At 44.1% G+C, this 144,179-nt stretch overlaps 1 protein-coding gene across 1 annotated transcript; it reads right to left on the bottom strand.

Annotated features, from left to right (window-relative positions):
- Positions 1–22,848: 22,848 nt before the first annotated feature.
- LOC127213200 (collagen alpha-4(VI) chain) lies at positions 22,849–142,751 on the bottom strand. The gene is made up of 38 exons (XM_051173503.1): positions 142,622–142,751; positions 129,529–129,619; positions 125,914–126,513; positions 122,676–123,263; positions 120,693–121,298; positions 118,486–119,118; positions 115,086–115,631; positions 113,958–114,512; positions 108,063–108,397; positions 106,928–107,006; positions 102,912–103,057; positions 102,676–102,742; positions 102,617–102,642; positions 100,876–100,929; positions 96,083–96,154; positions 94,583–94,609; positions 93,279–93,323; positions 89,828–89,881; positions 88,217–88,279; positions 87,597–87,662; positions 78,094–78,147; positions 77,948–77,983; positions 74,463–74,525; positions 72,725–72,787; positions 70,602–70,664; positions 69,835–69,897; positions 66,854–66,904; positions 63,174–63,209; positions 63,011–63,073; positions 61,228–61,290; positions 59,413–59,448; positions 58,443–58,479; positions 56,300–56,311; positions 55,721–56,214; positions 46,112–46,202; positions 41,313–41,996; positions 37,790–37,886; positions 22,849–22,921 (listed from the first exon to the last, which is right to left on the bottom strand). The coding sequence occupies exons 2-38, from the start codon at positions 129,602–129,604 to the stop codon at positions 22,849–22,851; spliced, it is 6,717 nt and encodes a 2,238-aa protein (XP_051029460.1). The 5' UTR covers positions 129,605–129,619; positions 142,622–142,751.
- Between the last annotated feature and the right edge of the window lie 1,428 nt (positions 142,752–144,179).

Raw genomic sequence — 144,179 nt, 5'->3', positions numbered from 1 at the left:
TATCTCATTCTTTACACACATCTTTCTTTTTAATCTCATCACAGTGCAAAACTAAATAAGTGAAGCCAATTTTATTCTCTCATTTCCTCTACCACCTAACCCTGTCCATTAAGGAAATGGGACTAGGGACTGGAAGGTTAGAGCCGCAGTCAGCTAACTGGGCACGTCATCTTAGGTAAGTGTTTATAATTCTTTTCCTCAACTTTCCATCATTGAGGTGATAATAAACAGTACATCTGACTTTTTTACCTCCAAGAATTACTATGGGATTTAAAGCTAGCAATTTATATAATCTCCTTCAAGGTCTAGATAAAAAAAAAAAATCACTGCTACTCCAATTTCATGCTTGAAGTACATCTACTTGGGGGGGGGGGACCATCTGTTTTACTTGGATGCCCTTAAGCCACCCAGTTACCTAGAAGGCTGGCAGTAATACATTCCCTCCAACAGCCTCTATTCACTATACACATATTCATGTCCATATGGACACACACACACACACACACACACACACACACACACACACACACACACTATATTCTCCAAAGAACTAAGAACTAGTTCCTGTCCAATATTCCAACATCCTCTGTTTTCTTCTTTATTAAGAAAAACCCTCTAGAGGTCAGAGTGATAGTTAATAGTTGTCGAGTGATGTGTCCCTCTTTCAGAGACACCCACATAGCTTCTCACAACTGTCTACAACTTCAGCTCCAAAGGATCCAACACTCTCTTCTAGCCTGCACACTACATAGGCATATAGGCACACGGTGTGCTTACATGAATGTAGGCAAAACACTCACACATATAAAATATAAATAATAAACAAATCCTTAGGGAAAAAAAAGAAAATAAACTTATATTGATAGATAGGGCAGTGTTCTAGGCTATCAAAACACATTGCAAATTTCCCTTGTAGCTAAGGTTATCATACAAATAGATGAAGGTCTATGACTCAGCAAGAAAGTAGAACTTACTCAGTTGTTAGCACTCCAGTTGATGTGAGAAAATACTGTTAGTGTGCACATAAATGCTTAGTTAAGCTTTTAGCAATGCTCCTATATAAATTATAAGTTAAGCTTGCCTATTAATCAAGAAGACCAGGCTTGAGGTTTCACCTGGACCATCAATTATGTAAAACCTAAAGGTTGGCTTTCAGATATCAGACCTTGAATCAATTATAGCTTGAAGGGTGAAAATACATATAGGTCAGAGGAAGTGGGTGTCACAGAGTACCCGGGTTAGGGGGTAACAAAAGTACTGGCAGCTGGTACACACATGGCCCATCCCCAGGAAGCAGACACACACTGCTCTTCTATCTTGAGACCAGGTTTAACCCAGCAAACCTTCCTCAGCCTTTGTGCCTGCCCAGAACAGAACTGAATCTGAAATCCTGAGTAACAGGGGTTTTATCAAAGCTACCAACACTACCAGAAAGTGTACCTCCCTGTTGAGCATATGCATCCACTACGAGAGATGCAGAGGGATCTGGGTGCATGGTCCAACCTGAGAACTCCCTTCAGAAGGTGATTTGAAGCTGAAGGAGAGAAAACCAATTATTAGAAATACCATGAAAATAAACACATGTAGAAGGCTGGGGAGACAGCTCAATCCTCAACACAAGGACCTGAGTTGAACCCCCAGAACTCACATACAAAGCCAAGCTTTCTGCTGCACACTCGCAACCCCAGCACCCAACACCACATACACTAGTACACTAGGCATGGCGGCAACTGTGACTGCATCTCTTTACCAAGGTTTAGGCCCTTCCCGGGTCTGGGAAACCAAATTGGTGAACAAGCTGAGTGACATCCCTGAGGTGTGCTGGCCAGTCAGCTCAACATCATTGGTGAAGTCCAGATTTAGTATAAATCTCTATAAACAAGATGTGTGTGTGTGGGACCAAGGTTGTCCTCTGGCCCCCACACATGTGTGCACCCACACACACATTGCAAACTTCACACGGCATCACAGGACGGTGCTGAGCACATGCTCACTGAAATCTTGTGGTTGATTCAGAAGATTAACAGTTACAAACCTGTTTGCAGGCTTACAGCACTCCTAGCAAAGCCTCCTGGTTTTACTGACATTAATAAAGCTGTCTTTCAAGCAACTTTGATCATTATATGACCTTGTATTGAGTACTTCTCTGTTTTATCTGATATGGGAATGGTCATACGGTGTCATAAGCCTGTGACCGGTAGGAAATATTAGGGAAATACTTTGGAATAAAATTGGCAAGTGCTGAACCAAAACACCACACACCTATTGCATCTATCGAAGCCAGGGGAATCTGAGAAAGATCTGAGGGGGGGGGGGGAAATACCCAAAAGATTCAGATTTATTTTAAATTAAGTAAATCACCTACAGGAAAAATATGAAAATCCAAAACTGACAACTGTATCTGTGCTTTCATTATCAAATATTTAATGAGTTGGACTCCCCACAAAAATGAAGAGCAAAAATAAAGGGATGATTCTCGAGATGCCCAAGGGGCCAACAAGATGGCTCAGCCAATAAAGGTGCTTGCTGCCTAGACTGGAGATGCGTTTAACCCCCAGAATCCACTTAGCATTGAACTATCTCCCTCAACTTGTCCTGTGACCTCCAGAAGTACGCCAGTGACACATGTCGACATACACACATACACACACACACACACACACACACACACACACACACACACACACACACACACCACGCACGCAGAGAGAGAGAGAGAGAGATTAGTAACCATCTTTATAACATTTGTCGATTGTAGCACAATAAACTAAAGTACACAGACCAAAAAGTATATCTCGCCAGTGTAGATTTTCCTTACAAATTTTTTTCGGACACATCTTGTCCAAAATTTCTAATCAATCACTCTCAATTGACAACTGCAGCAACAAAGAAAGTTAACTTCAGAAGGCGCAGCTGGGTGCTGAAAACCAAACTCCACGTGGGCTATGAACCTCTAACGAATTCTGAAGGCTTCCCGGTTTGAAGACTTGTTTCTTGGGGTCTGTACCCCCAGTGTTGTAACCGAGGACTCTCTCTTGGGCCCGAGAGCATGGGCAACAAACAGGTTTAGACCCCTCCGATTCAGATTCAGCAGGTCTGGGGTACTCCCCATGCCACCCCACCCGGCGACCAGGCATTTCCAAGCGGCTTCTAAAACACGGCTTGAGATTCCGATCCAAATTCTAACAGTCTACCCTCTAGGGGCCTCAGTTTCCCCTGAATTTCTATCCTGGGTTCCAAGCAAACTCTGCGAAGGGAGAATCTCCTCACACCGCGCTTCAGGCTGGGATCCCTGCAGCCTACACTCACCCAGGCTTCCTGGGGCCCCCGAGGGTCCTGGGGCGCCCCACGCTGCAGCCCTGTGTGCCCCGGGAGCGCGCGCCTAGCCTCCTAGCCTCCGGGTTCCGGCTGAGCTGCGCGGCAGGTGCTGATGAGCACCACGGGCTCTTTTATGTCATTGCTGACTCGCGCCCTTGGCTCGGCTCCCCAGGGAACTAAGGTTTTGCAGAACTCCAGCGGGTAGAGGGCTCCAGCTGTCTATTGGCGCGGCCCACTGCGCGGGTCTTAGGGCAGCCGCATGAACTTGGCAAGGCAGAGTTTCTCAGAAATTCACAACCATTTCAGCTGACTGAGGTCACTGCAGCTACTGGGGCCGAGGAGTAATAGCCTTGTGACTCCTCAGTTTGCAATTCCTCAGAGCTGGCCAGCAGGGAACCAAAGGACATGGCCAAGGAGGGTAGACCCTAAAGGTGGGGGAAGGGCAGGATAAAGACAAAAGCTAACCTCAAGCAGTGCAGGTTTTAGCCTGGAGTTTCTGGAATGGAAGGGCGGATAAGGAAAGAGAAGGTGCGATAGTATTTATGCGCCAAGAGTTTAGCAGGTCTGAAAGCATGGAGTGTCCTCACATACTGTTAACATTGGTTTGTTTGTCTTTTATGGACTTGTGTTCCTGGTTGAAATTTTACCTTAACAGACTAATATCAGGCTGCCCGTGAAGACACCTGCTGAAGGTACTTACAAAGATGTAAGTTTTAGATCTGAGGATCCCCTCACTGAGCACCAGGCTCCCCTGATACTGCACTGCTTCTGGATGAACCTCAGCTACTTTTTCTAACTAGGGTTGCACTTTGTATTTTCTCTGGAAAAGAAAGAGGCAAGACATTGAGAAAAGGGAAAGTATGTCAAGTGTAGCAAGGCTTTTAAAGTCTCCCCAGACTTTATCATTACTTACATGTACTGTTCATTAACCGAAGTCTGCTTGGCACATGTCTTCTGTAAACGTTTTAAATTGAGAGCTACATCACAGTGAGAGACACCAAGCTTGGCTCTATGCTCCTTGGCCCCACTGGGAAACACCGGTGGAAAAAAATCCATCTTATCAGAAATATGCAAGATGATTTGGGTTGCAGATAGCTTGAATGGAATCTGACTTTCTCCATGATGCAAGCAGAGCTCTTAAGAGAAAACAAAAAGAGGAAACGGTTTCTCGGTGTCACTTGGTCACGCCTGTGCTAAGTTAGATACATTAATAATGAGCTGGGAACACAACTCCACTAGTAAAACATTGCCATAGAAAACTGACCACCTGAGTTCAGACCCCCGGAATCCACGAGAAAGCGGGCCACATGTGTCTTTCATCTCAGCAATCCTCGTGAGAAATGGGAGATGGAGGCGGGAGAATCTGCAAAAGCTTGCAGGCCAGCTTGTCTGGCAAAGGCTCCGGCGAATGAAGAAAACCCAGCCTCAAACATGGAGATAGGCAAAGACCAAACCCAAAACTATCCTTTGACATTAAAAATCATGTAAGTACTAGGTGTGGCGGCATACGCCTTTGATCCCCAGCAACCAGGAGGCAGGCAGGTGGATCTCTGTGAGTTCCAGGCCAGCAAGGACTATACAGTAAGACCCTGTCTCAAACAAAAAGAAAACCAGGACACCCAGACGACCAAGACCCCCAAACCATGTAAGAAGTACTAAAAGGTACTTGGAAACTCACTGGAAGATGTATTTGTTTACACGTAAGCTGCATAGTTTAGCATTGTCCCAGCTGCACCTTCCACTGATTTGCTTTCAGATTACCTCTGCCCAATACTCACACACACACACACACATGTTTTAAATTAATAATGAAAGTTTACTGATAACTGACGCTAACTCACTTTCCTCTCATTATTAAATAATATTACAATATAATTTTCTTTGCTCTATGTTTTAGCCACTCTGAGAACAAGTGACATAACTCCAGGATGTCCTTGCTCCTAAAAGACAAGGTTGTGGCTAGCCAGAACAGCTACCTTGTCCATATTAACCAGCTTACCCAAAAGGCTTGCCACAACTCCTTCTCCCTATTCCCAACAACCCAAAGTCAACATGGCATAAACTCTACCCAAATGTAACCTTCTTTCCGATTGCAAACCCTACCACCCAGGGGTTAAGGCCAGGACCTTAGCCCTGCACACACACCCTGACTCCCTCTCTGAGGGACCTGAAGGCTCTGTCTGAGGAGCTAACCTTCAGTACAATAGTCTGATTGGTGGGGCAATGGGGACATAGCTCTGAGGGTAGGATGCTTGCCTGGCTAGTGTTGCCCAAGTTAGTTGTAGTAGCACACCCTGTAACTTCAGCACCTAGGAAATAAAGGCAGGGGACTCTGAAGGTCAGTGTTATCTTCAGCAATACAGCTGAATGTGAATACATAGAATTTGAGCCCAAGCCAGGTTACATGTCTTAAGAAAGAAAGGGGGAAAAAAAGTCTAGACATCAGGGTGTTCTGTTGGCGTTCTAGGGAATCTGTTAGCAGCACGCCATCATCCATGTGTTTCAGAAACACAGGAAGGGCAGAACAGCAGTGAGGATGACTTGGCACAGTGCACTCAATAAAGGCTCAGTGAGAGGCTGATATCCTGTAGGTCTTCAAGAGTCCAATGCTATAAGGCTGGGAACTATGTCACTAAGAGAAACCCTCCTCCCGCAAGATCCATCGGAAGTAGAAAGTTTACGGAATACTAGTCCAAAGACAAGAAACTTCCAGCAGCCCTCAGTGCTGGAAAAAAAAATCTCCAAAATGCAAAAAACTCGAAGAGAAACTTTGTCTGCTCCCACATAGGAAGGTGAATAAAGGTGCCCTAAGACTTCATACCTCAAGTCTGTGTGGATCATCCAGCATGAATAATAGCCACAGGTCTTGCCAAACACTCCAAGCTCCATCTCAGTTGTGTTTCTTCATTTGGGTTTTAAAGCTAATAAAGAAAAATATTTTTTTTAGCTCTTGCTGAACAAGAATAACAACTCCATTATATATTGCTAAGCTGTCAGGAAACACACAATTACATTAATGCAACATCATCCAAACAAGAACGTGAACGGGAGAGACTACAGTTCTCAGTTCACAAACAGCAAAGCGACAACTTAAGGTGATGACTCTGGGAAGGTCACTCTGTTTTGCAGGGGAAATGGACATAATTATGTTTGCCAAGCAACAATACCCCAGAGTAAAACAAACTGCTACACCTTTAAAGTGTGTCTTCTATTGTGCTCTTTACTTTTCTGGCTGTCTGATTTAGAACAAGTTATTTGATTTTATTTTTCCCCCAAGAGCTAAGTATGTCATGTTTTTTAGTATGCAATATATATTTTTGTTGTTGTCAAGTAGATCTGTCACAGCTGATAGTCTGGTGTGCATCCCCTAAATACTACTGTTAGTATTTAGCCATTTGTACTGGCCTGTCCTTGGGGTTCTGACTGGATATGCTGTCAGCTTCAGCCACTAAGATCACCACCTGTGCCTATTCACTGTGTTCACTTTTAAAAGGGCCCTGCCCACCTCCCCCCTCTCTCTCTCCCTCTCTCTCCTTCTTTCTCCATCTCCCTCTCCTTCCCTTCCTCCTCCCCCTCCCTTCCCCTCTTTCTCTCCTTTTCTCTCCCTTTCTCTTCTATCCTCTCTGCCAGTCTGTTCCCCCCTCCCCCAGCCTCTCTCTCCCACTGCTCCTGTCCCCAGAGGCTGGTCTCTCCCTCCCCTTTTCCTTTTTTACCATCCCTGTCCCCTAAATACAAAGCCCCTCCACTTGAACTCTGTGGCATGCATCTTTGTTCTCTTGTTTACCTGATGCCTTGTCCTAAAAGCCGTGCTGCACAATACATCCCCCGTCTGGTAGAATGGCACATTCATGTGAGCCACAGAATGCAGTAATTAATTGTTTCACACCAAAAACAAGCCACTGTTATCATAGCGAAGGATTCTTTATATTGGGATATTTTAGACAGCAAAATCCTGGGATGAATTTGTCTTTACATTTGCCAAAAACAGGGCACAGAGTTATTCTAAAAACACACTTCAAGGACTGAGAAGGTGGCTCTGTCAGGAAGTGGAGGGGCACACTGCCCTGCTTCCTGATCCAGAGGCAACCCAACAGGGGAAAGGCACACTGTGCAGCAGGTAGCCCATCACTGTGCACACTGGCTGGCAGGCAATCCCGGTCACTCCCTAGGACCATCAACCGCATATCTTCATCCCGAGCAGCAGACCAGAAACAGTGTTGGTTCTAAACAGACCTTACTCAGTACCACAATAGAGGGAGAATATGGGAAGCAAAAGGAAAACTAACATGCAGAAAATATAAGCACAACTTAACAGATTGGGTCTGCTCCTGACCCACTCTGAGCATCAAGAGTTTTGCTTTTTGTCCCATGAGTTTTCACAGTCGATCAGATTTGACAATGGAACTCAGACCCTATATTCTAAAGAAGGGAACTAGTTTCATCAAAGAAAGTCTAAGGCAGACCCCAGGAAATATAGTCATGTGATTTTAAGATGCAGGAGACGGGCTGAGTTTGTGGCTCAATGGTCCTGGGTTTGATGCCCAGCACCTCAGAAAGAGTTGCTAAGGACAGAAAAAAGGCAGAAATAATCTGAAAGCAAATCAACAGAACATGAAGCTCAGACAATGCTAATCCTACCCAGCTTATGTTTAACGTTAATTACCAGTTCAGCTAAATACCTTCCAGTGAACATTTTCAAGTACTTTACAAATGTCTCTTCTATGATTTGGGGTTTCTTGGCTTGGGGTGTTTTGTTTTGGTTTTACTTGAGCCAGGGTCTCACTGTATAACCCTGGCTGGCCTGGAACGCACAGAAATTCTTCTGCCTCAGCCTCCCCTGTTGCTGGTGATCAAAGATGTGTGCCACCACGGTGAACACATGATTTTCAATAAACCTATCACCAGCCCCATATATCTCTATACTCTTATACTTTTTATATAAACTCCCCAACCCTTTGTCCTCTGATTGCCAGTTCACCCATTCAACAAACATTTACTAAAAACCTACTATGTGCCCCTCTCTGTTTTTGGTGCTTGAGACATGGGGATGACTGATAAACAAGGTCCCTGGTATTGGAGAGTGTAGATAATAAACAAAGAATTCCTGTGCTTCTAAGGAAGTGATTTAAAAAAAAAAAAAAAAAAACAGGCTTCTCTGGGGTGAGAGGAGGCTTTGGGAGGAGAATGTCTTTGGCTAAAGAAGCCACAGCTCTGTGAGGCCCAGACTCAAGAACTCCTAGTACAAAGCCTGTGGAAAAGGACAGACCCCTGCATTTCCTAGGAACTAATCCAGCACCACTGACACAAAGTAAGCAAGAAATAGTTGGCGTGCAAAAGGATGGGACTGCATCCGACTGGCTTTGCCAATTATAATAAAGAAGGTGGGTTTAATAAGAACCGCGGTGGGGGGCTGGAGAGATGGCTCAGTCTTAAAGGCTAGGCTCATAACCAAAAATATAAGGACCGCAGTGTTGGGGGGGGGGCTCTACTAAAGAATTTGTTGAAAGCATTGAAAGGGGAGTGCGGCCTGATGGGTAATAATTTCAAGCTTACTTGAGCTTTGGAACTCTAGGATGGGGAAAGGAGGACAGTGTGGCGTCAGGACACCATTATCATTATGTTAGGTGTCCAACACATGACGGTAGCCAGATGGACACCATCAGGGTCATGATTTAGAGACACTGGTTTGGGCTGATCCTCGCTTCCCTCTGTCTTTCCTGGCAAGAGTAGCTAGCATTATGTAGTGTGTCACTGTGCAACCAAGTTGAGCTAATTCCCCACATCCATCCGTCCATGAATCCCTCAGGAGTGCCTCTGAGATTCTCCAGAATCTCTGGGTTCCTGTAAGCTGCTGGGCTGCAGGATGAACTTGGGCTGCATTAGCCCATAGGTATTTTCTCCAGAACATTTAGACTTTTACATATATTCATCCAGGGTTGTTTTCCCTTTATTTATAAACTAGACAATAAGCTTGCAGAACCAATTTCGTTTTCAGACATGATTCCAGTCAGTTTAATTGCAATATTAACATGCTCTCAATTAAAAACAATATGTGCTCGCCTTACTAATTAGACTTGGAGGCTAGTAAAGTATACCCCATCTCCACAGTGCAATCTGATTTGAGTTTGAGCATCTGTTTTTACTGGCCAGACAAATCATTCCTGTTGCCCAGGTAACCCACGGTGTCAGGAACCAGAAAGAAGTATGAATTTGCTTCTGAGATGAGGAAGCCAAGTCATCAATGCCAGTGTGGCCTCTTTGGCCAGTCTGGACAAACCCCAGCATGTCTGAGTTTCCATAGGAAGAGCTCATGGGCCACAAAAATTGCATTGTCTCTGAATCCTACTTGCTGACTTGTGAATGAGAAGCCACTCTCAAAGGGGAAACAATGCAGGGAAGGAAAGACAGCTTGAAGGACTCTGGGTGACGATTATGGCTCTCACGGTGTCCGCTAATGTAGCGTCCATTTTTCTTTGATGGTCTGGAACGGGCATTTTAAATCTTTAAGTTGCCTTTTCTTGCTAGATACCCTAAACTCAACCCTGACCCCACCATAGAACTGTAGAGAAAAGTCCTGCTGGACAAGGAGGATGGCGTGTGTCCCTCCTGAAGTCATACCTTTCACAAGTATAGTGTGGTACGGGAGAATGAAGAGCATGATGGGAGGTAGCCGAGCTATAGTGAACACAGAGCAGCTGGACGACTTCAGGCTCCAGATGGGAGGCTGAACTTCAAGGATGCCCAACAATCTTCCTGTACAGGAAGTCGGACTTTAAAGTCACCCAGTGGCGGGAAATGGTTTACCATTTTTACTACTTTTACTCATATTTAACTGTGCCTGGGCATGGTGGGTATGAGTGTGAGTGTGCAGGCTCCACAGCAGGTGTTCAGAGGTCAGAAGACAATGTGTGGGAACCGGTTCTCTCCTTCCTCTGTGATACTCCCAAGGTTTGAAGGCAGGAGTTCGGGCTTGGCCATAAGCCCTTTGGCCCGATGATCCATTGCACCAACCCAAAGCATGATTCTAAATAACAAAGGGATAGAGTCCAACTTAGAGCCAGGAATGTAAATGGGAGTGATTTAGATGCAAGCCTGCTCCCCTAACTTACATGGAAATCAAAGCTAGCTTGCAATTGACCACACATTCCACACTGACATATACCTTCATCCTTTTTGCAAAGCTATTATATGTGTGTGCCTGTTCCTAACATGCTACCAGCCCTTAAAAGCTCACTCAAATGTGAGCTCCTATTATCACGCCCATTCAGCAACCCAGTCTCTAGGGCTATCTCTCCTCTCTCTGCCATTCCTTCTCTCTCTCTCTCTCTCTCTCTCTCTCTCTCTTTCTCTCTCTCTCTCTCTCTCTCTCTCTCTCTCTCTCGCTCTTCTCCTCTCTCCCATATACACATCATACCATGGCAAGTTACATCATAGTATAATTTTTATTTTATTTAATTTTCACTGTGTATTTTAGCTGTACATGACACTGTTTAAAAGGACATTTTCCTATAAGTATATATGAATAAAAATTTAGCAAGTTCCTTCCTCATATCTATACTGAGCCTCTATTTTGCTTTGAATTCCTGGATCTTCCTTTCTGTGTCTTAGGAAACATTTTTTTTTTAACTATATTACTGCAAAAAGAGATGGGTGGTAGCAGGGTAGGGGGGTAATATTGTTAGGCACAGTTCTTGGACAGCCCTCATCCAAATTCATCCCATCCACCCCAGGATCCTTAGTCTAAGGACCTGGAGACCTGGAGGCTATTGTGTGTGTGTGTGTGTGTGTGTGTGTGTGTGTGTGTGTGTGTGTGTGTGTGTGTGTGTGTGTGTGTGTGTTTGTGTGTGAGTGAGTGAGAGAGAGAGAGAGAGAGAGAGAGAGAGAGAGAGAGAAGCCACATTCCAGTCACCATGAAAGGATCTTTCAGAGATTAGTGTTGGCATGCAAAGAAGAGAGCATTTGGGGAGCATTAGAACCCTGTGTTCCAGTAAGCTTTGCGACCTTACCCTTCCCATAAATACACTGGGCAGGAAATAGCTTGTGTTGTCCTACTTAAGCTGTGTTTCACTCAAAAAAAAGAACTCTGGCTAAAAGAATGACTGTTTCTCCCTCTTAATCTTGGTTATATTTGATTACTGAAGCCACGTCTTAGTCATTTTGGCATTTTAGAACTGTCCTAAATTAACTTATAAATAATATCACAGCAAAATAATAAACAGTGGCATTCTCTGTCTTCATTTGAAATAAAGAGCCAAACATAGAAAGCTTCAAGTATAGAAAACTTCATCTCAGATGCCATTCAACAGATGGAACCAAATACTTAGGTACATTCAGATCAAAGGTTCTGCATGCTTCCCTAGGCAACTGGGAACAGGATTTAGAATTAGCTCAAACTGATAAAGCATACAGTCCCAACATCACACTCTGGGCAATAACAACTTGTGCTAAATGATTAAGGCATTTCATTGGAACAAGACAAGCTTCAAAGAGCTCTGTCCTTCGGTCCTGGACTTTACTTCTCCTGTTTTCCTTCCATTAAATCAAAAGAGAAGGCATGTGCAGTGGACAGTGGGTAACGCAGAGACTCCATGTGCTCAGAGTGCTGAGCAGCAATGGCTGTGGCTGCTCAGCCACAGATGGGTCACCTAAACGACTCTCCTCCTGCTGTGGGATAATCTTTTTGTATACTGTGAAGATGTGTCATTTTAAAGCTGAACAGCCAATAACTGCAGGGTTTGCAGGCACAGAGGACACTGGAAAGAAGAAGGGAGGAAACACCAGGAGTCATGAGCCAGATGGGGAGGAAACAGAATGGGGAGCAAAGGTAACCAAGCCACTTAAAAGAACATAAATTAAAAGATGTGGGTTAATTTAACTTACAAGAACTAGTTAGGAATAGGCCTAAGCTATTGGCAAAGCCTTCATAATTAATAATAAGTCTCCATGTCATTTTTTGTGAACTGTTGGCCCAAAAAGAAAAGTCTATCTATATCCTCCCATCCAAGGCTCAGAACTTTGCAGAAGAATGGACAGAAAGAATGTAAGAGTTGGAGGATTTGGGGGAGAGCTGTGCAGTACTGTCTTCTGACTGATGCATGCGTTAATTCAAAGCAGCTATGGTTACACAAAATCAAACCAGTCAAAATTCTGTCAAAGACAGAGGACAGGGCTCCTGCTAGCTGAGGAGCTGTTGGTGGTTGATGGCTGCTGGGGGAGAGAAGAGTCACTTTTCTTTGGGGATGTGGCCTCTGGTAGGTTGCCATGCTCCAGTAGATGACACACCACCTGAGGCTGACTCAGTCAGAACTCTTAGAGAATGGTGCCAGGAACCTGGCTATGATAAAACACCACGGAAGCCTCTTTAGCTAGAAACCTCATTGGCAAAGAGGAGCCTATCTAGGCCAAAGGATTGAGTCACAGATTCAAAAGCACAGGATCCTGATTCACTATCTTAGTTGGGGCTTCTATTGCTGGGAAGAGACGCCATGACCACGGCAACTCTTAAAAAAGAAAACATTGAAATTGGGGTTCCCTGCCTACAGTTCAGAGGTTTAGTCTGTTATCGCATGACAGGAAGCAAGGTGGCACGCAGGCAGACATGGTGCTGGAGAAGGAACTGAGAGTTCTTACGTTTTGACCCAAAGGCAAGAGGAAGTGGTCTGAGACACTGGGTATGACTTGAGCATAAATGAGGCCTCAACGCCCGCCTCCACAGTGACACACTTCCTCCAGCAAGGCCAGACCTGCTCAACAAAGCCACACTTCCTAATAGTGCCACTTCATTTGGGAGCCACCTTCTTACCAACCACCTCACCCACACACCATCATGTACTTATTTTGCTTTTTCCATTGTCCTGAATTTATATAGCCTCCATCTGCTCTTCATAACAACCAGGCTAAAGGAGTTAAATGACTAAACATGGTGGCTGGCAGAAGAAAGCAAGGACAAGTGAAGATATCCTGTGGGCTTTGCAGTAAGATGAAACCCTTGTGCAGCTAATGTCACCGGAGCACACGGTAGGGTGTGCAGAAAGCCTTATGTGAAGGTGCAAAGAGGAGATGAAGTCCTAGGTGAATGTGATTTGTTGACATGGGAACAGCCTTGCCAAAGGCCCAGTGACTCAGACCACTGGAATGATAAAGCCTCCCCCCTGGATTAAGGCTCAGAGGAACGCCAGAGCCTTCCTCTGACCCAAATTCGAATGTTGATAGTGTGCACAAGAACAAGCATTTATGAGTCAGTGATCAATGTGTACAAAAACCAGCAACTGCAGTGTCTTCTCCCAGTGTTTACAGCCTGGGGCAGCTCAGCTAGAGAACTCCTTCTGAGACTAGCTAACTCGTCCCCACTGTGATGTCCATAATAAATGCACTGAGTTTCCAGGGAGTTGTGGAGTTTGTGCAGCTCCATCAGAGTACACACAGCCCATCCAATCCTAGCATTTTCGTACATGTGTCTGTGTGTATGTTCTTCCTTTATTCCCTCAGGGCCCCTGGTCATGGCTCCAGGACCCAACCCACGCTGGATGTGGGAGAACGTGCGTTAGTGAAGTAAAGAATGGAGAATACGCTAAGTAGTGGTGAGACATTGTGAGCCAGCCTGATGGAGCAAATATCAAAATTCTAATAAGACTACAGTAAGAGGTGCCACTTAAGCCAACGATGCCAGTCACAGTGCAAGAAAGACTAAGTGGGGGAATTCATCAGTTAGAGGAAGAGTCCAGCTTATCTGGAAGCTGATGTGCCACCCTGTGGTAAATTATATAGGCTAATTTTTTTACTCTGCTGGGAATCAGCTGGTGATACTAAGATTGGGTAGGGCTAGGTAATGATGGAGTTCTTATTTTTCTACTTAATTAACTTCCTTAAATGCACATCATCCATTTCTTTATGAATGAATCCTTTCCACGTGATACTTAGTTTATATAACTATTGAATGGTCTTCCATTGTGAGGTCATCTTTGCAGCTGAGATTCTCTGCTAGCAGCCCCGTTGGTGAGGGGGGAGAAAGTACGTTTTTGGTCCACCACACTGGTTTTTGTGAAGGTTGAAGAGACATGGAATATGCCCCCCAAGTGTCTATCATACCAAAGACAGTCTCTGAGCCATCTGCCACCTAGAGCAGAGGGACTCCCCTAGTGTGGCCACCTGACATCCATGAGGGAGATTGCATCTTGTTTCTCCCAGGATTCCCTCTAAGCCACCCTAGCTAATTTGCCCCTGAGCCTCCTGCTCTCTTTGTCCATCAGCATGATTTATGCTTGATTCTTCTTCCTTCTTTCTAAATAGCATTTCCTCACAAATGGACTGGGCTATGGGTTCACACTCTAGAGAATTTTTCACACTCATTTGTCCTTTAAGAATTTCTATTTCTGAGCACACACCTTTAATCCCAGCACTCAAGGCAGAGGCAGACTGATCTCTGTGTTTGAGGGTAATCCTGTCTACATAGTGAGTTCTAGGAGCTACACAACAAGACCCTATCTCAAAAACAATAGAATGAAATAATTTCTAATTCCTATTTCTGTTTGTAAACACATGTATTTGTTAATTGGTTATTTTTTTAGTGTTATATCATTTCTAGGACTTTTGTGCAAAAAAATACTAAAAATCTGAGCATATTTGAGCTCATTTTAATATTTTATATGAAAATCCCTGGGGTGAGCATATGGCTCAGGAGTAGAGCACATGCCTAGCTTGTGGAATGCCATGGATTTTATCTCCAGCACCGCAAGAAAGAAGAAGGAGAAGGAAGAGGAGGAAAGGGAGAGAGAAAAAAGAAATAAAATAAAGAACCATAAATTTTTATTATTGTGACACTCTAAAAATAAACAATAATCTGTGTTCTTTTGTGCTGCTTGGAGAATGATCTAAAATAGTTATATTTTTTGGTTTTGAATGAATTAGTTTATATTATACTAAAGTTCAGTGACATAATAAACAGTAATTGACATATATATATGGATACATAGATAAATGCATAGACAGGTAGATGAGAGATGATAAATATAGATGATAGATAAGATAGAAAGAGGTAGAATAGATAGATAGATAGATAGATGATGATGATAGATAGATAGATAGATAGATGATAGATAGAAGATGGATAGATAGATAGATAGACAGACAGACAGACAGACAGACAATCATTGAACCAAGTATTCTAGTAGAAAACAATTTGGGAAAGTGAGACAGTCAGAGTTCCCAACTCTCCATGAATGAACTTTCCACAGCCAACCTTCCAGCACCTCCTTTTCACTCTAGACATTTTTTTGTGGAATAAACATGACCTTGGATGGGTACGGGGTTCTGCTGTTTTTAAAGGCACAATATTTTCATCTGGGGTCTGTTTTGCTGTTCCCGCCCCTGTTAATGGGACATCTCTTTCCCAGACAAGAGACCTCAGTAAACATTTTTGAGACAAGTATGCTTGAGTCTGAAATGGGGAAGAGAACGCCCCACTTCCAGTGAGCTCAAATAGCACACGAAATTTACCAACATATTGTACATTATATAAGTCAAAATCTTAAAGAAATGAATACACATTGGATGGTCCATACATATTCAAGTAAAACGCTTAAAAGAAACACCAAAAGCTCTGGATCCTTTTCTGCTTCTCTCTCTTGGTTCTCTTGGGAAACTTATTCTCTGTGTGACTTATTGAGTAACTCTGTCTATGTTTACATATTTGAATTTGCTATTATTTATTCCCAAATCAACAAACATCTGTTAGGCATAAGCATCATTGTGTAAAGATGTCTTTGAAGGATATTAAAAGAGAGGACTTGCAAGTTCCCCATGCTAGTTCGACTTGATGAGCAAGTAATACATTATCAGAACAGCCCACATCAGTGCTCACTGTGGATGTCCCAGCTGCATACACCTGACACTTCTGGGCTGTTGCAATCTCAGTTCCCTAAAAAGAAACTAGTGCAATTAATTGAGGGAAGGAAGGAAGGAAGGAAGGAAGGAAGGAAGGAAGGAAGGAAGGAAGAAGAAAAACAATTAAGGAAAACTATTTAGGTATTTTATAATGAGACTAAGAACCCAAAGAAGAATCCCCATTTCCCTGGTAACACTGCTACACTTTGTCCAACTTCCTGGGTCATCCTTAAAAATATAGATGATCGAAGTTTCCATGACCCTCAGCACTTGTTTACTGCCTACCAGCCCATCACCTCCATTTGATGACCCCATGGCCTGCTACTAGCTTAAGCACATCCTGGACTCTTTGGATCATGGCTATAGGAGTGTCCAAGTATGTGAGCTGAACCCAGAACTGTGGGTTACCTGCCAAGGAGAGTGCTAAAAGGAAGCTCAACTGGACCAAGAGAAAGAAGTGTGTTATAGTCAACAAAGCTGCAAGGACTTGGAGATCTGAAGAACATTTTGCCATCAGACAAGAAGATCCAAAGTTTGAAGTTTTCCCAGATGGTTTTCAGTCTTATTTTAGTCCAATATTTCATCACTCTTCTCCCTTTCCTCCCTTTTTGAATTGTAATATATATCCTGTGTCATAACATGTTGGAAGTATGTGAGCTGCCTTTTGGTTTGATTTAATAGGTATTACAGTTAGAGATTGCCATGAGTCTCAGAAAGAACTTTGGACTTTTATAGGGTTGAGACTGTTAGAGACTCTGGGGACTTTTAAAGTTGGACTTAGTGCATTTCTCCATTATGGTATGGCTACAAGTCTATTGGGGCCAGGGAGTGAAATATAGTGTCTTGAAAGAAAATGGTCCCCATAGTTTTGTAGGGAGTGGTACTATTAGAAGGTACATCCTTGTTGGAGTAGGTAGTGTTGCTGAAGGAAATGTGTCACTAGGGATAGGCTTTGAGGTCTTAGATGCTCAAGTCAGGCCCAGAGTTGTATTTTCCCTTTCTGCTATGATCAAGTTGTATAATTCATGGCTCCTTCTCCATGTCTGCCTGCATGCTACCATGCTTTCTGACATGATGACAATGGGCTAAACCCCTGAACTGTAAGCCAGCCTTGATTAGAGGTTTTCCTTTGTAAGAGTTGCCATGATCATGGTGTCTCTTGACAACAAGTCCTACTAAGACAGAAATGAATGTAAGATAACAAGCCACATGTTTTCACTTCTATAAGCAAAACTGGTTGCCCCAATTGCTTTTAGGAGTAATTCAGAAAAGTGGGCAAGTTCAGCCAAGCTGCATGGTGGCAGTTCTGCAAGCAACAGCACCAAGGGCAGGATTTCTGGACAGGAAAAGTGCATTGTCTCATTAAAAGGCTAATTATTCCTCCTGTCTTAGCATGGCTTAAGGCCTTGCTGAAGTAGTCTCTTGGCCAGGTGGCTGATAGGCCCAGCTTGATTTCCATAAGTGAGTAAACAGTGGCATATAATGTAGTCTTTAATGCAGACCAGAATCTCATGTCTCCACTCTGGACCAGGTAGTTTTCACTATTTTGACCAGGAGGAAACAGTTTTCTCTTAAAGGACCTCAACTGAGACCTGATCAAGGCTCGTATAATATCCCCCCTTCTTAGGAGGGAACCCAAGAATAATTTATGGCATGGGCTGGGACTGGGAAGCAGATGTAACTCATTTCACCATGAACCTTTAGAGAAGCAATTCCAAAGCTGTCATTCAGCAGAAAGGGTTCCAATCTGGACAGGGGTTCCAGTGTGACCCTCACATGCAGCCTCCAAGCTGCTCCAGGGCTACTCATTTAGGAGGTTAAGGTGTAGGCTCTCCCTCCTGAGGAGAAGCAAATAACTCTCTGCCTCTGACCAAGAAGAATAATGGAACTCTTCCCAGGTCCTTGCCCCCAAACTGCCCAGCCAATTTCTACATCATGTCTTTATGAGCAGAGTCAGATACCTAGCAGGGACCCCCAGAAGGATCCCCCAGGCAGCTGAAGATGCTGAGAACGTGGAACAGCTGCTGAGGAAGGCTGGCAGCGATGAATGGAGCCAGCCAGAAGAGAGATGCCATGTGGCCACATGGACTGCAAATGGCAAGGCCAGAGTTGTAGGCTATCCAAGGCTGTCGGGGTTCTCATCAGGACACCATGTGTTCTAATGTCTGGTACAGAGCTGAAGATTGTTTTCCACGATGGACTTCAGTCTCTCTTTGGTCCTATCCTTTCTTGCCATTCTCCCACAATGGCAATGTGGTGTGCCTATACTGTGCTATGTGAACGTTAGGAGTGTGTATATTTCTAAAGGGTCTCACAGCTGAGGGTTTGCCTTGAATCTTGGGTGGGAACTTGAATTTGGACTTTTGATCCACATTTGAACTATTAAGACAATTGAACAGTTGGTATCCAGACAGAGGTGCTATTTGAGGAGGTTCTGGAAGTTTGGGGAGGCAGGGCCCAGATGGGGGAAGATGAGTGGTGGTGGGGATGGGTCCTTGGGTTGCAGGGCCCCTTGCTGATTCCTACCTGCCTCTGCTGGTCAGTCATCAAGTATGCAGAGCTCTTACGCAGCAGACTCCTGCTGCCATGACCACTGCACAAGTGCAGAGTCAAACAACGGCACATGAAGCCCTCTGGAACCTAAAGCTCTCGTCCCTCCTGTAAGTTGTTCTCTTTGATATTGTTGCCAGTGATAAGTGATTAACACACGCAGCGTCTAGCATTCCTGACAGTAACTTTCCCCTGCCCAGAGAACATGCGTGGCAATGTACACAAAGGAAGAGTGTGTTGCATCAGTGTGGGTATGCAGGGCTAGCTGGCAGGCAGGACCTATAGCTACCACTTGGAACCATGCTCCCTCCAAGTCCCAGCTCTTGGCACTCTTGTCTCAGCAGTCAAGAACTGTGCATGGCACTCAATGAAGCCAAAAGCATGAATTCTTTTTGGGTTTTGTGGTTATTTCTCTGCAAGTCACCTTACCCCACAACATGTCCCCTCTATCCCACCATTCAACAACTTGCTTCTCATGAGACAGTATGTTTGCTATGTTTTGACTTTGCACTTTATTTTATAATAAAACAGGGCTCAGGAACTTCCCAGAGAGCTGTCTGTTCAAAGGCCAGAGACCAACAGTTTGTTCTCTTCATTGACACCCACTGATAGGGAGGTCTGTGTGCTACTGGGGTGTGCAGAAGCAACTTCATTCATTCCAAAATACTTATTGAGTAATCACCAAATTCCAGGAACTATTTTAAGCTTTTGAGCTTCCATCAGCCTCCCTTTATCCATGGATGATGCATTCCAAGCTCCACCCCCAATAGATAACTGAAACCAGATATAGAACCAAACCTTGCATACACTATGTTTGTTCCTCTACATGTACAGCTGTGGTAAAGTTTAATTTATAAATTGGGAATAGTGACAATTAGAAATTATAACTAATAATAAAAAGAACAATTATGATATATACAGTAAGAAGAGTTTGTGATCTCTCTCTCTCTCTCTGAATACCTTACTGCACTATATTTCCTGTGTTCACATTTCTCATGATACTGTAAAATGATACAATGGTTATGAGACATGCAAGGTAGATACTCCCCAGAGGTTAGCTTCTACTGACCTTCTCACTCAGACATGAGCATTGCATTATCCCCTGACCACTGTGATGACTGCTCAGTGTCTATCTGGTGACATAGCAAAGGGAAATTCACATTCTCAGAACGATGCAGCAGGATGGTATGAGAGACCACCAAGCTACTCACAATGAGCTTAATGTACATTGTTTATGGAATTTTCCGCTTACTATTTTTTGTGTGTGTATGTGTGTGTGTGTGTGTCTTTTGTTTGTTGAGACAGAGTTTTTCTGTGTAGTCCCAGCTGTCCTGTAACTCACTATGTAGACCAGGTTGGCCCTGAACTTGACTCTGCCTATAGCTGCCTTCCCAGTGCTGGGATTAAAGGTGCAGTCCCACAACCACCACCTGACCATTTACAATTTTTTTAATCACCAGTAGCCAAAGACAACTGAAGCCATCAGAACAGTGGATAAAGCCTGCTCCACATCAGCGAATCAACAGTGTCAACATCTGCTCTTGTGACACTTGCACTGTCCGGGCCTGACACAGGGGTAGCTACCAATGATACATAAATACCAGAAATTATATGGCATGATCAAAAGTGATAAACGCCTATGGGGAGAAACACAGAAAGGGGCCAGGAGTGGCAGTAGATTAAACATGCTGCAACTGAAGACAAAACGCTCTGGATTCCACACTGGCAGCGACATCTCATCATGGTGGTTTGAGATTTCCCCTTCATACCAACGAGAATGGAGTTGGTTTTCCTTGGTACTGCTGTACTTGAGTAGACATCTTCCACCACATTGTTTTGTGTTAAAACGCTAATTTTATGAGTTGTAGCAACTTGCAGTGTAACATTCCTTTGTATTTCTCTACTTGGGCCTCGTGGTGAAAAACTACTTCAAACCCAACCATTTTTTCCCATCCTCACTCAAATCTGAATCCAAAAACCACATCCTCTGGCCAGTTCTGTTGTTAATTAGTCAGTTTATGAAAAATGGTTTTATTTTTCTTCTCGATTTTCCCTAGGAAAGTTCGTTCTTGTATCATCTGAAGCAGAGTGGTAGGGGCAGCACTTAGGAGAAGATAACTTCCTTGCCCCTACCTAGAAATCTAACAACAGTTAGAGGATATGGCTATGTGTAGGCATGTAAGATACACTCCTAATAACTGAATATATAAGCTACCCTCCTGTCAGTATCAACCAGAAAGTGGAAGTCTTTCTGACAGGAAACCAGAACTGGGAACGGGGTAACCAAGGTAGCACATTTCCCATTGTTAAAGTCCAGGTGTCAAAGATGATGCTCTTTAGTGGGGTAATTTGGGTGACAGCAGATGCTCTAGGAGGAAGTGCCTGGCCCTCTGACTCTGACTTTCAGTGTTTAGTCCGAAAATGTTATGATGTTTGTTCAAGACTCTAGAAGACGACTGACCTAAAAATCTGAAACTGACCGACTTAAAGAAATAGAATTAAAGGCAAAAACATAGAGGGCTGTGAGAAGTGACTCAGCAGTTAAAAGCACTTGCTGCTCTTCCAAAGGACCTGAGTTCAATTCCCAGCATCCATGCCTATCAACTCATAGATGCCTGTAATGTCAGCACTAGAAGATTCAATGCCTTCTTCTGGCCTAAACATATTGTGGAACAATAAGGATCAGGAAAAACAGATAGGCTGAATAGATGCTTATTCAGGGAGAAATAACTTACAACAGAGACAGATGAAGGCCAGCAGGTTCCCGTCCCAAGGATGCCTCCAGATGCTCTCTGTCTCCACCCAGAAAGCAAGAGAGCCCTCCGGGGTCCCCTACCTCAGACCTAGTTCCCCCAGATCATGTCCACACCTGACCCCACCCCCAATGGGTGTGGTCAGTGCAACAGGTGCAGACAGAGTGAATGTCTCACTTCAATTCCCCTTTTAGTCTAAAGAAAAGATTTCAGCTTGATACCAAACTATATACAAAAACAGTGAATAACAAGTGTGCTCTAAGAAAAGGAAAATAGAGACAGAGTGAGTAGCTCACTACATAAACAGGCACCTGTATTCATATGGCATGTACTCAGACACATACATGAATGGATGAGGGGCTTCCTCACATGTGAACTAGATGTTTAAAGGAGCTCAGAGTCCCTGTGAATAAGCTAAAGTCCTGGTGGCCGCTAGGAGACTTTAGCTTGAAAAATGTTTGTAAACATACAGTGTGTACAACAGGTGGCCAAGGCACCAAGATTTATAGCACTAGGATGGCTCATCTTCACTGTCAAGTTGGCCGGAATTTGGAATCGCCTGGGAGACACACCTAAAGTGTCTGTTCTCACACGGGTTGCAAAGAGAAAATGAGAAAGTGAGATGAATACCAGCATTGATCTCTCTTTTCTTCCTGACTGTGAGCGAAGCATAGCCAGCCACTTCCAGTCCCATGCTTTCCCTGAACCACTCCCACCAGCCCTTAGTAGGATGCTTTCCCTAGTCACAGTAGCGTCTGGGAAACCAAGTTGAGCTGGAATGGGTAAAACAGAGACAGTGTGGTAGATGGAGGCTCTGAGGATACAAGACAGAAAGAACTGCTCTCCTCCTCCAATCACAGCTTGGTGAATGAAAGATACATTCTGTATGTTGCATCTATAAGCCCAGCACTTCTACAGCGCAAAGGGAAGAGGAGGTAAAGGCATCCCCAGAAGCTCAGAGACCCGCCAGCCTTGGGTGTGCAGCAGTAAATAGGGCAGAAGGCAAGGACTGGTACCCAAGGTTAGCTCCTGACTTCCACAAGTACACCATAACACATGAGTGCCTGCACTCCTACACACTCGAGTACACACACACACACACACACACAGAGAGAGAGAGAGAGAGAGAGAGAGAGAGAGAGAGAGAGAGAGAGAGAGAGAGAGACCTGTGCACTACAAGGGAAGGAAGGAAGGGACAATTTGTTACACAGCAATAGATATACTAGGTAACTGGAACAGTTTCCTGAAAGACCATATTCAGTGTGGCCACTGTATTAGTTACTTTTCTGGGTGCTGTGACAGAACACCCAGAAAAGCAAATCAAGGAAGGAAGGGTGCCTTTGGTTCAAGGTTTAATACAGCTGATCATGGCAGGGAAGGCATGGAGCAGGGGCAGGAGGAGGCTGGTCACATCGTATCTGCAGTCAGGAAGCAGAGAGGACAGCAGGTGAGAGCAGGCTATAAAAACTAGTGAATTCCCCCAGAAAGGGAAAGAACCGATGCCTCATAGGAATGTGATATTCTGGAAGAATTCTTAACACATGTGTGTGTTCCGTGCATGTTTATGTAAGGAACAAATACCCTTTGCTTCTTGGAAGTTTTCCTCCAAGCCCTGTCCAGTTTCCTCACCATGGTCATCATCATCATCATCTTTCTCTCAGTGTCCTCCTCCTCTTGCTTCTTCTTGGTTTTTTGAGACAGGATCTCACTCATGGTTGACTCGGAACTCACTATATAGACCACACTGGCCTTAAACTCACAGAGATCTGCCTGCCTCTGCCTCCTGAGTGTTGGGAACACAGTCATGATCCACCATACTCTACTACCCATCCAGTTCTATGAATCGAAACAGCTGTTTTTAGAGAACCAGGAGATTGAAAGAAGGCCAAATATTCTGTTGCCACTTTTCAATTTCCCCTAAAGTGATTAAGAAACCAAAACCTCAAACTGGTGTGGAATTTTCTTTTCCTAACCTAAGGAATTCTAACATTATTACTGTTCTCTGAGGATCTACATGAAGAAGAACCCCGACCACTCCCAGAAACTAAGATTGACTTGCACCAACACGGAATGTCTCTTGTTTCCCCGAATCAAGCATCATATGAAAATGGCATCAGCTCACTTGTCCTAGATATGTGCTTCTGGGAACTTTCTAAATTACTGCAGTGAATAAGGCATAAATGTGTACCTTAATGCACAGATACCAGATAAATACACAGTGTCTCAGTTAGGGTTTTATTGCTGTGAAAAGACACCATGACCACGGCAACTCTGATGAAGGAAAACATTTGATTGGGGCTGGCTTACATTTTCAGAGGTTGACTCCATTGTCATCATGGCAAGAAGCATGGCAGCATGCGGGCAGACATGGTACTGAAGAAGGAACTGAGTGTTTCACATCTTGATCCACAGGCGGCAGAGAGCCTATGTGTCACACTGGGCATAGCGTGTATATAAATTCTTAAACCTGACTCCAGTGACACACTTCTTCCAAGGCCTTACCCACTCCAATGTGGCCACACCTCCTAATAGTGCCACTCCCTATGGGCCAAGCATTCAAACCCATGAGCCTATGGGGGGCCATGCCTATTCAAACCACCACATCCAATGACTACTCAACTCCAGAAGGGAGACTAGAGAATGTCAACATCCATGTTCCACTTCCCGCTTCTAGGCTCTTCCTTCCACAAAAATGAACACAGAGCGGCATTCCCGGGAAGCATCCCTGATGGAGTAGCATGAAGAATGTTTATACAGAATTACCTGAAGATAAATATCTGTGGGTGGGAAAGGAAGAAAGAACTGGGCAGAAAAAAGCTGAGCCAAGTTAGTGTGCAGGCCCCTCAGACAACCCTGGGTTTGACCTATCCCACAGGGTGAGGTAGACATTCCTAAGTCAGCGTTGTTCAGCTACTGGACACATCTGCTCCTGAAAGGAATCCTCCTTAACTGGTGAAATCCTCCTGATGTCTCCTCTAGGGGTTTCCTGCCAGGAGCTGCACAGCGGCTAGACAGACAAGTTCTTCACTCCCTGGGGGGGGGGGAAGGCAGGTGGGGTGGGTGGGGGCGCAGAACATCAGAGCCCCCATCACATTAACACCCTGGCTTGCATGGCAACCCCCTCTTCATTTTTTTCCTTCTTTGACCACATAAGGGACAACATAGTTTAATTGTTGTCTGTTTTGAAGCTTTGAGAGAACATTGAGAGAGGAGGTGGAAAGAAAAAGGATGGGAAATGGAAAAAAAATCAAGGATTATGCATCTATAGATAATATGAATATCTATCTGGAGAAATAAAAAATGCTAAGACAGCAATGTTACAAGTAAATCCTGCTCCATCAGCCCCAAGCCTGCAGTACCCTGCCACAGCTAAGATGGCTGAAGAAGAAACCTTTGTGTTTGTGGGCCCAGCTGCTGAATGTGTGCAATAGACTTCTGTGTCTTTGTCTTGCTATCAAAATGTTATCTTTTCAGCTCTATTCTGGTTGTGAATCTGAGTTCAGCTCTGATCATTTATTTTCATCCTTACCTATCCTGTTTTTATATTATATTTGTGTGTGTGTGTGTGTGTGTGTGTGTGTGTGTGTGTGCATTTGCTGCAGCATGTGTGTGATACCTGGCAGGGATCCATTCTCTCCTTCCACCATATGGGTCTGGAGATGAAACCCAAGCTGTCAGGTTTGAAATCAGGTGTCCTTACCCACTGACCCATCTCACCAGCCCTATCTCACCAGACCATCCTGTGGCCACTTATTTCATTATTATGGCATGTGGAGGCTGTTCACAAACTGGGTTTTTAAAACAAAGCTTTTGTGAATAGGGTACGGACAGGGGTGTGTATGTGTGTGTGTGTGTGTGTGTGTGTGTGTGTGTGTGTGTCGGTGAGTTCTCAGGTTACGTGCTCAGGAATGAAATTGCTGGGTGCCCACTAAAGGTATTTGAGTTTTCAATTTCACTAAGAAACACCAAAATGCTTTCTGGTTTTTGTAGTCCTGTTTGGGAGTCCCTGCGGTTCCCTGTGGGCATCACTGGGGACAGGTCTGGAAATGGTGTGGTAACAACCCCCTCCTCTGAGTGACTCTTGACAACCAAGATTTCCTTTTCTGCCATTGGACAGCTTGTCGTCAATTACAGCCAGCTGCTGCATAATAACTGCAGGTTCAGGAACAATGGATCAGACTGTCATCTTCTCCTAAATGCTTTCTCTAGCCTACTCACCTGGACGATTTAGACCCTCTTGCTCTATTTTTTTAACCAGTATCTAGAAAGTGACTCTAGGCCAGCTAAATGACCAAACTGCCAGGTGACTGTGAGCCCATGAGTGTGCCTAGTCACAACTCCCCTCAAATGGTAGTCACCCCAACCGGTGTGCAAGTTAAAGCAGATGCTTATTTAGTTCGTTATACTGTGGTCCAGCAACCTGAAGTTGAGTTTAGTTGGCTGATTCTCCAACTCTCTGAATTCTTAGCTGCCTGCCAGAGGCTATTTTAAAAGCCAAGGAATGATTACAAAACTTGCAAAAAACAGTACCCAAATCATATCAAAGTAATATGGCCTCTACTTAGAAAACGCTAATATTGATTTTGTTTTGAGACAAAGTCTCCTCTAGCCCAGCTAGCCTTGAACTTTCTTTGTAACTGAGGATGACCTTGAGTTTCTGATCCTCTTGGCTTACATGTATGTGTCACCATGTTTCATTGTGTTGTATTGGACAAGGTATCACTACGTAGGCAGTCAAGGACCTTGAGCTTTCTTATCTTTCTACTTCAACCTAACCTGTGTCTGTGTCTGTCTGTCTGTCTGCATTTGTGTATTTGTGTTCAAGCACAAACACACACATGTGCATGGGGAATCAGACTTAAAAGCCCTCCATCTGTGTACTACTTTTTTGTGGGGGGGGCAGTGTTTGTGGTGGGGTCTCACATAGCCTAAGCTGGCCTCACTCACTGTGGTTCAGAGGATGATCTGGGATTATGTCGGGCTCCACCACACCTTGATCTCATATTGATTTCTGCACTTTTAAACACAGCTGGGAACCAAATTCTGAGCCCAGCAGTCCTAAATCCTCCAATTTCATAGAATCAATGGAATGCACTATGTGTTTAAAAGCACCATGCAATCGAATCACCTAATGACTAAAATGCTTCAGTTTTGCAAAGTGAACCAAGCAGATGCCAAGATAGTTCAAAACTCATTTCATTCTAATTTTATGCCAACTGATTCAGAACGTGAAGTTTGATGTCACTTGACCTTTCTCTGACTTAATTTCATCGTAAGAATTAATATCCCCAAAGCAATGCAAGGTGATAATTAATGAGACAACAAATCCAAAAGAGAACTTCAAAATGCATGCAGCTTTTCCATGGGGTGATAGGGTATAAAGAGCCTTGGAGTCTGAAATAAATACAAGATAAAAACAAAGACTGGGGGGCTGAGAGATGGTTCAGTGGTTTGAAGTACTTGTGGCATACAGAGGGCTTGAGTAGATTCCTATCTCCCAGACTGACTTCCTGTAATTCCAGTTCCAGGGAATCTGATGCCCTCTTCTGACCTCTGAAGGAATAAGCAAGCATTGGAGCATACCCATACATGCAGACAGAACACTCGCACTTGTAGATAAATCTAAAAACATGCATTCAAGAACACAGAATCTATAAAGTGGTCTTTCTAGAATAAGAGATATAGAAGGATGCAAGTGTTGAGTGTGTCTGGGGGGACAACCCTAATAGTCTTTTAAAATGATGAGCTAAATCAACTTTGTGGGAAGAAAAGCTGAATGATTTGGACTCGTGATTCTGAGCTTTCAGTCACTCAACTCATTTGTTTTGAGCCTACAGCCAGTAGAGGCATTACAGTAGGAACACGAGACAGAGGAAGCTGCTCAACTCATAGCAGCCAGGAAGGAAAGAGAATGAGACACAAAGGCCCATTCAAGGGCACTCCCCCAATGACCTAACTTCCTTTTCCAGAGTCCCCTTCTTGAAGGTTCTACCACATTCCTAATAACACCACAGTCTGGTAGCTAAGTCTTTAACAGAGGCCACAATGGAACATTCCTAGAGAGTTAAATCCTAACTAAAATGAGATGTGCCTGGCTCTGGGCTAGGCAAGAGGTTCTCAGGTACAAGGCTCAGAGTGGTTAGGATTCTAGAGCAGTGGTTCTCAACTTGTGGAACCCTTTGGGGGGTTGCATATCAGATATACATTATAATTCAGAACAGTAGAAACATTGCAGTTATGAAGTAGCAATGAAAATAATGTTATGGTTGGGGGCCACTATAGCATGAAGAGCTGTATTAAAGGGCCACAGCATTAGGGAGGTTGAGAACTGCTGAACTAGGGTGTATGTATGTATGTATGTATGTATACATATGTGTGTGAGAGAGAGACAGAAAGAGAAATTCTTTAGTCACACCTGAGAGACTGAGAACCCACTGATTACTCAGTCCTGGAAGCTGATGTCTAAACAGTTACCATCTGATTCTGGACACCTGGATGTTTCCTTGAGAGCCACTGGTCCTCAGGCCATGGTGGAAGCCTGGAAACGCTGGTTCTGATAGCAAGGAAGGAATCGGCAGCAGAGAAATCAACTCAGGAAGTCAGAGATCTTCCTCCATAGCTCTCCACCTACCTTAGTGTACACAGTGTGAATACACAGTGAGTACACAGATTCCTTCATTCCCTTACGTATTTGCTCACGACCACCACACCCCAGCACACCCCAGCACATCACACCTCACCACACCACACCCTACCACATCCCACCACACCACACCCCACCACACCCCAACACCCCACACCCCACCCCAACACACCCCATCCCACCCCAACACACCACACCCTACCACACCACACCACACCACACACCACACCACACCCCAACACACCACACCACACAACACCACACCACACCCCACACCACACCCCAACACACCACACCACACAACACCACACCCCATCACACCCTACCACACCACACCCTACCACACCACACACCACACCCCACAACACCAAACCCTACCACACCACACCACACCCCACAACACCACACCACACCCCATCACACCCAACCACACCACACCCTACCACACCACACCCTACCACACCACACACACTTGTGTCTCTGACTTTAAGAACCTCTTGTGGGAGATGATAGGAACAAATGTAATTGATCAACAAGAACCGCAGCCTGAAAATAAAAGGAATTCAAAGCCAACTTTGTGTTTAGGTCAAACCACCACCTCCCTTCCCTTCCCTGAGACGGTTTCCTCATCACAGAAGTGACATTCAATACCATCTGAGCGTTAGTGTTTGGCGTGAGCAAATACATAAGAGAACGAAGGAACCCTGTGAACTCACTGTGTATTCAAACTGTGTACACTAAGTCGGGCAGGAGGCTCTGAAACAGCAGAGACTGTGGCTGCACCTCTGCAGTATCTTTGGAGGCACCAGAAGCTGAGTGGAAGGGTTGTGCTGCCATCTAGGAAACCCAAGGTGAACTGCAGCTGGACCTCAGCTGCCCAGAGTAAGAAAATCAACACCGCTTTCCCTTACCCCTGAATCCTGGCCTTCACATCACCAGTTCCTGGATTCAAGAAGGGCAGAGCAGGAGTCAGAAATATGACTGTATCACAACTCAAATGCCATCCTCTGGATAGAGAAGCAGGCCTCCTCTGCCCAGGCAGCTAGGACTGGGTCTAAAAGAGAGGCACCTGCACAGTCAACAGCTTTGCTGATGAGCAGGAACATCTGCTGCTTCGTTCCTTCATTAAAAACACCGGGTCCCAAATCAGAAACACGATATGTTACTGCAGAAAAGAGAGAACGACAGGGCCTCCAGGTGTTAGTCGAACCTAAAACAAATGGTTGGGAGAAAAGATTATAGGTCTACCGTCATCTTCCGTGTTTCTGTGCTGGGGAGGTTTGTTACAGTGAACACATAGCCATCCTTCTGTGATAAGACAAAAGTGATCATTGTAAAAATAACAATGAAATTTTCTTTCTTTGAGCACTCTACGCAGAGCTGGTTCCCAGGGCTGGGGAGATGGTTTCACAGTTAAGGGCACTGGCTGCTCTTCCAGAAGACTTGAATTCAGCTCCCAGCACCCACACAACAGCTCCAACCATCCGTAACTCCAGTCCCAGGGTATCTGATGCCCTCTTTTGGCCTCTGCAGACACCCGCCACACATGGTGCACAGACATACATGCAGGCAAAACACCCATACACATGGGAAAATATGAAGCAAAATTGAAGGCGTTTTATCTTTAGGCTGATTCCCATTTCCTCTGAAATATCATCAATGTCACCAGACTGTGGAGAAGCAAACTCAAATCTGAAAACCCGAGTTTCCGAGGCTGGAGAGATGACTCAGCCATTGAGAGTACTTGTTGCTCTTGTCCCAGACCCAGTTTGAATCCCCTGCACCCCGCACATGACAGCTCACAGCAGTCTGCAAATCCAGTTCCAAAGGATCTAACACCCTCTTCTGAGCTCAGTGGCTGCCAGGCACCCTCCCCATGGGCACCAGGCAGGAATGTGACATACAGACATATAAGCAGGCAGACACATAAAATAAGATTTTAAAACAATTAAAATTTAAAACAGAGCAGTTTCTGTGTCCGGAACATGCCAGAGAGCAAACTCCACTCTGCCGTGGGATGGGTGGGAGTCATGAAACCATCAGCTATTTGCCTGGTAGGTTGGTGTCTCCCCAAATTCATACGACGGTACTAATCCCAGACCTGATGCATTTGTGTTTAAGCTTTTGATTAAAAGGCCCTAATAAAATATGATTAGGGCTTAGAAGATACCAGAGGGTCCCTTTGCCTCCCTCCCTCCATGAGCATGTATAAGAAAAGGCTCAGTGAGACCGAGTGAGGACACAAAGAAAGTGTCCATCTGCAAGGCAGGAAGACAGCCCTCACTAAGCAGGCTGCCACACTGAGCTTAGATTTCTAGGCAGAGCTCTGAGGTATAAGCTTCTGTTGCTTAGGATACCCAGCCTATAATGTTTCCTTAGGGAAGTCCAAGATGAATAATGCATGATCTCAGAGACCCAAGGCGGACTCCCTAAGTTTCCCATAGTTCTCTCCTTCCTGATGCTTGATGGAAGCTGGGGATGAGTTCAAGGCCAGAGGGGGAAAGATGTCTGAGTATCTGTATGACTGACTGTGTGTGTGTGTGTGTGTGTGTGTGTGTGTGTGTGTGTGTGTGTGTGTGTTGTGTGTGTGTCAGTGTATCTGTGTGTATATCTGTTGTGGAATATTATTTTAAGTTGTGTTACATTTGTTTATGCTGTAGAACATTTGTTTTAATGATGCAAAGATGTGTTGCATTCTTTTATGTTGCATTTCTTTAACTCTGTGAAGCTGTGTTACTTTGCCTGTCTAAAACACCTGATTGGTCTAATAAAGAGCTGAACGGCCAATAGCAAGGCAAGAGAAACGACAGGAGGAGATGGCAGGCAGAAAGAATAAATAGGAGAAAAAGTAGGGATCGGGAAGCAAGAGAGATCAAGGAACAACAATCGAAGAAACTAGGCACCTATTCACAGCCAGGCATGGAGTAAGAGTGAAAGTAAGATTACAGAAGTAAGAAAGGTAGAAAGTCCAGAGGCAAAAGGTAGATGGGATCATTCAAGGAAAGGAAAGCTGGCTAGAAACAAGCCAAGCTAAGGCCTGGCATTTATAAGTAGTAATAAGCCTCTGTGTGTTTATCTGAGAGCTGGGTGGTAGGCCTCCAAAAGAGTTTTAAAAAAAAATGTATCTGTCTCCTTGTCTGTGTGGTGTATGTGAGTGTCTGTCTGTCTTTGTCTCTTTGTCTGCGTCTTTATATGTGCCTGTGTGTGTCTATTTGTCTGTGTCTGTCCATCTGTGTGTGTGGAGCCATAGGAGCCATGGATGTGGGGAACTGAACTCCAATCCTCCATAAAGACAGGAAACGCTGTTAACTGCTGAGCTGTCTCTCCAGCCACTGTCCTGCAAATGTTCCATGTACTGGGGTTAGGGTGTGAGCATGAAATGTCCCACAGCACACTCATGTGCGGAATGCTCACTCTCAGATGGATAGCACTGGAAAGTTTAAGACCTAGGGCCTCGGTGGGGGAAGTCATGTGGAGTGTGACTTGGAAGGTCAGACCAAGTCCCCAGTCCGGGTTTGCTCCCTTCTCCCTGTCTGTTACAAGTTAAACAGTCTACTGCTCAGCCTCCTACAGCATGCTGCTCTGCCTCACTACGGGCCTGGGATCGACAGAGACAAAGGCTATCAACTAAAACCTCTGAGACCTGAGTCAGAGCAAACCTTCCCTTAAATTGTTCCCTCGGATAGTTTTCTCACAGCAATGCAAGTGTAATAAACACTCACGGTGAGCCCAAGCTTCGCATTTCATCACTGTACTGACAGCATCCATTTAACTGTTGAGTCAGCACATCCTCAAGAACGAAAGTCTATAATGGGTGGCATTACTGGAAGAGGACTGGTCCCATAGAAGTTATTTCCGTCTCCTCTCACAACTGCATGCCACAGAGTGTAGAAACAATCACCTGCAATCTTACACCAAAGACTTAATAAAGGATACCTTTATTTGTTCATCATTTACATTAAGTAGTAAAGATGAATTTTACATTTGATGTTCTCTTCCAGGCTCCCTCTTTGACTTATATTTTTCTTGGTTGCCAGTAAGTAAAAATCAATTTCCAATCCACTTCTGAAGTTCTGGTTACTCCTTCCACTGATTTTTCTTATGCTGATGTAGCCCCCAACATTTTAAAAACAGTGGAATAGGTCAAACTCAAGTTGCTTTTCCACTCACGCCGCTCACATTTAATGTTCAGGAAAGGTTTGGCTCCTATTATTAAAAGTTAGAGTTTGGTCCTTCCTAAGGACATCTCCTATACATTAATGCATCATTCAGCTCTCATCAGAGAAACACAGACCTATAGCTGGTCAAGGCACAGAGAACGAGAGACCGAAGAGAGCTCAGCCCTCAGTGAAACAGCTGTATCGTGGCCTCTCCTCCAAGGCTCAGAGATCTTGGTGGGAGAGAGGGTGGGAGAGTAAGAGCCGGAGGTGATGGGTGACTACATGGAAACAGCAGGGAAGTTGCACATGTGAACTCAAATTGTTGTGGCAGCATATACAAGGTTTGCGCATGGTCAAGCCAAATAAAATTCCAGCACGGAGAGGGAAGGTAGGCACCCAGTCACATCCCAGGCTAAGGAGCTATTGGCAATTGATACCTTCTGGAGGAGCAGAACTAATTTTAAAATGAGGGGAAAAAATAGAATTTAGTCCTTCTCAGTTACAAATTATCTAGTCTGTCTAACCCTTTAAAGGCAGGAAACAATGGAGGGAGTTAAAATCTATCCAGGGCTGTGGACTTCGTCAGTCATGAGCTGGGTAGCCTGCCTCAGCAAGAGTAAAGCCAGCCTCATGGTCTAACTGTTAAAAGAAGGGCACCAGTCTCAAGGCTCAGCCAAACTGGAAGCACACCATGTGTCACATTCTTCTCTGGTTTCAAACAGGTTAACATTGCCCCCACAGCTCCCAACCCAGGAGAATGGGCAAGCTTGCTCTTCCTTACTGTATCCCCATTTGAGGACTACAATCCAGGCACTCGCCTTCCTTGGGATCCATGGAACAAGGACCTGCAAGCAAACAAATGGAGAGAGGGCGGGGCTCACATATGATGAGTCTGACGTGGCAGACACTGAAACCCACCTTAACACCAACTATGTGACCATGGGCAAGATGATGATCCTGTCTGGGCCTCAACTTCCTCAGACACAGTGACTTGACCTGCTTCCCCCAAAGCCAAAGTACGTGGGACCCACAAACCAAGGATTTGTCACATCAGCCCAGGCCCTTTCCAAGGGGCCCTCATCTTTGGAAGCCCAACTTTGCCTGGTCTAGGAGACTAACAGAGACAGATTTTCCTAGGTGATGAGTCTAGACTGGTATCATTCAGCAGAACTTTCTGCAATGATGTGAACATCAGCATGGATGGGAAATCTCTGCTGATCAGCACACCCCCACCCATGTGGCTACTGAGCCTTTGAAGTGTGTCTGGGTCAGCCAAGAAACTGGAACTTCAATTTTATTGGGTTTCAAAATATCTCGACTTAAACAGTCAATGTGGCCGGTGTCTACCATATTGGTCAGAACTACGGGACTGTCCTCAGGCTTTCAGCTAACCAGCCCTAAGCTATCACTTGAAGCCTAACACTCAGTATTCCTCACAGTCTTGAGCCTTCTGTGTTAGTGTGACACAAAGTTGAAGAATAATCATCTTTTACTGAAGCAATTACTGGAACCCCCTAATTTTGTATTAGCCATTGTTTTCCCATGAATATTAACTTTTGCCTTCTTGGCAGACACTGCAGACAGCTAGCATTTTACTCACGTCCATGGAATCTAGTGATAAAGGGGAAGGATGTGTGTGAGGAAGAATGCTTGCGGGTGAAAAAGAAGCTACAGGGAAATTACAATTTCACTGAATCCTGGGCTTATCCTAGCGCCCAGTATAGATCTTTTACAATACAACCCTACTCAGAAGGGAAAAAGAAAAAACAAAAAGCCATGCTTGGGAGATAACAATAAAATTGGCAATGTGTCAAGATCATCTTGGCTTGTGTGGAAAGAGATGACACTTGGTAACACTTGCTTAAGTCTTCACAAGAAGGTGAAACAGCAGGTTGCAGGTGTTATGGCAGAGCCCAGCTACAATGTGGGGGCACCGAGGAGGCTCTGAAAACTTCATAATACCAAGAGGGGACCCTGAAGCCCAAAAGTAATAGATGAGCAGATACTGTAGATAGAGATAGGAAGGTGAGAATAAACTGGACCATAGAGGCTGGGAACAAACAGCAGGATCCAAGGGCCAACTGTGACTCGTGTGAACATGATATATAGGAACACAGCAGCCAAGGCTCCAAAGCCCCAGGATATGGGTCAACCCTAAGGGCCTTTGTTCCTTACCCAGGACCCTGTTATAATGACATGAGCCTATCTGCATTTATGTTCAGAATGAGGCTGTACAGAGGTAATGATGAGAAAAGACAGCAGAGAGCTGATGAGAGAGGGTTAACAGGAAGATGAGGGGGGTCTGACAACAGGAAGTAGATGGGGGTGTGGCTTTCCAAGCCAGGCCAATAATGGTTGTTAGCTGTTGTGGAATATTAGTGTAAGATGTGTTATATTTGTTAATGCTGTGGAATATTTGTTTAATGATGCAACGACGTGTTGTATTCTTTTATGTTGCATTTGTTTAACTCTGTGAAGCTGTGTTACTTTGCCTGCCTAAAACACCTGGTTGGTCTAATAAAGAGCTGAACGGCCAATAGCCAGGCAGGAGAAAGGCTAGGTGGAGCTGGCAAGCAAAGAGCATAAATAGAAGAACAAAGAGGGAGAATTAAAAAAAGGAGGAGAGGAGGATGCCAGGGGCCCACCACCCAGATACACAATCAGCCATGAGTAAGGAAAGAAAGGGATATAGAGTAGAGAAAGGTAGAGGCCCAGAGGCAAAAGGTAGACTGAATAAATTAAGAAAAACTGACTAGAAATAAGCCAAGCTAAGGCCAGGCATTTATAAGTAAGAGTCAGGCTCCGTGTATTTATTTGGGATCTATAGGCCACTCCAATGCAAATTGCTATCCCCAAAGTTAAAGGAAGAGGGGGCTTGAAAAGGAAGGTGACAGTCAACAATGACCAAGCCTCCAAGGAACTCAAGGCAATGAGGTCTGAAAAAAGAGATTTGTTCTTTCTCCACCGTTCAGAATAAGAGAGGGGGTCACTGGCACTTTTCCCCTGTGGGAGAGCATGGGGAGGGCAAGGTTTGGCTTATTTACCTGAGGCAGGAGCCTGTGATGAAGGCTAAGAATGGCCTTGGAGTGCAGGTGCCAACTTTATGGATGGCACTGGGTGAGACAGCCAGTCAGCAGTCTTCCTCTCTTTCATCTTGATAAAGAATACCTCAGGGCAGTGGTTATCATTGTTGATTGCCCTGGAGAATAACCTATAAGCACCCCACCCCACCCCAAAAGACTGATAGAGAATTTTCCAAGATTCCCAAGTGGTAAGTGGTGGCTAAAGGCTCAGTCCTAAATAAGATATTTATACCACCTCCTCTAAAGCTCAGGGAACATCCCAGAAGGGGTGGAGAGAATGTAAGAGCCTGAAGATAGAGAGGTCTACGAAACACCATCTTCTATATTCAACACAGCCAATGCAGTCATGAATGGCGGTTACCCGAACTGAATCCTCACAAGACCAACCCTGTCAACAGTCACAGATGGGGAAGAGGCTAATAAGGGCCTATCCACGTCTTTCAATAACATGTTTGCTGTTCGGCGAAATCCATCAATCACAGGTAAGATACAACATTTCTTCATGTTGTGATCTAAAACCAACCTACAGTTGTTTTAAAATGTTCCTTAAACGTGATGAGAATACACCAACCACAGTGGACATTCACAGACCAAGAAGTCTGCCTACCAGGGAGTTCAGCTCAAGGCCAAGAGAAATCCACCACATATACAAGAGTTATCTGTTTGGTTGGTAGGTTGCTTATACTAGACCAGTAATCCTCAACCTGTGGGTGGCTACCCCTCTGGGGGTCAAACCACCCTTTCACAGGGGTCAAATATCAGATATCCTGCATATCAGATATTTACATTATGATTCATAATAGTAGCAAAATGCAGTTATGAAGAAGCAACAAAATTTATTTTGTGGTTGGGGGTCACCACAACATGAGGAACTGGATTACAGGGTCTTGACAGTAGGAAGGTTGAGAACCTCTGTAATAGATCCTTGATTCTTTGTGACCTGGGATTACTTCCTGGAGAGATGGTAGCATACTATATCCTTAATGCATTTTACAGAAGTAAAAGTGAGCTCATTTTGATGTCTTCTTTCTACAGTGGTGTGAATAACTTTGTGAACAAAAGCATATTCACAAAGCATAAGTTAACACAGTACACAGAAATTTTTTTTTAAAGATAAAGATTTTTTTCAAGACAGGGTTTCTCTGTATTGTTTTGAAGCTGTATTGTTTTGGAACTAACTCTGTAGATTGGGCTGGCCTCAAACTCACAGAGATCCACCGCCTCTGCCTCCTGAGTGCTGGGATCAAAGGCCAAGTGCCACCAACTTCTGGCTTTTAAAGATAAAGATTTTAAAAAGTGAATCCAACCTAGAGAGCAAGGGAGCCGTGGTTTGGTGTCTCACCGGAGACAGTGCCCGGGCGTCTTTGCTTTGCTGCTGCTTCTTGATTATTTTCCTCTGTGTCTGACTTGTTCGTTTCATAATTTCCCACTGCTTCTTGATGAGCTATAGATGTCATCTTGATTTTTCTCTTTTCTTCTAGAAAAATGTCTGATGATTTGAGATCCTCTGAGTCATAAGCAAATACAGACGTGCCAAACTGGTGCTTGGACAACCTGTAGGAAGGCAGCCTTTGTCATTCTGTGACTTGAGCTGGGGTTGTAGTTCAGTGGTAGAACACTTGCCTACATGGGCAAGGCCCTAAGTCCAACCTGCAATATCACAGGAGATTCCTGCAAGACCGTGTCACGTGACCAAACTGAGTGGTTCTGCCATTGGTGGATGTTGCTGCTGTGGCTTCGAGCTAAGGATTCATACTGCTCTCTGGCTGGACCAGGGCATGAACATCACCAACTTTGTCTCTGAAAGTTGAGACTGGAGGATGGGTGCTATAATGGGATGGGTTTCCCATTTTGTGCTTTTATGCACCCATGTGCTCCTTGAATTTCTTTGAATATTTGATCCTATGTTGTTTTTTATTATCTTTATCTTATGTATATGAGTGTTTGCCTTGTGTGTACTCATGTGTGCCATGTACATGCCTGGTTCCTACAGAAGCCAGGAGAAGGTATTGGAGCCCCTGGAGCTGGAGGTACAGACAGTTGCGAGCTGCGTGGACGCTGAAAACAAGAACAGCAAGGGCTCTTAACTGTTAGCCATCTCTCCAGCTCAAGGTCCATTCTTACTTCTCACATTAAACACATCAGGAAAGAGAGCCCAGTGTGGTACCACACCTGTAAGCCCAGTCCTCTGAAGGCAAGAGAATCATACAGTCTAACTGCCTGAGCTACACTGAGACCCTCTCCCTAAAAATTACAATAGGAACACTAATCTTAATCATCAGAGCCATCAATCCCAGGAGCTTCCCTTCCCAAGTGGTTTGGGTCAAGTTGAGAGCTGAAACTGCCTGTAGGGAGACAGACAGCATCCTCCTCCCTGGGTCAACCTCACCGTGAGCTCACCTCTTGGTAGGAGCATCTAATTGCAGCAAGGTATCCCCACGGTTTGGGCCTCCACACTCCTCAGTGAGCTCTGGCGGTGGATACTGGTTCATCCCACCTGAAAGTGAAACATTTTTTTAAAATCAAATCAAAGGTAAAAACCATATAGAATATAAAAATAATCTAAGTGGAAAGAGAAAGTGTCGGCAGAGATCTCAGCATGAATGGGACATCTAGTCGCCACGACCACTCTGCACCCGGTAAGGCTGTGGGACTTCCAAGGGAGACGAGGCACATATTGGGCCCGGTGGGTTATTAAGAGTATAAAGAGGATGCATAGCTGGGAAGGGTTACAGAGGTCAGTCAGGGTGGATCTGGGAGGAGTTGGGGGGAGAAGAGGATGTGATCAAAATACATTGTATGAAACGCTCAAAAAATAAAAAGATTATATTTAAAGCCAGAGAGTGGTGAGGCGTCCGTCAGCACCCAGGCGGCAGAGGTAGGTGGATCTCTAAGTCTGAGGACAGAATAACCTACAGTTTCCAGGACAACCAGGGCTATACAGAGAAACCCTGTCTCAGAAAATACATTTTTAAATAATAAAAATAAGGCATAAAAATAAAACAAAACACTACTAAAATCACCACCAAAATACTGCATCAAATTCAAAAGTCATAAAATCAAAGCAAAGTCTAACATGAAAAAAATAATAAAATGTGAAGATAAAGGCCAAATTGAACACTAAGAACAAAAAAAAGTCCATGATGTAAAAATCAAAGGATCATAAAAGGTATCTGAACAAAGCATAAAACAAATATAAAAATAAATGCAAATAAAACAATAAAAGTCAAATCAAGAGCAAGCAAAACAAAAGCATAAAGTGCATTCTGTTAGATAAATAATACCACAACAAAGAAGAATTTAACAAAAACTAATAAAACCCCAAAAATAAAGCAAAATTGCATTAAACAGATGAGAAAAGCAATTGTTTTTCAGCCAGCATCTCCAGAGCTATAAGCTGTCTCCACCACTCCCAGCAAAGACCAGGAATCCAAGGCTCAGAGAAAGCCCTTGGCTTGTCCTACTACCGCACAGTTCAGGAGTAACAAAGCTAGGACAAGAATTAACTCTCTGTTTCTATCTGTCCAATGGCAGGGCACAAATGCCATGTCAGTACTTTAAGATGTCCATCAGAGTCCCTTCATCTCCTTAGTGATGAAGGAGCAGATGTCCCTCAAGACCCCCTGTGGGATGTCACACCCACTGAAGAACTCGCGTCTCAGGATGGAGGGTAAGGGGCATCACCCACAGCTCGCAGCACACCCTGCACTGTTTCTTTTTGAATTATTTACTGCAAGCCAAGCACCTGGGATTGGCCAGGCTAAGTCTCCGCTATTATGTTGTGTTGAGAGCACACTTTGGTCCTTGGTCCTTGTGAATTAGGTTCATCTGGGTCTGATGGGAGGTCAGGCTTCTGGGGCAGGGATGTAGGGGAGAATTCCAGCCAGGATCCACTGACACAGCCCCCACCCCTAAATCTTCACTGCCACCTCATCCACCCAGCCTGAAGTGGGAGACCCTGGGCTCCTGTCCTGTCACTCTCCCTTTCTGGAAAGTTGCTAAGGGCTTCTGACCTCACTCTGCCAACTCAACCTGTACTTGAAGATAATAGCACAAAACACTGCCTGCTTTCTCTAAAGTACAGAACTTATACATAAAATTGTGTGTGTGTGTGTGTGTGTGTGTGTGCACATCTGCACAAGTGTGTGTGTATAAAGAAGATCATAAGAGGGGAGGCAAGAGAGAGTAATGGAACATGTGTGATGTGAAGCAAAAGGGCTGTCTGGGAAGAAACCAGACATAGGGAGCCGAGACTCCTTAAAAGGGTTAGAGGGAGCAATAGGGAAGGGGGGGGTGAGAACAAAGTGTAATCACACACACACATATACACACACATACACACACACATATACACACACATACACACACATACACACATATACACACACACATACACACATACACACATATACACACACATACACACATACACACACAAACACATATACACATACACATACACACACATACACACACACATACACACACATATACACACACATACACACATATACACACACATATACACACACATACACACATATACACACACATACACACACACACACACATATATATATATATATATATATATATATATATACACACACCCACACACACATATTGGAATGCCATAATTAAACTCGATGCTTGGAATGCTAACTTAATAAGAAAATAGAAGAAAAATAAAGTTTTGTACCCTTGTTACTTAAAATGCAGTCCATGGAGTGTGAGATGGTGGCACATGTCCATAATCCGAGTAATTGAGAGGGTGAGACGTGGGGACTATAGCCAGTTCATGGCCATCTTGGACTGTATAGCAAGACTCTGTTTCCAAAAACAAAGATAACCTGTGGTCCATGGGCCAACAGCATCATTCTCAAGCTGAAGAGGAACCCAGAATCTCGGATCCCAGCCTGCAGAACTAGATCCACATCTAACCAAGATTCCCCTGCCCCACCAGGGGAGTGGGCTGGAGAGATTGCTCAGCAGTTAAGAGCACTGACTGTTCTTCCAGAAGACCCAGGGTTCAGTTCCCAGCACCCACATGGCAGCTCATAACCACCTGTAAGTCCAGTTCTAGGATTTCTGACTCCCTCACACAGTCATACATGCAGACAAAGCACCAATGCACATAAAATAAGTTAACTATTAAAAAATAAAAAGACCCCCAGGGGACAGCTGTGTGAATTAAATCTGAGAAGCATGGCCATCTACCCCTGGAAAGTAGCAGTGGCGGCGCTGCTGTGCATTTGCACAGCGGTGACACTTCAGGGTCCCTCCATGAGCATCTGGCTTTATGATCAGGGAACAGACAGATCCAAAATTCTCATTTTGTAACTAAGAAAACTGAGGAACTGCATGGAAGTCTGGAACCCCCAAGGCACCAGGTGAGGAGAGGAGGGGCAAGGTCCCCACAGCAGATTGCTGGGAACGGTACCCTGGAAAACTGCCATGTTTGGGTGAGGCTGCTGGGCAGGGATATTCATTTGTCTTCGGCGGTGTGCCCTACAGCAGGTTTGCCCATGCTCCTGAAGCAAATGGCCCTGAGCCAACTGATACCATTAAATGCACTCAGTGAAGAAGAGATGCAGGAGGAGGGGAGGGAAGGGAGGGGGATGGGAAGGAAGAGGAAATAACAAAGTTGGGAGGAGGATGTGGGGGAAGATTCAGGAAGAGTTGAAGCCAGAGGAGTGGCGTGATGTAAATACATTACTTTCCTGTATAAAATTAACAATGAATATAAAATATAAAAACTTTCAACTACCAAATAAAATAACATTAAAAAATAAAATAAGCTAATCTTTAAAAAATCAACATATAAACATCTGTAAGTTCCTGTGGCCAACACTACCTAGGATAACCCAGTCCCTACCCAGCCCCCACACCTATGCCCCACCCCCCTACCCCTGTTGCCACTCACTTTTTAGAAGGCTCAGGAAGGCCTGTGTGAATCTGCTGGCATAGGCTACCTCCTCCCCTGAGACGCCCTCCAGGCGTAACAAGTGCTGCTCCAAGGGTGCACTGGCCACTCCGGCCAGTTCAGCAAGCTCCTGGGCTCCCACTCCTGGGCCCACAGCCAGCACAAACAGTGTGATTCCCTTGCACTTAGCTTCTTGGGACAGAGTCCTTAGCTTCTCTCTGTCCCAGTTGCTTGTCTCACTCGCCACGATGGCAAAGAGGACCTGTGACCTCCGTGGCAGTGGGGCTGCCAGAAGCACTTTCTCCAGCGTCCACTCCAGGGCGTGGCCCAGGGCAGGGGCTCCCTGTAGCAGATGACTGGCAGCCTCCTGAACCTGCCTTTGCATCTGTGTCCGGTGGCCGTGGGAGGTCAGGTGAAAGTACTCAAGCACCGGGGCCCCACCCACGCCAGGCCAAAAGCCTGGAGTTGTATGTGTCACCAGCGCTGCACGCGCCCCATGCCAGGATGTGCCAGGCTGTGCAGCCACCTCCAGGTCCTTAAGTACGGAATCTACTAGCTGCAAAGCCCCCTGATATACATCACTGCTGACGCCCTGGGAGCTGTCCACCAAGAACACCAAGTCCATGTCCAACTCCTGGGGCCAGGGAGCTTCCGGCCTGCATTCTGAGGCTGGTCGGCACTTATCTAGCAAGGAAACACAGGAAAAGACTAGAGTTAAACCAGGCATCCTTCCTTTCCATGCAGAAAGCACTTCCGCCCTCAGAAGTGCTGTCCTGAGTGCTCCCCAGAAGAACTGGGTTGACACAGCTGTTAGGATTCAGGCATTATGCTGGCCTGCCCCGTCACCTGGCAGAATGCACACAGGCAGTACTCTGGTCAGCCCAGAGTTCCATGAGTACTAGTCTGCAGGCAGATGTAAAGGACCCCTTTAAAAGTCAGACCATTGCCACTTAACACTCTCTTTTGTTCTCTCTCTCTCTCTCTCTCTCTCTCTCTCTCTCTCTCTCTCTCTCTCGGTTGGCCACCGGCTACTCCCCTCTTCTTCTCTTCCCTCTCTCTCCCCCTCTCTCCTCTTCTGTTCCCAGTGTCTCTATGTCTCTTCCCTTCCCCCCTCCGCTTTCTAAATAAACTCCCCATTTAAGCTCTAACTGCCTGGCGTGTTATCCCCTCCCGCCTCGGTCACCCGCTATGGAACCTGTTATGCTCTCCCACGTGGTCCCTTACCTTGGGGCCCTCACCCGGGACCACTCACCCCCCACCCCTTCTCCAGTTTTTATTCTTATAACTGTAACTAAAGAACAACAACAGCCATCTGACAGTTTAAAAGCAGATGCCCATTTTTCGGAAGATAAAATTGAAACTGCCTGCACATCTAATGTTCTCCAACTGACAGTGGTGTCAAGACTATTGACATTGCAAAAGCATATTGGAGTCTACAAGTGTGTCGGCCACATCTATAGCTGTCCTTGGATTCGTGGTGCCTGTGGGGCCCAGAATGGACATGTGTGTTAGGCTTCTGGCTTCCTAATTTCTGATTTATTAGTGTCTTTTCCTCTCCATAAAAAAGATCTGGTGACAACTGTTTAAGAAAGTACATAAATGTCATGCTGATGTTTGAGAAACCACACACACACACACACACACACACACTCACACACACACACACACACACACACGGATTGCTAGAGCTAAAATTGAACTTAGCAACCAGGTGAGACTGGCATTTTAAGTTTATTTTCTTATGCAAAAGTAAATATTGGTGGTGTTAAAATGACAGTCTGACCACGAGTTCTGAGTTCTCAAGCTGGTTCAGGCAGATAGGATTTTATTTTCTTTTTCTGATGTAGTTTTTTTTTTTTTTAATGTGAATACTAGTTTAATAGAGATGACACAGAGCTCAGAGTTCTCCCATGGAAGTACACTCAGGTGGTCTGCCAATGTCTTAGGAACCCACCCATGAGATAAACCCTTTCGCGAAGGACTGGTGTTCTTCACTTCCAGCCATAGTCCTCCAAGGGATCTATAGCGCATAGAGGGATATGACATCTTTATTTTCACTGCCTCAATTGAAGAGAAATTTAACATTTCCTTCCACTATGCATAAAGGCAAGGAATCATGTATCAAAGTTGAGGTACAAGATCAATGTTACATGCACTCATCATTACTGTGCTGATTAGATCTTCTGCTAGAGCGTGTTGATACATTAATTTTTTTAAAGTACATGATGAACTGATTAGACTAACAAGTGTATCATATAGACACAATAGAATACTATTGAACTATCAAAAAGTAGGGTATCCTGTCATATGTGACGTGAGTAAAATCAAGAGGACATCATGTTAAGTGAAATAAGCGAAGCACAGAGAAGGGAATGCCATATGATCTCACCATTGTAGAGCACAACTCCCTGGGCATAAGGGTCAGCATCTCCATCAGAGTGCTTGTGGCTGCTTACAAGAGACCCTCAGGTTGGGCCTGTTGATTACTGGCATTCCCTCATTTCAGGAAGAGGAGCAGCAGGTCCTCCCCTGAGATCCCAGCCACTCCTCCCTGTTCCTCCCATCTAGCTCTATGTGATTCTGTAACTGCCTGTTGCCTCCTGGTCTCAGGAAGTGCTATTGTATATAAAGGTGAAAGGTCAACTGAAAAGGGGACTCCAACTGTGGGGAAGTTGTCATCCATGCTGGGATGAGACTTTTCAATGGAGTGACTGCTTTGGGGTCACTCACTCCTAGAAGTAACCCCTCACCCCTGCTTGGCAAGAAAGCCCAATAAACTCACTGGTTCAGTGAAAACATACTTGGTTTGTTATTGGTGCCCTATTTGGGAGAGCACACATGTGGTTATATCTTCCTAGAGAAAAATGTCACTTCTGTGTGAGATCTAAAAGAAACCTGATTGCCTGGTTGGATCCAGGTTCTTCTCTTACTCAGCATGTGACCTTGGGCAAATGAACCTGTTGATGGGAGATGTCATTCTGTAAATATGTTTCTCTTATTGATTAATGAATAAAGCCCTGTTGGCCAATAGGAAAGCAAGATAGGCAAGACTAAGAGACAATAAGAATTCTGGGAGAGGTAGTAGAGTACTTGAGAGAGAAGAGGTCCAGACTCTCTCTCTCTGGTAAGATAAGACCATGTGGAAACACTTAGATTAATAGAGATTTGTTAATATTTAAGACAGAACTAGCCAATAAGAAACACTAGTAACAGGCCAACAGCTTTATGTTTAATATAGCGTCTCTGAGTGTTATTTGGGGCTGATGTGGCTGTGAGACCAGGCTGGCAGGAAAACTGCTCATAACAATCTGTCTCCTCCAACCTCCAACTGTCAGAGATAATAAAGATAATAATAGGACTCATCTTATGGGGTTGTTTTCAGGGGCTGGAGAAATGGCCCTGTGGTTAGGAAACCATACCACTCTTAGACCCAAGTTCTATTCCCAGCACCCACATGGAGTAGCTCACAGTCACCTGTAGCTCTAGTTCCAGGAGAATCTGATACCTCTGACCTGTATGTGTATGTATGTACATACACATACACTTAATTTAAAAATAAAAAAGAGGTCATTTTTGTTTACATTTTTAGAATGAGTTCATATATGTACAACAAACCTAATATACAGTAAGATCTCAAGGAACACCATGAGGTTAGGTTTCCACAGAAGAGAAACTGGAGCTGATGTGTGAGAACGCAGCTTCTCAACCATGACATAGTCCACACATGCCGTTCCTTGATCTGCCTTATCTCTCATGGCATGACAACATCTTCTTTGGAGTTCATTACGTGAATAATAAAATCCCAGAGCCTGATATTGGGGTTCAAACAAAGCAGCCAGCCACTAGCTCTCACCTCTACTTCAGGATGAAAGGGCTGTCCTCTCCTCGGTGTGACTGGAGAATAAATCTTTAAGACTAATTTTGCTTCTTCCTTTTATACCTCTTTAATCCTGGTATTAAAGGCATGTGATCCCAAGTGCTGAGATCATCTTTGTGTGAGCTATTTCCCTTTAGGACTGGATCAATTTCATGTAGCTCAGTGTGGCCTTGAACTAACAGAGATCCCTCTGCCTGTCTTCACACCTCTATGGCTAGCTAGTATGGTTGCTGGCATTAAAGGTGTGTATCACCACTGCCTGACTCTGTGGCTTGTAGCTAGCTTTGCTTTCTGCACCCTCAAGCAAGCTTTAATAAATCATAAATAATATATCACCACGGGAGTCCAACCATTCTGGCCTGGGTGAAGTGGGCGTGGCTGGGAATACCTCACAGGTAGGCATGCACAGGCTTCTGCAGAGAGGTCCCTCAGGAACAAGTTAGTGAGCAGTGCGGGATACAGCAGTGGAGGTTAGAGACCAGACGGGGTGGATCTCACTGCGGACCAGAATAGATCCATTATCTAGAACCCAAGACTCCTGACTCTTGGTCAGTGGTCTGCCCATCACACAAAGGTGCCACTAAAGGATGACTCTCATGCCCAGACACATACGGGGACCTTGAAGAAGATAAGTGAACAGAATGTATCAGGAATGTGCCAAAGGGGACTGTGGAACACCACTCTCACTCGACCCACGAGGAGTCAGGCATCCTCTTTTCTGTGCAGTGAGTGTGTCTCTCAGGATAACTCTGACTTCCTAGGAAAAACTGGAAATCCAGATGATACAAAAATTTCCGGATTCTAAAGCCCAGTGCATGCCAAGCAAATGCACATCTGTGGCTCATGTCTAACCTGTGACCAGCAGCTTATCCATCCACTCTCAAGCCATCAGTCCGATCGTAAGCTCTGTCCTAGCTCTTACCATAGCAGAGAGTACAGCTGGCCAGGCGTTCCACATCCTGCTGGTGCTCTGTCTCCCATGTAAACAAGTGAAGTCCGTTAAGTCCGTCCACCTAATTCAAACATACACACACACATTAATGATTGGCTGGGTTAAATTAATGTGGTTCCTAAGGAATATATAATACTCATAAATAATTTGACATTATGTAACACACTTGTAATCCTGTAGAGCCTTAGCACTAACAGGACACATACTGAGTAATAAGGAGTCGGTCCTGTAACATCCAAAGAGACTGAGGAAGCACCTGTAAAATATTCTGTGTGTTCAGGGCTGTGGCATAGAACAACTAGAAAGTAAGAATGGAGGAGAATGAGGAAGGCTTTGAAGAGATGGGAAAATCTGTTTATCTCTTTCATGTACCCCTCTCATCATGATTAGTTTACTAACCAACAACAAGGGTTAAAAATAAAATGTACCAGGACAGCCAGGGCTGTTACTCAGGGAAACCCTGTCTCAAATACATAAATAAATAAATGTGAATAATAACAATAAACCCAACAATGTCCCTGAAACACCTTGAAAGCAGATCGATAATCCTATGCCTCCTTCCTAGAGGCACAGTCAGACTACATTTCCCAGACTCCTTTGCAATGGGTTGCTAAATATGACTGGGGTTTGGCTAATGGGATGCAGGTAAAAGTGATCTGTGTCACTCTAGTGCATGCATTGTACTTCCCTGCTCCCTCTCCTTCATTTGCCAGATAGATTTAAAGGATGGAGAAGAAATGGGTTTGATGCCTTAAAGTATAATGAAGCCACTGACAGAAAGCGCAGGTTCTGATGTGGCTGCATGCAGTAGAACATGCCTCGCCCCTTGCTCTTCCATAAGGGCTGCATGCACTCAGCAGAAACATCATGGCATTCAGGTGGGCATGAATGGTCCCACAGTTAGCCAGCCCTGACTAATACTGTTCCTGAGACTTCCACCTCACAAGGAAAGCTAGAGATGCTCTCCAAGCCTTCCTCCCAGGAGCTGAGGTGATATATGCAAAGCTGCAGGTGTCCAAGCTAACCATGTCCATCTTGGTATCCACTCTCTGTCAAAGCATGTTAGATGGAGCCCACTAAGGGGCTGCTCCTCTCACTTCATGGATATAAACAGAAACAAGCCTTCCTCTAGGTTGTAGAATGCCCAGGCCATGAAGATGTTGTGCTAGCTCTCAAGAAGATAGACAGTCGAGAGTTACTCTGGAAAAGAACTTTCTGCACCACAGATTATTTACAGAGTTCCTTCATCTTTCTACTTGATGCTCTAGCAGACCTTCAGCACTGCCTTTCAAAACAAGCTCTCTTCAAGGAAACATCTTAATGAGGAAAGAAACAGAAAGAATTTATATTTATATTAATGTAATACACACACCAAAGCAAAAGCAGGAATCTAAGAAGGCAAAAAGAAAAACAAACACAAAAGCAAGCAAGCAAACAAACAAACAAACAAAAACTTCCTCCTCTCTCATTCTTTATGGGGCAAAAGCAACATTAAGTTGTACCCAGGCTGATCAGTAGCTACTACCAAAAGTCCTCACAGGCATGTAGAAGACAGAATGGTTGCATGGCCAAGCCTTCTCTTGTAGAAAAAAAAGACAAAGAATCTTCCAGAAAGAACAGGCTCCAGTGATATGTTTTAGGAACATGGGAAGATGAGGGACATTTCAAGGGAAGGGGTAGATGAGGGGCAATACCATGTGACATGTGTGAGAGAGTAAGGAAAGAGATTTAACGGGCAAAGCGGTGGTGGTGGTCTTCTAGCAGGAAGGATGATGAGCACAAAGGCCCAGAGCTGGACAGTGGTTATACTTATCTGAACTCTGCCCTGTTTCCTATGTATTAGATAATGCCACCTCCAGAGTGCAGCTGTTGAGCACATCTGAGCCACGAGGCTCCCTGACACTAACACCGAGTCTTCTTGAATAGAGGCTGCGGCATTCATCGTGCAGATCTCCAAATGGCCATCAGATCTGAGCATGGACTAGCCAAATAGACCCATATTAATCACTCCAGATTAAAATAATGAAGACAGGAACATGACACGTCATTATTTTACTGGAAATCACAGAAGGAAATTGAGAGGCTTCTGGGATCAGGATCCATGGCAATGAACCAGGAGAGATTTAAAAAGCTGGAACAACCCAAGAGCTTTACCCAAGGAGATGGCTGTGTGGATAGACAACCATTTTAAACCACAGGAAGTATGACTGAAGCTATAAAATGCAAGTTTTAAGTGAAGATTTAAGGTAATGAAATACTTCAGACAAATGTAAATATTCATCTACATCTGTACAAATTCATGTTCTTCTATCTTAGAGACCGCTCAAGTGGAAAGTTCTAGGCCAGCAGACCAGATGTCAGGAATTTTGGTTGTAGTCCTTGATCTGCCAGATGTGGCTATGTGGCCAGACAGAGGCATCTGCCTTTGGTTTTCTTGGGAACACAGTTTTAGGGTGAAAGTTAATGCCATTGGGTTATTTTGTGCCAGCACGGTCTGGTCCCAGGTCACTGTCAAGACAATATATGAGCTCTTCGGCTCTGAGCATCTCAGAGCCCATAACTCTTCCGTGTTTCAGTCAACTCATTGGAAAGTGGTCAAATTCAACTGAATTGGACCAGAGACACAAGTTTCACTTTTAACTTTTCTTAGAAACAATAATTTTTAAATTCCACTTAACATTGGTACTGATTCAGGATAGATGCATCTGTGTGGGGTTTTATTAATAGTATTCCATGGTTTTGACTTTGAGCTTGTCAGCAAAGTCATTGTCAGTGAGAAGAAAGATTCCCTGAGAAAACTCAAGCAGAGAGGAAATGTGAACAGAGTACACTGACCCATTGATTCCTAACGAGGACTGCATCCTCCACGTCGGAGGAGAGAATCAAAACTAGAAGATCTTAAACACAAAGCAAAATGCAGCTTTCACTGGAATCTGCAGCATTGACACTCTTTCAACCAACTTTACTTCTACATGCCCAGTGGTATTTGCAGCAGTGGAAGTCACAGCACAACGGTCAATGGTTCCCTCGGGAACCTCCACCCCAGTTAAGTGGGATTCTTGACTGTGCCACAGAAAAGAATTTCAGAACAAGCTAGAATGAGGCAAAGTTGGTGGCTGATTAAGTATTTAGACAGAATCTTAAAGGAAAGGGATAGATATAGTCCCAAGGCGTGGATGTGGGCTTTTTAAGAGAGAGAGGGAGGGCTTGGTGATTTCATTCTGTAGAGAACTGTCTACATTCCTCCAAGGATATAGTTTACAACAAGAATCAAAGATTAATCCAAATGATCCTTTCTCAGACTTGTGACTAAGGCTAAGTGTAAACATTAAGCAAAGCTTAAAATTTAAGTAAAATTTAAAATCTACTCAAGCTGGTGTATTTTTTTTTAATCTTGGAGACATTTCATTTGTGGCCTGGAAGACAGCACAGTCATTAAGTGTTTGCCCTGTAAGCATGAGGACAGAGTCCCACAGGGGGGAAAAAAAAAACCTGTGCAGAGTGATATACAATTACCATCCCAGCACTTGGGTGGCAGAGACAAGTAGATCCCTGGGGCTCAATGGACAGCTGGACTAGGCTACTTGACAAGTCCCCAGTCAATTAGAGACCCTATCTCACAAGAAAAGGTGAATGAAAAGCCAAGGTTGTCCTCTGACCTCCACAGGTCACCCTCATACATGTGAACTTGCATGTACGTGTGCACCCACACACATGCACATGAAGATAGCTCAATAGGTAAGAGCACTTTTGTGCAAGCATGGGGACCTGAGTTCAACTCCCCAACAAGAATGTAAAAAGCTCAGGGAAGCCACACACACACACACACACACACACACACACACACACACACTCCTGTAACCTGAGTGTTGTGATAGGGCAGAGATAAGAGAATCTCAAGCTTGCTGGCTGGTGGTCACTTCCAGGTTCAATGAGAGATCCTGTCTCTCAAAGGAATAAGGAAGAGAATGGTAAACAAAACACCCATTGTCTTCTCCTGACTCATGTGAGCTCTCACCCATATGGGCATATACCATACACACACACACACACACACACACACACACACACACACACACATACACGTAAGAAGATTTAGGAATAAGAGAGAAATGCTAAAAGAGTGAACTCAGAGTTTATTTGTCCATTTTGATGTTCCCGTTTGGGATGTCTTGTTTTAGAAAAACACGCATCATTTCTGTAGGCACATTCAGGTGGATCAGTGATACTGAAGTCTCCTGATGCTCACTTTCTTGTCTTTCTATCCTGCCTCAGCGGTACAGTAGAGACAGGGAGAGAACACACACCCCCATGGGTTCACATCGACATCCTTTTCTGATTAGTAGGACAAATGATACCACAGCAATGCTCGATATGCTCAATCCTTACCCCACCCTACCCCCATACTAAAGAACTTCCCATGAACTCTTGTCTTGGAGAGACTCCCTGTCCTGAACTTGAGGGTTCAGCTGTTATACTCAGCTGCCAGAGGCCAAGACAGGACGTCCATCCCTGGAACTGAGCTGGGGGAGCAGAGAGGGAGGGAGGAAGCAAGTGCTAGGGAGGAAGGTTTACCTTGGAGGCAGTCAGGGCTAATGAGACCCTGGAGAGCTGACAAACTATCTGGCACCAAGTTAGGGTGATGGCTAAGAGAACAAAAAGAAACTATGTGGGGTGGGGGAGGAGGTAGGAGGACAGAGGAAGGGACAAAGTACAAAGTCACCACCTAACCTGTGGCTGGCCAAGGAGCTTGAGTAGAATTTCAGCTCCTCTAAAATGCCACTAAAGTCAACCAAACAAACCACGCTCCCTGTACTTCCCAGAAACACTGGAGGTCAGAACTGGGTTAAGAGTGTACAGCGAGAAAGAGGGACTTGGAAACATGCCATGTCTGGATGCAAATGCCTGGACTATGTGGCTTAGAACAAATCGGTTCTCCCTCTTCCCTTTGCTCAGTTCACCTGGGACGTGTAGGTTATCATTGTTAACAGGCAGGATAGTTGTGAGGTTAGATTTAACTGACAACCTTACACACCCTATAGTCACCTGGGAAGAGAATCTCAGTGGAGAACTGTCTGCTTTGAGTCTGTCTGCAGGCAAGTCTGTGGAGGAGTATCTTAAGTTCATTGATGTGTTAAGATCCAGCCCACTGTGGGCATGAGCGGCACCATTCCCTACTCAGCGGGCCCTGAAATGTGTCAGAGTAGAGAAATGGAACACAAGCATGCAGGCATGTTAGTACATGTGCCTGCTCTTGGCTATGGGGTGATATGACTAGCTGATTGAAGTTCCTGCCTCTACCTCCTCACAAAGATGGCCTATACCCTGGAATTATAAGCTGCAAGAAGCCCCCTTCTGCCTTAAGTTGCTTCTTGTCACATAGTTTATCACAATAGCAGAAATGAAATGAGAACACTCCTCAAACCTTGACATCCACACAAAGTGTCCAAGAATCTTGACATATAAATGCACCTTCAGTTCGGTCAAATCAATCAAGGCTTGAAGTTCAGCATTCTGTTCTGCCTGATGATGTCTTTGTTGCTGGTCCCCAGACTACAGTTTGAGTCCTAAGAGGTTAGGATGATAAAGTGTGGCCGGTGCAGTGTGGTACCTACAACGATGCTGCTGCTTGTTCAATGGCAGTTATTGGGCCACAAGGTATAAATATCCCATGCTGACTATCACACAGAGGGTAGCAGATGTCCTAGCAAGTGATAAATCTTATAATTTCCACAATAATCCTATAAATCAAAAAAACACAGTCTAGTCATTTTGAACTGCCCCAAGTGACTCCATTGTATCCTAGTTTTAGATAACTCCATCTCATTCATGCTTCACCCAACTGCTCCCAGCCCCCACCTTACCCCAACTAACCATATCTTACCAAGCAGAACATTCTCAGGCAGCATCGCCCACAGCAGAAGGAGATCTATCACTTTACAACATAAAATAAATTGTTTTAATCCACTGAACTGAAACTTTGGAAACCTGTAATCTGGCCTGGCCCTGGTGTGGTGTGATTGTGGGGTTTAGCTTTATAAACCCTTTCCTGCCTCTCTTGGGGGTTGACAGTCCTTTTGGGCATGAGCCTTCTCTTACCCACCAACAAATCAAACTTAATCCAACCTTCATTGCATAGCAATCTCCTGTTTCTCAAGTGGGTTCAGTAATTTAAGGGACAAAACCATGGTTTGAAGTCTAATTTTTTTCCTAAGTTGCCACAGGACATTGCAAAGTTAATGGGGAACATGCCAGCCCCAGGTGTCATCAGCAGGTCATTCTTTCTTTAAAAAAATAATAATAATATCTTGAGCTAGGGACATAGCTCAATTGATAAAATACTTGCCACACAAGCTTGAGGGTGTTTGATCCCCAGCATCCATGTAAAAGGCAGGCCATGGTGGTGTGAGTGTGAGTTTGAGTCTTGGGGCTAGAAAGAACAAGACATGTGGCTCCCCCAGGCTCTGGAGTCAGCCAGCCTCACCTAATAGAAGAGCAATAGTTTCCAGTGAGATGCCACATCTGAAAAAGCAAGGTAGAGAGTTCCCAAGGAACTACAACCAAGACTGACAGCTGACCTCCACACCCCACACACATTTGAACACATACACACAGAGAATGTTTCTTAAAGCAACTTTCATAAATTCCAAAGTTACATCAAAATTTAAACATCATGCACGCGCGCACGCGCACACACACACACACACACACACACCAGTTTCTTCATCTTTTAAAGCTCATGTTGCATGAAGGGAGGGGATTTCTATGAGAGCCAGCCTTCCATTCTTTGGATTTGTTGATGAGTGGAAGAGGGACCAGTCTGTAGACATATCTCCTAATACTACTACAGAGGTAAAATGCACTGAAAGAGAGGAAAGACTCAGAACTTGGAAGGTCTGTAAGTTGGCTTTGTTGGTTTTCACTTCTGAATTCAAAGCCTCAGAGCTCATAAGAGCTCCAGACCTTGAACACTCGAACTGCTCTGGGTCTTGGTATTGTTGTCTGACGAATAGGCTCATCACACTGCCTGTCTCATTGGGTGCTGAAGGGTAAGTGAATCAATAAACGCTTAGAATGGTGGCTGGATCAATAAACATGAGCTATTTTCCTAGGCGTTGTTGCAAGGGAATCTGTGTGAGGCTTTTTAGAAAGAAAAATGGAATCTGAAACCTGGCATGCAAGCTGCATTTCCCCGCTAATGCTCTGCTTCTTCGCTTAAAAACAAAATTATCTAATGAAGGCTTATGTTGTCAGGCACAAGACGGTTCTTAATGATGGGATTAGACACCAGGAGCCCAAATGTGATAATGCTGTTTTATTTAGGGCTGAAACAATTCCATGGATGGCATAAAAAAAAAAAACCTTTTCAATAGGTGTGGCAGTCTCGAAGTGCATTTAAATGAACTGAGAAGTTAGGATTTCTGTTTGTACAATCCGATCAATTTGAGCTACAGAAGAAGTATGTGGGGGCTGTTCTAAAATTATAATAACATGGAGTTGAAAGACAGAGGCCTCACACAGAGTGAGAGAGCCTTTAGGCAATGAATCCAGAAGATAAACCACACAATAAAACCAGTCCTCACTATATCACCCTCATGTAAGCAAGCGTAGGGGACAGCAGAAGAGAGCCTACTAGAGAAAAACAAGGGTTTTCTGAGAGGCCCTGAAGATGGGTCTGTCATTTTGACAGTTTCTCTCCTTGCCAGTGTCACCAGCAGCGAGGTCATTTGTTACATCTGAGCTGACAAGCATCATTTATAACATCTTTTCTAAACCGTTATGTTTTCAAGATGCCAAGCTATCTCCCAGAACCCTGGGGCAAGAACATGCCCACACAATGGCGAGGAGAGCAGCTAAGAATGATAGCACAGAGTGCCGCATGTATTCCAACCGGTAGTGTCTCCACATACCATTGCATCCCTTCCCTCTGAACCGAGACAAAGAAGGCAAGCAGGCTATGAATGCGGATGTACCTACAAATCAGAAGCCAACACTGACTGTCCAGCAGCCCAGCAGAGAGCAGCACTGGGGTGCATTCAGGAAGACGTGGTTACGCCACGGTGTCACTCTCTAAACGTCAGGGCAGACTTCCACCTCCAGCCACCCTGTCCAGACATCCTGCTAAGCAAGAACAGCATGCATCGCAAGCTCTCTTCATTTTCTGTTTTTCAACCCGAGATGGCTGCCCATCCTCCCGGCAGTTTGCAAGCTGTCATAAGCTTATCCATTGATGCTTAGTGGCATGCACTGTGTGTCAACCACATTTCTCACCTAGCACTTCCGCTGCACAAATCTATCTCAAGAGAAGATGAGGTGGTCTGGCACAGCTGAGTCCATTAATTATTAAGTAGAACCGTATGACATTTCTATTTTTCCAGGTCAGAAGTGGTCAAATGTTGGCAATGTCACGTGGCTAAATCTAGCATTCACACTCAGTGGAAGAAAATCGACCTTTGCTTTGATAAATTGTCTCAGACATGCTGTGAGCACGGAGTGCACGGGTTTTAGTTAGAAGAGTAAACTTTAGAGACTAGACATGTGAATAACTCCTGGTTTCTACACATATTGAAATGCCACACCGAAATAACAAGGAGCCATGTACACACACACAGCATGGATGACCAAGGTCAGACATGTTGACTGGGAGAAGTCAGATACAGGTAACTTGTAATCAAAGTCAGGGGAGTAGTTGTGCTGGGCTATGTGGCTTGGTTAAGGAACAAAAAGAGAATTTATGAATGCCAAGGGTGTTCTGAGCCTTAAATCACACTCTGGTCACAGAAGAGTAAAATACACAGGAATCTGTCTGGGCTGATGGACAGGCTCAGTCAACAAGGTCACACAAGCATGAAGAGCTGGGTTCAGACCCCAAAAAAGCCTGATGTGAAGGCACAAACCTACAATCCTAGCTCTGGGGAGATGGAGACAGGCGGGAATGGAGCTGTCGGCCAGCCAGCCTAGCCTGCTTCACAAGCTCCAGGACAGGGAAACACACCCTGTCTCAAAACACACGGTAAACAGTCCCTGAGGAATGGGAGCCAAGGCTAAGCTCTGACCTTCACATACATGCCTCTGTGCACATGCATGTATATGTGTGCACGTGCACAAACACACAAAATCTATTCACGTGTGTGCTTTAAAAGCACTGCATTTTTCTATGCTGGTAAATAGATACATAAGGTCATATACCAGTAGAAGGAAGGAGGAAGAGAGTCAGTCTCCAGTCTCTGGTGATTTAGTTCAGTGCTATTAACACATGCCACTAACTCGTTTCTTCACCTTCAGGAATATGCTTACCCTCCCTAAGTCTGCTTTTTCATGCTTGAAGCAGAGAAAACCAACAAGGCCTAACTAATAGCGCTTTGGGGATATTACATAAGACAACATCCGTGAGGCCCTCAGCACAGAATGTGTGCTCCGGAAGAGCCAGTTCCTCTCTTACAGTAGCTCTGTCAACAGTGCCCGTTCTGAGACACCTCACCTCTCCCATAGTCAGCAACGGCTGAGAACTCTGGATCACACTCATCACTCACGCTACAACAGTACCTCTTCCCATCCGCCCTCCCCCGTCCTCCGTACCAGCAGGCTGTCTGGGAAGTTATGCTCCTCTCTGAAGGTCACAACTGCTGTGACAATGTCCGCTGCTTGGAGCTCCAGCAAGGCTGTGTTGACAGAGGCTGTGTCGTAGTTCCTACCCGCCTGGAAGAACACGGCCACCTTCCTCACCAGAAGGCCTGAGCGCACACGTTTGAACACATGTCTTGCCACAAATCTCATGGCGGCCCCAAGGTTCCGGGACCCAGATGACTGCTTAAGGGGGATTTTCCTGACAGCCTGTAGTAGAGCAGCTTTTCCTCGGTGGTCTGAGAAGCGCACTAGATAATCTGTCCTTGTGTTATAGGAAGCAATGGCCACTCGGGCACCAATGGGGCAGTTGCTCTCACTCATTTCCATCTTCATCAACAGAGATAACAAAATGTTTCTCATCCTCTCAAAGTCCAACTGGGAGACATCATTGGACGTGTCCAAGGCAAAGACCACTTCTGTTGGGAACGCTGGGCATCTGGAAATACCTTGGCACAGGGATACATAGAACTTGAGACACCTGTGCTGCCTCTAGATGGGTGAGGGTTTATCTAAACAATGAGCATTATTTACCTTTTGAGCAAGCTGGAAGGGAAAAAAAGGCGGCACTGTTAGTGAGCACGGGCAGCTTATACTTCAATATAAAATGCACTCCTTTGGTTTGACAGTTTTCCTGTGTCACTCAAGCTGACCTTGGACTTAAAAATCCTCCTGCCTCGGCCTCTCAAGTTCTGGTTTGTCCCCTTTGACAAACCCTCTCTTCTGAGAAATTCAAATGGCCTTCTAGACACCCCCTCCCCAGTACGGCAAGAGCCGTACAAATTTCCTAGTATCCACTCTCTTAATTTTTTCCCCATTATAATAGGGCACCAGTTTCCACCTGGGTGCATGGCTGCCTGAAACCCAGGCCACACTTACACCGAGCTAGCTGTCTTAGTACATTCTGGAGAATGGGAAAAGGAAAATAGTAAGACTTTGCAAATGCATCTTTACACCCTAATTACTTGCTAGGTTAAAAGAAAGAAGCAATGGCGCCCTTCGCCCTGTGCCTCTGCTTTCTCTTCCCTTCCAGGCTGGCTAAGACACAGATACAATGACTGAAGCTTATTAACTGCTCAAAGCATGAGACAATGTGGGAAATACCGCATCCACCACACACACACACTCTCTGTCTCTCTGTGTGTGTGTGTGTGTGTGTGTGTGTATAAAAGAAGAAGTGGAGGATGAGGAGAGGAAGAGGAAGAGGAAAATACAAGGAAATTCTGTCCTGGAACACACCCCACCCCTAGGATTCCATATCAACCCAGACTAATGTCCAAGCTTTGACTTGAGAGACACATTTCCTCATTGTTATGAGGATTTTGGTTACATTCAACTAAAATTAAATCCAACTAAAACACTAATCTATTCTAAAGCTGTATTTTACATGTATCTCATATATACATAGTCATGAAATATAAATCATATATAATGTATATGTATGTCGTGTGTAAAAGTATATGTGTACATATGTGCATATATATATACATATATATATATATGAGCAACATACACTTATAAAATTACAATTGTCCTCAATTCACTGTGTATCCATACATGAAAATATGTTTCATCTTATTTGATAAAACTTGGAGCTTAAAGTATATTTGAGTCTAAATCATGTTCCACACTCATATATTCTACTATGTAGATGTCTCTTGATTTCTTCAGCCAGTGTCTCTCAAGAAAATCATTCACATCCAAATATCTGTGCCTATTTGTCCAATTACAGTGTCCAAAAATGTTTGTTTACAGATAAAATGATTGTGCAGCAGCAGCTTTTATCTTGATATGGTAGCAAGCACACTGAACCCTCTACTTGAGTCTGTTGCTTCTGTCTATCTCAAATATTTTGTTCTGGCTTTTCTATTCACTTTTGAGCCTGTGGAGATCAATGAAAAGGAGTTTTAACTGTACAGCCAGTTCTTCCTTTCTGTCCAAGGTGATAGCATTACTCTGTGTGACTCCCGTGAAAATGGATCCTGGAATCTCCTTGAACCGCAGCTGAGAGTGGGCAGAAGCCACGAGGTTGAACAAGAAGGCAGGCGGTTTTGGATAAAACCCAAACTTCCACACAAACTGCTCTCCCTATCACCAGTAAGGGGAGGAGTGTGCTCTCTGTAGATACAAGTGTCCATGATGTTTTTTAAAGAGAGTGCATAGATGTCAACCAGTTATATGACAAAGCAGTACCTAAAACCTACTGGTTCATAGTTCCATTTCTGCAACAGAAATGGCAACCAAATGGGCCATGTTTCTTTCCAAGAAAACCGCCATGGATCCTGCTTGTTGAAATAAAAAGAACAGTACCCTTCTCTGCTTCATGAGGATGCAGCTGTGTGAGTGTGGTTATATTTTGGGGGACCCAGCATCATAAGATGGAGTTTTTCTTCATTACTGAGATAGTATGCCTTTCAAATACTTTATTTTGGAGCCCATTTAGGAAAAGGTGACATACTCAAAGGGAGATTAGACCTAATCTGTCAATTTATAAGATCTTTTTAGGATCTTATAGTCACTCCCCAACCCTCAGTCAAAACCTTAGTCCTTGATCCCCTTAGTCCACACCCTTAGTCCTTGTTGCCCCCATCCACACCACTGACTTATGGTCTTAGTCCTTGATTCCCCCATCCCCAACCACACCAGACTCCATCTGAGTGTCTCCCAAGCAACTTACGGCAGTTTTCTTGTATGAAATCAACAATTTCACAAGGCTGCAGAGAGATGGAGAAAGACAGGGAGGAAATAAGCATTTAATGTGAAGCAGATTTCACTGCCGTGATTTGAAATGCCATGTGCACGTTACCAGTACCTATCTGAAACATCTAAATGTGTAAAAGAAAACCACAAAATTGTTAAGAGGAGATACCTAACAATTTTATTTCCAGATCCAGTAGCTTATTTAAAACGCTTAAAGGATTTTAATAGTGTATTGAGATAGGTAGGTAAGGAATAACTTTTTACTTCGTAATTTGCCTCACAAATCAATGGGATCAAGTCTGGTTTTGAAGTTGGCGTCCAGGAATCTCAGCAGAGAAGAAAGCTGGGGACTGCTGCTGATGTATGCATTTTTAAAGTAGCATTTGCTAGAACACTGCTTTAGAAGGACTGCCAAGGCAAGTGTCCCTTATGTCCCCCACCCCTATAACTCTACCTCTCTCCGTTTATCCCTTCCTCTGTGTTCTGTTCTTCCCTCAACCTCAGACCCCATCACTTCCTGTTCGTCAGATGTTTCTACATCCTCCAGTCCCTACCTAACATAACAGTCTGTGTATACTTGGAAGAGAAGCACTCGCCATAATTTCTGAGATTGTTTTTAAAGCGTCCCAGAAGACACAAAAGACTATACTATTCTGTGAATTGCTTTATTAAAAATGCATAGTTTATAGGCAGTGTTTTTAGCTTTATAAAAGAGCATACTGCAGGAAGTGGTGGCTTCCAAATGTTTTCTTTTGTGTCACTTAGTGTTTAAAATATTATTCTACGGTGTTTATAGTGGCATTTCTGGGAAAACTCTGTACACTTAACAGTATTAACAGAATGTATTAAAATGAAGGGGTTTTAAGATCAACAAATCTCACTTTGAGGATACAGAAAGATTTAGGTTCTGCAATGAATGAATTTTTGAATTAGGAGTCTTCACCTACCGTCTTATCCACCAAACCTTTTGGGCCCTTGATGCCCTGGAAAAAAATAGAAATGAGGTTCAAAATGCAGCATTCTAATTAGCAATATTTCCTTCTCAATAACCAACTAGAGATAATGAGTGTTCACCACAGCACAGACACTGCCCTTCTTTTCTGGCTCTGGAGTTCTGCCCAGTCCAGTAAGGAGGACAGAGGACCTGAGCAGTACATCCCAGACCTCAGACCCCAGCAAGCCCAGACAGACAGGACATGGCTCTTTGGAAGACCAGGAACTTTTTAGACCAACCCATAGTTTAAGTTCAAATTTGAAAAAAAATGGTCATTTAAGATCCCAGGTCCTACCACAAGCTCTTCCAAAGTACATCCTGGTATCTCTCCTGTTTCTGCTCTTATCCCCACCCTGTCTCTGCCTTCATAGTAGAGGAACCCTCCCTGACCCTTCCAATTTTAGCTGTCTGGCTCCAGCCCTTCTGGGAGCGTAGAGGCTTTGTGTTTGTTCAGACTCTACAAGGGGTAACTTGTAGCCTTGGGCAGGTTGCTGTTCTGAAACCCCACTCAATCCGCACTTCACCATCAAAAGGCCAAGAACCACCTCTGTGATGTTTGGTTTTCTGACTTTGTTGCTCTTCTCCAGTATAAATCCTGAGCTCCAGTGGGCCCAGCATGCGCCCCTCCCCCACCCTGGCTGATGAATACCCTATCCCTCATAGAACGGCAGCCCCGTGCACTGGTTAGTTTTTGTCAGCTTGATACAAACCTAGACATACCTTGGAAGAATGAATCCCAACTGAAGAATTGTCTCAGATTGGCCTATGGATATGCCTACAAAGCATTTTCTTGATTGCCAAGTGATACAGAAGGTCCCAGCCAACTGTGGGTAGTACCACCCCTAAATAGATGGACCACCATCCCAGTAGAGTCCTCTCTGCTCTCTGCTTCAGTCTCAGCCACCAAGCTCCTTCCCGCCTTGAGCCCCTGCTTTGATTTCCCTCAATGATAATCTGTAACCTGTAAGCCAAATAAACCCATCCCTCCCACAGCTGCTTCTGGTCCGTGTTTTCTCACGGCAAGCAAGAAGCAAACTGTATTACCCAGTCTCTAAAACAGGGCATAGGGAAGAATCTCAGCATCTTTCCATGTCCCAGGGGATTCTAAAAATTCTTCTAGTCTTGCAACATTATCAGTTCAGTTAAAATGGTATGGTTGGGTTGGATGGTAGTGGCATACACCTTTAATACCAGTACTCAGAAGGCAGAGGCAGAAGGATCTCTTCGAGTTCAAGGCCAGGACAGTTAGTTAGGGCTACACAGAAAAACCCTGTCTTAAAAAGAGAGAGAGAGAGAGAGAGAGAGAGAGAGAGAGAGAGAGAGAGAGAGAGAGAGAGAGAATGCATGGCATGATTGGAATAGTTCAATAGTTCATTGGGATTTCCTTCTGGTTTTATGTGTTGGTTGTCATGTTTGCATTGGTAGGCACATTCTCCTGTAAGTTTTATGTATTGGCTTATTATTTAGGAAGATCCAGAAAGCTCTAGCCACTCTGAGATCAACTATATATTCAAAGAAAAACTACACATGGAATACTCTGTATAGGCTTGAGGTTAGTATTCTCTGAGGAATTCGCCTGTGCACTTGATCCTGCTGAATGTCCCAGGTGTTTGTTTCTTCAGTGAGGCCTCTTATCAAACTCTTACTCATCTTGGCACAAGATTGAAAACAAAAGAAGGAGAAGAAGAAGAAGAAGAAGAAGAAGAAGAAGAAGAAGAAGAAGAAGAAGAAGAAGAAGAAGAAGAAGAAGAAGAAGAATACTTGTTACCATTTTTCCTGGTGGGCCTTGAACGCCTGGAGTTCCAGCAAACCCAGGAAAACCAGAATTACCCTAAAAGTGAAAACCAAAGGAATAAGATTCCATGTTGACTACAAGACCCTCCCGAAATACTGAAGTACCTCATACCTATGACCAGTGAGTGTCTATGAACGATGTAGCCATGGAGAGACAGGGAGGCTTTATAGGGACCAGACAACCCCCTTCAAGCCCACCTATCTAACCCCAGCTTCTCCATGGGTGATACACAGACAAATACATTTCCATTTGGAGCCTTAAAAGATGACTTGCCCTTCAGTCAAGTCTCAAGGGCATGTGATAAGCATACTGCATGAGGTCTGAACTGAGGGCCTGACATTGGGAAAGGAAAATGTATCACAGCCTTTTCTTGGCCTCTGTGTCTCAGGAAAAGTTCTGGGCCGCAAGGGGCTCACTGTTCATATTCTAGGCGTGTGAAGTAACACAGCACACTGACTACCTGGAATTAATGATTGCTTTTTCTTTTTTATTTGGAAGTAGAAAGACAACAGATCAGATCAACCGTAAGTAGCAGCAAGCCGAGTGAGCATGGGCCTGACTGTCTTCATGAGCTTGCGGTTTAAGTTCAAATTCAAAAAATGGTCATTTAAGAAAACACCAATCACTGAGTCCCAGGAAGACACCCGCTCTTTTGCCTGGCCTCGCTTCTGTTCTGAACACAGTTTCTGCCTTGTTCCCAGAGGCTTCACTTTGAACATTTTTTAATTACATTTATGTATTTGTGGGTGGGTTATGTGTGTGCCATGGTACACATGTGGGGACTTACAGGAAGGAAGGGAGAAAGGAAGGAAGGAAGGAAGGAAAGGAGGGAGAAGGGAGGGAGGGAGGGAGGGAGAGAGGGAGCAGACTGAGCATATGACAGGCAAGCCCCTAAGCAGCATCTCTGTACAACTTCTGCTTCTGTTCCTGCCTGACTTTCCTCAGTGACAGGCTGTGACTTTCCTCAGTGAAAGGCTGTGGCATGGACGCGTAAGCCAAATGAACCCTTTCCCTCCCGAGTTGCCGTTGGTTGTGGTGTTTATCAGAAATCAGAACACCGCCTGAGCCATCTCCCCGGCCCAAGGCTTGCTTTCTAACGTCTATCAACTAAACACTATCCGGATCCTAATGTCCACAGTCACTCTTTTCAAAATGAGTTGACATTGACTGTGGCTCTTCAAGATCCAATCTTCACATGATGGCACCGTTGACAAGTACAGGAAGAAAGATCAGCGGTGTAAGGCAAGCCTTACTTACATAACAAATTCGAGACCAGCATGGGCTATATGAGACCGTCTCAAAAACAAAAAGATTTTATTTTTAACACCATACTTAATCTGCTGAACCTGAAGGAATGGCTTCCTAATGGGAGACTCGAGGAAGCACAGTAGATTTAACAGCCACCAAAACAGAAGCCACACTCGTGGAACTCTAGTCCCTAAGAAGCTTGGGGATGACCCGGACAACTCACACTTGGTCAAAAGCATTGTCCTTGACAATGTCCTTCCAAATTTTCCCTAGAGTCACCAAGGCAGAGGTGTCCTCATACTGTCTTGAGCAATTGGTATTGCAGAGCTGCAACTCTATCCTGCATGCTCTGTTGTTACCATTTATCGTTACCGGAAGCTGCATTTCCACCCTGAACGTAAAGGAGAAGGGGTGGGGTGAGGGTGTGCAGTGTATACTGACTGAGCAGGGATAGGCTAGTGCCCCCCATGCCTGTGAAGATGACGGATGATGATCCTCTGGTTCTTACCCTCTTCCCTCGGGCTCCCTTGGCCCCCTTCTCTCCTCCATAGCCTGGGTCACCATCTTCTCCCTTTACAAAGACAAAAGCAGAGTTCTGAATGCCAAGAAAGGTGTGCAAACCCATGACAGACACTGTACACCAGTTGGCCAAGCCAACAGACAGTTCTTACTTGCACACCAGGATAGCCAGGGAATCCAGGTTCACCCTAGGGTCAGAATGAGACAAGATAACAGTCAGTGCCATGTAATTAAGTTTTTCCTCAACATTCCGCCAGGAAAGAAGAAACTCATCAAATGGCCACATTTCACTCCTGGAGGTCAACAATTTGTACATAGGTTTTACAACTTTCACCCTTTTTATGCACACTCTAATGAAATTTCTTTCTTGGGCATTTTCTTCTGTTTAAAGCCCTTGAGATTTGTGCCAACAGAAAGCAAAGAGAGGGCAGCCACCTGAGTGTTGGGAAGTAAGATTGCATTGTCAGAGCCTCAGGCATGCTTCAAAATGGCCATCCATCCCACAGGTATTCAACTCTTACTGTTTGCCAAGTGGTCCGTTAAGCACTGGGGCTTTGGCAGCAAACAAAACCAACACCCCCACAGAACTTTCATTCTGGAAGAAGCAAGTGAGCAAAGAAATAGCATCTCAGAGATGAATAGCATTCCAGAGAAGGGATTAAGAAATCAAAGAAATCGAGCCAGGCAGTGGTGGTGCATGCCTTTAATCCCAGCACTTGGGAGGTAGAGGCAGGAAGATCTTTGTGAGTTTGAGGCCAGCCTGGTCTACAGAGTGAGTTCCAGGACAGCCAGGGCTACAAACAGAAACCCTGTCTCAGAAAAAAAAAAAAAAATTTAAAAATGGGCTGGTAAAATGGTCCAGTAGGGGATAAACACTTGCCACCAAGCCTGATCCTGAGGTCAACCCTTGGGACTCAAGACAGTAAAGAGAACCATTTCTACCAAGCTGTCTTTCATCTACATACACACGCACACACATAATAGCACTTGTGCTCTTACAGACACACACAGAGATAGATGATTGATAGACAGATGATAGATAGATAGATAGATGATTGATAGATAGACAGATGATAGATAGATAGATAGATAGATAGATAGATAGATAGATAGACAGACAGACAGACAGATAGGTGACAGACAGACAGATATTATAGCAATGGCTAGTGAGGGACATGAGGAGTTATTCACAATTGATGACTGCTAGAAGGAAAGTCAAGTTTTGCGTTTTGTTGTTGTTTGTTTGTTTTTATTTATTTATACGGTTCCTGATAGGTTGACCATTCTCCAGTAGGTGTTCCCACTCCCATGTCCATATGGGCAGAGATAATTAGACTTAGTAAGTCTAATTTAAAAGACTTGAAAGAAAAAGGGGTTAATGTTGCCAGGAGATTTGGGAGGAGCTGGAGTGGGGAAATGTGGGGAGTGAATATGATCAAAATATATCGTATACTTATATGGAATTCTCAAAAAAAGTAAAAATATTATGTATTTTATTAAAAAATTAAAGTTGTCCCTCGATGTCTCCAGGTTGATTCCAGTATCCTTCAGAGATGCCAAAATCTAAGCACAGTCAACTCCCTGGTGGAATACGGTGCTGCCCAGTATATACATGCACACTTCCCAAAGACTTCAGTCTCAAGATGACCCATGGTGCCTTGGTGCCTGACACAACACCTTCATTACTTAGGGGAAATAACACACGTTTGCACATATTTAGTGCCAATGCAATTTTTTTCTCAGGCGTCTCAGTCTGCAGTTGGTTGAACCCATCAATAGGAGCCCGTGGGTGTAGAGGGTGTGTGAAGGGGTGGCGGTGGGAGCCCTTCCATGGACAGTGGCCAGACAAAGTCTTTTTGCAAAATTATCATGTCGGCAAAGAGCAGCATGAACTGAAGAGGCAAGCTTGGCAGGGATCTGGGGGAGCATCCAGACAGATGGGAAAGGACACTGAAGAGGAACTGGGGAGAGAAGGGGTCAGGAGAGGAAGCTGAAGAGGCCACACATGGGCCAGGAGTGTCAATCTCACACGTCATGGGAACAAAGGCTTTTCTTCTCAGTGCCATGGGGAGCCCTGGCAGACTTTGGGAAGAGCGTGGCCATGATCTCACTAATCTTTTAAAAGATGGTTCTGGCTGCCTTGTGAAGCCTAACCATACATGGCAGAGGTAGAAGCAGAAGCAGGGAGACCATTTAGGTGACTTCTGAAGGAATCAAAGTAGAAAGCCATGTTGAGACCAGATGAGCCCAGATGAAAGCAATAATAACGAGAAGTGGTAAAATGCTCGGCTGCGGTGTGACTCAACAAAGACAGGTGTGACAGCACACACTCTTAGTCCCAGCACGGGGGAGGTGGGGACAGGCAGACACCTAAGGCTTTCTGGCCATCCATCTGAGCCTAACTGATGAGCTCTGGGACAAATAAACAAGGAAGATGCCTCCTGAGGAACAACAGCCAAGATTGACTGACCTCTGACCTCCATGGGCATATGCACACATATGCACACACATAGACACACACACACACCTCACAAGTAAATAAGCAAACACTTTCAGCTAAATATACTTTGCTGCTAGACTTGCATTTATTTGTTGGATTAAATGTAGAGTGTGAAGGAAAGAATCCTCACAAAGATGGCTCTAATCTCTTATCCTAGCAACTAGAGAATGAGGTCAGAAGGACAGGTTCTGTCCCTGAGACAGAAAAGGCTAGAAGAGGAGACAACTTTGTCCAGAACATCAGTTTTGACTGATGGGATGTGGGATGATGTTAAGGATAATTGCTAATTCTTAGGAACGCCAATGGTATCTGATTATACTTATAAAGACTATTTTAAATAAGCAATCTAAAATGTTTGTGCATGAAACATATGTTTTCTGGGATGTTCTTAAAATAATTTCCATGACGTGGGAAAAGTAAGTGAGACTTTGGGTAAGATAAAACATAATTGGCCCTAAGGGTTCCATTGATGAATTAAGGTGATGGGTACATATGGCAATATTCCAACTGTCCATTGACATGTTTTTCTAAGATAAGCAACTTGGGGTCAACAAGATGGCTCAATGATTAAAGGCACTTGCTTAATTCTCAGAATTGACATGATGAAGAGAGAAAAGTTTTGCCCAAAAACAGTTGTCCTCTGACCTTTATATACATATGTGCTATACACACAGACACACACACATACACACGCACACACACATGCACACACACACACACAGGGTTGGAGGGACAGAGATAGTTGGAATAAAATGTAAAAATAAATAAAATGTGGAGAAATGAGAGAAGTTATTGTTGGAGGATGCACTGATCTTAAGGTGTCTGGTGGATGGTAAAAGGAAACATCTGTGAAGTTCAGTATTGGTTTAAACTAGAAGAGTGGACTGCAAATCTCAGGGTGGAGGGGACCTGATACTTTAAAGACACGGAGCACAGGTCAGCAAATTCCGTCTGGAGAAATCCAAACCTTCAAAAATAAGTTGACGTTTGAGTTCATCCTCGAAAATGAGTTACAGTTATCCAAGGGGAGGGGAATTAAAACGACATTCTATATCATCTGCAGAGACAAGGAGTTGGGAAAGGGGTCGTATCTTCAGCGCAGAACACAGTGGGCATACTTAGTGAAGCTGGAAGACAAGGCTGGGGTGGCTTTTCAAAAAGTGAGGAGCTAAATCAGACTTTTACCTCTCAGGGAGGGGACTCTGTCAAGCTATGATAGGTCAGGGGAAGCAAAAACGCCATTCCTAAAACGCATCTTTAAAAATCATTGTATCCTAGGAAAGTAAAATAAAAACTGATTGGATATCCAAACACTCTTTACACAAACCTCACCTTCTTGCCTTTTCTTCCCGGACGACCGTAACCATCTTGACCAAGAAGACCCTAAGAAAAGAAAGGACACAGATGAATTAACTGTAGAGTCCCACAGACAGACTTGTAGCTGATAACAAGAGCCAAGCCTTTGCATAAGCCAACAATGTAAGAAACTGGAGAAGAGGGTGGGGCTTGGTGGAGGATGGGAAACATCTTCACAGGGTAAAACTAAACATTGGAGGAAATAAGACTCAAAACCTTAAAAGACCAACACACTATCATCTACATGGTTGTTGGGAAGAATATGGCAAATTTGCACAGATGTGCTCTCTGAGTGACTTTTTCTGTCCCACCTGACAGCTCTCAACCATATAGAGACTTCTTACTAATTATGAAAGTGTGGCCAATAACTTAGGCTTTTTTTTTTAAGCTAGCCAATCCCAGTGGCACATCTTCCCAAGTGTAAAGGATTGATCCACAACATGCACACCGTCTAATAAACGTGTTGATATTATTTCCAGTTCTTAGGAGCTGGAGCAAAGAAGAATGAGTGAAAGTCTGAGCCAGCCTGTGCTACACAGTGAAACCCTGTCTCAACACACACACACACACACACACACACACACACACACACATACATGCACATACACACACACACACACACACACACACGTATGCTCTGTACAGCATTGATCTGAACACCTATGTGGCTGGAGTTTCTTTTATTTCCAGGTCCCGCTGCTGCTTCAGCCCAAATAAACACGCAGATGCTATATTAATTATAAAACTATTGGCTTATGGCTTAGGGCTTCTTATTGGCTAGCTCTGTCTTAATTATTAATCCATTTCTATTAATATATGTATTTCCACGTGGTCTTGGCTTCCCGGAGAATGCCTGGACCTGTTATTCCTTTGTGGTCTACATGGTGTCTCTTTCTGGCACCTCTCTGCCTCTCTCTCCCCAGCATCCTCCTTGTCTCCTAGCCCTGCCTATCTTCCTGTCTCTACTGGCCAAAAGTGCTTTATTCATCAACCAATAAGAGAAACATTTATACAGGAGGACATCCCACATCACACCTGTTCATACAGATAAGAAGGATCTATCATAAGGAGCGAACCCAGAAACTTGCAGCACCTTTTGGGGGAAATGAATAGAAACTGTTTCTACATCAAGTAGATCCACAGGAAGGACAAACAGCAAAGCTGAGGAGCTAAAGACTGTTCCTGTAGCCTAATTAGGAAAAGTTCAAAGTACAAAAGAGGACCAAGTAAGGGAAGTGGGGGGAAACCGAATGCCCTGTGGGGAGGAAAGTGCCAGTTGTTGGGTGTTACTCTGTCTTCTTTCTCCTGAAGACTCACATCCATGCCTGCGGCTACAGGGAGAGAGCAAGGCCGAATGTTTGGAAGCTGCCCACTGTGGGAGTGCTGGGGTTAAAGATGTGTGCTACCATGTCTGTCTTCACCTGAGTTCTTGTAAGTCCTCAGGCTTAGGCGGTCCTAAGATGTCACCTCCAATAGCATCTTTCCCCATCTTTCAGAGAGAGTCATGGGGAGAGAGAGACGAAGAGACAGAGAGTTAGAGGCAGGGAGCAGGAGGCACAAGCTCTGTGTGCTGTTTTCAACCAAGAGAGTTGAATAAAATCAAACAAAATATTAAATTCACTGTCTACCTTTTTGGAGCACAGACACAGGCGCTGTTTGCCTCATAGTCCACAGAGGCCCCGTTCTGCTCCTTCTCCTCGCACTTTAATTTATCCTTCCTGGGTCTGCTTTAGTTTTCTCTCCTTTCCAACAAATGCTGAAGTGTGGGGGGGGGCCTTATAGGCCCTTCTTAACTGTTGCTGGGAGAAATTTCCAGAAAACAGCATTGCTCTTATGATAAAGCAAACTGCAGGAAAGTGGTAAGCTGAAAATAGTCATATAAAATAATTCATTTGCTCTTGTGTTCAGATCAGAGAATAAGATAAAAACGCAGAGCCCTGCCTGTAGGAAGAACCCATTGGTGATTGTTGGTCTCTAACGCTGCTCCTGTGCTCTGGATAATTAAACTGACACTCTGAAAAGTTAGCAATTCTAACATGGTGTCTTATTTGTGATATTTAGAAAGATGTGTCTCTATGCTGGGGGGATGGCTCTGTGGGTAAAGGATCTGCTGAACAATCGAGAATATCTGAGTCTGAATCCCTCGAACTCAGCTAAAGCTAAATGTGGTAGCACACATCTTCAATCCCAGAGCCCCCAGAGGTGAGGGGAGCCCACTGGCTATCTGGGCTGCCTCACACAGGAATGAAAAACAAAGAGATCCAGCCTCAGACGAGGCTGGGGACTGGAGAGATGGCTCAGAGCTTAAGACACTGGCTGCTCTTCCAGAGCAGACCTGGCTTCAATCTCCTGCATCCACATGGTGGCTCACAATCATCTGTAACTCCAGTTCCAACTGATCCAGCACTCTCTTCTGGCTTCCACAGGCACCAGGCAATCATGTGGTACACAGACAAAGCAACTACACATATAACGTACATCTTTTTATAAAGGCCAAAAATGGAGAATACCACACAAGGCTGACTTCCACACACACGTCATAGTATGAACATACTTACACACACATACAGCACATGTACATGTTCTCATGTTCTCTATCTGTCTATCTTACACACACAGAGAGAGAATGTTTTTGTTTGTTTCTCTGAGCATCTCATTAGTCACCAACAACTCAGATGCTTGAGAAACTTTCTTAGCAAATAGAAGAGACTCACAGACACTTCCCTCTTCAATGATGAAAAGGCAAAAGAAACCCCCAACACATTTTTAGATTCTTTATTTGTGTGGAACTTATGAACCTTTGGCTAAATCCCTAACAGCTCAAGCCATTATGTCATATTGGTAACCCCAAGTTTAAATCATCAAGGGTCTTATTTTTCATGTGAAACTAGGACATATACCAAAATAGAAAAATACAAGGAATTCAACCAGGAGGTCAAGACAGAAACTAGACTTACAGGCTGCCCTCTTGGTCCTCGCTGACCCCGTGGGCCTCTCTCTCCCGAAAGGCCGAACTCTCCCTTTTAATAGAGGGAAAGGATAAAATTAATTTTCTCTCATGAGTTTACACATCTTTGTGCCATTTTCTTTAGAGACTAGAGACTGTTAGATTCTTCAGGCCTGTTAGCATCACTATACAGCTGACAGGCTTGTTAAGACTTGTCTGGAAATGGAAAACAAATGCACAGTGGAATTGGATACAGCTGTAAAGAAAGACCACAGTAGCTGCAGGAAAAATGGATGCAACTTTAACTCACTATGTTAAGGAAAATAAGCCCTACTTACAAATCTGCATGATTCCTCTCAGATGCAGAAGCTATATTAAAATTATGTGTGTTTCTATATGTGCATGTTATGTAAAGTCAGTTATAAATATTCCAGTGGTCTTTGCACGGACGGCATTAGACGCACATCTTAAATTAGAGAGGTTTTGTTACTATGGCTTCCCCGGGTGTGGGTGTGAGAATGCATGCTTGCAGTGAGTCCGTGTGTCCCTCTGTCAGTGCGCTTTTGCCTCCTGATATATGTGAACCACTTCTCCAATAGATCAGTTTATATAACTTCCTTCTTTGTATGCATTATCCCGCTCTCAGCTTCAAGACAATCAATAGCATCATCAACATCAGAAACATGCTGGAAATGGTCACCAGGCAGGAAGAGATTTGCCTAAGAAAGCCAAAGGACTCCTAAAGTCATACCCAAGAGTGTGTTCTCTGACACTCACCTTCATTCCTCTGGGCCCAGCTTGTCCTTTTGAGCCATTTGGCCCAGGAGGCCCAGGATTCCCCTGCAATGACATCATGACCAAAATCATGACTCTTATTACAAATGGCCCCTGGCTTACAGTCATTTAACTAATAATATTTTTTGTTTTTGTTTTTGTTTTGTTTTTACTTTATAATGGAGGAAAAATCATATGCATTTAGTAAAACCCATACTTCAAATTTTGAAGTTTTGACCTTTTCCTACAAGACTGTCTTGTAGTAGCCACCACCATTAAGCCACAGGAGTCAATGACTGATACTCTCCAGGGCTATATTGCTAAACTACAGTGTTGGTTGGCCATGTCCTTCTCAGCTGTGGATGGCTTCGTTGGAATATCATCCCATTATGAGTCAAGAGCATTTTGTATTACTGAAATGGTCTGGAATTGTCCATATGCTCATGAATCCACCTCAAGACCCAAGTCAGAGGCCAATCCGACCACTTTCTGTCTGGGCAGCGAGTCACTGAATCTCCCTGAACCTCTGTGGTGTTATTTACAGGAACAGAACATTTGCCTGTATCTTCACAAGGAACAAGAGCACTGGCATGAAGATGTAAGCTCTGTTATCTTCCAACATGCAAAATGCATAGCAGATGCAGTCAAACTCTAGGCAAGGGAAGTCTCAGAAGATGCACGATCTACTATGTGAGAATCAAATCTATGAAACACTGAGAACTGGAGGAATTATCTATAAACTATCTGGGAAAGGTGACTTGATCAAAAGATCAGGAAAACTAAAGCCTCCACTTTTACCTATTCCAAACTAGAAACATGTTCAAATGACACATATCACAATGAGATTTTTTTTAATTTAACTTTATGTACATTGGTTTGTGAATATCAGATCCCCTGGAACTGGAGCCACAGACAGCCGTGAGCCACTATGCGGTGCTGGGACTCAAACCCAAGTCCTCTGGAAGAGCAGCCAGTGCTCTTAACCACTGAGCCATATCTCTAGCCCCCACAGTAAAATTCTTTAAATAACAGCTTAACCAAGATTTGTGACATACACCTTTAATTACAGTACTATGGAGGCAGAGACAGACAGATATCTGTGGGTTCCATACCAGTTAGAACTATATAGTGAGGGCTGGAGAGATAGCTCAGCGGTTAAGAGCACTGGCTGCTCTTCCAGAGGTCCCGAGTTCAATTCCCAGCAACAGCATGGTGGTTCATAACCATCTATAATGACATCTGGTGCCCTCTTCTGGTCTGCAGGCACACATGCAGACAGAACACTGTATATATAATAAATAAATCTTAAAAAAAAAAAAAGAACTATATAATGAGACGCTACCTCAATAGATAGATGATACATATATAGATGTAATAATAGATGATAGATATCTAGATAGATAGATAGATAGATAGATAGATAGATAGATAGATAATCTGTGCTTTAAAAAGCTTTAAAAGCGCCAAGCTAGACTTTGTTACCCAAGGAGAGACCGAAGAAAGAACTATCTATCTATGGCTTTTTCTACCCTAGAGCTGCCATTTTGAGTGGATGGGGACCACAGACCTGACTCAAGTCCTCCTTCTCAAGAGTCTAAGCTGTGTGCAAATGCTCCTGCCCTCAGGAAGCCACTTGACCCTATGCCTCAGTATCTCTGCCCTTTCCACTAGTCACAGACATTAGGTGGGCAGCAGAACAAGCATTAGAAAGACCCACATTGGAGGCCCATGTGACCACTTACTAACTGAACAAGTCATTGGTTCTCCCTCAGGCCCTGTGGCCTTACCTTGCAGTCAGGGATGTCCTTCTATACTCATAAGAAATGGACAATTTAAGAATGCCTCCTGTACAGCACTACCATTTGGTCTTGCACTAGGAATAAACATTGAGTTGTGATACACATACCCGAGGTTCAAACCCAGAACTTATTGGTCACTGTGTGCCCAGAATGAAGGGGGTACAGAACTGATACCAATGCCAACTTCATCAAACTACATGTCCTGGAAGTCTTTGGTACTCACAGGTCCCAGAACAAGTGGTTCTCCCGATTAATGAATCCTCGGAGGCAAGAATCAGCCATTGCTAATCAGCAGCTGTACTGTAGCTATAAGTTTTGCAAACCTACCTGCGCACCCGGACCCCCTTTTTGGCCAAAAAATCCCGGCGGTCCTTGCCTTCCTCTGGGTCCCTGTTCCAAAAAAAGAATTAAAATTCAACCAATTTTTACAGCGCCATTTATATCCCATGGAAGTGCAAAGTCGTCATCTCAGATGTCCACGTCGACTGAACGAAGGTGCCCGGGCCCATCCCTGTCTCTTCTCTACCAGGTGGAGCCAGGTTGTATCTCCTTGCTGAAGTGCTCATGTAATGCCCCACACTTGCTCCACCTGCAATGGAGGGCATCGGTTTTTTGGCATCCATGCTCTTAGCAATCTTTCCAGATGGATCTGCCAAGCACTGAAGTTCAAAAGTGTTTTCATATCTTCATCCACCCAACTAACTGGAAATCAACAGAGTGGGCTGAGAGTAGCGGCGAGGGTGTCCCTCTCATTTGGAAACGAACCTTTTCTTTTCACAGGTCAGGCCATAGCTGTTGCTCTAAAGCAGCTCGATCTTTGTCACTGAGGGCAAGAGCTGCTTATTTTCCTTCGGTCTATTGTACTGGTTTTGACACTTTAATTTTTCTCCGGTTTTTCTGAGAAATACTTTCCTAATAGAAGCATTGATCTTGGTCTCTACTCTCCCAGGTGAGGTATTGACGATCACCTATTTAAATAGACCATCACCCCCACATCACGACCCAGTGGGAAGGTGAGAATGAAGGACGGATGGGTCCTATCGATTATCTCTCTTATGACTCTCAGCACGGCATGCAGCCCTTTCAAGAGGCAGAATCTGACTCTAAAGAAGAGAAAGCAAATTTGAAATAAGCCACTGATCAAAGGCAAAATGGGGGGTGGGGGGACGACAGCTTTCTTCATTATTTCCTCCTGATGCCATTTTTCCATCATAAAGTAAACACACTCTAATTACACTTTGATTACTCTTTTCTTTTGTGAGCAGACAGCTTCTCAAATTATCCTCCGATACCCTCGGGATTTTTAATGACGGAGAGAGGAGTCTATGGGAGTAAAGTTGGTTGTCGGTCTAAAGTTCTCCTACTTCAGTGAACTTGGAAATAATTTGCTTCATGAAAGAAAGGGTTTGAAGGACTAGAAAATGGTAGGTTTGGTTTCTTCTTTGAAGAAAGGCCCAAAAGGGCCGCTTGGAAATTTGAGTTTCCACTTGTCACTTCATAGTTGACAACCCCTCACTGGACTGAAGAAGCCCTTAAGGGTTAGACTCTTGTCATGCTAGTCTAAGCACCCCCAAGGACTACTAGGAGGGTGCCCCATGCATAACAGACACCCAGCAAGCACTTTGCTGATGGAATACGATTTTAATGAATTAAATTCTACTTTGGAACAATTCAAGTCATAGCTCCAGAGGCATTCATTAAGATTAAGAGCACCAACTTTAAGTTTGAATCCCAATTCTATCAGTCAATAGCAGTGTGACTTTGCCAATTTGCCTACCTTCTTAACCTGCTCTCAATTTGGTCCCTTTGAAGTGGACTAATAAACCCGCTCAAACCCCCAAGGATGGGTTGAGTGAATTAGTGTTAAGACCCAGGTCAGTAGCAAGGAAGTGGGATCTGATCAATACTAGCTGTGGTGGTCTGGCCTTCCCAAAAGAGGGGCTACACAATCAGCTTTGGAAGGGCCAAGAAGCTTCCTTAGGGACATTCTGACTCAGATATCTATCACACAAAGAAAAGGTTTCGAACACATATCCTTAAATTAAAACCCAGTTCCCAATACAACCTGTGGGCCTGGATACCCAGGCTGTCCTTGGTAACCCAGATCACCAGCGTCTCCACGCATACCCTGTAGAGATGATGAAAAACTCAGTGAGCTCCCAGGCACAGCACTGTTCTAATAAAGACAGCCTTCCTTGCAAGCTGTCCCTTAAAGCCCCAAGGAGACACACACACACACACACACACACACACACACACACACACACACACACACAAAGATTGGACTAATTGTTCTCAATCCTCCCAGAGATGGGTCCATGCTGGAGAAGACATCTGAGGGGGTCACCCCTTTGACTGGGAAAATGCAGGAGCTGACTGTTATTGCCTTTCCTCCCCAGGCTTCAATCATCTTCATACATCCCTTTCTAGAAGCTGGGCCAGTGACAGGAAAGAAATCCCTTATTTAAATAACCCAAAATCCTATTTGCATAAGAACTGTAACTCAAGTGTGTGTGTGTGTGTGTGTGTGTGTGTGTGTGTGTAAGCTAGAGGTCAGTCTTGGGTGGTCTGCCTCAAGGGCTGCCAACCTTTTTATTTTTTTAAGATAAGGTCACTTACTGGGATCTGGGTCTCACCAATTAGGAAAGCCAGCTCACCAGGGAGCAGGTTCTAGAACCTCCCTGCTTCTGCCTCCCTGGTAGTGAGATTACATCACCACCATGACTGGCCTTTTCTGGAAGGTTCTGGGAATGGGACTCAGGCCCCTGCATTTGTACAGCAAGAATTTTAGCAACGGAGCCATCAGCCCTCTCTTTAAGATATATGGACTCAGTTCTCATGTGCTGGCTAGTTTTATGCCAACTTGACACAAACTGGAGGAAATGGGAACTTTTTCTGAGGAAATGCCCCCACCAGATTAACCTATGAGCCACCCTCTGGAGCATTGTTATGATTAGTGATTGATGTGTGAAGGCCCAGACCATTGTGAGTGGTGCCAACTCTGGGCAGGTGCCAACTCTAGGGTATGTGAGGAAGCAAACAGAACAAGCTAGGGAGAGCAAGCCAGTGAGCAGCATTCTTCCATGGTCTCTACTTCAGTCCCTGCCCTGACTCCCTTGGTGATAGATTGTTATGTGGGACTATAAGCTAAAGTAAGCCTTTTTCTCATGGATTTGCTTTTTGAGGTGGCATTTATCATAGCAATAAACTTATCTTACACATGGAAATAGAATGTTGACTACACATGGCAGTCAGGAATAAAGCCTCACTTGAGGTTGGGGGACTGTGGTCCTTCTACGTTGGCCAAGTGGTTCTTGAATTTCTAGGTGCTGGTGACACTTAGACCTCACCCCACCCCCATTTTTCTTTTTTTGTTCTCCTTTCTACATGCTATACTGTACTTGTATATGTACATCTGATATATATGTGTGCATGTATGTATGTATATATATACATATATGTGTGTATATATATATATGTATACATATATATATATATACACACATGTGTATGTGTGTGTGTATGCTAGGATCCACATATTAGGGAGGTTACTCTGTTTTTTTTCTTTCTGAGATTATGTGACCTCAATTAATATTATACATTATAAGTCCCTCCATTTTTCTACAAATTTTGTAATTTCATTTTTCTTGACAGCTAAATTGCATTGTTTATGTACCAATTTTTCATTATGCATTCATCTATTGAGGGAAAACTAATGATTAATTAAAAACTTGAATAGAAATATAAGCAAGCCACTATAGGAAGCATCCAATTGCATCCCATAGTTTTCATAAATTCATCCCTGTTCCAGATGAAAGGACACTACTACAAAATCTGGCCCAAAAAAAACTTTATAGAAGCCTACAGGGTAAAAAGACCAGGTTGGAGTAAGAAGATAGAGGGATGAGGAGGAATGAGAGACAGAAAAGAAATCCTCACGTGACTGACTATAGCGGGGTTCCATTGATTCTGTTAGGAAGCTGTGTGAGTAACAACAGGCTCACAGACCATAGAACAAATAAGGAAGTGGGGGGGGGGGGAGTTCACAGAAAACAAACTCATAAAGCTGTGGATACTCAATTAATTTGCTCAAGAGTGGACGAACAAATGCATGGCAAGGATGTGTCAGGGAGTATGTGGAGAAGGTGGTAGATGAGTAAAAGAATCAATAACGAACTGAGGCAAGCTAGTCTCATGTCTCTAAAATGTGAACAGTGTGGTCAGACTGTGTCCAAGAGAAGCCTACAGGCATTAAGCTGATTTTCAAAGAGCTTCGTAGTCTTTGATTCAGGCATTAGGTTTGAATAGGTCAGCTGTGGGGTCTCTGGCCAGTCCTCCACTTTACCAAGCCAGATGGCTAGGCACGTGCTCTAAGACGGAGCTACCCCCAGGCCAGTTTCTACTCTTCATTTTGAAACTCTGCCTCACTAAGTTGCGCAGGCAGGCCTTGAACTCACTCTGTAAGAGCTCAGACAAGCCTTAAAGTTACCATGGGGGGGGGGCTGTAACATACATGGCATACACTGGTAAACTGACCCTGCTGTTTGAACACTCCAGAGGCTGACTCCGGAAGTGAGGCTGGCCCACTCTCCCATTTCAGCCCTAAGCATGCTTATCTAAAGGTGCCTTCTAAGCCCTCTTGTCTGAGGATGGGCTCCCAACTCTGAGGAGGAAAGAGAAAGGCAAAACCCAGAGTAAAGCAGTTCTAGCTTGGGAACAGTTAGATGGTTAACCTTTCCAACAGTGGGGAGGGCAGTCAAAAGTCCAGCCACAGGAAGCTCACCCACGGAGACTAAGCTACACTGGGAATGCCGGGTCCCTGCTTCAGCTTCCCCTGCTGGAGTCTGCTGGATGTTGTGAAGGCCAGCTTTGAAGATACCATCCCTATTTGTTGCTATCTGTTCCTTACCTAGAGCCCTCTCCTGGGGGGACACTCAGCTCTGCCTGGTACTCTGTCTATCGGGAAATCCAGCTGGCCCCTGAAAGAGGCTACCCCAGTTGATTTCTGCAGGATTTTCTGAGCACACAATTTGATGACCATTTGTTCTCTGTGTCTCTCTAGCTATTTATTTAGTGTTAACTTGCTATGTACTTCATAACTCACTCATTCTAAACCAAAAGCATGGCTATTGTAGATCATCCTCCCCACCTTATGGAACAGGAGCTATGGCAAGATTTCCTTGACATGACGCAGATAAACATCTAATGTGCCACATGGGTAGAACAAGATTCCTCCCAGGAATAGTCCCCAGCCCACTACCAAACACACCAGCTCCTCTGGAGACTCCAGGGACTCAGCCCTTTCCCTCCATCTCCACAGTGCACACAGGAATGTCATTTTATCAGAAATGCGAGCTCTTCTCTACAGCGCTATGTTAAATCCTAGTGAAATATGGGGGGGTCACATTTTTAGCTTTCCCTTCTTCCACGGTAACTTCCCAGCGATCCTCGGGCCACCTCCACAGCCAACCAGCACTCCCCTTGACCTCAGAGAAAACCATGAAAGTAGCCTAACTTGTGAAACAAAGAGAACTCTCCAAAAATACTGACCTTCAACCCTGGCAGGCCATGTCTTCCATGTGACCCCTAAGAGCAAAAAGAAAGAAAAGATCTCAGACAGGAGACAAGCCAATCATGTGGCAGCCTAGCTAGCTCCCTCTTCCAGAGTCCCCCCCCCCTCCAGCAGTGACACCTACCCGAGGTCCCACACTGCCTGCTTCCCCAAGAGGTCCATGGAAACCAGAGCTCCCCTGAAAAGTAAAGAGATAAAAAGAAGATCTGAATATCCCACCACAGAGTGATGTGAAATATTCAGTCACACCGTGTACTCCAAGTTTGCATGTGCATTAATTAAATAAAATCAACTTTGAGTCAGGAGTTAGTTAACTAGGTGACAGAAAGTACTCAAGGAGCATCAGAGGGCATCTGGAAGAGATAGAGAGACACAGGAAGTAGTAGGGAGGGACTTCGTGTGGCATGGGTTTATTCTGTTTTGGTGGAGTGGAAGGGCTCTGTCTTTCAGAGACACCAGTGAGCAGAGAAGGTCAGCTAGCAGCTACTAAGCCTCTCTGAGATAGCAGGTTTTCACCCCAGCCTTTGACTCCTGAGTGATGGGGAGAACAGAACGATGGAGACTTACACTGATGCACCTGGAGGAAGCAACATAGCCAGAGCCTGCAGGGACAAAATTCCCACCAGGCTACAGCCTGAGCGGCAATGCCAAAGAAGCAGGCCAGTAACTGCAGAGCCACAATTGCTGGCCAAAAGAGCAGTAGATTAAAACTGATGGGAAAAGGTCAACAGAGTCCTGGTTTTACTCTGTAGACTTGTGTGGCCCAAAGCTGCCGGCAATATGTGAGGATTCAACTTAACTAACATGAAATGAAATTAAAAGACGGTGCTGGCTACGTCCCAAGGGTTCAACAGGTGCATTGAGCAGTAGCTTTCATATTGGGAGTGAGGAGATAGAGTTCTGTTAGGCAGCAACTGCTCGCGAACCAAACTCCAGCTCAGTGGGCTAAGTGCTTACTGTGCAAGCATGAGGAACTGAGTTCAGATCCCCAACACCCACAAAGAAGCTGAGCACAGAGGTATGTGCCTGGGCCCCGGCATTGGCCAGATAGGTTAGCAGAAACTGAATAGTGAAAAACCTGTCTCAAAAAATAAAGTAAGGGCAGGTGAGGAAGATACCCAACACAGACTTCTGGCCTGCACACACACACACACACACACACACACACACACACACACACACACGTAAACAGCATCCAATTCTCATGTTTGTGAATATTGATATATTCATCATCTTTCCCTGTGTCCCTTGAATAACAACACAAAGTTCACTATGCTGTGACAGCAAATCAAATATTCTTCAACAAGCCATGCTTGGCAGCTAAACATTCGCACTTCCTTTCATACAGATGCCACGCAGGGTCCTGAACGGCAGGTAGGAGGAGGAGGTGGGCAGTTGTGTCTCTGAACATGGAGGGACCACCCCAACTGCACATATGGGTGGTGACAGAAAGGAAGGTCTCATAGCTACCATGAGAAGGTACCCTGTGGACTCAGAACTGGGGAGGTGAGTAGAGTCCGGAGAAGGAACCTACCTTTCTGAGAAATGGAAGTACCATAGGATCCCAAGCAGGAACCCCACAGACAGCCATTCAGTGAAGTAGCCTCCTCCTCAGTGGGAAGAGTGAGCATAGAGACCACAATACTGAAGCAAAAACCATCTCTGTTTCTCTGTTATTTATGAAAGCCTGAATTCTGAAACAATTTGCCCACAATACTAGTATTTTGTTAGTTAAATGTGGTACATTTGTTGAAACATACAATAACTTTAAAATACTTATCAAAACACAAAAAAAAGATGAAAATTTAAAGATTAAAGACAGCTGCAAGAGAGGGTCAGGATGGGCTAAAGTAGAGCCATTATTGATAGTTTCATTTAAATTCTGTGGTAGGCTCATGAAAGCTTCTATCTGTGATTAAAAAAAAACCTCTCTCTCTCTCTCTCTGTCAAGCAGGGTCTCATGTAGCTCAAACTGGCTTTGAACTCACCATGTAGCTAAGGGTGGCCTTGAACTCCAGATCTTCCTCCCAACCAGGTATTGGGATTACTGGCATGTGCTATTACACCCAGTTTTTGTTTTTATTATTGACACAGAAATTCATACTAACCCAGACTAACAGGGATCTCACAATCCTCCTGCCTCTGGCTCTGAGTGTTGAGTTATAGGTGAGAACATTAAATATTTCAAGGACTTTAAATATTGATGTCGTCAATATTTAAATAGGTGCTGATTTTGGCTTAAGGTCATACGGTGCTAAAAATATACAAATGAAAGTGGTGTCCACATGCTTGAGATGGCAGCACCATGAGCAGAAACCATCTAGAAGGCATGCTGCAGCATCTGCTGTCCACTGGCTCCTCTGTGTGCTTTGGGTTGGAGACCCTGTTCAGTTTGGCTTTTCCGTTCTGAATTGCATTTGCAGAATGGCCAACTCCTTGTTATCGTATTCTTCAGATTCTAATGTTTATTTTTAAATATTTGGGTGTTTTAAGGAATTAAATGTGTCATGATTAAAAACAATGCACTCTGTGGGGCAGGAGCGATGACCCCATGTGTAAAGTACTTGCCAGGAAAACTTGAGGATAGGCATTCAGATCATCAGCACCCAAGTAAATGACAGGTGGGTGTGGTGTTCTCCTGTAATTCCAGGGTTCAGAAGCAAAGAGAGAGGATCCCCAGAGCAATGAACCTGGCTAGACTAGTTGCATTGACGAGCTCTGGGATCTATTGATAGAATCTGTTCCAATGATGAAGGTGGAGAGCAATCAAGGAATGTCCCTGATGTCAGCCTTGGGCCTTCCACACTCATACATACATGCATATGCCCACATGCATGGAAACACGCATACATACACGCACACACAATACACAAACACATGAAGAAGCAAACACTGCATAAAAATTAAAGAATACAAACTTAGAAAGAAAATCTTAAACTCATTCTTCTATGATTGTGTGGTAATTTGAATGAAACTGACACCCATAGGCTTGTATACTTGAATGCTTAGTTCTCACTTGGTGAACTATTTGGAAGGATTAGGAGGTGTGGCCTTGTTGGAGTAGGAGTGGCCTTGTTGGAGGAGGTGAGTCACTGGGAGTGGGCTTTGAGAGTTTAAAAGCCCACTCCAAGCCCAATGTTTCTCTCTGTCTACTGTCTGTGGATCAGGAACTAGCTCTCAGCTACTGCTCTGGACCATGCATATCTGCTTCCTGACATGACCCTCTGAAAATGCAAGCAAGCCCCAGTTAGATGCTTCCTCTTAGGAGCATTGCCTTGGTCATGGTGTCTCTTCATAGCACATCTGTGACCCCGGTGCTGAGGAGACTGAGACAAATGGATCCCCAGAGCTCACTAGCCAGCCAGCTTAGAAGTCAGGGAGTTCTAGGACCACCAAAGAGACCCTGTCTCAAAAACTAAGGCAGACTGCTGGCAAGATGGCTCCACAGGTAAGGGTGCTTGCTGCCAACACTGACAGCCTGAGTTCAATCCCCAGAACCCACATGGTAGAAAGGGAGAACCAACTCCCACAAGTTGTACCCTGATCTCCACTTGTGTTCTATGACACAAGCACAGACTCCCCCACAAACACATACACACAGGTGCACACATACATGAACATAGACACATGCATACGCTACACTCACACACACACACAAAATTTACCAAGCCCCTGGGAACTTATCTGACTTCCTCTGGTGGGTGATTGCTATCGAATGTTAGGACAGTTCTTGGCTACAGGAAATATTGATAATTTTTTCTTCCATATCCTCACATTGTACAGTAAATGCTTTTATGAACTTAGTTTTGATGGGGGTTGTATGTGGGAGAAGGCTATAGATAAAGCCTCGCATAATAGATCTGAAGTAATAAAGATTCTTTCCCCAAAGGTTTATCACGTCACTTCCAAAAGCAGACAGCACTTTGTTGCCAGCATCGTGAAGTGAGTATTGGGACAGAAGCTGGACCACTGGGTAAGAGACTGCCTCAAGTGTCATTCCTCAAATTACTCACTCATAGAGAAGAGGGAAAACACACTCACAGCAGAGAAAGCTGGTGAGCACGGGTTTAATGAAGGGGCCAGATGCACCAAACAAGCCAAACTCCTGAATAGCATTACTAAGTCATCTGTTGAAAAGAAATAATTAGTCTGTCTCTAGATTTGGAGAAATAATCAGACAAGTGCTAACTGGGGGATGTTTAGCAAAAGAATTGCTCAGGAATGTCAGTGGCATACAAGCAAACAAGCAATGGGCTGACTGCTGTGATTAAAGGAAACCAAAAAGGCAAGATGCCCTGACAACAAAACACAGGCTTAAAGGACATTCCAGGAGTGACAGTTCCAATATTGCACTTCATGCCAATCTTGCAGCAGCGAACACATCATCTCACTTGGCAAGTTGGTTTTGCAGAATTCAGGGGCGGGTGCTATGCAGTGCCATTGACGACCTTTCTCCTCAGCAGTCTGCACAGTGCCTCATGTCACTATGAAAGCTAGCCATCAATGTGCTCCCCCTAAAGAAAACATGTTGAAATTTAATTTCCAGTGTGAAGCGATCAGGTCAGGGGTCTCTGGGAGGTGATCTGGTCCTGAGGGCGGGATCGGTGCACCCCAGCCCTCTGTCTGCGAGGTGACAGCCAAGAAGACAAGCCAGAACTGGGCCCTCATCACACACCAAGTCTTCCAGTGTCTGGTGTGACAACAAATGTTGTCTGCTATATTCTGTTACAGTATTGCAAGCTAAGAAATGTAGGAAAATGTGAACATGGACTGTGCAGAAAATCACATTGTTTCTGTATGGCGCAAACAACAAAAATGGACTCAGCAGGTTGTGTGTCTGTGTGTATGTATGTATACACCTGTGCATACATGTACATATATATGTATGCACAAATATAATCAAAGAAAAAGGCTACCTATTTGGGAGTGGAAGGGCCATGGGAGGGTTTTCAGGGAAGTATCTGGGAGGGGCTGGGGGGGGGAGAAACAGATAGGAAAAATGATGTAATTCTGTATTCCAATTTTTAAAACTTTTAAAAAGAAAATAATGTATAAATACGTTTCTGTAGTGTGAGGGCTCTATTGTGTCAATATAGAGTAGTTTCTTTTTCAAAAACTATACCTGTTGAATACCTATGGGTAATGTGCTATAATGGTTTTAATTAATCTTAAAGTATCTCAAAAAAGATCACACACACACACACTCACACACATGGACATAAAGCAAATACAGTAATGGTTGGTCTGGAATTTTTCAAAATAAAAAGTAATACAAGCTTTTCATGGATTATGTCAATAACTCAGAACACAAAGAGAAAGAAATGCATGCATTCTGGAATTTTTTTTCCCACGGATTGTTCCTTTTAAACCTGTTTTTTTTTTTTCACTTACTTCTACATAATGGGTGTTTTCCATATGGAGAAACACTTGTCTAGCTGAAGATGTAGCTCACTTGCCTAACATCACAAGGTCCTAGTTTCAATTCCCAGTGCAAAGGAAAGAGGAGGGGGAGACAGGAAGGAGAAAAGGGAGGAAAGGATGAGGGGAAAGGAAAATATGTAGGAAACTGATGGTGGCCTCCTCAGAGGAACAGCAGGTGGCAAGTGACTTCAGGGGACTGGCCCACCAGAATGCAAGGCACTGATGGATGAATCTCAGAAAGGAAAGTCCCAGGGGGCTTCACCTCCAGGAAGTCTCTGGCTACGGCTGTGCCTTTACGTGTTTGCCATTTTGCTCTGGTATCTGGCATGGTATGAATGGGTATAGTGGGAACCCTACTACCTTTAAAACAGTGTGATTATCTCAATCACCTGTGGATTATTATTAAGATGATTGCCTCCTTTTATTTTATTTATTTTTATTGCACATTAGTGTTTTGCCTGCATGTATGTCTGTGTGAGGGTGTCAGGTCCATGGAACAAGAGGTACAGACAGTTGTGAGCTGCCATGTAGGCCCTGGGAATTGAACCCGGGTCCTCTGGAAGAGTAACCAGTGCTCTTAACTGCCAAGCCATCTCTCCAGCCCCAGATGACTTCCTCTGAAGCTGTACTGTTTAACTGAAGTAATGATTTTATACAATTATGCTAGTTTAAATAGAAATTTGATGAGTGAAGATTTTTAACAAGTAAAGGATTATGATAGAGGTTAGTTTAGTAGGAAAATTAAAGGTAGGATAAAATGTTGCCCCTATCCCTGATAAAGCAAGGGCTGCAGAAGATAGACTATAGGAACAATCTAGGACGAGCTAGTTTCTCTTGAGGAGCCGTATAGACTATGGTTTAGGTTAAAGATTAAGGAAAACAATTGAGCCCCAGGAGTTAGCTCAAGTTCTTTTTGATATCGAGAAATGTGTCCATGGGCCTTGGTGCATCATAGCTAAAACAAAGCTTTAAGCAGTTGATTTCATGTAACTAGAAAATAAAGAATTAGATGGTTAGATAATTGGACAGGATTCTGAAACATGAAGTTAAACTAGTAATCTATTTTTCTGGCAATTATAGAAACTACTGTGTATGTAAATGGTTATGGCTGAAAGGTTCCTGATCTATGAGAAGTCTAAAAGATAAGTGTTTAATGCATGTGGTTTCTCAGGAATAATTTGTTTTTCACCTGTAATACAGAAAATTTTTAATCATGTAAGGGAAACAGGAAACATGTTTTTGACATGTATTCATTGTAATCATTCACTTAGAAAATAGAATATAACCACATTGTAATTTTTATATTGCTTGAAAGATTTTTCTGGGGTACATAAGCTGTTAGGGGAAAAATAAGGTAGTTAGAAGGAAGTCATTGGGAAAGATGTAGAAGGAAGTCATCAGGAAGTACAAGGAAGTCATCAGGAAGGATGTAGAAGGAAGTCATCAGGAAGGATGTAGAAGGAAGTCATCAGGAAGGATGTAGAAGGAAGTCATCAGGAAGGATGTAGAAGGAAGTCATCAGGAAGGATGTAGAAGGAAGTCATCAGGAAGGAGAAAGAAGGGAAACATCTGGGTAGAAGGATGGAAGAGAAAAAGAACAGAGCAGAACAAGCAACAGAAAGAAAATAAAAAGAAGCTTTTATCCCTCAGAAAAGACGTCTGTGTTTTTCTTGACGATGCTACATCTCCTCCCCAGTCTCTCAGACCTGCTGAAGGCTGGACCCTCTGCAGAAGACCAGGCATAGTGACTCATCTCTATAATTCCAGAATTTAGAAGGCTAGAGATGAAAGGTAGCCAATGAGTTTGAGGCTAACCTTGGATTCACATAGTAAGACTGTCTCAAAAAACAAACAACAAAAATAAAGTTTTCTTTGTATGTTTCATTGCCTAACACTACTGCACATGTGAAAGTAACACTATGTATATAAATGATGTCTTCTTGTATATACATACACATTATAGAGAGAGATTGAATAGTTCAATCTTTTATTTTTATTATTTCTTTTTAGACAGGGTTTCATATATATGACCTGGGTGACCTAGAACTCTCACTATGTAGCCAAGCATGAATGTCAACTTCCGATCCTCCTGCCAATACCTCCAAAGTGCTAGGCTTACAGACATGCACCACCATGCCCAGTTTATGCATATTAGGGTTCAAACACAGGACTGTGTGTCTGCTAGGCAAGCACTCTACCGGCTGAGCACATCCCCAGTCTAACTTTTTATTATTTAAAATAAAAATCACTGTAGGGGCTGGAGAAATGACTCAGCAATTAAGAGCACTGACTGCTCTTCCAGCAGACTGGGGTTCAATTCCCAGCACTCACATGGCAACTCACAAGTATCTACAACTCCAAGATCCAACACACCCACACAGTAAATAATTTTTTTAAAAAACTCACAGTAGTAATCATAATTGGAGGTAAGTCTTGCTATTGATCAATGATCAGCTTTGAGGAAGATAGCCAATGTCAACCCCTGACCTCTACATGCATGGGAACATGGGAACACACACACACACACACACACACACACAGAGAGAGAGAGAGAGAGAGAGAGAGAGAGAGAGATTGCTTTCACACTCCTGACCTGCATGAATGATTCTCCACTCCTTCCCTATTCTAGGTATATAACACAATTTCTCTGCTTGTTTGGAAACACTGTTTTCACGGAGGAATTTTCTCATCTTAACTCTAACAGGATCCCAGAGCTTCTCAGAAATAATAGCAAGGAAAGACTGCCCCCTAGAGGCCTGTCTTCTAATAGCAGGCAGAATGTAAGGACAGCGACAGCAAGCACCGCTTGTGCTAAGATGTTATTTTCTCAGACTATTCAAAGGATATTTCGTTGACACCCTTTGTTGAGCCCAGCATAGGAGGAGAAGCCACGGGAAACACAAAAGCTAATCTAACACGGCACTATCTGAATAAGTTACAATTTCTGTTCCACACACAATACAGAAATAGAGTCAAGGTTAATAGGCCAAAGTCAGGGATTGGAGACCTTTGGGATCTGTGGTCTTGAGGCTCTCACCACAGTTGTGGCGCTGTGATGGCTGCCACCCTGACAGTGTGTTCAGAAGCCTGGGTTCCCACCTACCAGCTAAGTCAAGAGCATTCCATGGTTATGCTGCATTCTTGGTATTTCTTACCATGATAAGCAGTGACTCTCAGAAACTGCTGGTTCTTCTACCTTCCCCATCTTCCAGATGAGGATCCAGAGACCCAACGATCAAGGGTTGGTTCCCCACTGTGTGCTTAGCTCAATCCCAGTGAGTGGCCATTCGCAGGGTCTCTGATCTCAACTCACTGAGGAAAATAACTCAATGTTGTTTGTTCAATACAACTGTAATTAGTGGCTGGATGAAACAGTTTTCCCACACAGCGACGTAAAAATTATTTTTTTCCCAAGATGCAACTCACGCAGGACATGGATGGTTCTGGCTAACCACAATCTAAGGAGGAGAATCCATGCCCTACAGTTTTGTCAAAGGATCCCAGATTGGAATTCCAAGTAAATCAAGGTTCCCCTCCAATTGCAAATAGTTGCTATGCATACCTCATGGCCAGAGATTAGGAAAGATGAGCTATAAGGGCAGAGACCCTCATGGTTTTTCAGAACCATGCATTTTAATGTCTGAGACATAAAAAAATAAAACTGGCTTCTAAGACATTAGCATCTGTCGGGCTGACAGGCCCCTTTTCCATCTGTAATGCTTTCTGTCGTGATGGTTCCAGTCTTCAGAATGAGATGGGCATCCCAGTTTTACAACTCTCTACTGCCTAGTTTACACCAGTCAGCTCTGGCTAGGACAGGAAGGAAGACAGTTGCATACTGACATTTAAATCAATGCAGCCTTCCAAGAGCAAGGAAATTCAAAACAGAGAAGAGTCTAGACCTCCCTGGGTGTGGTACTTTCACTTTAGGAAAGAAACTGAAGACTAAAGGGGTTTAAGACCACCTTTAAGATGTTATTAGCATACAGTGAGGGGTTGGGGACTTGTGTGGGGAAAAGAAATGGTTAGACAAGACCTCAAGGACAAGGAAGTAAGGGAAGGTGATAGTCATGGCTCCTGTCTCCTGGAAAATAGGATCCTGCGACTTTGGTCTCCTGTTGGATACAAAGTGTCCGAGTGTTCTGGAAGACCATGTAGTCATTCCTGCATGTGTTAGTCCCCACAAGCAAACCTCGCCCATCTTACCTGATGTCCAGGCCTTCCTTTTTCTCCCTTGGGGCCTTGGATGTAATTATCAATCCCAGGATCACCCTGAGGAAACAGAAGGTGGCCTTCCTCAAATGGCCAGAACAAGAAAGACAGAAAGAAAGAAAGAAAGAAAGAAAGAAAGAAAGAAAGAAAGAAAGGGGGAGGGGAGGAGAGGGGAGGGGAGGGGAGGGGAGGGGAGGGGAGGGGAGGGGAGGGGAGGGGAGGGGAGGGGACAACAGGAAGAATGGTTTTAGGGAGGGGAGGAAGGGCTGGCTTAGAGGCAGAGAACTACAGAGCTTGAGCAAGGCTCTGGCTTCAAGTACCAGATGAGAAGGGAGAACGGGAAAGAGGGGAACCAGCGGGAAGAGGGGAATCAAAGAGAACTCTTCCATCGTCCAGATGATGGTGTACTCAATAACCATAGATACCCAATCCGAATGACACGCCCCCCCCCACACACACACACACAGCGGCATCTTCTCTGAGATGGTGGCCTCTCAAATCTCTAGCCTGTCACAATGTGGTAAAGACACACAGAGCTGACGCCTCATTAACCAGCACTAGGTCCTCTTTGCCTCTGGAATTAAAGCAGAAGAAAACCCGCAGCCATCACTCACAGGATCTCCCCTCAGCCCAGGCTCCCCACGACGTCCAGCTTGTCCAGGCAGTCCTGTCAAGCCCTTAAATCACAAAGAGAAAAAATGAACAGTGAATCACGTCATAAAGTCACTGCATATTTACAAAGAAAGCATTAGGGAAGGGAACTAGGGATCAGACACCAAGGGCAGCTTAGTACTTGAAGCATAACATATTCAGTCAAAAAGGCATGATTGAAAGGCAGAAATTAACATATGGTTTCTGGAAATCCTGCCTATGCTGGGCCCTGTGCTGGCACACCTGACTCTTACATCTCAGGAATTAGTCCTTCTGCATACACCAGGGCCTAGACCACCTCACTGTCTCAGCCCCTGGTCTTTTCCCCTCCCCCTCGCGTTCTGTAAGGAATCACATGGGGTGGGGGTGGGGGTCTGCTTTATCCACCAAGCATCTGGGTAGGGTAAGCAGAGCAAGAGCCCGTGGGCGGAGGGAGGAGGCATGATTCACACCTGGAACTCCAGTGCTTAGGAGGGTTAGGGGTGACCTTATAGGGCCGTTTCATGGATTTAATAAGAAATTAAAATGTTCGGTACAGAGGCAGGCACAGGGTTCCTGCTGTGCTTTATCAGACTTCTCCCCAGGCCCTTCCCATCTGGCTTCCAGAGTCATCCCCCAAGCCTGTAGGCTCAATGGTACCTCCCTAACCCAGAAACAGCCAGCAGCCCCTAAGGACCCAGTGGGAAGAAAAACCGAAGTGGTGGGGGAGATGGACTGGGAGGAGCGAGGGAGGGGGAACCGCGGTCAGGATGTAACATATGAGAGAAGAATTAATTAGTTAGTTAATTTTTTTAGATGTCAGGAAAAAAAGGCATTGCTCAGCTTGACTTTCAGGACCTCCCTCCTGCTCTGTCTTTCTGGTTCATCCTCTATTCCTGTGTCCTCATTCCCACCCTGAAGTTTCCCAGCCATGCTTTTCCTTGTGATATTTTCCTGACTGGAATACCCTGGTAGGCGTCTCTCTCCCATCCCCTCTCACTGAGGTCTGAATAAAAATACCAACTGTCTGCCAGTCATATGTGGAATTCCAGGGTTGCAACTTCTGGCGGGCTTTTAGTGATACAGTTTCTTTTGTGTCATGCATACCCCATAAATAACCGTGCACCCAGACACTTGTAAATAACCACAAGGAACTTATCATTTCAACCAAGCTGGACTTTGGGAGAACCGTTACTTTGGCCTGCCGTTGCTTTGCATCTGGGGTGAGGAGACATTGGCTCACATCTCCCAGTATAACATAACATCAAGGAAACTACCATGAAGAAAGAAGGGTACTAGATAGTTAAAAACAAGTGAATCTTCAAATGACACTGAAGATGTAATCATGGGAAAGGCATGGGGTTGGGGTGGGGGTGATACCCAGCATGGGCAAAGTCACATGGGGCAGGCAAGCATTGGGTAGTACACTTTGTCTGGGATGGACACTTCTGAACTGAGACTGAAGGGTCTGGTAGGAGATGAACCATCAGTGCCAGGGACGCATGAATAACTTGAGTCACAGAATGACAAGCTTAAACTGCTGGTGTCTGTACATTGGCAATATGACAGAGAGTAAGAGCATGTCCATACTTTACCCTATTGCCTCTGGTCCCCTTCTCTCCAGATGATCCTGCAGCTCCACGGTCACCCTAGGAGGAATAAATAGGCAAGGGGTCTTTACCCTATTGGTCCCTCTGGAAGCTTTCTTCGTGTGGTTCTACTCCAGCTGAGAGTGGGAATATGCTTTAGCACGTTTAACGATAAGATAGATCGGAGGCTCTGAGTAACCCTCCACCAAAAACAATTCCAAATACCCAATCAGTTAAAACAATTCTTAGGTACATTAATAAGATGACAAATGAAAAGAAATTCTTAGGGTTCTCGATGAAGAAAAAGCAGGGTATCGGTAGGATTTTAGGAGGATCACATAGAATTTCTTGAGCTGAGAAATATAAGTGAATCAAAATTCAAGTGATGTGTTAAATAGAAAAATAAACAGAAGTAAATGATGTAAAAAAATAACAAATTAGGAGCCAAAGGCTTGAGTGGTGGTGCCAGTTGCTAATCTCAGCACCGGGGAAGCAGAAGCAGGCAATCTCTGTGAATTCAGGGCCAGCCTGGTCTGTATAGCAAATTGCAGCCCAGTCAGGACTATATAGTGAGACTCTGCTGAGAGAGAGAGGGAGAAGAAGAAAAGGAGAAGGAAGAGGAGGAGAAGTTATATAGAATGCAGCCCACAAAGAAAAAGGAAATACGAAAAGGTGACTGAGAGAGAGTTGAGGACAAAATGGGAAGTTCTCATACATTTCTAGTTAGACACAATAGAGCAGTGGTTGTCAACCTTCCTAATGCTACGACCCTTTAATACAGTTCTTCATGTTGTGGTGACCTCCAACCACAAAATTATGCTCGTTGCTAATTCATAGCTATAATTTTGCTACTGTTATGAATTGTCATATAAATATCTGTGCTTTCTGATGGCCTTAGGTGAACCCTGTGAAAGGGGGCCATGACCCACAGGTTGAGAACTATTGTAATAGAGGAAACAGGTGTTATACATTGTGTCTTGAATATCTCCCCAAGGTCTATTTATTGACTCTTAGTCCCAGTGCACTAATGCTGGGAGATGCTGTGGTTTGGACCTTTAAAGAGTGGGACCTGGTGGGTCCTTTAAAGAGTGGTCCTCAGGCCACTAGACTAAGCCCTTGATGGGAACCCTGGAAGCCCTGTCCTCTTCTTTTTCTCCTTCTCGGTCATGAAGTGAGCAGATCTCTCCACTATGTGCTCCCCACCATTGCCTCTGTGACTCCCCCATCAGAAACTTAAGAGTGGGGTTACCCAATCCCTGGCTTGATTCTTCAAATCATGAATGAGAATTAGCCTTGTCTCTTTATATGTAAATTCCCTCAGATATTTCAATATAGGATGGGAAGCTGACCACAACACAAAGCTAAACGTTTCAATAGTGTAATTTTCTAAGGATTTTCTAAGATTTATGGAAGGAATAAATAGATCCCAAAGCTTAACAATTTCCAAGGATGATAAATCAAAAGAAACATACACCTGGCTGCAGCATAGTGAAACTGTCAAAACTAACAGCAATGGAAAAATTTTTATGCAGTCTGAGATATATGTATGTATGTATGTATGTATGTATGTATATACATATATATACATATATATGAAATGTTGCTTGCCAAGAAATAATTATTTTGACAGATAGCTTCTAAATAGTAATAATGAAAGATCTAAGGCAAAAGCCAGAGACTAAGAATGGCATTGTCCAAACACTGAGAAGGGACAACTTTAAGAATAGAATTGTTTACTCAGTGAGTGGTCCTTTGTGGAAAAAGAAAACAAGAAGCAAAGAGATTTCAGAGGAACAAAATCCAGGGGAGTTTCAGTGAGCCTGACCCTCATTAAAGGAAAATCTGCAAGATGTACCTTAGGCAAAAGAAACAAGATGACTTCTTGTTTTGTTTTGTTTTAAGCTATCAACTATTAAAAAGAAGATATCTGTGATGTTAATAAAAATGGGAGCAAAGCTAAGAGAATGTCAGCTTTTTAAAAACAATATTAACAATAAAGTCTGGGGCTAGAGAGAAGGCTCAATGGTTAAGAGCAAAACTGGCTGCTCTTCCATAGGACCCAGGTCCAGTTCCCAGGGCCCACATGATGGCTCACAACAGTTTAACTCCACCTATCAGGAATGCAACACCCTCTTCTGGCCTCCACAGGCGCCTTCACACATGGGCATGTGTTCACACATACACACAAGTATAAATCTGTAAAAGAAAAACCATGTCTAATTGCTGGAATTTAACAAACTATAAGATGGAAATGCCCTGCCGAGTATGCATGTTAAAATGACTGATCAGGAAACGCTACCTTGGTGTAAGAGTACATATGCCAGACTAATGTGAGAGCAGAAGAGGGCACTATTTGTGATGGAGAAAGGGAAGCAAGAAGGGGAGGGAGGGAAGATTCGAGAAGGAGATGAATAAGAACAAAGGATACTAGCATGTATGTATAAAGATGCCATAATTTTGTCATACTGAATTAAAATTGTTTTAAAGTATACCATGAACTCTATGACATAAAAAATTATTTTTCACTCTGATGGTACAAAGCTGTCTTCTGGACACAACATGGCTGTTGCACCACGAACTCAACAGCAGTGACTACATGCACAAGGCTGGTCCCATCAACATTCTGTCATAGAATGGAGAGAAGCTGTGTGGCTAATGGTTACTGCGAGGTGGGAGTCATAGTCCTTAGTGTTATGGCCACCGGTAAGCCACCCATGCTTAGTTAACTACACACACACAATGTTTAGTTAAGCCAAAGTTAACTAAAAGCAGTGGAACACAAACAAAATAACATGAAAATAGTAAGGGGACTTGGAAAGAAGCAGGGTTCAGTCGGTTGGGAGAAATAAGAGAAGATAATGGGGTATATGATCAAAGTTGTGTGTGTGTGTGTGTGTGTGTGTGTGTGTGTGTGTGTGTGTGTAATAAAACTATAAAGGAATTTTTAAGAGTTAAAAGTTGTTTTTCCATCCAGTCTGACAATGAGCAAATCAAGTTTGCAAAATTTAAAAAGCAATCTCTTGCAAAGTTGTACATAATTAATTTAAAATGTGGATGTGTTCCCTCAGAAGTAAGAGGGGAAAGTTTAGTGACAGGAAGGTGGATAGTGAAAAGACGTGGTTAATCACAAGTGCTCAGGAGGCAAAAGCAAGCCGATCTCTGAGTTCATGGCCAGCGTGGTCTGGGTAGCAAGTTCCAGACCAGCCAGAACCCTGACTCAACAAATAAATATGGACATAGCAAGATAGTGTAGCAGGTAAACGGCACTTGTTGCCAAGCCTGACTATCAGAATTCAATTGCTAGTACCCACAATGTGAAAAGAGAGAACCAATTCCCACAACCTGACCTCTGGCCTCTACAAGTGTGCAGCGGCACACACGCGCACACACATATGCACACATACATACATAAATCCCAGAGTAATGGCAGGAAATATAAAGCAAGATAGTTCCATACCTGTTCTCCATCTAAGCCCTTAGCACCTTCCTCGCCAGGGCTGCCCTGTGGGAAGGAAGGGAGAGGTTAGAGACCAGAGACCACAGGATAGGGTGTTTGTTACATGCTAATTTCCCTGCTTCTTTTTCCGCTGACAAGAGTACCGAGCTTCTGAAACAATGTTAACACCACACCCAATTGTTAAAAAGTAACAATTTGCTCTTCCCTACTGCTTTCCCAGATGGTTCCAGGCAGAAGTAGGGGGGGAGGGGGGAGATGAGGGAGCAGGGGTAGGGTAAGAGGAGAGAAGGAGGAAGAGGAAGACATGTAAAATAAAAACTGCAGAGGGGGGAGACACAGGTGTGGTAAGAAAAGGTAAGAAAGACTCTTGTAACAGCACTGGAGATGAGCAAGTCCTTTGCCAAACTGGATCAGATGTTCCCATTGGCTGCCACATTCTAAAACTGGCCCTTGTAGCTAGCCCACACCTGTAATCCTGGCACTCGGAAGTCTGGGACAGAAGGGTCAGGAGTTCAGCTATAGAAGTAAGATGAGTTATAGAGTAAAATGCTGTCTCAAAACATCACACACACACACACACACACAGAGATACACAGACACACAGAGACAGCATCTTTTGAAAAAAAACATGTCAGAATTTCGAAAGCCAAATGATATTCACTTCACACCTCTAAAAGAATGGGGTTGTCCACCCAAGAAAACCAAGTTTAAAAGATTTCTTTGTTTAAGCCAAGTAAAACTGAATTAGCATATGACATTAAACACATCTAGCAAGCTCTTGAATTGGAATTCATGTGACACCTTTGCCACAGGCCACAAGAAGTGGCAGAAGGTTCCAGAATGCCCGAGTAAGATCAGCCCCAGAAGCCCTGGTCTGTAAGTCTCATTTTGTAAATGCTCCTCCGTGGTAATGAGGGAAACACAGAGGGTGTGCAATGTGTATTTCTGAAGCAAATAAGTGAACAAGCAGATACTTTGATCCTTAATCGGGATGCAAAGTTATTCGTTTCCTGTGACAATTTCAGTTTATCACCCCTCCCCCCACCTGACCCTGCTCTCCCCACCACACTTTAGACCAGGGCCAACTCTTTTGGTATATCATGTGATAGATAATGGTAGTTCATTATTACAGACTTGAAAATAACAATATTTGTTACAATCTTTAAGCTTAAATATGTCTTACAGTCACCCATTGGGAAGGTCTACTTCCTTGTCTAAGAATTTGGCATTTCACTCAAGCCATAGAACAGGGCATAGACTCAGTACTGTGTTGCCACCCAGGGTAAGAAATAAGACGCTCCTACCTTCTCTCCTGAAAATCCTCTTGCTCCCTGAAGTTATGAAGAAATAAAAACAATTTATCTGTGTACATAGATCCAAAAGAGTGAAGTCATGTAAAAACATACTTGCATGCCTGTGTTCACAATATTCACAATAGCCCAGCTAGGAAAACAGCCTAGGTACCCATCAGTGGAGGAATGGATTGTTTTCTTATGTGATATAGATGCACAATGGGATGTTATTCAACCATTAAAAAAAATCTGTCATTTGGAACTGGAAGGCATTGTGTTAAATGAAATGAGCTAGACACAAAAACACTAGTAATACATTTACAGCTTTTAAAAATAAAAAAAAAAAAGTTAACCCAAATGTGGACTACTGATCGCTAGAGGTTGGAGAGGCAATGGGATACCAGGCTTAGCTCATGCACGACCCTAGATGTCGTTCCACACACTAGAGAAAGAAACAGAGAGAGAAGAAAAATTGAGCTTGACCAAATTTTTAAACTCTTGATTCATTTACAAAGTCATGTCATTTCACTTTGAAGAAAATATAACTATTTGATCAAAGTGAAGTGCGTTCTCTCTCTCTCTCTCTCTCTCTCTCTCTCTCTCTCTCTCTCTCTCTCCATCAAAGAATGACTACTACCCTTCCTCCACCTTCCCCCACTACCCTCCCCTACTGCCTATGCCTGGGGAAAAACAGCACCTTCTAACGCTTTGCATAGTAGGGGTACCCGAAACAGCAGTGGCCGTCACTTATATTTGCAATGACAAAGTTGAGGATACACTGGGAACAACAGGGCAGAGTCACTGAAAGAACACCTTGGTGGCATGTGGAGGACACAATCAGTGTGACAGGGAAAGCTCTCTTTCGGACTTTAGATATTCCCACTGGGCTTATTGAAGACGATCTTCCAACTCTGGAAGCTTCAGGGTCATCTAAGGCAATCATTTAAAAGAGGGCTTTCTGTCATCTCCCTGTAGCTGTTCAAATCTGGGATTCCAAGCATAACTTCCAACGGTAAGCATGCTCAACTCTTGTCTTGAGGGTTTTTTGTTTTGTTTTGTTTTGTTTTGTTTTCTGGGACTGGAGGCTGCTCTCCCCAAGTATAGGCTAAGCTAATGTACTAGGGAATTAATGCTTCTTAGGACCAGCCCAAGCTCCTTCCTGGTGGGATTTGGAGTAGAATCCCCAGCTCCCTCATATCTGAGTGGACATGGCTCAGGCTAGTGTTCAACACCAACCACCAGAGTTCTGGGTCAAGGACCTGCTCTACCCAGTGTGGAATCGAACTGACATTTGTCTGTTTAGGTCGCTTTCCCTGTGTCTTACATCATTACTTCCCTCCTGGGGTCTCCTGGGATCACCTCCCTGCAAACTCTTTACGTTTTACTTCCAGGCAACCTTCAGTCTAAGGAGTCAAGATTCTACAGCTGTGGTAAGGAATTAAGATTTTTCTCCAACTCAAGAGGCAAAAATCATGAAAGTCAAAGAATCTCAAAGCTCAAGGACACACTCACCTTAGGACCTCTCACACCAGGACATCCTTCCTCACCTCGAAGTCCAGGAAGACCCCGAAGGCCTCTTTGTCCCTGTAGAGAAAAACATGGGAAGATACCTAAGCATGTTGCCTCCGTGCCTACCAAAGCAATTCTAACCAGCAGTGATGCCAAGCAAAGGGACTGGAACACAGGCAGATGGTCTCTTAAAGTTTTACATCCTCAAACACCTGACCAAACGTAACCTACAAGGTCATCAGATTATAAATTCATCACCTAGCCAAGTTGAAGGCCCAAATGAGAAAACAACTTCAGTATTCAAACCTCAGATGTGTCTAACATCTCCTTCAGACTGCTCAAACTGTGGTCTCATATAGAATAAACTGTGGCTTAACACTTTCTTGTCAATGACACCCTTCCTGCATCCCTAAGGTCCCTATTTGTCACCTCCTTGCTTCTCTTAAGATGGCCTAATTATCCCCTGATTGTCCTTACTTTACATGTCTCTTACTTAGGCTTTGGGTTTGCTTGCTTGCTTGCTTGCTTGCTTGCTTGCTTGCTTGCTTGCTTGCTTGCTTGTGGCAGGGTCTTGCTATGTAGCCCAGGCTAGCACTGAACTTGTGATCTTTCTGCCTTCACCACCCAAGGACTGAGATTCTAAGTACATAGCACCAAGACCGGTAGCTATTTTCTAATTTTTTTTTCTTTGCAGTTTATTAGTATTGGCACATGTGTGTATGTGCATGCGCATGCATGTGTGTGTATGTTTGCATGTGTACAGGTGCAAGGTACTACAGCAAATGTGTGTGAGTGAGGGGACACCTGCAGGAGTTGGTTCTCTCTTTCCACTATGGATCCAGAGTTAAACTTGGGTCGTCAGGCTTGCATGGCAAGCACTTTGACCAGCTGAGCCATCCCACCAGCCACTTTTAAAAACACATTAGAATCTCCTGCTATGTTTTGAGTTTTGTGTCCACCCAGCATCCCAGCAGAGATGCTAGTCACAAGAGAGAAGATTACCACCCCAGCGTGGGTCCTCCAGTCTCCATCTCTAGAACCCCAGCTGAGACCCCAAATACGGAGGAACACCTGGCCTTTGAGCCCTTCTTGGTTTTCTCACTCACAAGGCCAATGAACATAACAATCTTTTTATTTTAATTGTGTGAATGTGTGTGTGTGTGTTCATGCGTGAGTGGAGCATATCTGACCCATGGCCGGGTGCGCAAGCCAGAAGACAAATTTGCCTTCTACCTTGTATGACACAGGATTTCCTGTTCTTATCTGGGAGAGCGGGTGTGCACACTTCTGTATGCAGCTTTATGTGAGTTGTGGGATCCAGACCCAGGTCCTCAAGATTGCACAGCAAGGGCTTTACCTACTGAGTCATCCCCCAACCTCAGGTTGTTATCATATACATATACCATTGAGATGCAAGGTGGCTTGGGAGAGGTATGATCAGTATAACAGAGGACATCTGGAAGAATAAGTCATCTGCTCCAGAGATATATTCCACTTGAGCTTACAAATGTATGCTCACACCTCTTATAGCGTTCCACCTATAGAGATACCTCTGGCACTAAGCAAGAAAACCTGACCATTTTTCGACAAAAAAAAATAACAACAATAAGAGCTGTTCAGAAGACAACACACAGTGAAGTCATCTTCTCTTGTAAGAAATTGCATTAAACATAGAAGGTTGGAGAGATGACCCAGTGGGCAAGAGAACCTATGTTCAAATCTGATGATCTGAGTCCCCAGCACCCACGTTAAAAGTTAGAAGATGTGGTATGATCCCAGTGTAGCAAGACAGGAGGCAGAGATAGAACTGTCTGGAAGCTCCCAAGCCAATTGGCTGAAGTATGTAGTACATAAACAAGAAAGATCCTGTCTCAACAAGATGGAAGAAGAGAACTCACTCCTGGAAGTGACCTCCATGTGACACACACATGATCACTCACTGACCCACCCAGCATGTATGAAAAATAACACAGGACATTTTATACATCATCAAAAATTAAAGGGAATATTTTTGCTATTTCTAAATGAACCTGCAAGAACTCATACTCATGTTTAGTAAGGCTGTGCTTACTGAAGAGAGAGATGGAGAGAGACAGGGAGACTGATCAAGTCTCCCAAACTACAAAGTACATCTGTTAACATGTCTTGGCAGCTACATTTGTTTCTTTAATTTCTGCTTATCTTCTACATTCAGACAGTATAAGTATTCAGAATAACAGCAAGATGGATTTTTCAGTTGTTAAAAGCACTGGCTGTGCTTCCAGAAGACTCAGGTTCAGTTCCCAACACCCATGTGACAGCTCAGAACTGTCTGTAACTCCAGTTCCAGGGGATTTGATACCCTTTTCTGGCTTCTATGGGCACCAGGCTCATTTGTGGCAAATAGACACACCTGCAGATAAAATACTGATATAAATAAATAAATCTTAAAAAAAAAAAAAACAGGTGGAGCAAAGAAACTTTCTATACTTGTATGTGGGTAAATACAAGGGGTATTTTTTTTTTCCAATTACACTGAAGGGGGCAGGCAAAAGAGCCTTGACCTAAGTTCTGCCCTTTTGACTTCAGACTCCATTTTACCAGCAGGGTGAAATAAAGTTCAGGTTCCCAAGCCCTAGGGGAGCTGAGAACTTTTCAATGACTGATCAACCTCCTCCCTAAACCATAGAAACAGTCATTACACATCTTTAATTCCCTAGAAAATTATGGCTGTTCCTAACAACAGAAAGAACAAATGAATCTGATTGGTTGGACTAAAAGCTTGCATTGTATGTGGGTTGACGATGATAAAGCACTCAAGGAAAGTCCCTGATCTTTGACTCCTGATTGGTGAAAACTGTAACTCTGCAACACATGTTTGTGATTTTTGTGATTATAACCCCCACGTCTGCCCCTGCTCAGGGCTGTCAGGGGAAACAAGGCTCCTGAGTCCTTGTCCTGAAACCCTGATCAATCAGTGACCTGCTATGTGGTGACTTATTAAAATCTTTGGAGACCATAAGTGTTATCTCTCTCCTTCCTGTGGTGCACAACAGGCTAGTTGTAACAACATCCCAATGTTGTTTTCTGTTTTTAACTCCCATTCTTTCCCAAGTATGAGGTGGAGGGAAGAGCCACACAGATACAGTACCAGGGCAGGCAAGAGACCGAGCAGGCATGCAAATCCAGCTGCCTCCTAAAAGCTAAATATGGAAAACATTGCTCTTTTCTTGTTTTGTCAAATATATGCCCGTTTTTCATAAAGTAACATATCATGTATATTAACACATAGTGGGCTTTTGTCATTATTAAATAAGTAAATAAAATTCTCTTAGCTTTAACTTATAATAAAGTAGACATCACAAGAACAAAACCCAGAGCTGAGAAAGACGAGGGGTTAAGTTCTTGCCTACAAACAAGGTCCTATGACCAGTCCCCAGCAACACACACACACACACACACACACACACACACGTATATCAAAAAAGTCTTTGAGAACCTCTATAATTGTTAAGAGCATAAAGACTGGAGGGTGGGGGAATAGAGAGCCATTGGTAAGAAGGTGTAAACTCAGTTTTCAGTGAGTAAGTTTTGGGCTCTGATGCACAGCATGGCAGCTACAGTTAGGAGCATAACACTAGCTGCCTGAAATTCTCTAAGGAGATGGATCCTAAATGTTCTCACCACACACCAGGAAAGTGCTGACCAATGTGGCCAACCTGCCAATAGCCTGGACTGTATGATGGCCTCACAACATGTACATATATAAAACCATCATGGTGACATATCTTAGGGAATGAGGTTCCACTTGTCAATTAAATCTCAATAAAGCTGGAGTGACAAAGAGTAGGACAAATGAGTAGCAATGGGACTCTAGCAGAATCGTCATATCTAGGGTAAACATCAGAATGAACATTTGTCTTCTAGAAGTACTTAGACTTGAAGAAATGATTGTGGGAAACGGTGAATTTCTTTTATCTATAGAGCTGGTTTTCTGAAGGAACTTTACAGCCTTTGCACGACTTTGGTCATAAGACTATCCTGGCACACCTGAGGCATCTGGAATTATTGGTTACTGCAAACAGTACACACTAAAGACTAAGGTTTCAAGGGTGTGATAACTTCCTTCAGAAAACATATAGATTGGATTGGGGGCTTTGATATGAGGAACTTGTTTTACCCAAAAAAAACAAGGTTTTTTTTTGTGTAGCTTTTGTGTAGCTATCAATAAATATGCTTCTGCATGGCTGTTTGAGGTTCAGGTCCTCGAAACTGTTCCTCCGTGCTACAGAGAACCTAAAACTCATCTTGGAGTGACCTTCTTTCTTCAGCTGACCAGAAAGCTTGAGAACCAGTAGGGTATATGCAAACCAACTTTAAAGCAGCTCGAGGGACAAAGGACTGTTTTAAAATCACCCGAAAACCATTCTTAAATCTGCCTGGTGTTTCTGTGATGAGATGAAGATGGTCGCCAGCCCATTCTGCTATCCTACCTCACAGTTCTCTCTATAATATACATTTGTCTCGCTGATAAACAAATGGTACATACTTCTCACGCAGCACATCCTGGGGTGGGGTGAGGTATCCAGGATTTTATGCACTTCACCATAACTCCAGAACCTTCACCGCCTCCCAAGAAAGCTGGGTGATAGTGTTATAAAGAATGGACTTGGATTCTCTTTCACTCACCTCGTCATACCAGCCATAATCATGGGTGGCCCAGTAGTCATAACAAATCATCTTAACTTATCTGATGGTTCTCAAGTAGGGGATGGGAAGGGAAGGGAGGAAGAGTAGGAGAAAGATCCAGTACTCACATAGTCACCCTCTTCACCAGGATGGCCAGGAAGCCCGTCCAAACCCCTCTCTCCCTGAGAAAACAAGAAACTCAAATAAGTAACTTGGACTCTGGATTCTTCATCATTTCTCAAATCTATGCAAAAAAAATTAAATTGCTACTATGGCATAGCCTTGTCTTACTAGGTACATATGTTATCAAAAGATCCATTAGCTACTGGAGAAGGTGCACAGAAATGGAGATTCTCGGCCTATATTACAGGGAGGATATGAATACTTATTTGTTCAGCTCATCAGATTATTGCTGTGATTCCAAAATATTTTAAACCATTCTATCATGAAAACTCAAACTGACACCAGTTTCTAGTTTAAAGTTTAAAAGAAAAATAAGTGTTGTTCCTAAACAGGTCTCTGTACTTGTTTAAAACAATCTGCAAAATTCATGTCTCTGATTACTCACAAGAAAGGGTTTATTTCTGACTCAACTGTTTAGTTTTTTTTTTTTTTTTTCAATTTCAAGTTTATAAACTGTATCATCCTAAGGAATTCTGGCTTGCTATTTGAAAGGTAGATTTGTTTATTTAGCCTGAAATCCACTGATAAGATCAGTAAGACATGTTTTATCTGTAAAATTCAATATAGCCAAGCACTACTCAATTCTAACCGCACTGGGAAGTCAACATTTTCTAACCCTCCTATTGCTGGCATTTGAGACATGGCCACTTAGTTGACACACACACACACAACCACACAGTAAGGGGCTCCCAAACTCAATCCTCAGTCTAATATTGAAGAACATAAGAGAGGGTCTATAACTGCATTTGTCAATTATACATGAGTTGGGGGGAGCTTAGAGATGGCCCCACAAGCATGAGGTCCTGACCTTGAGCCTCAGCACCCACACAGCTGATGGGTCACTGCATCCTGTAATCCCTGCACTGGGAAGGTACAGATAGGAGGACTCTGCAGTTTGCTGGCCGGTTGACTGGCCTAGACAAATTGGTAAGTTCCAGGTTCAGAAAAAGACAGTCTCAATAATTAAAGTGGACAGCTGCAGCCTGGGAGAGAGATTCCAGATGTTCGTTCATGGCCTCCACATACACCCACACATACAAATGAAAACTGTAAAACCGCCTGTCTGGGAAGATGGCCCAGCCAATAAAAATACTTGCCATCAAGACTGATGACCTGGGCTGGGCATGGTGCACACACCCTTAAGCCCAGCACTTTGGAGGAAGAGTCAAGCAAACCTATATGAGTTCAAGGCCAGCCTGGTGTACAGAGCAAGCTCCAGACCAGACTCTTTCTCAGAAACAAAACCAAAACAAACAAAAATGTACAACCCAAATTTGATCCATGGGACCCACATCCTAGAAAGAGAGAGAGAGAGAAAAAAAAAAAAAACAACTCTCAAAGATTGCCTCTGACCTCCACATGAACATGGTAGCCTGCACATGGCCACACAAGTAAATATGACAGAAACAAAAAATAATTTCAAATCAACATAAAAAGGCAGCATTGTGTGATAGAAAGAATAGATGTTAAGTAAACACAGGAGTTCAACTCTCAAATTCCTTTTCATACTGTACAGTTTGGGAAGAGTGTTGTCCACTCTCCGAACTTCAAGATCATATATGTGTAAAATAATGAGGTCCTCAAAGGTTTGTTTTGACTGTAAAATTAAAGAAGACTGTGAGGATGTCAGCCTTGGTATGCATTAGGTACTGAGTGTCACCTCTCTCCTCTACCAGAAATTCTTACCTCCCTCCCAAGACTCCCGGGATCACCTCTTACCTCCCTCCCAGGACTCCCGGGGTCACCTCTGAGCCCTTCTTCTCCATAGCACTTGGCATACACGTGACAGCATGTTCTCACCACAATTGTGTCCTGAAACACAGAACCTGTATCACAAAAGGTTTTTTTCTTTCCTATCAGCCTGGGTCATTCTACACACTAGATAGGCAAAATTTCCCAACACCCTCCCTCCCCCACAAACTTTTTCAAAGCCATTGTCATCACTGGAATCAAGCTAAGGACACTTTGGAAGAAGACTCACGAGTTGCTTCAGTAAGACACTTGGAAGGGACTGCAGATTGACACTCAGAGGCTGCTGGTATGCGAACCCTCGGCCAAACTCCAGCTCCTGCAGCTCTTCTAACCTCTGCACACCTTCCAGGCCAATGAGCAGGAGTCCGGAGAGTCCTTCACGGTACCAAGGAGGCAGGGTCACTCAGCTGTCTTCTGAACCATCTGTCTCTGCCTCAGCCCCAGGAGGTTACCCACCATTGCCACAACCTCAGACCTTCTTGTCTTAAGCTACATTTTTGTTAAAAACAAGTTCCCAGGCCAGAAGGGGAGGTTTACACCATCATCCCTAGAACATGCAAGCTGAGGCAGGAAGATCAGGAGTTTGAGGCCCACTTAGGCTGCATGGGCTGCCAAAAGTGAGCTATATCATGAGACTAGCCTTTTTTTTTTTTTTTTTTTTTTTTTTTTTTTTTTTAATTGCTGTTGCTGTTGTTGGCTGTTTGGTTTGGGTTTCTTTCTTTCTTTCATACAGAATCTACCTATATAGATGGCCCTAGCTGGCCCAGTGCTCTAAAGAAAGCCCAGGCTAACCTCAAACTAGCAATGATCATTCTGCCTCTCCCTCAGGTACCTCCCCTTTTTTTTTTTTTTTTTTTTTAATTTTTGAGATTTCATCTGTATTTCATGTGTATGAGTGTTTGCATGGATATCCGTCTGTGCACCACATGTAGCACCCAAGGGGGCCAGCGACGGTGCCGGGTCTCCCAGAACTGGAGTTGCAGATGGTTGTGAGCCATCGTGTGGGTACCTGAGCTTGAGTCCCTCTGGAAGAGTAACCCGTGCTCCTTACCACTGAGCCAGCTCCCCGGGCCCTAGAGTGCCTTTCTTACATTGCCACATCCTCTAAACCTAACCCTGAAGTTGACTTGAAGTTTATTCTTGGGAATTATGCCCAGGGACTGGTAAGATAAAAATAAAGTCACTCGTTGCAAAGTCTAACAACCTGAGTTCAATCCCCAGGCCCACATGATGGAAGGAGAAAACTGACCCCTGCCTGTGACCCTCTCACCTCCACGTATGTGCCACAGCATGCACACACACACACACACACACACACACACACACACACACACACACACATGCATATGTGTGGATGAAAGTGAGGACGTGACCACTCCAAAGTACGGCTGAGAAGGACGGTTTTATTGTAGATACGAACAGCCAGGGGCTTCGGGAAGGGTCCAGCCTGAACAGGGCCGCGGGAGGAGAGAGAGGGGGAGAGAGAGAGGAAGCGAGAGAGGGCAAGCAGACCAAGAGAGGAACCAAGAGCAGAGCCAAGGGACCAGAGACTAGGGCATGTGGCCAAAATGGCTGCGCTGTATGGGAACCAGCAGCGGAGGGGCAGGGCCAGCCCTGCGCTGGAGAGGTTATTTAGGGAAGGAGGCAGGCTGAGAAATGCTAGGAGTCGTCACAGGTACTGAGACTTGTCCCTAGTTTCTTGGGGTCTGACAGTGCACACCCACGTGAACATATACAAATGAATAAATAATGTCCAGAGATGTGACACTGTGGCTTAATGACAGAGCACTTGCTCAATATACATGCGGCCCTGGTAAGGAAAGGAGGGGAGGAGATACGGCAATCACGTGACTGTTTACGAATATTCTGGTCTCCTTCTTGAGGGTGCATGGTAAGATTACACTTCTAAATTTGTTTTAGATTCATTTCATTTTCTACATATGAGCGTTTTACCTACGTATATGTCTGTGCACCCAATACATGCCAGGCACCCTCAGAGGTCAGAAGAGGTAGCCCCAGGATGCCCTGGGACTGGAGTTACAGATAGTTGTGGGCCACCATGAGGGTGCTGGGAACCAAGTCCAGATCCTCCGTAAGAGCAACAGTGCTCCTGACCACTGAGCAATCTTCCCAGCACCGGGATCTCACTTCTTAGAGAAGGTTAGAAACTTCAGCAAGCCTCAATTCCTGATCTTGGGACAATATTTTAAGTTGAAAGTGATAATATAGTTTCCTCAGCCAATGAGATGTGAACAGAAGTGACAGGTGTCACTCCCAGGAACAAGTCCTCAGGAGAGTATTCAATCCCACCCTGTTTCCCTGGCCACAGCAGTTAAGAAGTGCCAGGAAGTCTGATGGGTGAGCAGGAAGCAGAAAGTGCATACAACCTAGTGACCTCTGTCACTGAGGCTTGGGGGTTATGTAAGTTTAGGCAGATCCTAGTTAATGAAGCAGGTCTGAGGTAACAGTGGAGTCTCTTCACATGTGGAGACCAAATGGACACGGGTGTTTAAGAAATTCAATCAGGAATTGTCATGTTTGTTGTCATAACAAATACTGTTGTTAATATTTTGATCAGTAAACCCCCAGCATTTACACAGTTGGCTTTTTGCTACTGAACAAGCTGTTGACAATCTTGTACATATTCCCAATTTATGTCTTAAAAATATATGTTCTTGGCAACTAATTCGCGAGCAGATTTTGCAGTCTCTTATCACACAGTCCCAAATTTCTTCCAGAAAAAGAAAAAGAAAAAAAGTTGCAACAATTTAAACTTCCAGGGTAATCAATGAAATAAGTTCATCTGGAAGCAAGCTGTCACTTTAAAAGAAAAAAATTGAAAAAAGAAAAGAAAAAACAGCTTTCCAACACACCAATGGCGAAATCACTCCCACACTAGGGATGTACTGAATACACCATCAAAGGACAAGGGCAAAGATGTCACCCAGGAGGGGACTGACACAAAGCTCCACGCTGCCTTCCTCAGCAACCTGGGGATTTCCTCCAAACCGTTAGGGACCTGGTCCAGGCCAAACCAGGGTTCATGTTGTCAACACAGAGAAGAATTGACTAGCCTGAAGCAGAGTTGGAGATTTTATTAAAGATATTTTAATACGGGTTTAATTGTGAGGGATAAAAGAAAGAGAGGCACTCAGAAGAAAGATGTGTCCACCATGGGGTGGGCTCCCCCAAAGAAAGAGTGTCAGGAAACAGGATGGACCCAAGTAGGGTCCAGGCTTCTCTGAGAGAGTATGAATGAATTATCTAAGCTTTAGCATTATGCACATTTTGCTGGCTCTCAAGTTACATCTCAAATGGTTGCTAAGAAACATCCTCCTCCTCTGCCACTTCTGATATGTGAGATAAATAGCTGGAATGGCTCTGGAGATGCCAGAGATGGAATTAGAATCTGATAAATCCTATAGAACCAGAACCTCTAGGGTTGCACGTGTCCTTTCTCTGTAAATGGGGTTTCCGGTGAGATTCCCAGAAAATCGTGGGTTTATAGGGGTGGAGGGAGAAAGGCCTTAGCAGTTGTCAGTTGTCTGTAGGTGAAAAGCTCCTACCAGATTCCCGAGTGCGAACCCTCCTTCCTCCCCCTTTTTATGCTGCCTCAAGGGAGCTTGAACAAGTCAGCATGACTGGATATTCATCCCAAGTTTGCTTCATGTAACACAAAATGAGAACAGCCAAAGCCACTTTATGCAGATGAACAAATTGTCCTACACTAGGACACCCAGAGGAACAGCAAGTGTGCTCTGAAACACAGCCAGAAGCCTGCACACAGCTGCATCCACTCCTGGGCAATGGGCACCTTCTAATTTCACAGACACACCACCTGCAGAAGCTCCCTGGCCCTTAAAGGTGGAGGAGTGCAGAGGGAAAGATTGGAGAGAATGACGGAGCGAAGAGCAAGGCTCGGCTTCCAGCTGACTCCGGGCCTTTAAGGAAACTTAAAATACCAGATGACATTACTGGAGGACAGTGGCTTCTGCAAAACCATGCAAGCAGCTCTGACATTGGGGATGCAAGGAGGTAAAGATGCCCACACACACACCCGACTTAAACCAGTGAGACTGGGTCTCAGCCTCTTGGAACCATGCTCTACCCACTAGGGCAGATGGCTTCCTGGAGTCCATCCCCACCTGAGGCATAAAGGAGTTCTGCCTTGGTGGGAGGGGCCTTCGTGGGAGGGGCCTTGGTGGGAGGGGCCAGTCCATGCAGAACGCCTGCACACTTACTTACCTTTGCTGTGGAGGAGCTCAGAGGTTCTCCTCAGCCTCTGTAAGTCCTCATCAAGTCCGTCAGTAAACACTAGGAGGACCTGGGGGGACAGGGGAGAGGAGGAGGAGAGAGCAGGAAGAAGGGAGGAAACATAAGAAGGAGCAAGGAAAGAAAATGCAGTGCATTCTAAAAATTAAACATTCTGTTTTGGTTTTTTGAGACAAGGTTTCTTTGTATAGCCCTGGCTGTCCTGGAACTCTCTCTGTAGACCAGGCTGGCCTCGAACTCCGAGATCCACCTGCCTCTGCCTACAATTCTTAAAAGTACAAGAGAATTTAGTGTGTGTGTGTGTGTGTGTGTGTGTGTGTGTGTGTGTGTGTGTATTCCTTTTCACCTATCCATTTGTTACTAAATTACAAACCTATTTCATTTCAACTTTCCCTCCCCTCCACTCTGGGGGGAGTTGAGGGGAAAGAGTTGAAACAATTTAAACTATTCACTTCAATTTTAAAAATGTCTCTTCCATCTTTATTGATTAAAAAAAAATACCAAAGTGCCATTAACAAGAGGAGAGGAGGCAGGTAGGGGACACTGGATTGTGAATGGAGGGAAAACTAAGGGTAAGTTATGCCTGAAGTATACCGTTCAAGGGGCATCAGGAAGGGAGGAGCTTCATGGGTGAACTTGGGTAGCTCAAGGTGATGATTACAAAAATCACAGTTGAACTCTGAATAGCTATAAGTGAACATAAAGACTAGGGAGCCTTACAGCATCCCCTGAGTGTCTTCATAGAGAACTGTGCAGGTAGGGTGTGGTGACCTATTCCTTAATCCCAACACTGGGAAGGCAGAGGCAGGTAGAGCTCTGTGAGTTCAAGACCAACCTGGGCTCCATAGAGAGACCCTGTCACAAACAAACAAAAGAGTGAATTATACCATCAAAGGATTTGGATCCCTAAGCAGTGTGCTGTTGGAAGCAGGGCTATACTCTGTGGTCCCTCCTGGTATTGTTTAGCACAGAACTTCCAGGGCTTAATAAAGACATGCCCATTGGATGAAACCCCACCTTTTGTCAGTTCTGCTGGCTTCAGTTACAAAAACCTTTTTATCCTACCCTGCCCTAAGACTCCATAGTCTGTGTCATAGGTATGTATTACCTTCACTTTAGCAAAAGACAGGTGGATGGCAGTCTCTCCCAGGGACTGCAGAAAGTCTACATCCATACGGTTGTTCACGGAACCCTGATGCACCAAAAACTTCTCAATGATCTCATCATTGTATTTCTCAAAGCCTGAGTCAAAAACAGGCTGGCCACTGAAGCCTGGAATCACATAGCGGAACCTTGGATCCATCTGGCCAGGAGTGTCACAGCTGATGTTAGAAAGCAAAGCCAGCTGTTGCATCAACCCTGGCAGCAACCTTCGAAGCTCCTGCTGAGCTCTGGCTGAAGAAGTGGAGATGTCAATTCCGACAGATAGATCCAGTCTGCATCCTTTGAAATTGGAAAAATAGTATCAGTCTCCTGCAGCTGCAGAAGATAGTGTCTCAGGCCAGAAAGGATGCTCCCCCAAGCAACTTCCACAAGTCCAAGCCTGAATAGTGGTGGGTTAAGTTTGGAGGTTGTTACATGGTAAAAGCTACCTGATACAAAATAGGCTGTGCCATGCCTTTGTCATAGCTGATCCTAGTCCCTCTGCCTAGAGTGTCCTTTCCTATGTAGCTGGTTGACATATTCAAGTCCTTTGAGTAGCAGTTCAAATGCCTGCCTTATCCTCCTCTAAGCATTTTTCCATTTTTTACCTGCACCTCCTCCGATCAAGTACATAATGTCCTGTATATCCACTGAGGCTTTCCTTAGTCTTCGCTACTAAACAGGGGTTCCTTAAGAGTGGGTGCTATGTTATCCTATTCACCCATGACCTGATACAGACAACACTGGATGTGTGGCAGGTAAGGAAAACCTATAAATAAGTCTTGAGTCTCCTTCAGTAGGACTTGTAACTCACCTTCCACCCTGGGAGTTTTCTTCTTCAACTACTGCCCATACATCAGCCTTTTGGGGGAGTGTGGCAGGCTATTAGAAAAGGTCAGAGCTGAATGGTAGCCTCTGTTTTTGGTTTCTTCTGCCTGAAAAATTATAAGGCCCTCTGGGGAGGCTTAATCTAGAATTTGAAGGTCTACTGGTATTTCAGACTATAATTAGTGTATAATAAGCCCATTTACGAAATTCCATCGAGAATGCAAAATTGATACTCACAGATAACATCTCGTTTAGAATAAAGATGAATGAATAACTGAGCAACCATGGAAGAGATAGCACTATTAATTAGTTCAGCAGGGGCAATGCATAACTTAAAATTACTCAAGGTAAGCTAAGTATGTGGACATTTCCTTCTTAAGTCTTCCCACATTGTAGGCTGGCAGGATGGCTCAGTGGGTAAAGGCACTTGCTATCAAGCCAGAGGACCCACATAGTGGAAAGAGAACAAACTGCTGTAAGTTGTCCTCTGACCACACACACACACACACACACACACACACACACACACACACACACACACACAGAGGCTTTGCAATACTTGACTCCAAATCAGAGAAATTAAAACTGAAGTTTAGTTGACAAAATTTGGGAAGGAGTAAGTATGAAGAAATGTTTGCCAAAGATCTGAGAGCCAGGGCTGGCCATGAGGTTTTAGCCCCCTGAAGATCATATCCACACTAGCTGGTACATTCTGAAACTAGCACGATGGAAAGTGTCTTTATCCCACTTTCATATAAAATAACTGGATTTCTTTGTTTAAAAGTTCAAGTTCACAAGATAACAGTTTCACAGAGGTAAATCCTATTTCTATGTTAGACCCATTTCATACAAGAGAACTTTTGCTTTATCAGTGTGGCATAGTATTGTGTTGCCAATTTACATTTCCCCAGAACCCTCTCAACTGGCTTTATTCAGTAATTGACAAATGCAAGGAACCATTTTCTTTCGTGTTAATGGAAAAGGTTGAATCTTGGCAGACAACCTCCAAGGTCTTTTTCAGCTTTGTGACTCCAGAATTCTGTAATTAATTAGTTCCTGGCTGTTATTAAAGTGTCTATCCCAATTTCATCAAAAAGTTAAAGGCAAAGCTGAGTGAGCAAGAACCTTAATCCAGCTGGTACAAAATGAGAGGAAAGAGAAGGTGGGCACTGTCCACCTACAAAGAAAGAAAGCACAGGACTTTAATATCTGGAGAATTTGAACTACCACATGTGGAGCACCCCAGGATCCTTGCTTTTTGTTTTGTGATTCTTGTTTTTGGTTTGGTTTATTTTAGGTAAGTATCCTCCATGACTCAGTTACAGTTCAGCCTCCATCTTTGAAATAACTGCATCCATGTGCTTGTTTCAAATGATTTCTAAATTGGCTGGGCAGCTGCGAAGCAATGGGCATCTTGAAGTATCATAAGCAAAGACACTAATTTAATACCCACCAAAATAGTCTTTAAAGCTTTGCTAGGACACAGGGAGCCCAGATGAGTCTTCCATAATGAAGCCCAGGACCTCTTAGGCCCCAGTTGCTCACAAAGTCTCTCTGTGTGTATATAATGGTTATTGTTTATGTGGGCTTCTGCTGTTGTTTGTCTGGGGGGGGGGTGGTTTTGCATGTGTGTCTGTGTAAGTGTTAGTGTGTGTGTGTGTGTGTGTGTGTGTATGTGCTTGTGTACATGGTGAGGGGGTTCACCTTGGGTGTCTCCCTCAAGCCCTTTGGCCACCTTATTTTTTAAGACAAAGGTATCTGCATGAGCCAGCACTCACTGATTCAGCTGGACTCGCTGGCCCCCCAGCCTCAAGGATCTTCCGGTTTCTGTCTCCCCAGCCCAGGGATTACAGATACATACCACCATGCTTGTATTTGGATCTGACCTGGGGTCCTCGTGTTTTCACAGCAGGCATTTGACTGACAACATCAACTCCCAGCCTGTTTGTTTTTAAGTCAGGTCAAATGTAGCCAGGCTACCCTTGCACCCTCTGTGTAGCTGAGGCTGACCTAGAACCGAAATGACCCTGACCTAACTTTTTTTTTTTTGGGGGGGGGGGGTGTAAGGTCTCATTGTATAGCCATGGCTAGCCTAGAATTCACAGATCCTACCTATCTGTCAAGGGCTGGATAGCCATGGCTAGCCTAGAATTCACAGATCTACCTGTCTGTCGAGGGCTGGATAGCCATGGCTAGCCTAGAATTCACAGACCTACCTGTCTGTTGAGGGCTGGATAGCCATGGCTAGCCTAGAATTCACAGACCTACCTGCCGAGGGCTGGGATGCATGCACCATCACCCTGCAGTGCTTGGTCTGTCTTTTGACACCAAACTGTTGGGCTTCAAACCCTGCCTCCCAGTTTCCCATTTGTTTGCAGCCACTCTCAGTCCTGTTTTGCTCACCTAGGAATTGAGTATCCTAATAACGGCATCAGATGAACGGACACGATCTAACACATTACAGCAGCAGTGTTCAGAGTGAGAATGTTGACTGCCCCCCAGGAGTCACCCTGCCCTGACAGCCACATCACAAGAGGCAGGTGTGGGGGGGGGGTACTTCCGCTGGGGAAACATCCTGATGAGTGGATTTTTTTTTTTTAAGTACTGCTTGTTCTCTCCAATTCTGAGGCCCTAAGGGCTTTGTAAATGTCCAGAGCCCCTGCTCTGCCTCCTGCTGAGGCTGGCAGGTCACAGGACGCTGTTAACAGGCGCAGAACTAAGGAACATGATTTTCTTTCCTTTGTCCCTTCAGCCTCAAAGGGACTGTAGCTAAAAAGCTACAGTGCCATGCATACCTGTCATCTTGGCTCTCACAAGGCTAAGAGTAGTTACCATGAGTCCCATACCTGCCAGGCTACACAGTGAGCTCCAGGCTAGCCTGAGCTACAGTGAGAGACCCTGTCTCAAAAAATAAATAATAAATAAATAAATAAATGGATAATTCACATAATCATGTGTATGTAAAAACACATACATTCAGAGATAAAATAACAAAATCATCTCCTGTACACATAGTATCTTTTATAGGAATATTACAGCTTATGGTTTCATTATACATCCTTATATGATACTGTGCCATGGTGTATTATTCTATACCATTCTATGATTATATTATGCCTCACTATATTCTATTACACTTCCCCCTATTCAAAGCATAGTTCCCAGACTTGCAGGATTAGTAGTACCTGGTAGCTGGTTAGATATACAGACTCCTGCCCATGTATAGTAAACAACCCCTATCCATGCACAGGCCATCAACCCTAATTAAACTCAGTGGGTTGTACACACACACAAAGAGAGAGGGGGGGGACTTGCTGGGAAGAAGAATGGGCTCATCAGGAGTGGAAGGGGAATGATGAGGTGATGGGGTACAAAAGTGACTGATATTATAGACATGAGTGAAATTTTCAAAGAATAACTAGTCAATTTGTTTTTAAAATGTGGATTCCTATACTGACCTTAGATTTTTCATTTTAACAAGATCCAAGAAGATCCAAACATATTTATGTTTTTAAGACCTTGTTATGCTATGTTATACTGCATCAAAAGGCACAATAGTGGCTGGGCAAGATGGCAAATGCCTTTAATCCCAGTACTCAAGAGGCAGAGGCAGGGGCAGGCAGATCTCTGGAGATCAAGGCTATCCTAGTCTACATAGCAAGTTCAGGGCCAGCCAGGGATGCCTAAAGAGAACCTGTCTCATAAACAAACAAACGAAGTGTGCCACACAGACTGCAGAACCAGCTGCCTTGAGGATGTAGTTCAGTGGCAGAGAATTTTCTAAGCATTCACAAAACCTCGGTGATGCTGAAGGGGACAGGGTCATCTGCAGAACAGGAAAGATGGTTCAGTGGTTAGGAGCACTGATCACTCTTGTAGAAGAACATTCACATGGTGGATCACAACAATCTGTAACTACAGTCCTAGGGTGAATCTGATGCCCTATTCTGGCTTCCATGGGCTGCACTGCACACATGTGGTATACAGACATGCATGCAAGCAGAACATATTTTTTATTTTCAGAAAATAAAAATACATATTTAAAAAATAATAGTTAGCTATCCTAGGGGTTGAGATGGGACATAAAACAGAATACTTTGCCTGGAATACTCAAGCCCTTATACTGATTCCTGAAAGCTAGGGTGTTGATATATATATATATATATATATATATATATGAGTGTGCCTGTGTCTGTGAGTGTGTGTGTGTGTGTGTATCTATGTGTGTGTGTGTGTGTGTGTGCACCTGTGTGTATCTATGTATGTGTATATCTATGTGTGGGTGTGCAGCTGTGTATATCTATGTGTGTCTGTGCACCCGTGTGTATCTGTGTGTGTGCACGTGTGCGCATGCGCATGTGTAGCTGTGTGTGTATATCCATGTGTGTACGTCTGTACCTGTGTGTATCTGCTGTAGTTACTATGACTATAAAGGTGTTTTGATAGCCTCTCACCTACTGCAGAGTCATCCATGTAGGTACTTTTCTATCTCCATCACTCCCTGGAAGTCTTAAAGAAAGAATAGGTCCAGACTGCCAGGAGGAGGTTAGACCGTCTCTGAGCCTCACAATCTTGAGCACATGCAGTGAGGGTAAGTCTTACAGGGTAAGACAGAAAGGAATTAAAATCAACTCTGACCCGTTAGAAACAGAACAGAACGGCACCAAGCTCCTGTGCAAGGGCTCCACAGAGAAGACAGTCTGCTTCACAAGAGACCGATGTGACTTTCTGCTCACTCCCTGTCCATAGTCACAAACCTTCAGGAAGCCGTGCACACACATTCCCATCTGCCTTTGTCTATGCTACAAGGGAAGCATGGTCAGGAATTGTAGGTCTCAGGCGGCCAGGGTGGTAACAGCACAGGAATAACTAAGAGTTCCCAGGGAAAACTAAGTCACGGTGTCAAGAGCTCGGACCCATCAGATGATCTTCCCATCCTGCCCAGCCAGCAGGATCAGCATCCTACATTATTGAGAGAGCAAACAGGGTCCCTCTGAGAGTTTGCAGACCAAACTACTTCTCTCTCACTCACCTTGGGTACTGCAGACTTCATACAGTATTTCCTTTTCCAGGTTCTGCAGGGACTCAAAATTTTCTTCATGGTACACTTTGTCCTGGTCATTAGTCATCTCCAAAAGTTGGGTTCTCTGAGCCTCTCCGACCCCAATGGCAAAAATAATTATGTTTCTGTCCCTGAGGGCTTTGGCTGGGAGGGCTACATTATCCTGGGAGACCCCATCAGTGATCACAATCAAATATTGATGGACATTGGGTCTCCCTCCTCTTGAACTATCAAAAAACGGCAGAGTGAAATTCAGGGCTTTCCCAGTATGGGTACCATCATTCATTTGTTCAACATCCAAGATGGCTCTGCGCATGTCCACCTTTGAGGAATATTGGTTGAGCCTGAATTCTTCCCGGGGAGTGGAGCTGAACTGTAGAAGGCCAATCCGAATTTCATTAGCAGCGATATTGGACTGGTTCACCATCCTCTCCATGAATTCCTTCATCTTTTCAAAGTCCTTAGGAGCGATGGATTCTGAGCCATCAATCAAGAAGATGATGTCAGCTTTCCTGCTTTTGCAGGCTGAGGGGGGAGGAGCACAAGAGGACATCTGGTCAGAACCTGGAGCCAGTGGGTTACACGTTTTTAAGGGGGAGGAAGGGCAGTCAATAAACTTTCAGCAACTCAGCACAAACTAGACTCAAAGTGAGACACAGCTGTGGAATAAAGATATAAAATTTGACCAGCTTGGATCATTTCAGGTCACTGTCACTCTGTGCTCAAAGCCCACTCACCAGACAGTGAATTGCACAAGAAAATAAAGACCATTCAAATAATTAAAGATCCGTTAAATAGATTTTAGAAAATTCTTCCTCCGGCAGTGGTAAAGCCCTAGTGAGATGTCCATGTCCCTGTGAGCAACCTCTCGCCTCTGTTCCCATAGCAACTCTCAAGAAGCTCACTGGGTCACACACAGAGGAAAAGGGGAAAAAAGCATGAACGTGGAAGGGGACAGTTTAGGAAGAAAAAGTGGATCAACAGAAATAGGAGAGAATAATGGGGTGGAGATGGTCAAAATACACACATATATGAGACCTCATAATGAAACCCAATTGCTATGTATAGTTAATACACGATTATTTTCTTAATTCTTACTCTCTGAGGAGCAGATGTCCCGAATGACTTCCTGCTGAATGGCTCTCAGGGAGTCAAACTCATATATGAAAAACATCTTGTTGTTTGCTATTTCCTTGAGTTCAGTCGTATTAGCATCCCTTACTCCAATGGCATAAATGTTGACTCCAATGTCCCTCAACCCCTGTGCAGCCTCCGCCACAGGGTCTGACGACTGCCCGTCAGTGATGACTATGAGGTATCGGGCAACGCTGATTCTGGCAGTGTCTTCAAAGACCAGGGCCATTTTGCTCAAGGCTTCACCAGTTGTGGTGCCGCCGCCTCCCTGCTGGATGTCGTCAATGGCTGTCCTCAGATCTGCCATGCTGGCGTACTGGCTGAGGAAAAACTGGCTTACAATTTTGTCTGAGTACTGAACGACTCCAAACCGCACTCTGTCAGGCCCAATGTGGAACATCTTTATCACCTCCTTCATGAACACCTTCATTTCAATGAAGTCTCTTGGTCTGATGCTGCCAGATCCATCGACAAGGAAGTAAATGTCCGCCTTTTCCACATGCACGCAATCTGGCCAATGAGAAGAAGCCACACCCATTTGGACAGAATGTCAGGAGGAGCCGTGTACCCAAAGCCACTGATCCCAATCTCCACCCTACTTCCTCAGCTCCCATAATCCCCTGGGCATCATAAGCCTGGCCCTGGACAGACCACAATGCCAGGAAGAAGACTAGTAGTAGCTACTGGCTAACAGTTGGCCGTCTGTGGTGGTACTCACCTTTAATCCCAGCATGCAAGAGGCAGAGGAGAGGCAAGTAAATATCTGTGAGTTCAAAGCCAGCCTGTTATACATAGCGGGTTCCAGGCTAGCCAGGAACCGTGTCTCAAAAAAAAAAAAAAAAAACAAAAAAAAAACAAAAGCAGAAAACCTGACACATACACACATACCCCATCTCCCTCACCCTTGGGTAAGAGAACTCTTAGGTGGTGAGTTCCCCACAACTTCCCTGAAGCCCCAGCAGATCTGGTTCTGAATTTTCCTGTAGCTAAATCTTAGGTTACCCCTCATCCCCTACTTGCTACGTTCTACTACACTCTCAAATCTCTACGCCCCTCCCAGGGTTCCCCAAGATTAGCCACGCAGACAAGCCACTGGCATCCAAGTGTTCTTCATCTCCAAGCCATCTCTCCAGGCCCCAGGTTAAAACCTTTGCAATGTATCAACTTTAGGAACCACTAGCTTCCAGTAACCAAAAGCCTAAGGGTGTCATCAGATAACATGTAAGCCTATAGCCTATACTTTGCTTTAACCTATCTACCTAATGTTTCCACCATTGTATTTGAAATTATTAAGACTATAGCCTATACTTTGCTTTAACCTATCTACCTAATGTTTCCACCATTGTATTTGAAATTATTAAGACTTTCTTTGTTCTGTTACTATAAAATTTCCATCAGACTATTACCATATTTGATCATGGAGTTTGGGTATCTATGTTCCTATATGTGGTAGTTAGAATAAAATTGACCCCCCCCCACACACACACAGGCTTGGTTGCCAGTTTGTAACTGTTGGGAAGGATTAAGCTGTGTGGCCTTGTTGGAGTAGATGTGGCCTTATTTGAGACCATGTGTCACTGGGAAGGGGCTTTAAGGTTTCAAAGACATACACTGAGCCCAATATCTCTGTCTATCTGTCTGTGTCTCTCTTCTGTCTCTGCGTGTGTCTCTGCTCCTGTCTCTGTGCCTGTCTTTCTCTGTCATCTCTGTCTCTGTCTCTCCCTATTTCTCTGCCAGTTGACTATTGATTGGGATAGAAAAGCTCCCAGCCACTGCTCCAGCACCATGCCTACCTGTTGCCACCATGTTCCTTGCCATAATGATCATGGACTAAGCCTCTGAACGTCTAAGCAAGGCCCCACCCAAATGCTTCCCTTTATAAAAGTTGCCCTGGTCATGGTGTCTCTTCACAGCCAGAGAATAATAACTAAGACACTGTGTCACTGTTACTCATATTTGACTCCAGAACAGACTATCTGGCCTTTAAGGTGAAAGTTGTGGTTTTGCATTGACATGTGGTTTACAAAAGGAACCATCTGCTCCTATGGGAGGTGATAAGCAGATGGCTGCCTGACATCTAAGAGAAGGACCACTGTGCATGGAGGAATGTCTGCATCCAGCTCACACAGCAGCAGACCAACATGCTAAGCCACTACCCAGGCACTTCATGTGATCTTGAGGAGCCCAGGGCTCTGAACACTGCCTAGACTCAGACATTCTTGCCAATCTTGTCAAATTGAGGTAGGGTTCAGGGGAAGGGTCAGGGAGGACATCCCTTACAGTCAGGCTGCTACTGAGCACCCACATGTATTGTCCACACCAAATGTTTAAAAGGTTCACATACATATGCATGCATGCATGCCTCCGTGTGTGTGATGTGTAAACTGGATAGATATTCTGATCATTGTGATCATCCAGGCAGAATTCTGGTAAAAATCATCCCAGCTTCTATTAATGTCTAAGCCTCCTGTACACTCCAGTCTCTGAAACAAATTTTCCTGACTCCAGGTCCCTTATTAGCCACTGTGTAGCCTGGGACAGAGTCAGCCCTCAGACTCTTTAGACCACTTGTGACTAGCCGGGTTCTTTTTCTCCCCTTCTGCTCAATAAGATATAAGCAGGGAATGGACCAGGAAATGAAAGCCATCTTTAACAAATTTCTCATTCCCAGAACAGAAAGAGAGACTAAAAGCACAGGTCAAAGGGAAAGGCTGAGACTCAATTGTATAATTCATATTTCTAGACGTCAGTACCAGGAATCAAGAAAATATAAAAATCACTTAGTAATTTTTATAAAGCCCCAGTGATTTTTCCCCTGGAGATATAATCACAGGCTTGATTTCTAAGTTAATTATCTATATTTCAGTGATTTGAATTTAAATCTATTATTCTAGGTTGTACCTGAGAATTACTAGCAGGGATGAGAAAAACAGGGAAGCAGACACAAAGGCTCTCACAGCAGCCAAGAAGATATGAATTTTACATATTAGGCATAGTGTGGCAACACAGAACTATGGTCCCAGAACCCGGCTTTGTTTGTTTGTTTGTTTGTTGTTTGTTTGTTTGTTAAAAGGTATCTTAACTATACTTCCTCTGCACTGATTAGAATCAAGGCAACAAAGATTTTTCTAAGTTGAGGTTTCTGCTTTTTAATGAGTTGACCCCAGTTTTTTTCATGACGGGAAAAGGACAGGAAGGACTCTCCCTCTCCCTCCCTCCCTCCCTCCCTCCCTCTCTCTCTCTCTCTCTCTCTCTCTCTCTCTCTCTCTATATATATATATATATATATATATATATATATATATCCCTCTCTCTCTCACACACACACACACCACACCACACCAAATGCACCAAGTCCTCCTACCTTCTTGTGCTCTTTCTAGGGTAAAACTCATCTGAGGATAGATTCTGCTCACAGTCTCAGGGCAGAGCCTGTTCTTAAGTTTGTTTCCCACAACAGCGAGTTGCAGAAAAGACTCTAGGTGGATGGCATGCTTCCAGGGAGGGTATGTGGAAATCTTCTCCAGGTCCTTACTCTCGGAGGCAGACTGGATGCCCACGGCATAGATGGTGACCCCAGCCCTGCGGAGGTGAGAAGCAGATGTAGACACCTTGTCTAGAGAGGGGCTTTCCATGATGACCACAGCTATCTTCTGCACGCCTTGCTCAGACCGGCTGCCCTTCTCTGGAATGAAAACTTCATTCCTCAGGAAATCCAAAGCAGCACCCGCCTTCGTCCTTCCTCTTTTTCCCTGGAAGATCAACTTGTCCAAACGGTGTAAGACTTGGGCAGCGTTTTCAAATGTGTCCAAGGAAAACTCCAGCCGTGGTTCCTCACTGTAAAAGACCAAGCTGATTCTCACAGCATGAGGATGGATGTCAAGAGATTCGACAGTGGTCTTCAGGAAATGGACAACTTGTTGGAAATTGGATTGCCTGACCCTGCTAAATTCCTCAACAAGGAATACCAAGTCAGCTGGAATGGCAGTTGGACATGCTAGAAACCAAAAAAACATAAGGGTTTCAACAGGAGAACAGAGAGATAAAGAAAACACTGATATATAAAGACATCATTGTGACATGCTCTACCTGTCACAATAATGTGTTTAAGGTTTTAAGTTACAATATGCTAACTTCTACTTGCATGCTTTATAATTTAGAGAAAGTCTTTTCTTTTTTTAGCATGATAATCAACAAGTATCAAGACGGTTATGCCTATCCCAAAATTCACACACACACACACACACACACACACACACACACACACACACACGAGTATTCATTTCTCTTTCAGCTTACAGACACCCATTATAAAGTCATTCAAGATCACCTTCCAGTTTGCGTAATGATCTTAGAAGCTCTGACTATTGGCTGGCTTTTTCCTTCATCAAAGGATGTGGGATCAGTTCCAGGAACCTTCATGACAGCTCACAACCACTGGTGACTTCAAATCCAGGGATCTGATACTCTCTTCTGGCCTCTGGGAACTCCTTCATGTATGTAGCGCACACAAACTCGCACAGGCACACACACATACACATAAAAATAATAAACAAAGGGTGAAGAGATGGTTCATCAGTTTAGTGTGCTGGCTGCTCTTCCAGAGAATCTGAGTTTGATTCCCAGCACCCACAAGTGGTCTATGGCCATCTGTAACCCCAGTCCTAGGGGATATAATTTCCTCTGTCGACCTCCATGGGCTCCAGGTACACATGTGGTACACAGACATACATGCAGGCAAAACACCCATACACACAAAATTTTAAAAGGGGCTAATGGCCAGCCTAGAAAAGGTATGTGGTAGCTTAGGTTAATATTTAGAAATAGTCCCTCCCTGCTCCTCTTAACTCCATGCAAACAATATGCTTCCTTCCTCCACAGATGCTGTCATGTGACTTTCTTTGACCAATAGTACAGCAGCAGGTGCTGTAGGGCTCTGAAAAGCATTAGTACAATTATATTTTTCTCTTGGGTCTCTGCAATTACCACAGGGAGAATTTGCTCAGAGTAGCTGGATTGACCTCAGAAGCAGAGCCATCCTTACTTAGTTAAGATCTGTGAACAAGCCCAGGTAAGGGTAGCAAATCTATGCTGTGGTAATTACCCATGGTCGGCTGACCCAGACCTGTGAGGATAAAGTATTATTGCAAGCACTAACTGCAGATGGTTTGCTCCGCAGTGTTAGTGGCAACCGAAGATACTGCAAGGTGACAGACAAGTAAAGCACCTCCATGTCCCCTATCTACAAGGACAAGTGACCTAACTGGGGAGTGCCCTCGGGAAGTCTTTCCCAATACTTTTTTCCTCTCCTCCTCCTTTAAAATGTGTCTCAATCTGTGACTAACAAGCATGACTTTAAACTTCCGATCCTTCTACGTCTGTACCTAGAGTGCTAAAGGAGCAGGCATGTCCTTTTGCACCAGTTTATGCGATGCTGGGAATCAAACCCAAACCATCATGCTTGCTAGGCAAGCACCTCACCGATTGAACTACACCCCCAAGGCCCCAGATTTTCTTCATATACTGTGACTTCCTGGTGACTCATGTAGCCAAGGATCAAGGCTTGCTTACCTCCTATAGCATCCTTTGCAACCTCAATCCTGACCTCAGGCTGTTGAGTCCCCTGGATCACCCCATTCACATCCTGCATTAGCTGTCTGACTCCATCTTCTCCCTGCAGGTCAGACACAAACACCAGAGACCCTGCCCCCTCCAGTTCCATTCTGTCAGAGTCCTGGACCCCCACAGAGATGACATCCATGCCTCTCTTCCTCAGGGTCTGTGCAGCATCTTGGACCTCATCCTCAGATTTGCCCGAGGTAATGACCACCGCATACTGGGGAACACCCTGTAAGAACCGGCTTCCTGCTGCCTCCTGGAAGAAAGTCTGGTGAAGAAACCGAAGGGCTCGGCCCATCCTCCTGGAGCCACCTCGGAGTACCAAGTGCTCATGGATGTGTGTGATCATCTCATTCCGGGTCTTGTAGGTATTAAACAAAAACTCAGTGTGACCTTGATCACCGTACTGAGCCAGCCCAATCTGGTACTTGTCTTTGCCAACCTCCAGGGTGCCAATAATTCTAGAGATGAAGTTCTGCATCCACTGGAAACTGGCCTGTGATGTTTCCTGTGAGGTGTCAATGAGAAAGACCACATCTGCATAGGTCTTGGTAGACTCTGGAAGCAAAAGAAGGAAGTGGGGGGGGGGGGGGATAAATCAAGTTCTTATGGAATACAAGGATGGTTTGTGTGGGCAATAGCAGGGACAGGTAGTATATTGACATAGTATTGTATACCTAGGACTTTCCCTTTCACTGCCTAGGACTCTAACACAGACATTTTCTCGTCTGTTTGGCCGGCTGGCTGGCTGGCTGGCTGGCTGGCTCTCTTTCTTTCTGTCTCTCTCTGTCCTATCTCCCTCCCTCTGCCTCTCCCTCCTCCTCTCTGGCCTCTTTACTGTCTGCTTCATAGTCTTCTTCCGCCAATGGAGAAGGCAAGAAACCAACCACTACTGCATGGCCTCTGTGAGCCACAGCTCTCTATATACTTTATCCATCTGATCCTCATAAACCACTGCTCTACAAGGTATTGTCCCCATTGTGCAGGTCAAGGCCCTGAAGAGAAATGATGCTGCTGTAGTGATCATATAACTGCCCATGTGACCACTGCATGGTGTGGTTCAGGGAAGGTTTTTTTCATTTGTTTATTTGTTCGTACTTCAGAGAGATCAAATATCCAGAGGCATCTAGAAGAGCCGACAGAGAAAGAAGTAGACTGAACATGGCCAGCAGACTGGACATGACCAGGGCTAGGGAAGCAGGAGAGCGGGAGAGAATAGTAGAGACGGTAGAGAGTGAGCGTATGAGAGCACAGTCAGAGTGGCCAGAGAAGGGGATAGTGAGAACAGCTGTGTGACAAGGGCATGAGTAGCTGTAGGGAGGGGAACTTGTGAGCTGGGGGGACTTTAGGTAGGAGAGGAGATGGGAAGGCTCGGATGCTAGCATGGACTTCGAAAAGTATAACAGGTACTTGTGCTGCTGAGGGAATGTAGAGGCCAATGTGTGCTTTGATATGGTAATGGGCACCACAGTTAGCCATCTGCCCCTCCTGTTGGAGATAAGACTTCTTTTGGCAGGAGGAAATAGGTTTCACAAGTTCCTGGAGAAGGCTGGCTTTCATCTAACTGCCAGAAATCCTCCTGTAATCCAGGTTAAACTCATTCTGGGTATTGGGACTGCCTTTAAGAGTTTGGGAATTGGAGTTTCCTTTGGACCTGACAGTAACTAAACTGTGGCAGATGCAAGATTTAAAAAGCATGGCTTCAGGACTCCAAACCCCATGTTGTTCCCTCTAAGCAACACGACAGCTTTACCCTCTCCCCTCTTTCCTACCCATGAACACTCTATTCCTCCTTCAAGCCCAGCTCAAACTTCCTCTCCTCTGGGAAGCATCCCCAGATGCTCCCATGATGGTAGGCCTTCCTTCCCCTTGGAAGGGCATCACTACATTGCAGTTCAGTGGTAGATTTGGAGTGGAAAACTGAACACAGCTTACTTTTCATCTGTCTCTCCACTGTTGAACACAGAGCCTGAAGGAGGCTCCCTGAGAACTCCTGCAAGATGCTGAAGTTTTCCGTGTTGAAGAGGAACTTCTCGAATGGTTCACTGGCTATCTTTTGCAACTCTTGGACATCTTGAACATTGATCCCTACCACATACACAATGACTCCATCTCTCTTCAGCTGGTCAGCTGCATCCTGGACCTCATCATTTGACTCCCCATCTGTCACCAGGATAACTATCTGAGGAACCCCATCCTTGGCCCGGCTGCCATTCGTCTCAATCAAGTAGTTGGCCCTGATGAACTCTAGGGCACTTCCTGTATTTGTGCCTCCTGTGCTATATGACAGGTTACGAATCCGTTTCAGGACCGTGCTCTTCAGAGAGGACTGTTTCAGCTGAAAGGCCGGGTAGATGCTGTCACTATACTGGACTAGTCCCACTTGGACCCGATCACTGCCGATGTCAAGCCCCGAGACGACAGAGTGAAGGAAATTCTTTACTTTCTGGAAGTTCTGGGGTCCAATGCTGGTTGAACTGTCCACTAAGAACACAATGTCAGCCAGGGATGCTTCTGTGCAAACTGTAAGAAAAAAGGCAAGAAATGGAGTCTCAGAGGTTTTCTTCCAAACACTTAAGAGTTGGCAATGCAGAACGGTGACCAGAAAGAAAGGGCAATGACAGTGTGCTTGGAGACCCATGTCCCTTCCCTCCACCCCCTCGTCTTCCAAGGCTTCAAGCCTGCTCAACCGATACTTCCATCTCCAGCCCTGAAACCCACTGGACAATGCCTAGGCTCACATCAGGAAACTAACGCTTTTGAAATGTTAACAGCATACTGCAAGAGGGATGGCCTTCTCTCCAGTCAATAGACCACCTCTCTCCTCTTCTGATGAAAACCTCCTCTCCAGCCATGTGCTGGCACTAATGCATCAGAGAGGTGGAATCTGCCACATCTTCTTCACTGCTGTTCTACCAGTCAGCAGCCTTGTGATCTGTTTGTCACTCGCCTCTTTGAGACTTTCCTTCTCTGTCCACCATAATCTTTACACCAGTCCCTATGCTCATGCTGTTTTGAGGATCATCTGCTATAACGGGCATCGCTACTCTGCCCAGATCCTGCTGGTTCCTTCTGACCATTTCTAAGCATTGCTCTTTAGAAGACTTCCCTCCACCTACTGCCTTTTTCTCCATTTTACAAAAACCAGTCTCTTGCTGGACAGAGTTTCAATGTCAAGACAACCCTGAGACATAACATCTGCTCTTGGGTTCCCACAAAGGGTCAGGACAACACTAGCCTTTGTGGAAATTTTTGGGATAGTCCTTACTTCCTCTGCTCTCTGTCCAGCATAGCCTTATTGACTGTCCCCCTGAAGTCTAACATATGCGCTGTAACCAATGGGTCTAACAGTCCTGGGAACCAAATCTTTAACTCTACCACATACTTGTGGTACCTTTGGCCTCAGTTTCCTTATCTGAAAAATGCAAAAATTATGATACTAATTGCCCTGCTTATTTACAAACTTGAGATAGTAGATCAACCTGATGAGTAATGTAAACAAGGTTTGAAAACTGTAGAGCAGCAGTTCCCAAGCTGTGGGTCATGACCCCTTTGCAGGTCAAATGACCCTTTCATAGGGGTCTCCTAAGGCCATGGGAAAACATGGATATTTACGTTACAATTCATAGCAGTAGCAAAATTACAGTTATGAAGTAGCAACAAAAATAAATTTATGGCTGGGGGTCACCACAACATGAAGACTAAGTCTATTAAAGAGTGGCAGCATTAGGAAGGTTGGGAACCACTGTTCTAGAACAAGCAGGTGGTAGTTATGACTACACACAGCAGATACCTTTGCAAACCTTGAAGTGCTATTTTAAAAGTATATAATATCTGTTTGTCCATAGGAATGCCACACACTGCTACACTGAGGGGCCAACTTTTAGTGTTTCTCCTGATTCATATACCCATAGGAAAATATCAAAATAATGAAGGTCTGTCCTCTTGTGGATTTTGATGGGAACCATACACAATCTTCTCTTTTTCTACTTGAAGTTTTATGCTTTAAGAAATTCAATCCAGCAAGGAGGAGCTCATGGACCCCAGTCTGATAGCTGGGAAACCAGCATAGGACTGACCTAGACGTCCTGAACGTGGGTGTCAGTTAAGAGGACTGGCAGTCTATAGGCCTTTGGTAGTGGATCAGTATTTATCTCTAGGATACGAATGAACTTTGGGAGCCCATTCCACATAGAAGGATACTCAGCCTAGACACATGGGAGAGGGACTAGGCCCTGCTCTAAATAATATGACAGACTTTGAAGATCCCCATAGAGGGGCTCATACTCCCTGGGGAACAGACAGGGGATCAGATAGGGGTTTGGGGGGAGATGGGGAGGACAGGAGGGACAGGGAACTGGGATTGACATGTAAAACAAGCTTGTTTCAAATGTAAATTTAAAAAAAAAATAGAAAGAAAGAAACTCAGGTATCAACAAATCTAAAATGAGTGCTTTGAGAGGATTTTTTTAAAGCAAAGGTGGATGCTTTCTAATAGAGCCCCGTAACTAACATGAAGAATTTTCATCAGTTGAAGACAGGTACGTCTTCTCACAGGTGCCAACAGACAAAGCAGTAGGAAACACGCACGGGTACCCCTGGTTTTGTAGCCACGGAGGCAGGCTTTTCAACCATACAATGTCACCTAATGCTTCCAACTCTCTGAGACAGGTACTAACGTCCTAGGAAGAAAATTCAGATTCAGAGAGGTTAAATGGCTTGATGACACCAGTAAAAAAAAAACTAGGATCTAAGGCCAGGTTATTCTTTTCTCTAAATGTGTCCTCTTAACCAACAGGCTGACAAGGAAAGAAGCAAACATCCTGGGGACACCCTGGTCTCCTCACCCCCTGCGGCCCCTTGGCCAAGCAAGGTGGGCAGTTAAACCCAGAATAATAAATATCGGTCTAGGAACAATAATCCTTCATTCAAAAGTGGACTGACGCTCCTTCCGTGTACACCACAACAAGGCCCACAGGATGAGTCAGATGTAGTCAGTGGCTGGAGAAACACAGATGAGCCTTGTCTGGTGAAATTCTAATCTCTGAGTTAAATATGCCCACATATAAATAAGAGGTCAGTAAAGGGGCACAAGAGACACAAAGTTTGGGGTTCTTTGGTATCTTGGTGAGAAAGAAAGCAAGGAAGGGAGGGAGGGAGGGAGGGAGGGTACCTGGAGACTCGTGCTCAGTGGGTTGAGCCTCAAATAGGGTACTGCAGAGCTCTTGCCTCAGCTTCTGGGCGAGGCCAGGCAGGCCAGCGAAGTTGGGAACAAAATAGGTGAATTTATCCTTGGGACTACTCGCGATCTCCCTGAGCTCAACCTGAGCTGCCTCTCTGACACCAACAGCATATAGCAAGATTCCTGCTCCCCTGAGAGCTTCAGCAGGTTCACGGATGTTGTCCTCAGCTGGGCCACTGCTCAGTACCAGCGCCATCTGAGGCACCCCTTGGCTTGCCCGGCTCCCAGCTCCTTCCTGGAAATGGTGCTCAAGAATGAACTGCAGAGCGCGGCCCATCTTGTTGCCTCCAGGCTTAAACTGAAGCCGCTGGATGTGTCTCAACGCGTCACCTTTGCGGTGGTAGGTAGAAAGCAGGAATTCAGAAGCCGGTGTATCGCTGTACTGGGCCAGACTCACATGGATGGTCTCTCTGCCGACATGGAAGCTGTTTGCCAAGGCATACAAGAAGTTCCGCACGCTGCGGGCATGCTGGGGGTTGATGCTGGTGTGCACCAGAAACACGACATCCCCCACTGAGGCCTCCCTGCAGACTTTGAAAGAGAATAACCTTGCATTACGAAAGTACCAATGGACAGGTACTAGCCGAGAACCAAGTCTCACTCAGGCTGCTGGCACAGACACAATTCTTTCCTTTGCCCCCCCCCCAATGCTTACCAGCCATGCTTGCTCATCTGCCACCTTCCCATCGGACCCTTCAGTTAGGTCCCTCACCCAGGTTCTCCATACCTCCTGCGTACTTACTAAGAAGACCCACTTTCTGCTAGTATTGGAAACACTCAGACTTCCTTTACTGGCTGACACACACATCTCCCTAGCTGCCACAATGGCTCCAGTTAGTTGCTCACATTTATGTCTGTGACAGGAAGAAAGGAAGAGGGAGAGAAAAGGTAGCATTTACAAGAAAGGAGCTATTATTGCTGTTGTCGTCACTATGTGGTGTGGTGTGTGTCACAGCATGCGTGTGGAGGTCAAAGGACAAACTCATACAGTCAGTTCACTGTCCGCCTTCACACAGGCTCAGAGAATCAAACTCTGGCCATCAGGGTTGCCCCACAGGGTAGCAAAAAGCCTCACCCTCTAGGCCATCTTGCTGGATGGCTCTTGAACAATGACGAAGAAATTGAAACTTTAGAGCTAGAAATCGTTGTCACCAGTGGAGTGTAGCCACTAGTCATTCGTGGCCATCGAGCTCTTGAAAGGCAGCTAGTGTGAAGAAGAAACAGAACTCTGTATCTTACTGCATATTCATACTCAAATAGTCAGTCACAGTAGCCTGAAAACAGACTACTCAAATAGTCACAGGCAGCTACTAGCCACTGTGTTGGACAACACATGTATAAAATAAGATACCTCATTCACCCAAGGGTGACACCACCACTGTGGAACGGCCCCACCCACATCAGCCATCAATCAAGAAAATGCCTCACAGGCTTGCCCGTAGGCCAGTCTGGTAGGGACGTTTTCTCAACTGAGATGCTCTCTTCCAAAATGACTATAGCCTGTGTCAAGTTGCCATAAAATGGATCAGTATCGCACCCCACAGACATTCCTTCAAAGAGCTAGACAGGGCCCAGCTCTTCCAACATCCAACCCATAAAAGTTAAACTATGAGCCCATGCTGTACAAAGGAAAAACCCAATACAGAGAAGGGCTGGGGAAACGTGGCAAACTCCAGGGACGTGAAATCCATGTGTTTCTTCTGGAATCCTAGAACCTGCCTTACAGAAATGTGCCTGACCTTGGTCATAACGCCAAGTAGAGACTAACTCTAGGAAAGACATACAGGTAACACAGAATCTGTTGCTCTTGGGCTCTTCCATTGGGAAGAGAAAATTCAGTGACTAGTTCAGAAATGGCTAATTGGTTTCTGCCTTTGTGATGGCTAGTCTTGGTTGTCAACCCAACCACATTTGGAATCAACTAAAACCAAGAATCTGGGCATGCCTGTGAAGGGACTTTCTTGATTGGATCATTTGACATGGGAAGACCCACATCTGGGCCATGCCTTCTTATGGCAGCCTACATGAAAGGATTTGGAAAAAGGAGGCTTGGCTTTTTGCCTGCTTGCCCTCACTCTTACTAGTATGTTCAGCTGTTCTGTTGCTGAGTCATTCTCCCTGGTATTTAGAATCTTCTTCAGAATTCCAACATAGATCAAAGACCAGGAGCTCTCCAGGAATCTCCAGGTCTCCAGCACCAGATTGGGACTGCTGAAACATCCAGTCTTGTGAACTGAACAACTACCATATTCTTGGCCTTCCCATCAGAAGACAGCATTGTTGAGTTGCTGGGACCACAGCCAGTAAGCCACTCTCCCACATCGCCCTTTTAATGAGTGTGTGTGTGTGTGTGTGTGTGTGTGTGTGTGTGTGTGCGCGCGCGCACGCGCGTACATGTCCATTCTATCATTCTATCTCCTTTAGAAAACACTGACAAAGACATACACATACCTCTCACAGGAGCAAACACAGCCACGACATTTTCCCTGGCCTCCCACCTGAAGGAACCATCCCCAGCCAGGGCCTATGCTTTTTACAGCAAGCATTGGCTCTACCCCCAGAGACCGCGATACCACAGAGGTACCTCATGCTTCCATCCTCTTGTCCCCTGGTTCTTTGTAGTTTTAGAAAGTACTTGAAACATGACAAGACTTGCTGTCACTGCTCGTTCACAGGAAAGGGAGACAGAGCCAAAGGGAAAATAGAGCTTTAGGGCTGTCCACCAACAAATGACATCTGTGCATTTGAAACTCAACAGGGTTTCCTTCAATGGTGCCTCAGTGGGGCTTCAGGCCACTCAAAAAAAAATTCCCTTGACAACAATTTCATCTTGAAAAGTACATACAATCTATTAAAATAACTGCCAAATGGGCCAGGGAGATGACTCAGCAAATGCATGCAACCGTGAGGACCTGAGTTTGGATCCTCAGCACCCATGTAGAAGCTAGTACAGAAGCACACACCTGTAATCCCAGCACTGGGGAGCTCACTGGCCAGCCAGGCCACCCAAATTAAGCACTGGGGTCAGTGACAGACCCTACCTCCAAAAATAAGGTGGAGTGATTGAAAAAGTCACTCCTTTAACATCCACATGCACACACGGGTGCAAAAGCACACGTGAACACACCTATATGTCTGCCATGTGGACATACCCATACGCACATACACTCCCTACATATAGAGACTACAAAAAAATGCAGGGGCGTCACTACCATTAGACAAAAGTACCCATCTCATGAGGACACCTACCCTCAGAACAGCTCTGCCATGGAGACAAAGCAGACCACACAGCTCCTGCAAAGCCCTGGTAACCCACTCAGAAGCAGGACAATTCTTTTTGTCTTACCATTTGGGGTTAAATATTTTTTAAAAAAATCAAGTACCTATCCCTCACCAAGTGCTTCTAGATTTCAAGGAAATTCTCCTTCAAGGAATCTATTCTGTTTTATTAATTATGATGCTCCCATCATATTCCCTTTTAAGATTGTCACCACTACCAGGTCCCCAGAAAGTGAACATTTGGAGTTTAAGAATTCCATATATTACCAGTCTTTTGTGATTTAATGAAGCCCAGACTAGTTGCAAGGGAGATAATCAACCAAAATGTCTTCCAAGTCCCCATGCTAGAGACGTGATCCTAGAGAGAAAAAAGAAAAGAAAGAAACCTTGTGGTTAAAAATTAAGTCTTCATTTAAAGAGTGTATCACACTGTATATAAGTTATATTTCAGTAATGTTGAAAAAAATGGAAAACAAGTTCTCACGCAGTTGGGTATGAGCATGTAACATATAACCTCAACCCCAACAAGGGAGGAAGACAGAATAATGCTGGGGGCTCATTGCCCAAGCCAGTCTAGCCAAAATGGCAAGTGCTGGCTTCAATGAGAGACCTTGTCTCAAAAAAAAAAAAAAAGGTGAAGGGCCAGCAAGGCAGTTCAGTGGGTGAAGCTACTTTCTCCCAAGCCTAACAACCTGAGCGCGATCAACTGAAACCACATTCCAGAAGAAGAAAAGCAGCACTTGCAAGTTGTCCTCTGACTCTGCAGTTATACCATAGCGCATGTATGTACACACACACACACACACACACACACATAAATAAACAGTAAACAATAAGTGAAATAATGTGGAAACATGGCTGAGGAACATCCTGACATCAATCAATCTCTAGCCTCTACACATGACTATATATGTGAGTACACCCACCTACACATATATGACATATTCATGCATGTAAAATAATGATGATAATAATACTAACCTTGCCACGCTGCTTCAATTATGTCAGAAAAGTATCCCACTAGTCTGACTTGGGGGCATCCTGTGAACACTGGAGTGTACACCTCAGACTTGCTGTTGACATCTGTGCAGATGTGGTTTGTGGGTGGGGAGCATATGGGAGTTGGGGGCAGAACTCCAGCTTCACACATTGAATTCATTTAGTGGAACATAAACATTTCTCTGTGAGTGTGCTTGTACTTTTTATACAAGAGTTAGATGACCTGATAAACATTTACAGCATCTAGAAATAGTCCAATGTCTTTGAACATATCTGCCTAGTAAGGTCAGCTTAAGCTGAGCATATTTTATATTCCCCTGGAAGGAACCTAAAATAACCTCTTTCTCCTGAACTTGAACCTATTTCCAAATGCATCCAAGAAAATTATCAAGCCTGAGTTGGGCTTTTTTAACTGGAGGAACAGTGTAGTGATCACATTGATGGTGAGGCTCAGAGTGGAACAGGTAACATCCCATCTTTCTGAACTTGACCATCAACCTTGACCATAGAACTCTGGGATGTAGGTTGTTTGAATCAGAAATCCACTAAATAGTGCATCTTGGGCAAATCACATCATTTCTCTGTGCCTTAGTTTCCCCAATAGCACCTACCTCGTAGTGCTGTGTTAAAAATTGAACGAGTCCATCATTGTAAAACATTCTATCCATGAAAATGTCGAGTAAAAGCAAGCCAGAATGAATTCCTGCATGACTGTCACCATTATCAATAACATATGACATTTCAGCTGGGAGTGGTGGCATGTGCCTTTAATCCCAGGACTCAGGAGCCAGGGCAGAAGAGCAGAGGCCCAGGCCAGCCTGGGCTAACAGCAAGACCTTGTCTCAAAATAAGTAAATACATAGCCAAGTGTCGTTAAGGCAGAAAGATAATCATGAGTTCAAGTCTAGCATGTGGTATATAGTGAATTCCAGGACAACCTGGGCTGTGGATTGAGATTCTGTGGAAGGAGGGAGGGAAGGAGGGAGAAAAGAAGGAAGGAAAATAAAAGGTTGTGCTTCAATATTGTTTAATACAGAAGATAAAACCTCCCAAGAAGGCATCTACATTTTCATATCACATTATGTTCTCCTTATTATAATTAAGTCAATTAGCCATAAAGAGAGAAGAACTTTTAGATAATTGTAAATAAAATCTAGTGGGAAAGTCAAACATTTATAAACATGTGGCAGCTGTGCATACATGTGATAGATATGCATTCATGGCTTGGTATTTACATTATATCTACCACTTCAGGAAGCTGTGTGAGTCTGATGGTTTTCATTTAAACATGCAGGGCCCACCATGGAAGCAAGACATAAAACCACTAGATGAAATGTGATTAGGCAAGGAAACCAGAGGATATTAAGTCCAAGAAGGAATGGTGTTGCAGTAGAGAAGGACTTCTCTCAAAGCATGTGAAGTTGTTAACTCACATGAACTCATTGCAGTTCTGGGTGCCTGCACAAGACTGAGTCCCTTGGGAGTGGGAGACATGGCTGCTCTTTTGGAGGACCCAGGTTCAATTCCCAGAATCCACATAGAAGCTCACAAGCATCTGTTAACTCCAGTCCCAGGGGATCTGACACCCTCCTCTGGCCTCCACAGCATCACATACACACACACACACACACACACACACACACACACACACACACACAGACACACACACACACAATGCACAGGCATATATATATATATATATATATATATATATATATATATATATATATATGCAGGCAAAAGACCCACATACAGAAAAATAAAGTTCGAGTATGCTACATGGGCTGATAATGCTCCCCACAAAAGCCACAGACTAATCCTTTTTGTCCACTGTGAATATGTGTCACTCTGGTTTAATGAAAAACCAAATGACCAATAACTAGGCAGGGTTTCAAGACAGAGAGAATGCTGGGAAGAAAGGCAGAGTCACAAGGAGACCAGAGGAAGCATGACATGTAGGAGACGAGACAACAAGCCATTAGCCATATGGCAGCATGTAAATGAATAGATATGGGATAATTTAAGTTTTAAGAGCTAGTGGGACAATCTTAAGCTATTGGCTGAGCTTCACAATAACAAGTCTCCATGTCATGATTTGGGAACTGGCTGGTAAGACAGAAAAATCTGACTACACTCTAACAAATACCCGAGTGTCATGCATATGAGAAATTGTTGGCCAGGGTTGTCTAGTGATTTCCAAAACAATGTAGACTATTGCTATTGCCCGTGGTTTCCTCCCCTAGGTTGAAGGTAAGTTCTATTACTAAGGACATCACACAGTTTGGACACGAGACTCAAGAGATTCTAGCTGGATCCAGCCTGAAAGCCTCCTTCCTGTGGTCTAGCTTGCATAGTACCAGAAGGTGCTGTGCAAGCTGCCAAGGAAAGCAAACAACCAACTGTGACAGCTATATACCATAACAATTACATGCCTAGATATCCCGAAAGGTACAATAGTGGCACTCATCTTGCCAGTAACCAAACTGTCTAATCAGACTTAAGACCCATGCCTGGAACTAGAAACCTAGCCAACCACCCAGGACCAGTGCAGTCATGGATCTTAGACTTGCATGCCACTTTCCTAGACCAGTATAATTCCTAACTGCACTCAGAAATGTATTCTGATAGCCACAGATAAGTATAGATTTCACTCCACATCAAAAAAAAAAAAAAAAAAAAAAAAAAAAGCTTCTCAAGTCTCCTGAGCAAATTGGGAGCATGAGGGGAGGGGGGATGGAGGGAGGGAGGATAAAAAGGGGAGGGGGAAGAGAGGAGGGGGAGAAGAACATGAGGGGTCAGGAAGATTGAGTTGAGGGAAGACTAGAGAAGGAGAGCAGGAAAAGAGATACCTTAATAGAGGGAGCCATTATAGGTTTAAAGAGAAATCTGGCACTAGGCAAAATCCAGGGATCCACAAGGATGACCTCAACTAAGAATCTAAGCAGTAGTGGAGAGGCTACCTTAAATGCCCTTCCCTATAATGAGATTGATGACTACCTTAAATGCCATCATAGAGACTTCATCCAGTAGCTGATGGAAGCAGAAGCAGAAGCAGAGATCCACAGCTAAACACTGAGCCGAACTCCTGGAATCCAGTTGTACAGAGGGAGGAGTGATAAGAAAAGGGGTCAAGACCATGCTGGGGAAATCCACAGAAATATCCGACCTGAGCAGGTGGGAGCTCATAGACCCCAGTCTGACAGCTGTGGAACCATCATAGGACCAAACCAGGCCCCCTGAACATGGGTGTCAGTTAGGAGGCCTGGGTAGTCTATGGGGCCTCTGGCCCATTCCCTTTGGAGAGATACTCTCTTAGCCTACATTCACGGGGGAGGGCCTGCCCCAAATGATGTGACAGACTTTGATGATCCCCCATGATAGGCCTCACCCTTCCTGGGGAGTGGAGAGTGGGTAGGAAGGTGGGGTTGGTGGGGAGCATGGGAGGACAGGAGGGAGAGGGAACTGGAATTTATATTAAAATAAGATTGTTTTTAATTTAAATTAAAAACGGCTTCTCTTTCCAGCAAATGTAGACCATTACAGAAAAAACACAACGGGTCATAATGCCAAAGAGCCACTGACCCTGGGAGGCTCAGCTCCAATGGATACCTCTAGTCTACAATTCCTACACCTATGGCTCAGGAGACATCATAGAAGAAGGATCAGGAAGATTATAAGAGCCAGAGAAACAAAGTCTACAATGAGAGTGTGTCTCCTAGAAATGACAGGGAATGATGACCCGTGATACCTCAACAGTATAGCTGCCTAAACAAAAGAGGGAGAATCAGTTTCTCCCAGAGATGAGCCCCCTAACTGGTTATCCAATACAAAGTGATTGGCCCTGAATTCATGTGAACGCAAGCACCACTGAATGGACTTAGTAGGTTGTACTATACATTTATGCACACACACACACACACACACACACATACACACACACACACACACACACACATATATACATATATATATTCACAGTAATAAAGAAAAAGAGACCACTAATTTGAAAGAGAATAAAGGGAGATTTGGAAGGGGTTAGAGGGAAGGGAAGAAGATTATATATTTTAATTAAAATGTTAACAAAGTCCCTCAATATTTTACCAAGGGTGGGGAGTGGCTTACGAGGCCCAGCCCTTCCTGAGGGACTATTGGCAGTTAGTGGTTGCTGAGGGCGAGGATCATTTTCTTCAGTGAGTGTAGTCACCAGTAGAAATGCTCCTACTTGTGCTCATGCAACATTAGTCAGAGTCAGTGGGTCACCCACAAAGACACTAAAGTAGGCGGTGGGTTTCTTAAGAATGGTGCATAGTCACTGAGCACCAGTCTGGGGTGCTGGCTCCTCCTTCATAGGAGGGTAAGGGATGGCGATGCTGGAGGAGGGCTGTCTGTCATGAGAGAGGCCTCCAGGGAAAAGCCGGTCTCTCAGATGGGAACTTGTTCCATCTGACTTTTAGGAAGTGAGTTTTCTCCTGAAAACCACAGATCTTTGTCACTTATTTCCCTGCTTGAGAATTCCTTCCAATCTGTGATTCTGAGAACCACGGTGGGCATCTGTGGCCTGTGTCAGTTACAGCATGACCAGGACTGCTCCAGGAGGTTAATTGCATTTAAGTATTGGAAAGTGACTCTCTAATTGAACTTTGAAATGCAATGGCAAAAAAAAAAAAAAAAAATGGTGCAAAGTGTAATGGGGTGAAGATGACTGAAATTGAAATTCACAATGTAGATGTATAAAACTGTCAACAAATAAATAAAAAATGAAAACAATCTACTTTTTGTTGTTACTGCTGTTGCTTGTTTTGTTTTTTAACAATGCAGGATGCAGGGGACTGAACCCAGAGCCTTGCGTATTAGGTCAGTACCATTGAGCTATACCCCAGTCCAGCACAATCAACATCAACAAAACAAAATGAGGAGGCATTATGCACCTCCTGGAATTGTACATGAGAGACCTCACCATCCTTTATATTTCATTCCTCCCCAAAATCTCACCATAGAGAGATAACCACATAAACTATAATTTAAGGGCAGTCTGAAAACTAATGACCTATGTCCCTTGAAAACATTGATATTCTAAAAGACTGAAAAGGCTAAGTAAACAGCCAAAATGTGTGTGTGTGAGAGAGAGTGAGACTGTAGTAGTAAACAGTAGATGAACCACCCAATACAAATGTGCACAGTTAATTTAACACATTTTCCCATTTTCTTTCTATCTATTCTTTATTCTCCGATATTGGCATTCTCTCTTCTCAGCACTGGATCTGGAACTGTCTTACAGTACAGTCTTGCAGTGTTGTACATCTGGACTGTGAGCTCCAGAAAGCAAATGATTAGGAGCTATGAAGACAGTCTTATGCACACATCACATTGGAACCCAAATGGCGTGTTTATCAGTAAGAACTAATCTAAAGTTCAGCCTAAAGCGATTGCATAAACACTAACATTTGCTTCCTGTGCCCATTCTCAAATTTCAGCTTCTAGATATAAATACACTTTGTTGTAAAATATTTGAGGGAAGCTGTGTCAAACATTTTAATGACAATTAATGGCTCCTTAGACTCCAAAAACAACAGTACGCAGAGCTTATAGCTTTGCACCAGCAAGCGGTAAGGAGAGAAGGCCAGCATGGCTCTCTGTGGAGAAATAAATACACACTAATCCCCACCATGTGACAGTTACCTGTGGTAATCCAAAGACTGGCACACAACTGGGGAAGAGTTTCAGCTTTTGGAATGGGATGGAACATTGGCTGAGGGGCCATTTTCAATTAGTCTATGTCTTCTCCACATGCTGACCTGTCTAATTCATTGTGGTACCTGGTTCAGTTGGGCCATTTGATGAAAGTGACATCCGTATGATCAGTAGAGGTATCTCAGGCTCACCCCAACACAGAAAAGTGTCCAGGACAATGAGTAAACTGACCATTGTGGACAGCGTGATTAAGGTGTCATACTGGGGTGCTACAAGGGAGTGGCAGAAGCCCTGTAGAACACAGAAGTTCAAGCTGCTCACTTAGAGATGGAAGGAAACACCTTGCTACTACACCCTGTTTTCCTAGTCAAGATCAGCTTAAACCAGGACACACTTCTCCCCTTGGGAAAATGTAAGGCAGCCCACAGTGGCCCTAAGCACTGCCCAGACATCCGCATTTGCTGCTGGAAACCACTGTAATCCACAAAAGGCTTCAGCAGCTTGTGAAGCATCGTAGAGGTCACATAACCACCTTACTCCAGGGAAGAAGCCTACATTGTACTCTGCTATCTATGTATGGCCCACACTGCTACTGTGTGTTTCACCCTCAAGTTGAAGCTACTCTAGGATTAGGATGCATCCTGGCCCAGAAGACCACTAGTTACTGCATCTCTGTCACTGAGATAACCATCAGTCATGGTTATCACTGCACCACACTCACATACAGTGGGTGGAAATAAAAAGCAAGACGTTCAAGGCCAGCCTTGGCTCCATAACAAATTTGAGCCCAGCCTAGACTACCTGAGACCAGAAATGGGGTGGAGGGGGGAAAGGAAGAGGACCTAAGACCTAAGTGTAAAAGAACAGCCACATTCTCCCAGTTCCAGACCAGCCTAGTGTGCGGCTGCTGATGAAGAAGATGGTGATGATGATGGTGGTGGTGATGCACACAGGCAGCTGAAATTCTAGAACCCAAGTTCCCTCCAGAAATGAAGAGAAGTAAAGAGCGGTAAGAACTGCATAGAGTTAGCTGATGACTTCCATTCAAGTGTCAGCCCTGCAACATGCACATTTTATTATGTCTTCTTGCATGTCTCTGGAATATTCTACACCTCAGCTCTGTCAGGCGTAAAATTGGAGAGTGTGTTTCTTTACCAACAGTATTCAACAGGATTAATGCGAAGACATTGAACACAAGGAAGAGGATAGACTTGTGGAAAGCTGTGAAATTAGAGGTGCCCATCACCTTTGAGTGACCATCTACAAAATAGGAACCACAAGCTGAGTCCTTTCTCATTGGTGAAACAAAACATCAGTATTTTTTATCAGAGAGAAATGCTTTCTTTGTATCACATCTGACCACATCTTTGACTGGGTAAATCCAGGAAACAGAATGATTTTGATGGACATGAGATTTCAGATTCTAACAGACTTTCTATGGCAGTGGGAGAGAGCCCCCCTCCAGCAAAATGATGCAGGTGTGGATGTGACACCACATAGGAGACCATCAGCACCTGGGGGAAATAAGTTCTTCAGAACTAGTCGGCATCTATGCCTTTTTCAATGACTTTCATTTTTATCTCAAGAATCTCAGCTTAAAAAAACTCAGTGACATTGAACTACTTTGGTGTCATTTTTGATATCTTAAATAACTTTAAATGGAATTGGAAAAACACGCAATAACACTGCTGCTAAAAAGGATCAGATATTTCATTTTCTATCATACAAACTCCAGGGAGGTGGTAATTACAAGATAACACATTTGCTAAGTTTGGTTCAGGCTTTGCAGATTCAGAAAGCTTGTGTATTCCTTCCTCTCCCCTAGAGTCCTCAGGACTCGTTAATCCACACCCATGAATGTGCACACACCAGGCAGGCTCTCAAGCATTTTCCAGAGCCCAGCTCACAGGTCACTTCCTAATCCAAGGCTGGAGGAGAGTCACTCACTCCTAATGCTCTTTACCTCTGAACCTAGCACACGTGTTTCAATGAATAACTGAAATATGTCAAGTTTTCTTTGTTGCTTGTAGCAGTTAACATCTCATGAATCTGTTCTCCCCCCTTTTTTCTTCCTCGCTTAATTTCATGACAACTTAGTGGCACACACCTTTAATGCCAGTACTCTCAAGGCAGAGACAGGCAGATCTCTTTGCATATGAAGCCAACCTGGTCTACAGATCTACAGAGGGAGTTCCAGGACAGCCATGGAAAAACGGAGAAACCCTGTCTCAAAAAAAAAAAAAAAAAAAAAAAAAAACTTTGAGTGTGACTGCATAGACTCATTGGCTTACAGAGAAATAGGATGTTCTGCAATAATTTAAAAGTATCCTTGGGAAGTCTGGTGTGACCTTGTTCATCATTCTGGTAAACAGAAGATGTAAAACCTATGGTACCCTCTTTGATTCTTTAATTACAATTAAATTTTAAAGTCATTTGCATGAAAACTATTATTTCATCAGGTGTGGTAGCTCATGCCTTTAATCCCAACATTATTGGGGGTAGAGATGGTTAATTCTATGTGAGGTCAAGGCTAGTCTTGTCTACATATAAAATTCCAGGACTCCCAGGGCTACACAAAAAGAACACACACACACACACACACACACACACACACAGAACCAACAGCACAAAACCAAACACTTGGCAGATCTGTGCAACTGCAACTAACAGTGCAGAATTTGGGCATGTTTGGGGGGGTTGGGTTTTTTTAAACTACCATATTATTTTAAGGGCACTAAGTTTAAGAGCCTAGAGAACATTGAAGAGGAGTCAGTCTACCATTGCAACCTATCACCAAGAAGGAATGGGGGGGTGTGGTCAGAATGAGGAACCACCAAAATTCAGTAAGGTAATGAGCTGTTACTTACATAGAAGGTACAAGGCGAACTAGGCATGTTAGGGCAAGACAGAATCGTGAAGGCCAAAGTACCAAGCAGACAACACTCATCATTTCATTTCCTCTGAACTATGACATACTGTATTTGCCACTGCTGCTGCAGATAGAGAGGACTTCATTCCTCTTGGTCAGTGACAAAATAAACATCTCCAAAGATCCTTCCAGGAAGCCCATTTCTGAGAATCTGAAACTACCCGACAACACTCTGTGAAAGACTTTGCAAAGGTCACTGGGCTACAGTTCAGAGGCCAACATAAAAAAAAAAAAAAAAAAAAAAAGGCCCCTCTGCATTTTGTAGCCCCTGGGCTGATTGCCTAGCTTCTAAAAATCAATGCAAAAAGAAAGAAATCTCCAAAGCAACACAGAGAAACCCTGTCTCATAAAAACAAAACAAGAAATGAAGAAAGAAAGAAAGAAAGAAAGAAAGGAAGGAAGGAAGGAAGGAAGGAAGGAAGGAAGGAAGGAAGAAATGAAGGAAGGAGGGAAGGAAGGAAGGAAGGAAGGAAGGAGCGAGAGAGAGAGAGAGAAAGCACACAAGGACAATGCTTTGTTCTCCTGTGGACACTGTGGAATAATAATTCTCAGCCAGGATTTTATGTATTTATCCCACCTAAGTCAACCCTAATAGTCCTCACCATCTTGTAACATGAATTATAAAGATCCAGAGACTGATGTTGGGGTTCAAGCTGAATATCAGAAAAGCAAAGCAGCTGGTCACTAGCTTCTTACCTCTGCCTCAGGCTGAATAGGTTGATGCTGTCTCCACAAGCTCTCACCAAGCCTCTAACTGCTGCCTGTCCTCAGTGTGGCTGGAGAATGAATGCCTCCTACTGACTACTGAAGTCCCTGCTTCTATCTTTTATACCCCTCTAGTGCTGGGATTAAAGGCATGTGATCTGTTACTCTTTTAGACTGATTCAGTCTCATGTATACCTGGATGGCCTTGAACTCAGAGAGATCCGTCTACCTTTTAATCCTGAGTCCTAGGATTAAAGATGTGTACCTTTAGCTCCTAGCTTCTGGCTGCTGGGATTAAAGGTGTGTGTCTGGCTTCTATGGCTTGTGGCTGACTTTGTTTTCTGAACCCTCAGGAAAACTTTAGTATATCATAAATAATATATCACTACACCATCTCTATGTTCATTCAGTGAATTTAAATATAGAATAGGGCCATCATGACAGGTCAGCAGGTAAGAGCACTGGTCACCAACCCTAATGACTCCAGTTCTATCCTTGGAACCCACACTTAGGAAAGGCTCTACTGGACTCCTGTAAGTTGTCCTCTGACCTCTACATGCACACATAGCACAACAACATACATGGATAAATATTTTTTTAAAAAAAGTAGAAATATATTTCCCAACGCCATCTAAAACATAAACATGATATTGAATTCTTGTCAAGTTTATGTTAAATTTCCTTATAAAAAATAATCATTTTATTTAACTCTAGCAAAATGATCTCTATGATGAAGTGCTTAGAATGATGGTCTCTACCATTTTCTCTTAAATTCATTAAAATGATAACAATAAGACCAGCCAGGCCTAGTGACACAGCCCTGTACTAGCTATTTAGGATTGCTATAGCAGGAGGATAACAAGTTCAAGGCCAACCTAAGCAATTTATTGAGAACCTGCCTCAAAAATAAGAGCTTTAGAAGGAATCTGTATAAATGTGGCTCTGTTGGTTCAATTCTGCCTAGAGCAATACAAAATAATAAAATAATAATAAACTATGGGATATAATTAATGAATACTCTTGTGAGTTGAATTTTACTGTACCTTGAAATTTTTATAAAAACGTAAATTGTTTAACTTGTTCAAATTGTTTGTGGTAGCTAAATAGAAAGTTAAATGGTAGTGTGTGTGTGTGTGTGTGTGTGTGTGTATGTGTGTGTATGTGTGTGTCCTTAAGAGAGGGTGGGGAAGAGAACAATGAAAACCCATTATATACATGTAAAAAACTGTCACATGGGGCTGGAGAGATGGCTCAGTGGTTAAAGCATTGGCTACTCTTCCAGAGGACCCAGGTTCAGTTCCCAGCACCCACACTATGACTCACACTATTTAAAATTCCAGTTCCAGGGGATCTGATGGCATCTTCTGTCTTCTGCAAGCACCAGGCATGCAAGTGGTAAACAGACATAAATGCAGATAAAACATTTATACAAAGAAAATAAAAGTAAATTTAAAAAAGAAAGTGGTCACATAACAAAATGTATAGACAGATAGACAGACACACACACTCACACACACACACACACACGCACACACACACACACACACACCTATGAGTCCTAGTAAACTAGTAAACATGAGAAAATCACTCCAGAGTTGGAGAGATGGCTCAGTAGTTATGGGCACTGGCTGCTGCTCTTCCAAAGGATCCAAGTTTAATTCCCAGCACCCACATGGCAGCTAACAACTGTCTGTATTGCCAAAATCTGAAAAATCTCACACAGACAAACATGCAGGCAAAACACCAATGGAAATAAAATAAAAATAAATAATTTTTAAAGAGAAGGAGGAGGAGGAAGAGAAGAAGAAGAAGAAGAAGAAGAAGAAGAAGAAGAAGAAGAAGAAGAAGAAGAAGAAGAAGAAGAAGAAGAAGAAGAAGAAGAAACTCACTCCAGTTTCTGGAAAGAAAAACAAAACTCACTCCAGTTTCTGACTCAGGATTGCCACCATCTCCCCCAGCATGCTCTGTGAAGGACAGTCATCTTTCACCTGAGTTTTGTATCTTGACTACACCTACTGAATCACTAAATTGCCAGTGCCTTCTCCTCCCCTTGGTTCTGCCATCTAACACCAATCTGCAATTTGTAAATCTCCGAAAAGCTTTGTATCAGTGGAATAACCCACAGAACACACATTAGACACATAGGTTCTCCTTTCAACAAGACAGAAAATTCTGGATGTGTCTCCTGCTACTTCATATCTTCTTGCTCAGTAAAAGTTCAGAAACTTGCATGTTCCTTCTTATCACAGTTTCCAACTTGAGTTACTTTCTCTATTTTTCTAACAAGTTTTCTTTTGGTTTCTTCTCTGCCTCTATCCCTGCCTCGATTTCGCTCCCTCTTTACTGTCTGAAGTTACTCTCGTCTGTCTATATTCTCATATGCCTCTTTCTCTCTTGGCCTGTGAAGGAAAGAAAACACTTTTGTAGGTCAAGCATAGGTGGTATGGTGGTACCTGGTACCCAGGACTTTGGAGGGAAAGGCAGAGGGATCAGGAAGTGTTCAAGGCTGTCCTCTATTACATAGCAAGTTTGAGGCCATCCTCAATCAATAAATAAATAAATAAATAAATAAATAAATAAACAAACAAATAAATAAATAAATAAATAAATAAAATTAACAAACAGTACAAAGAAAGAGAAAAAGAGGAGAGGAGAAGAGAGATAAGAAGGAGAGAGCATTTGTAAAAAAAAATTATAACCACATACATACTTGACAAGATTGATGATGTCTGGTGAAACTTAGATTCTGAACAGTATCCAGTTAAAACCATTATAACCTCTTTCAATAACTGCTTGATCTTACAACTGGGCAGCTACAGTCAATGTGTCAGGTAAAACATAACAGAGTGTCCATGTCTGAATAGAAAACTATTGTAGTCATATTTGAAAACAGGGCATTCTGTAGATCTTACAAACTTATTTAGGGTTTTGCTTTGCATCAGTTCATAATAAAAGATAATTTTGTGTGGAAAAAAATAAAACAAAACAAAGTATACATCTAAGCCTACCCCCTTAGGAAAGGAAAATAGCTCTTACCTGACAAATCTTGAAGTCTTCTCAATTTCTCCTTATCCTCATCACTTAAGATTCTGTTTGAGCCTTAGGAATTAATTCACTAGCACACAGGAAGCCTGGAAGACTCTGTGAGACACCAGCTTTCCCAGTGTTTAATACTCTCCAGAGACAGAGGCGGGGGTGGAAGGGAGGCTGAGTTTATACTATGATAGGGAGCCTGCACTCATACATGCTTTATTGTCATTAACCAAAAATGGTAATTTGCCTGTAAACACTGGCCTTGAAAATTAACACACAAACATACCAGGGAGAACATTCTCAAAAACAAAAAAAAAAAAAAAAAAATAGTAATAAGGAAATAACACAAATGAAACCAACTTTTTTTCAATTCTAATTAAATTCTGCAGGGAAAAAAAAATCATCACAAGTATCCCTAATTTAATGTTTTCACTTTCTGTGAAGTCTCTAAACTATAAGTTTCTTGAAAGTATTCATTTTTGAGTCATTCATACACCTACATACTCTGTAGCAAAGAGTCCTATACATACTCGGTCTCAACACAATATATATAATGGATGGATGAAGCAAAACCTGATGAACTGGACAAGGACAAACAGTGCCTACATTTCTAACATTGACATGGGAAGTGTGAACATTCATCTTGTTAACAAACGCATGAGAATCAGATTAAGGGGCACATGGAGTCAAAACACATATTAGCATGTACACGTGTATGTGCATGCGTTAGACTAAGAGACTGCTCTGGTTGGATTTCTGCTGCTGTGATCAACACTGTGACCATACGTAACTTGGGGAGGACAGGGTTTATTTCATTTTACAGCTTATAATCCATCATTAAGGGAAGTCAGGACAGGAATTTAGGACCTGGAAACAGGAAGTGAGTCAGAGTCCATGAAGAAACACTACCTACTGATTTGCTCAGTCTTGTATGACTCAGGGCCACCTGCCCAGGGGATACCAACACCCACAGTGGGCTGGGCCCTTCAACATTAATCTTTAATCAAAAATAATAATAATAATAATAATTCCCTGAAGACTCACCTGCAGGCCAATCTGATGAAGGCATTTTCTCAGTTGAGGGTCCCTCTTTCCAGATGATGGCACACTGGTAAAAATAACTAACAAGCACAGAGTTAAAACTGCTATAATCAAAGACCCAACAAGTTGGCTTAAAGGAGAAAGATTTGTTTCTTTCTTGCATGCATAGGTAGGTATTACAGGTCAGCAGATGGCTAGCTAGCATAGTTCACACAGTCATTCCGGGACTGAGGCTAATGCAGATGCCGTACTCCATAGCTGGTACCTGAGATTCTTGCAAGCATCACCCAGACAGTCAATGGGAAGTATGAAAGGGCTAAGCCCAGGGACATCCCCCTAGACAAGAAAAGCAGAAGCTGCATTGTTCCCACTTGTGTCCCCTTAGTCAAAACATGGACGGTAACCCTATCCAGCTACAAAGGAAAATGTGAGATCTCTCTCCAGCTAGACAGCCATGTACGCAGCTCGATTCCATGATCATGTAAGAGTGGCAGGATAGACAGACAGACAAGGGTCGAGG

The sequence above is a fragment of the Phodopus roborovskii genome, unplaced genomic scaffold (genome assembly GCF_943737965.1).
Source record: "Phodopus roborovskii unplaced genomic scaffold, PHOROB, whole genome shotgun sequence".
Lineage (NCBI taxonomy): Eukaryota > Metazoa > Chordata > Mammalia > Rodentia > Cricetidae > Phodopus > Phodopus roborovskii.
The sequence above is the reverse complement of the archived record's forward strand: the minus strand, read 5'-3'. Positions and strand labels throughout refer to the sequence as shown.

What these genes read in the sequence shown, in the direction of transcription:
- LOC127213200 (XM_051173503.1), bottom strand. Translation starts at nt 129,604, where the DNA reads ATGGGGACTTGGAAGACATTTTGGTTGATTATCTCCCTTGCAACTAGT. An exon ending in AGTGGAGAGACAGATGAAAA is followed by an intron (nt 121,299 to 122,675) that starts GTAAGCTGTGTT and finishes TTTTGCTTCCAG; the next exon opens with AGTCTACCAAGACCTATGCA. An exon ending in TGAGCTCCTCCACAGCAAAG is followed by an intron (nt 103,058 to 106,927) that starts GTAAGTAAGTGT and finishes GGTACCGTGAAG; the next exon opens with GACTCTCCGGACTCCTGCTC.